The 125,217-nt window shown below is 42.4% G+C and overlaps 1 protein-coding gene across 1 annotated transcript; it reads right to left on the reverse strand.

Annotated features, from left to right (window-relative positions):
• Window positions 1–2,710: 2,710 nt before the first annotated feature.
• On the reverse strand, window positions 2,711–119,436 carry LOC121556378 (low-density lipoprotein receptor-related protein 1B; the record flags this gene model as incomplete). The annotated part of the gene is given in 94 exon segments (XM_045217360.1): window positions 2,711–3,426; window positions 5,767–5,862; window positions 6,115–6,265; window positions 6,613–6,703; window positions 7,625–7,701; window positions 10,524–10,628; window positions 10,721–10,895; window positions 11,249–11,410; window positions 13,394–13,558; window positions 14,548–14,673; window positions 15,445–15,618; window positions 17,072–17,188; window positions 17,441–17,547; window positions 17,739–17,962; window positions 26,909–27,150; window positions 27,422–27,541; window positions 27,942–28,079; window positions 28,961–29,098; window positions 29,590–29,835; window positions 31,772–31,904; window positions 32,885–32,994; window positions 34,652–34,894; window positions 35,322–35,438; window positions 39,673–39,792; window positions 42,827–42,946; window positions 43,164–43,280; window positions 43,526–43,619; window positions 44,313–44,461; window positions 44,650–44,838; window positions 47,192–47,391; window positions 47,866–48,047; window positions 49,949–50,077; window positions 50,299–50,384; window positions 51,707–51,890; window positions 52,981–53,168; window positions 54,742–54,882; window positions 55,179–55,301; window positions 56,930–57,058; window positions 57,546–57,590; window positions 57,593–57,614; window positions 57,617–57,666; window positions 59,055–59,180; window positions 59,374–59,523; window positions 59,856–59,969; window positions 60,257–60,376; window positions 60,642–60,770; window positions 61,017–61,142; window positions 62,001–62,051; window positions 62,054–62,192; window positions 62,396–62,600; window positions 63,209–63,398; window positions 70,184–70,355; window positions 70,357–70,454; window positions 70,683–70,787; window positions 71,428–71,528; window positions 71,530–71,553; window positions 71,969–72,129; window positions 74,341–74,467; window positions 77,812–77,941; window positions 81,041–81,175; window positions 81,348–81,479; window positions 81,726–81,851; window positions 84,428–84,568; window positions 86,570–86,719; window positions 86,936–87,030; window positions 87,229–87,328; window positions 87,331–87,386; window positions 88,512–88,525; window positions 90,272–90,498; window positions 90,906–91,037; window positions 92,586–92,830; window positions 93,039–93,203; window positions 93,278–93,482; window positions 93,757–93,954; window positions 94,751–94,996; window positions 95,754–95,954; window positions 98,886–99,071; window positions 99,389–99,553; window positions 100,026–100,106; window positions 101,842–101,958; window positions 102,994–103,119; window positions 103,490–103,642; window positions 103,911–104,033; window positions 108,271–108,460; window positions 108,650–108,869; window positions 110,316–110,496; window positions 111,316–111,552; window positions 112,136–112,279; window positions 112,753–112,939; window positions 114,764–114,986; window positions 116,548–116,710; window positions 116,838–117,098; window positions 118,894–119,022; window positions 119,317–119,436. Coding segments are annotated over 94 exon segments (13,511 nt in total), but the record flags the coding sequence as incomplete, so codon positions are not given.
• Between the last annotated feature and the right edge of the window lie 5,781 nt (window positions 119,437–125,217).

The following is a 125,217-nucleotide window of genomic DNA, read 5'->3' on the forward strand; positions in this document are numbered from 1 at the left end:
GTGTTCAAAGAAACGGACGTACCCTCCTCATTAGTTCACTTGTGAGGTCCGTTCTTGAGTGTTTGTTTAGACAGTTACCTTTCCTGTTACATCGCCTAAGTAGGGGAGACTGGGGAAGGAGTAACACTTTTGAGCTTTCTATGACTTGTTACTCTCTAATACTGTATCTTTCCTAACTGTAACCTATACAATATTTATAACCCTTGTCAATTTACGCTCCAATTAATATATTATAACAGGGAACTAAAACATTGTTACAAAGAACATGACGTACTGCGTCTGTATTTTATTCACCGTCTGAATAATCTCCCGTGGGCAGATTCTGCGCTGCTGACCAAATTACACAAGATTTTACTTCTGGGTTAAAAGAGGTTACCGTCTGCATACCAGCAGCCAATTAACACAGCAAGGGATGATGTTTCCATAATACACTGGAGCACATTCCTGGAGACGGTCTCCTGAAACAGGATCGGAGAGCAGAGTAGCATAGCCACCCCATATGATCTGAGGTGAATAGGAAGTTAGACTGAGGTGGATATTGGAGAGAAATCTGAGGGCTTTTTTGTGTGTTTCTTGCTATATTCAAAATAGGCTTTGAAAGACTGCAACTTTAATTTTAGCTGGCCAGGTTCTGAGTTCCCGAGAATATATTCCGGAGGAGGTACTGACTCTGTCTTTTTTCATCCACATTTGTGATTAAAATGGAGTTATAGACTGGGGAGACGTATTCCCAAAACCAGTATTATCACTTAACAGTAAATAGTGATTGTAGGCTTCCTGCTTGGCTGAGGAGAATAGCAGTAAGTATAAGGTGTTTTGTGGGAGGTTTAGAAAAGAGATACATTTAGTCTAAATATAGGGCCCATGACAAAACCCAGGTGTTTCTAGCCTTTTAATTCAAACGTTTGGGTCCATGTTTGTGTAATAATAGCTTATTCATTTCAGACTGACTAAAAGTAGGTAGGTAAGGTTTTTCATTAAAGAAATACTTTATAAGAAACCTTGAACTATAATTTACTATTTCATGGAAATAATTGTACTGTCTTCTAACAATACCCCCCTCTCTCTCTCTCTCTCTCTCTCTCTCTCCCCCTCACCCTTCTCTCTATCTCTCATCAGATGGCAAAATCAATGTGTCCTTCAATGTTGATATCTTTTGAAACCATACACTATTGTGGTCAAGCCCTAGTACTACCATGTTTCATCGCATTGTACAAATCCTTTTGTTGCACCTTAACATAGCTGCCTAAAGAAGGAGAAAAGGCTGTTAACAAGCCTAATTGGGGATAGACCCGGTCAATGAGAAGTCCTGTATCATCATACTTAACTTCCCTCTCCTCTGTGCCTTTGAAAACGTTGTTCCTCTCGACTGTGTTCCTTAAAGTAGTAGCCTACTCATGGTAGTTAAAGCTAACTTTACAGGGAAGAAGGCATTATCTAGAAGCCAATTGATGTCCTCTGCTCCCTGAGAATGACAAAGGAGCTCCCAGGGCTAACGTTAGACCTTGAACAATACCAGATGTCACGCATATTTTAACTGTGAGAAAACAAGGGACTGAAGAATGGTATGTCAATAACAGCATTTTGCAACATATTGGATGTCAATTGTGCATGTGTTGTTGTTTTGAGTGATTTACAAAGTGGCATGGGTGGATTGAGAGATTAATCCATGTTGATGGATTTCTTGTTAGTTAGAAAGGAAGGGACGAGCCCATCTATCTATGATTGAAAGGGTTCAAGTAGTGTTCACTCCCGTGAGAGTCACCAACCACTGAAAAGACAATTAAAAGACAGCATTCAAGAGTAGCATTCCACACAGCAATACAGGGTTCCCAGCAAATAAGTATAAAGTAAATATCACAACCCAAGCTACTTTCAATGTACATTATATAATAAGGTGTCTGCTAGCCATGAGTTTATCTCACCTTTTCAAATGGTAAATTCCTTGACAGATTTTCAAGACTGTTTCTGACACATTCTGGATACTCTGCGTGGACCTTGTTTAGAGAGGGTGGGAAAATCACAGGGAGGCTGACAACACAACCAACCCTCTGCAGTGTGTGCAGGCAGGTGTGCTTTCAGATAAAGAGAAGCTAGTGGAATTAAACTGTGCCTAGTAGAAGCCTTAGTGCAGAGGAGCTGTGAGACTCATTCCCCAAAGGAAAACACAACCAATGTGCATGTAGAGCCTGAAAGTCATTCTGATCGCAAGGATACAGTACATTGAATATAGTAGTGCCCAACACAATCTCATGAGTGCTCATATTGTTGAAGTAATTTCCTTTTCTCCTTTGCTTTTGAAGATATCTGGTCATGGAAACATATCCCAAAATGTGATCATGTACAACAGTTTCCTGGTTTTGGTGCTGTGGTTAAACTGAGAAAATTTTGAAATTTGCAAGAATGCAGTGAAGCAAAACAATTTAGGGGACATACAGTGCCCCCTACTGACCCAACAATTACCACCCCCAAAGACAATCAACAGGTAAAGGAACAGTCCTGGCACTGATGCTATTGTTCTAACGATTAACTTAGCCTTAAGAAGCTTTTGGGTAACCGGGCCCAGACATGTTCACTCAGTTGCAATATTTTTGAGTCTGAGCAAAATGTTCCTGTTTGCAATCACGTTGGGGAACTCTGATATAATACATTTTTATATAAAAAACAGCAACACAATATATAGATATAGATATATATATATGAGTCGTAGTGTATTTGAAAGGTCAAGAAACCCCCCATTTATTACATATCGATGTACTGTACAGTTTTGTATAAAAGTACTACACGTAATATCTTGTCAGAAAATACAAGCCAAACTGGACATATATAAATCATATATAAAATTATAAAACTTTTGTTACATATTTTATCGTCATTTGAGAAGGTAAATACTGTATACATGAACGTAGGCTGGGACACCATAGTACACTTTTTTTTTTTTCCTATCAGAAAAGATCTTTGCAACAACTCATCCTCCTTGCAACACATTGATTAGCGATTGATTAGCGATCAGTTGGTAACAGTTGCAAGCTCAAAGCATCAAAGCAGGGTCTACTTTAGTTGAAGGAAACCGTTGAAGGGAAGGTCATTTTTAGGTGCTGTTTATCGGTGCAATGCAAAAGATACACATCACAGTGTTGCCTTATGATGCCTCAGACATAACATGAAAACAACAGAAAGTTGTGCTGTGATATGGACATATAAAAAATCCTTCTTTTCATTTTGTACATTTATACAGCTCATATAAAATATACCAATAGCGTACAGTAAAAGCGGGCTAGGCTATGCAACTGTCTCTCGTATAGTTGCCTCCAGTTTCTTTGGGAGTAGCGCTCTTCTCTCTTCAATATTGATGACGGGCTTCCGACAGTTCTGTCCCTGATCAAGGTATAACTTGGCGTATACTGGGTTGGAGTAGTTTATGGCCTGGAAAAAAAGCACAATAACCAAAGGAGAGTATTACTTTTACACTAAACATGGCCAGGATGTGCTAATAACCATTTCATTGGCCTACATTATATAAAATTAGATTAGATTCATTAGTTATTAAAGTCTCTCGTATCTTTCAGACGCCCAGCCTATATGGGTATATACAACAATTAACAGTGTTAATATGATCAAGTATTTTGCAGCACGTCCAGAGCCTATTGTTGCTTAACAAGCAAGACAAGGACACTGTCACTGACATCCAACCAGGTGACTGTAGACAAGCTCTAGCCATGTGGAACACCAGCAGATGGTTTCTTTCAATTATAAACTGGGTGGTTTGAGCCCTGAATACTGATTGTATTTACAGCAGTGATATATCAGACCGTATACCACGGGTATGACAAAGCATACAGTGAGGGGAAAAAAGTATTTGATCCCCTGCTGATTTTTACGTTTGCCCACTGACAAAGACATGATCAGTCTATAATTTTATTGGTAGGTTTATTTGAACAGTGAGAGACAGAATAACAACAAAAAAATCCAGAAAAACGCATGTCAAAAATGTTATAAATTTATTTGCATTTTAATGAGGGAAATAAGTATTTGACCCCTCTGCAAAACATTACTTAGTGTACTGGGTGGCAAAACCCTTGTTGGCAATCACAGAGGTCAGACGTTTCTTGTAGTTGGCCACCAGGTTGGCACACATCTCAGGAGGGATTTTGTTCCACTCCTCTTTACAGATCTTCTCCAAGTCATTAAGGTTTCGAGGCTGACGTTTGGAAACTCGAACCTTCAGCTCCCTCCACAGATTTTCTATGGGATTAAGGTCTGGAGACTGGCTAGGCCACTCCAGGACCTTAATGTGCTTCTTCTTGAGCCACTCCTTTGTTGCCTTGGCCGTGTGTTTTGGGTCATTGTCATGCTGGAATACCCATCCACGACCCATTTCAATGCCCTGGCTGAGGGAAGGAGGTTCTCACCCAAGATTTGACGGTACATGGCCCCGTCCATCGTCCCTTTGATGCGGTGAAGTTGTCCTGTCCCCTTAGCAGAAAAACACCCCCAAAGCATAATGTTTCCACCTCCATGTTTGACGGTGGGGATGGTGTTCTTCGGGTCATAGGCAGCATTCCTCCTCCTCCAAACACGGCGGGTTTTGGTCTCATCTGACCACAACACTTTCACCCAGTTCTCCTCTGAATCATTCAGATGTTCATTGGCAAACTTCAGACGGCCCTGTATATGTTCTTTCTTGAGCAGGGGGACCTTGCGGGCGCTGCATGATTTCAGTCCTTCACGGCGTAGTGTGTTACCAATTGTTTTCTTGGTGACTATGGTCCCAGCTGCCTTGAGATCATTGACAAGATCCTCCCATGTAGTTCTGGGCTGATTCCTCACCGTTCTCATGATCATTGTAACTCCACGAGGTGAGATCTTGCATGGAGCCCCAGGCAGAGGGAGATTGACAGTTATTTTGTGTTTCTTCCATTTGCGAATAATCGCACCAACTGTTGTCACCTTCTCACGAAGCTGCTTGGCGATTGTCTTGTAGCCCATTCCAGCCTTGTGTAGGTCTACTATTATTTATTATTATTATTATTATTATTATTTTTATTATTATTATTACAATCTTGTCCCTGACATCCTTGGAGAGCTCTTTGGTCTTGGCCATGGTGGAGAGTTTGGAATCTGATTGATTGATTGCTTCTGTGGACAGGTGTCTTTTATATAGGTAACAAACTGAGATTAGGAGCACTCCCTTTAAGAGTGTGCTCCTAATCTTAGCTCGTTACCTGTATAAAAGACACCTGGGAGACAGAAATCTTTCTGATTGAGAGTGGGTCAAATACTTATTTCCCTCATTAAAATGCAAATCAATTTATAACATATTTGTCATGCGTTTTTCTGGATTTTGTTGTTATTATTCTGTCTCTCACTGTTCAAATAAACCTACCATTAAAATTATAGGCTGATCATTTCTTTGTCAGTGGGGAAACGTACAAAATCAGCAGGGGATCAAATACTTTTTTCCCTCACTGTATATTTTTACTGTTCTAATTACGTTGGTAACCAGTTTATAATAGCAATAAGGCACCTCGGGGGGCCATATACCACACCCCATCGGGCATTATTGCTTAATTATAACACATATTACACACATTCTCGAGGAAGCCTTTACCGTAGCTTTCATGAATACAACATGAGATCCTGCATTGTCTCATAAACCCCACAATGACCCCAATGGCCTTGGCTTTGTATCAATATACAGTAGCCTTTTATACAGCACTAGCATAATCTCTCCCAGAGAGGACAGTAAGTTCACAGGGAGTTTACCTGTCCAGGAAGGATCTCCTTGGGGAGATGATGAACTCCTTCAGGGTGAACTGACAGAGTGTGCAGGTGACTGGACCTCACACCAACACACCAACCCTACAACACCCAATGTCAACATAAACATCACACACCAACCCTACAACACATAATCATTACAGTTTTACCTTCCAGAATAGAATAGAATAGAGTAGATATTTCTATATTGGCAACGTACCAATATCCACACTGGCATACCACTGAATCAATGTATTGGGCATGCGTTCTAAGTAGTACGCTAGTGTGGGTATTGCGTAGCCCTTGTTAGTAACTCAGGGAAAAGGGAGGATACAGGAGTAAGTGTTTCCAAACCTTATGTGGGTCCAGGGTGAAGCTTGGCTGAAGGTGATTCCCAGCATCAGCGTGATTGTCGTGGTCTACCTCATACATGTTGTATGAGGGGTTACCGATCTCTACGTTTATCCCACCATTCGCCATGGGCTGCCGCTGGACTATTTTCCCCCTGTAGATCATAACATTGATGAGGTTAAAAGAGCATTACAAACCTTCATGATTGCTTCCTACGATTAGCATGACCATTAATCACACAACAGGGGCGGCAGGTAGCTTAGTGGTTAAGAGCGTTGTGCCAGTAACCAAAAGGTCGCTGGTTCTAATCCCCGAGCAGACTAGGTGAAAAATCTGTCGATGTGCCCTTGAGCAAGGCACTTAACCCTAATTGCTCCTGTATGTCGCTCTGGATAAGAGCATCTGCTAAATGACTAAAATGTAAATGTAAATGTAAAATGTATGTAATATGAAGTGACTGGGCATCTTTTGTAATCTGTCTACTTAGAAGTAAAGACATACCTTTGCTTCCTCTTACATATGAAAACCCCCAAGGCCATGGTAGTGATGAGAATCACCAGCAGAACCAGTGGGACAATGATGGCCATGCTTCCTGTAACACACAGATCAAACTATTAGAGTTAAACATGTTCAATACGTAACGTACTTCCCTCCTCTCTGTAGTGAAACAATACAATATGTTAACGTTCCAAAAAGCTTCAGGGGGTGGAAAAATGTATTTCTTCAAAGTTCTAACAAGGTTCTTCATATGGGGACTGAATTTATATGACTCTGCTAAAGTTAAAGTCAGTCTATGGGGGTAAAAGGCTCAGTCTGCACAGTTAGGCCCTGAGAGCAATACACAGTGAAATGTCAGACTACAATCTCTGGGAGGGTAGGGTGGTTCAAAGAGTCTGAAAAGGTCTCCAAAACCCAGACAATAGCACTTTTAGAACTGAAAATAGACCGTATTTTTCTTGTAGGATTGTGTGTCTATGTTTGTGTGTGTGTGTACAGATGTAGGATCTTAATTTGAGCCAGTTTGCTACAGCAGGAAAATTATCCTGCAGCAACAGGAAATGTGAATTAATATATGGATTATAATGAATGGAAATTTTTGTAGGGGTTGATACATTTTCCGTAAGGGCAAATCAAATCTGAATTTTCAAAGTGGACATTACAAATTTTAGAATCCTTTTAAAAACTCAAATACACTACAATTTTGCAAATTCTAAGCAACAAAATAGTGATCCAATTAAGATCTTACATATATCTATATGTTTGTTTGTGTTTGTGTGTGTATGTGTGTGTTTGGGAGAGAGAGAGAGAGAGAGAGAGAGAGAGAGAGAGAGAGAGAGAGAGAGAGAGAGAGAGAGAAAGAGAGAGAGAGCAAGCGAGAGAGAGAGAGAGAGCAAGCGAGAGAGAGAGAGAGAGCAAGCGAGAGAGAGAGAGCAAGAGAGAGAGAGAGAGAGAGAGAGAGAGAGAGCTAAAGAGAGAGAGAGTCTCTTTAACACTCTTTCTCCTAACTACTCACCCCCGCTGATGTTGCCAGACAGACTGTTCTTGGGGGCAGGTCTCTCACACTGTGTACCTGACCAATCAGCTGGACACCTAAAAAAAGTCACAATGAGTATGAATAGCTGTCTGCTGGCCAAACCAAGTCTCTTTAACAAGAAGGCTATAGCATACACACACACACCACAGGAGGTTGGTGGCACCTTAATTAGGGAGAACGGGCTCGTGGTAATGACTGGACCGGAATTGGTGGAATGGTATCAAATACATCAAACACATGGTTTCCAGGTGTTTGATGCCATTCCATTTGCGCCGTTCTGGCCATTATTATGAGCCGTTCTCCCCTCAGCCGTCTCCTGTGACACGCACATCTCCTCATTTGGTAAAGTCTCAGGGAACATGCATGCATAATTCATTCCCTCATCGAGTTAAAGAAAAGAAGCAGAATCTCACCTCAGAGTCTGCACCCCAAATGGCACCCTATTTCCTGTATTTTGCACTACTTTTGACCAGGGCCAATAGGGGCCCATAGGAATCTGGTCAAAAGTGGTGCACTATGTAGGGAATAGGGTGCCATATGGGACGCATCAAGGTTTGGATGTAATCCAGAGACAGTGATCCATTACTAGTTCTCTCTTCCCCCTCCCTCGCCCAGAGGATAGGAAAACATGCAATTACATTACATGTAATCTGACAAGGGTGACCTGATGAAATGATATTAGCTGATTTTAAATAGACTGTAAGCAGCATTTAATCAAAGTTTCATTAGAGGGACTGTGGCTCGCTGCAGGTACCACATGAATCATAGTCCTGAAGGGAATGACAGCTTGTAGCTGACCTATATAATCACACCATTTGTTGCTTAGGAATATGCTTGGCTGCAGAAAACGGTTCTCTAGCACTTACAGACTGGGTTATTATCCTGTTTTCACAAAATGTATTGAGAGGCTAGTGCAAAGAGAGAAACATAAGGTGTGTTTGTGCTGTGAATGAGGGGACGAGGAACATGTCAAATGTGTTGGTTCTATTGTACAATATGTTAGACAAACAGACAGACAGAGGTACTGGTGAGAGTCTGAGTGGGGGAGTGATGTGCAGAGTGGGATGCTGCTGGAAAGTGAGACAGTGAGGGCTGGTCTCGGAAATGGCAGGAGAGGAGGAGGGAAGGAGATGAGGAGAGGAGGAAGGGGGGAAGAGAGGAGGGGTAAAAGTCAGACCTACTTGCACTGGGGATTGTTTAAGGCAGTTAATGTGCAAATCCCTTTATTCTGACAGTAGTTATCACAGGGGTTGGCCCGCTGGTCACAGCGCTGGTTCAAGAACCCAGGCGTGCAGCTGCAGCAAAGAGGAATTATAGCCACATAAACGGATCATATATGGAGGAATACAGAGACAAAGTCTGCGTCTGAAATGGCACCCTATTCCCTATAAAGTGCACTACTTTTGACCAGGGCCCACATAAGGAATAGGGTGCCATTTTGGACGCACAGATCAAAGACGATAGTGCACAACACATTCTCACAGTCCACCAGCTCGGGCCATTGGATGACACGAAGTATGAAACCGAACAGATGAAGCTAGGCCCTATTCCATCCTAGTGTTTCCATAGGATGTGTGTGTGTTCAGGTGAGAAAGCAAAGCATTACGGCAAGCAATCCATCCAATGTCACGCCAAGTGGGAGCAAAATAAGTTTAACTGCTGGAATAGCCTACAGATTGTTGTTTGAGATCTATAGCATGACACATATAGCCCTCTAGGTATGTCTTTCTTCCCCACCAACAACCCAATACAACAAGCAATCGGATGACATAAAAATAAAAGCATTAAAAAAACATAAACACATTTTCCCACAAGGGAAACCGCTCATTCAAAGCTGTAGTATCTGAGGCAATGGTATCTAACAGTATCTATGCATACTCTTTAAAGCTAGAATCCTTAATTGAAACAATTACAAAGCACCCACCCCACCTCTGTTTTGGTAATAGGCTGAGGGATGGGCCTGGAGAAATGTAACCACTCTCAAATTGATAGACAGAGCTATGGATGCAAGGGCGGACCGTCCATGATATCACAATTATAGTTTAACAATGTTTTAAGGATATACAGTGTTTGTTGACATTTACATTGTTTACACACATTGGAGTAAAATAAGATTATATTTTGGGTTCTGATGGGGTATGACACTTGAATTAAGCTCATGAGGCATTTGTAAGTTATATTCTTCAAGAATCAATTGGTATATATAATTAATTTGGCTATAAAGACTGAAACACTTGTACAATACAGTATATGATTAATTCCAAAAGTCCAAATATTGATGATGCAACTAATGGTTCTAGCTTGGGGCTCCACAAAGGGAGGTACATAGAAGATCAACTTTGAAAAGCCTCTTGTGAGTGATGCAAGCCCATGAAACAAACACAACCAAAAGCCTCTGTATACTTTAATATGGTATATCATATAATCTGCAAGAGAAAATGGAAAACTGAAACCGTTTTATCTTGGAAAAACGTGGAAATAAGCCACCTCAGTGTGAAACCTCATTATTTTCTACTACGTTCCCATCTTAGTATCCTGGGTCTAATACAGTCTCTAGTACAGTCCCTGCTCTGTCTCTCACAGCAAAACCACAAAACCACTTTCAATACCACTAATTGTATCAGTGCTGTGTGAGATACAACTGAAAGCAGAATGAAGAGAAATACAATGGCTGCGTTTACACAGGCAGCCCAATTGTGATCTTCTGCCAATCAGATCAGATCTTTTGCCAATAATTCAGCTAAATATCAGAATTGGGCTGCCTGTGTAAACACAGTCAAAGAGATGTACAGTACTTTGATGAGAAAACTGATGATGACAACCTACTCAATTGAAAGCAATAGAATCAATAGAAATAATAACAATTGTGCTGACTCACTGGCAGAATGGCAGGCTGGTCTCAGGGTCCTGGTGACAGGTTCCTCCGTTGTAACAGTATCCATCACACAGCTGACAGGTGGCTGCCACTCTGCCGTTACTGCAGCTGTACAGAAATGAAGGGAATATGGCAATGACTTCATAAAGCATTTTAAGCATATTTATAATGCATTTATAACACCTTATGCATTTACTTACTTGCAGGACACGTTGTCTGTCTCCGGGTTGACAATACACGGTGCCCCTCGACACTGGAGACATCTGTCCACTTCACATTTCGCTCCCTCATATCTGGTTGAACACACACACTCCACGTGACCCTTGCTAGACAGGGTACAAGCCTTCGAATTGGTGCAGTAGTGATGGCAGATATCTGGAACCAAGATGGAGAAAAACAAGTTTATTTATTTCATGTGTTACATTCCACTGTATCAATCAGTGCAAAATCAATTTGTTCAGCCCTTGAAACTGAGCCGTTGCAAGCAAACAAGCATCTTTTGAAGTGATTTTCCTATCAAACTTCTTTTAAACCACCAGAGAGAGGGTGGAGGAGACTAACAAAATATTCCAACTGATCTTTATTGTTGAGGTAAATGTGGAAACCACAAACCCCTCTCTTCTCATTGCGGAGACTGAACACAACATGAAATATTGATCGATTGCTTGTCCTAAAACAGGCCAATCTTAGTGTGTGTGTGTGTGTGTGTGTGTGTGTGTCTGACTCACGGTAGAGACAACGCTCCCCAGTGTACTCGGCCATACAGCGACACACTGGCTGGTTCCCCCTGCTGACGTCACAGGTGCCCCCATTCAGACAGTAGTTATCGCATACCCTTCTCTCACAGACCGGCCCTGTGAACCCCACAGCACAACGACATGTAGGCCTCCCTGAGAGAGATCGAGAGAGAGAGAGGGAGGGAGAGATCGAGAGAGAGAGAGGGACAGAGAGAGAAGGGGGAGGAGGGAGGAGGGAGGAAGAGAGAGAGAGAGAGAGAAGGGGGAGGAGGGAGGAGGGAGGAAGAGAGAGAGAGAGAGAGAGAGAGAGAGAGAGAGAGAGAAGGGGGAGAAAAATGTAGTTTGATATATTTGACATTCTATTGAAATTGGCTCAAAATTGTGTAGCACAAATCAATATAATCACAAGCATTTCCACTGTCCAACAGTCATAATGGAAAAGCAAGCAAACACAAGGCAGATGTGATTTCTCTCACATTTCAGATATTCAAAACCAATTCCCATCCAAATAGACACAAACACACACACACACACACACACACACACACACACACACACACACACACACACACACACACACACACACACACACAAAGGTGATGCCCACAAAGAGACCTCCAAGGTCCAATGTTTTCTAAACAGCCATGTCTATTTGCACTGGAAGGATTTCAACTAGTTTCACACTGGTCCTATGACCGCTTGGAGAGCTTACATCTGAAATACAACATCTGCTGCCTGCTCCTGACTGGGATGAATAGAAACTAACTGTGTGTGTGTGTGCCTGCGCGCGTGTGTGTTTGTATGTGTGTGTGTGTGTGTCTGAAGTTATTTCTCCTGCTGTTCCATCCCATCTGTCAGCTAAGGGGTAAGGTGTTATTGATGTCGCCATGCCAACACTAACATTTAACTGTTATTTCACACATTAATATTTGACCACCCCATTTCCTCGCTTCAAACTCCTCCCAAATATTTCCTCGGAAGAGAAAGAAAAGAGAAAAGCTTGATCCATTTATTTATATCTCCACTCTCAATTATTTATTTTGAAGAGAAAAAATAAATCCCTTGCTATGCATTTACTGTAACGGAACAGGGAACTGGACTTTGGGGACTTTAATGTGTTTTAACAACTGTTAAAAAATGGATAGCAATGCCGCACATAAAGCGTGTCTTGCATATTCATGGTGGTACTGTAGACGTATTCGCTAATGCAATACCAAAGTGGGGCCATACTGTCACGCCCTGGCCTTGAGAGGCCGGTTGTCTTTAGTTGGTTTGGTCAGGGCGTGAGTATCTATGTTAGAATTTCTATGTTTAGGTTCTAGTTTTCCTATTTCTATGTCTGGCCGGATATAATTCCCAATCAGAGGCAGCTGTCGCTCATTGTCTCTGATTGGGGATCATACTTAGGTAGCCCATTGCCTACTGTGTATTGTGGGATCTTGTTCCTGTTAGGCTGGTGTGTGTATAGCCCTTTGGACTTCACGTTACCTTGTTTTGTTGAGTGTTTACTTAGTTAAACATGTACGCTTTTCACGCTGCACCTTGGTCCGACCCGTCTCTCAACGTTCGTGACACATACACACTGTATTTTCAGATGCATCTATAGCTTATATCTCTCAAGGGTAGTCAAACTAAGGGATTTTCACTGCACTTTCCTATGGCTCCCTGACAATCAATGACTACATAGAGCAGGAGTGTCAAACTCATTCCATGGAGGGCCGAGTGTCTGCTGGTTTGAGTTATTTCCTTTACATTAGTGTCCAATTAAGATCTATACAACCAGGTGTGGGGAGTTCCTAACTAATCAGTGACCTTAATTGATCCATCTAGTACAAGGGAGGAGTGAAAACCCGCAGACACTCTGCCCTCCATGGAATAAGTTGGACACGCGACGTAGAGCGATAGTTATTTAGAAGCAGATTATCAATCATGAAGCCAGAAGTTGTCACAGCAGAACTGGCATCTGTGGGCAAGATCTCATTGGTTGACAGGACAGGGGCCTTGGTCCCAACCAGGTCCCAAACCTAATTTCCCATAGTCATGGATGGATGAGCGCCCTCTCCTGTCCTGGAGGTCCCAGAGGAAGAGCAGGGAGCACACACACACACACACACACACGTAGCAGAAGGGGCTTACCTATGGAAGAGCCTGAGCATGTGCCCCCGTTCTGACAGTAGTCTTTACAGTGGTTGACTTCACAGCGCTCCCCGGAGAAATTTGGCCAGCAGTAACATCGCAGCTCCCCCTTCTCGTTGGTGATGCATCGTCCTCCATTGTCGCAGGCGGGGCGACACAGCTCTCCTGAAAGCAAATAATGTAGGCCCACGTGTTAAGAGTAAAACCATGGCAACCTTGACCTGCTCCCATTAATATCTAACGAGGGGATTAACCCAACTTTCTAAAAGGCTGGAACTCAAATGGGCTGTCCTGACTATTCTATGCACGACTGCTTGCACCGTACCTTCACTTTCACTCCAATTTACTCAGCATATGAAAGATCCAGTCTCAGTTGGATGTGGATCAAATGAAAGCATTGCAGGTTGACAGGCAGATCAGGCCTACTGTACTGAGATGTTAGTGTCCCTGCAGCCTACTGTACTGAGATGTCAGTGTCCCTGCAGCCTACTGTACTGGGATGTCAGTGTCCCTGCAGCCTACTGTACTGAGATGTCAGTGTCCCTGCAGCCTACTGTACTGGGATGTCAGTGTCCCTGCAGCCTACTGTACTGAGATGTCAGTGTCCCTGCAGCCTACTGTACTGAGATGTCAGTGTCCCTGCAGCCTACTGTACTGAGATGTTAGTGTCCCTGCAGCCTACTGTACTGAGATGTCAGTGTCCCTGCAGCCTACTGTACTGAGATGTCAGTGTCCCTGCAGCCTACTGTACTGAGATGTCAGTGTCCCTGCAGCCTACTGTACTGAGATGTCAGTGTCCCTGCAGCCTACTGTACTGAGATGTCAGTGTCCCTGCAGTCTACTGTACTGAGATGTCAGTGTCCCTGCAGCCTACTGTACTGAGATGTCAGTGTCCCTGCAGCCTACTGTACTGAGATGTCAGTGTCCCTGCAGCCTACTGTACTGAGATGTCAGTGTCCCTGCAGTCTACTGTACTGAGATGTCAGTGTCCCTGCAGCCTACTGTACTGAGATGTCAGTGTCCCCTGCAGCCTACTGTACTGAGATGTCAGTGTCCCTGCAGTCTACTGTACTGAGATGTCAGTGTCCCTGCTCATTGAATAGCTGGTTGACAGTTAGGCCTACTGTACCCAACACATTGGTGTCCTACTGTACCTGATGTGTTGGTGTCCCTGCAGGTCCTGTTTATTAGCGTGGTCCCCTCAGGACAGAAACAGCTGGCTCCGGCAGGGTTGAGCAGACACAGGAAGTCACAGCCCATCCTCAGGCACGGATTGGACACTGACACAACCAATGGGACAAAGGTTAGAAAGCAGGGTCTGTGAGTTTGTAGAGTGTAGTACGTAGAAGACTGTGCACTGTAGCACTGTTGTTGAGTGGACCTGGTTGGTTGCAGTTCGTGTATTCTGTGCATTTGACATTATGTAACACAGACAAAATAATGAATATCAAGATGACACACTAAGAGAAAATCATGTTCTGTCATAATGAAAGGCTCAAACTTTTCAAAGACCTTAAGTATTGTATAGTAGAAGAGCAATCAAACATAACATGAGACACTATTATTTTGTGTACAGCAGCATTAAATCAAACATGAGATCCTTTTTATTGTGTTTAACTGAGAGAGAATAACAGTGTGAACCTCTGGGCTGGAGCTAGGGCTAATGATGCATCAGGGAGGGCTTCAACTGGCCCTTAAAAGTGGCATATAGAGGCGTAAAGTTCCCACCAAACAGATGACCACATTGTCATTCAACTCTCACAGAACACCCACAGAACCAGACCGACAGTAAACAAACAACTGCCAGCAGTCATTGGAGAGAGGGAATAGGAGAGGAAAGGGAGAGGGAGCCAGAGAGAGAGAGAGAGAGAGAGAGAGAGAGAGAGAGAGAGAGCGAGAGAGAGAGAGAGAGACAGAGAGAGAGAGAGAGAGTGAGAGTGAGACAGACCGACAGACAGACAGACCGACAGAGTGAGAGGAGAGAAAGAGAGAGACGGAAAGAAAGAGAATGGGGAAAGAGAAAGTGATTGTTAAGGTGATTGTTAGCCTACCATCTTGCTGTTTGAAGCGATGGAGGACCAAGATAATGGAGGGTCTCTCTACTCCCAGATGGAGCCGTTCCATTGGCTGTTTTCCGTACTTATGGACCCGGAAGACATCATTCCTCATCCCGATCCCATAGATATAGTCCTCAAAGATATCAATCCTTACAGGCTGGGAAAGACCTTGGGAGAGAACAAGTGGTAACAACTGTAACACTAGACTAGTAAGGGAGAAAATGGGCCCCTCAATAATTAATCTGAATTCTAAATAATAGCAAATAATATTTTGCAACATTTTCTATTGCTCTACCCTCCACCCTTGAAGGGATGAGCCGAGCGCATTTGATAACAATGACAAAAAGTTGAGGGAATGGACAATTAAAGAAGATGCAACCTGCAACGTAACCCTTTACACTCGTACCTGTATACGGGTTGAAAATGGCAGATATGGACACTAAATAATCGCCTAAATTGGAACACAGTGGCTGTACAGTGACATGACATCAGAGCTCTGTATGGGTTTTGACTGACAACCGCTCTGAACTTGAGCACCGCATGCGACAGGAAGTTGCCCCCATCCCTCCTGCTAATTGGGCAACTTTAGCAAATTGTTGGCTGTCTGAGCGAGGGAAATGCTGTAAATTAAGATGACTCAATGTATTTTGAAAGACGGGATGTTGAGGATGATAAAAAATACTGCTTTGATGTCATACAAGCAAGCCAAACACCTGTGAGTCCAAATGCGCGCTTCACATTTCTCTATCATAAAACTCATTTAATATACAGTGTCAACGTTTATGATCACTATGTTTGATGTAGTTACAAGATGACATGGCGTTATACCCGTGTTGTCCTGAACAGAATGAGCCTATGTTTGTTGTATTGTGAAGCGAATTTGCCGCGGCACACGCATCTGAATGCACTCATGACTCCATTCTATGCGCACCAAAATTACGATCTGCTTCTCTGAATTGCCTTGTGAAAGCCTAACTATGTTGCCAATAGAACAAGCTTTCAACCAACCATGCCCACCTGACTCAGATTGCGATGTATTTATTGGATTGCGTAAACTACAACAGTAATTGTGTAAAGGCGGGCATGCAGGGCTGTGTTCCAAACAAAACAACTACAAGTGTGCTTGCTCTAATTCCTCAACGGCACAGCTAGCAGCGCAAAAAAAAAAGTACCTTATAGTTGAATACGTTATTTGACTTCATTGAAACTGTGCACACTTTGGAGAGGTGTGTGGCCACTTGGAGACACCAATTTTTGTCTTATGTTGCACCTACCCCAAACTTTACAATAATATTCTTATGTTACTGAACGTATTCAGAGTATTTTCAGATTTCCTTATCTACAAATGCGGCAAAAATGTCAAATGCACATCAAATCAACAGTGTAATGTTTGGATTCAGTCTTGTGTCAGGTAAACTGTTGTGTACTCACCTTTAGTCTAATCATTTTCCCATAATCTCCAAACTGTTCCCTTTTAATTGCTACCATGGTTATGCATATGCTTTCCATATTACTTCTGTAGGAAACATTTCAATTTTGCCCTATCCATATAGGCCAATTTCAATGAGTGTAAAGGGTTAAGGACATGCATGTCTTCTGTGTTAGTCTGTGCTTTGCTCACCATGTGTACTGCTCACCACCACCACAGAGTCCGATCCATCGAATCGAACGCTCCCAATCACAGACAACTCTGTATCAGCCCAGTACAAACGCTGGTTGAAATAATCAATGGCAAGTCCTGTGAAGATGTAAAATATATTATTCGCTCTATGTGTGCTGTTGTAAAGTGCAGCAAACTTTCCTTCTGACAGGTGCTGCATTCTATCAAAATGTATCACTCTACACTAAAATAAACCAGATATTGATTAGCCTAGATATGATATGATGCAGAAAATAAATATACAAGTACACAGCTCCATACTTCCTGCTTATGGGTGCTTACTGAAGGTATTGTTCTATGTCACATGACCAGAAGTTCCAGAACACCTACCACTGGGTCTCCTGAGGTTCTTCTCCAGTAAGATTCTCCTCATAGACCCATCCATGGCAGCCTCCTCGATGTGGGAGTGGTCTCCTACCACTGTCCAGTACATCATCCTATAGGAAGTACAGGAAGTAAGTAAAGGAAGTATAGGTCATTTTTACAGGTATAAAGGACAGAGCAGAGGACCAGGCATAATCTGTTGTGTATCTGTCCAAAGAGAAAATATAGTCTAAAATGTGTCAATGTGATATGTGGTTGTTTTATCTAGCAACTAAAATGTAATTAATGTAAGGATTAATCTTACCCTCGAGCTGGGTTAACAGTGATAGAGTAAGGCTCCCCAGCGATGTCTGTGATGAGAAGAGAGCAGTTTGGCCCTCCCAGCTGGCCCACGTTGATGGAATATCTGAGCCTCCTCCAGTGGGCGTTGTAGTAGCTAAACCAGTGCATCCTGGAGTGGTCTGTCCAGTAGATGTTGCCAGTCACCCAATCTGCAGATATATCCCTGGGCCTTCTGAAGTCAGGACACTGCAGAAGAAGAATGTGTTTACACATTTACTGACGTGACTTTCATACTGCTTACCTGGAAATTGACTTAAAAACCTAGAGCATGTAGACACACACATTCTCTCTCTCCCTTTCTCTCTCTCTCTCTCTCTCTGTCAAAATACACTACTAGACCAAAAGTATGTGGACACCTGCTCGTCAAACATCTCATTCCAAAATCATGGGCATTAATATGGAGTTGGTCCCCCCTTTGCTGCTATAACAGCCTCTTTCAGCCACAAGACCATTAGTGAGGTTGGGCACTGATGTTGGATAATTAGGCCTGGCTCGCAGTCAGCGTTCCAATTCATCCCAAAAGTGTTTGATGGGGTTGAGGTCAGGGCTCTGTGCAGGCCAGTTAAGTTCTTCCACACCGATCTCAACAAACCATTTATGTATGGACCTCGCTTTGTGCACGGGGGCATTGTCATGCTGAAACAGGAAAGGGCCTTCCCCATTCTGTTGTCACAAAGTTGGAAGCACAGAATCGTCTAGAATGTAATTGTATGCTGTAGCGTTACGATTTCCCTTCACTGGAACTAAGGGTCCTAGCCCAAACCATGAAAAACAGCCCCAGATCATTATTCCTCCTCCATCAAACTTTACAGTTGGCATGGTGCATTTGGGCAGGTAGCATTCTCCTGGCGTCTGCCAAACCCAGATTTGTCTGTCGGACTGCCAGATGGTGAAGCGTGATTCATCACTCCAGAGAATGCGTTTCCACTCCTCCAGAGTCCAAAGGCGGCGAGCTTTACACCACTCCAGCCGATGCTTGGTATTGCGCATGGTGATCTTAGGCTTGTGTGTGGCTGCTCGGCCATGGAAACCCATTCCATGAAGCTCCCAACAAACAGTTATTGTGCTGATGTTGCTTTCAGAGGCAGTTAGTGAGTGTTGCAACCGAGGACAGATTATTTTTTACGGGCTTCGCACTTCAGCACTCGGCGGTCCCGTTCTGTGAGCTCGTGTGGCCTACCACTTTGCGGCTGAGCAGTTGTTGCCCCTAGACGCTTCCACTTCACAATAACAGCACTTAAAGTTGACTGAGCAAGCTCTAGGAGGGCAGAAATTTGATGAACTGACTGGTTGGTGCCACGTTGAAAGTCACTGAGCTCTTCAGTAAGGCCATTCTACTGCCAATGCTTGTCTATGGAGCTTGCATGGCTGTCTGCTCGATTTGATACACCTGTCAGCAACTAGTGTGGCTGAAATAGCCGAATCCACTAATTTGAAGGGGTGTCCATATACTTTTGTCTATATAGTGTAATTTCAGTTCAAGTGACAAATCAGTGCCACAGTGCTCTTTGAAGTCACACAGTGTGGTCTTTGGGGGCTCCTGTGTTCTGTCCCCTTCCCTCCCTTTCCCAGGGCTCAAATCAAACCAATTAATGTCAGAGATATTGAGTGGCTGTTAGGTCCTGTTCTGTTCTATTCTGGTCTCATAGGGAGAGCAGTTAAATAGTTTAGAGATCCAGATGGAAACCAGTCACTGAGGAAATAGTCTCGCTTTGCTACACTCATGTCTGTCGTATGAGAGTATGGAACTTGGAATTACTACCATCAAAACTAATTTAATATTTTCAAGGTTGCATTTTCAGGAGAAATAACAAAGAACTTCAGATATTTTCCTTACTTTAGTGATTTCCAAAAGGTGTTAATATGCAGTGTTGGGGGTAATACATAATCCGATTACTTTTACGAGTAATGGAGTAAAGTAACGTGTTACTTTTTAAAATTGGGTAATATTATTAGTTACTTGTCAACCAACACGTGTGTTACTTTCAGAATCTGTTTGCATGATCCGATCTTGACTTGTTTCCTCATTTAGTTTTCGAGCGAGCGGAGAAAGGCTGTTTGGAGAAATGTCAGGACAGCTGCCTCCATAAAAATGTATAGAGGGCACACCTCTGATCTTTGCCATTGATCGCTTCTGTGATAGCAAAGCCCATAGAGGGCTTTACTGTCTAGTGGCAAGTGTGCCCTCTATACATCTCTATGGGTCCGTGTAGCCTATGTGCGGTCTATAAGAGAGAAAGATTTTGAATGAAAAGATAGGATATATATGGCTAATTAAGCAGCCCATATGATAGCGCAGCACAGGAAAGGTTTGCATGGCGTCCCCATATTGTGTCAGCATCCAAGGGACTGCCAACTCAGGTCTACTAGCCGTCGCTCTCTCGGGGGTAAACCCTTTTGTCCCCTGGCATACTGGCCTTTTCTATGAAGTTTTTTTTCTGTTGGTTATTTTAATTACGTTTTAAATACTATAGAATTTGTATGCATTCACAATTGTAGACTGCACGATCAATTTGGGGTTTGTCTGAACAGTATTTCTATCTCAACTCTGTGCGAAGTGTTTTCAAATCTCAGGGTTTTGGATATATTTACATCTCAAGCAAACTCATGGATAGTCTTAACCTCTTAACTTGTTTAGAGTGCTTACAATGTACAAATATAATTTCACCTTCCTACAGCAGAGCCATTTGAAAGCCACTGATATCAATAGATGTCAGAATACATTTGATAAGATAATAGCCTACTCTTGTGCCCCGAACAAAACCAAGGGTGCTATGACAGTAATTAAAAGGAATCTTAATATGAAGGTGGGGGTCTCTGGGGGAGACACTGATGGTCAGTATTGTTAAACCTCTGCACTACATTATCTTTGTCCTCCATTTATGTACCAAATGCTTTTCATAAATCCTTTTTTGAAGACCTGAAGCTTAAATTGTTAGACTTCCCAGACTCAGTGACCATCCTTGGGGGAGATTTTAACTTGACTCTAGATCCTACTATTAATACCACCAGTGCTAATATCTTGGCACTCCGGGCACCTTCAAATTATATTAAGACCTTTTTAGATGACTTGAGCATCGTGGATGCCTGGCGCCTAAGGAATTCTAGTACTAGAGATGATATCTTATTTTCTCCCCATCATCAGTCTTTCTCACAAATTGATTATGTTTTAACCTCCCTGTTTTTCTGAAATGTATATCCCATGCAAACATTTTACCTATGCTGTTATCTGACCATTCTCCCTTATTGATTTCTTTTGAGATTTCTCCAGGATTCACAGGTTTTAAGAGATGGCGTTTCATTGTTTTTCTTTTGCAGGATAGGGAATTCTTAAACTACATTTTGATTTCTTACAGGTTAATGCACAACCAGGGGTAGGCCAACATACATTATGGGAAGTAACAAAGTGTTGCATTATAGGAATATCAAATCAGAATAAAAAACACAACCATCAGATTTCTTAATTAGAGAGAGAAATAGCCCATCTAGAGTTGATGCAAAAGTCTAACTACACTGAAGATGGGCAGAGAGAACTCACCATTCTTAAAACTGAGAATAAGATGGTGACTAGTTCTAGGGCTGAATTTATTCATTTGAAAGCGAGACAGAATGACTATGAGAATGCGGATAGACCGAGTAGGCACTTGGCAATGAAACTAAAGCAAATTGAACATTTGTCAACTATTGATGTCATTAGGAACAATAACGCTGACCTTTGTAGCCTTCCCTCCCAAATTAATCATACTTTCACTACTTTGTATTCCAATCTGTTTACTTCTGAGCTCCCTAAAGACTATAGGAAGATGTTGTCCTTTAAAAATTTATTGGAACTTCCTTCCCTTTCTCTTAATCAAGTCAGTCTATTAGATGCTCCCATCTCCTTGGCAGAACTGAAGACTGCCTTTGATTCAATGTCAAAATCCAAGTCTCCAGGGTTGGATGGTATCCCTCCTGAATTATTGTTGGCTGTGTGGGATTTAGTCGGATCTGTATTACTAGACTCAATCAAACACTCGCTGGAGATTGGGACATTCCATAGGGACCACAAAAAAGCTATTATTTCCCTGCTATTGAAAGGTGTGGACCCACTTGAATGTTCAAGCTACAGGCCCTTATCAATTTTGAAATGTGATTTTAAACTCTTTGCGAAGGTCTTGTCAAAAAGACTACAGACTTGCATATCATCATTGGTTAATTCTGACCAATCAGGATTCATAAAGGGTTGGTTGGCTTCAGACGACATATACTGCCTATTCCATATTATAGACTCCACTGCCTCTCAACCACAGGCTTGCACTGTCCTCTCATTAGATGCAGAGAAGGTGGTTTGATCGTGTTGAATGGACTGTTTTTGAACTTGTATACTGAACAGTATACTGAACAAAAATACAAACGCAACATGTAAAGTGTTGGTCCCATGTTTCATGAGCTGAAATAAAAGATCCCAGAAATTTTCCAGATGCGGAAAAATGTTATTTCTCTCAAATTTTGTGCACAAATCTGTTTAGATCCCTGTTAGTGAGCATTTCTCCTTTGCCAAGATACTCCATTCACCTGACACGTGTGACATATCAAGAAGCTGATTAAAACAGCATGATCATTACACAGGTGCACCTTGTGCTGGGGACAATGAAAGGCCACTCTAAAATGTGCAGTTTTGTCACACAACACCACAGATGTCTCAAGTTTTGAGGGAGCGTGCAATTGGCATGCTGACTTCAGGAGTGTCCACCAGAGCTGTTGCCATATAATTGAATGTTAATTTCTCTACCATAAGCCGCATTTTACAGAATTTGGCGGGGGGGTTGCTGAGGAGTATTTCTGTCTGTAATAAAGCACTTTTGTGCGGAAAACTAATTCTGATTGGCTGGGTCTGGCTCCCCAGTGGGTAGGCCTGGCTCCCCAGTGGGTGGGCATATGCCCTCCCAGCCCCACCCATGGCTGCGCCCCTGCTCAGTCATGTGAAATCCATAGATTAGGGCCTAATGAGTTTATTTCACTTGATTAATTTCTTATATGAACTGTAACTCACTAAAATCGTTGAAATTGTTGCATGTTGCATTTATATTTTTGTTCAGTATAGTATGGTCCGCACCCTATATACAGTGGGGAGAACAAGTATTTGATACACTGCAGGTTTTCCTACTTACAAAGCATGTAGAGGTCTGTAATTTTTATCATAGGTAAACTTCAACTGTGAGAGACGGAATCTAAAACAAAAATCCAGAAAATCACATTGTATGATTTTTAAGTAATTAATTTGCATTTTATTGCATGACATAAGTATTTGATACATCAGAAAAGCAGAACTTAATATTTGGTACAGAAACCTGTGTTTGCAATTACAGAGATCATACGTTTCCTGTAGGTCTTGACCAGGTTTGCACACACTGCAGCAGGGATTTTGGCCCACTCCTCCATACAGACCTTCTCCAGAGCCTTCAGGTTTCGGGGCTGTCGCTGGGCAATACGGACTTTCAGCTCCCTCCAAAGATTTTCTATTGGGTTCAGGTCTGGAGACTGGCTAGGCCACTCCAGGACCTTGAGATGCTTCTTACGGAGCCACTCCTTAGTTGCCCTGGCTGTGTGTTTCGGGTCGTTGTCATGCTGGAAGACCCAGCCACGACCCATCTTCAATGCACTTACTGAGGGAAGGAGGTTGTTGGCCAAGATCTCATGATACATGGCCCCATCCATCCTCCCCTCAATACGGTGCAGTCGTCCTGTCCCCTTTGCAGAAAAGCATCCCCAAAGAATTATGTTTCCACCTCCATGCTTCACGGTTGGGATGGTGTTCTTGGGGTTGTACTCATCCTTCTTCTTCCTCCAAACACGGCAAGTGGAGTTTAGACCAAAAAGCTCTATTTTTGTCTCATCAGACCACATGACCTTCTCCCATTCCTCCTCTGGATCATCCAGATGGTCATTGGCAAACTTCAGACGGGCCTGGACATGCGCTGGCTTGAGCAGGGGGACCTTGCGTGCGCTGCAGGATTTTAATCCATGATGGCGTAGTGTGTTACTAATGGTTTTCTTTGAGACTGTGGTCCCAGCTCTCTTCAGGTCATTGACCAGGTCCTGCCGTGTAGTTCTGGGATGATCCCTCACCTTCCTCATGATCATTGATGCCCCACGAGGTGAGATCTTGCATGGAGCCCCAGACCGAGGGTGATTGACCATCATCTTGAACTTCCATTTTCTAATAATTGCGCCAACAGTTGTTGCCTTTTCACCAAGCTGCTTGCCTATTGTCCTGTAGCCCATCCCAGCCTTGTGCAGGTCTACAATTTTATCCCTGATGTCCTTACACAGCTCTCTGGTCTTGGCCATTGTGGAGAGGTTGGAGTCTGTTTGATTGAGTGTGTGGACAGATGTCTTTTATACAGGTAACGAGTTCAGACAGGTGCAGTTAATACAGGTAATGAGTGGAGAACAGGAGGGCTTCTTAAAGAAAAACTAACAGGTCTGTGAGAGCCGGAATTCTTACTGGTTGGTAGGTGATCAAATATTTATGTCATGCAATAAAATGGAAATGAATTACTAAGAAATCATACAATGTGATTTTCTGGATTTTTGTTTTAGATTCCGTCACTCACAATTGAAGTGTACCTATGATAAAAATTACAGACCTCTACATGCTTTGTAAGTAGGAAAACCTGCAAAATCGTCAGTGTATCAAATACTTGTTCTCCCCACTGTCCAGGCCCCACTGCCCATGTCCAGACTGGCCATTCCGCCGCCCCCGAGATTGTCCTACAAAGATCCACATGACAGGGTTGTCCTCTGAGTCCCGGCCTATTTGCACTTTAATTAGCACCGCTAGCCCATTATGCAAAACATTTACATTTCACCTATTAAGATCAAAGAAACAGTCCACCATATCTCTCTGTATGCTGATGACATCTTACTCTATTTGTCCGACGTCTCTAATTCTCTATCACACGTACTTGACCTCTAAAGAATTGGGCTCCTTCTCTGGCTATAAAATATCTTAATGCCTCTAAACGCCACAGCCAAACAAATCACATTACCCTCTTTACCTATCACTTTAGAAAATAAGAGATTATTTCGATCCAATTTGGAACTCATTGTTAATGAGAATTTCAGTGCAACATTGGAAAAAATAAAGTAGATGGTCTCCACTTCATGTTACTCTTTATGGGAGAGTTTCGGTTATTAAAATGAATGTACTCCCCCGTATTAATTTCCTGTTTTCAATGCTTCCTCTTCCTCCCCCAAGTTCACTCTTTAAGGACATAGATATACACTACATTACGAAAAGTATGTGGACACCTGCTCATTGAACATCTTATTCCAAAATCATGGGCATTAATATGGAATTGGTCCCCCCTTTGCTGCTATAACAGCCTCTGGGAAGGCTTTCCACTAGAACATTGCTGCGGGGACTTGCTTCCATTCAGCCAGAGGCATTTTGGAACTCGGTAGTGAGTGTTGCAACCGAGGACAGACGATTTTTACACGCTACGCGCTTCAGCTCTCGGCGGTCCCGTTCTGTGAGCTTGTGTGGCCTAACACTTTGCGGCTGAGCCATTGTTACTCCTAGATGTTTCCACTTCACAATAACAGCACTTACAGTTGACCGTGGCAGCTCTAGCAGGTCAGACATTTGACGAACTGACTTGTTGGAAAGGTGGCATCCTATGATGGTGCCACGTTGAAAGTCACTGAGCTCTTCAGTAAGGCTATTCTATTGCCAATGTTTGTGTATGGAGATTGCATTGCTGTGCGCTCGCTTTTATACACCTGTCAGCAATGGGTGCGGCTGAAATAGCCAAATCCACAAATCTCAAAGGGTGTCCACATACCTTTGTATATATAGTGTATCTATTTACATTTTACATTTTAGTCATTTAGCAGACGCTCTTATTCAGAGCGACTTACAGTTAGTGAGTGCATACATTTTCATACTGGCCCTCCGTGGGAAACGAACCCACAACCCTGGCGTTGCAAGCACCATGCTCTACCAACTGAGCGGATTGTTATGGCTGCAATAACAGCAGGCAAAAAAACTATTCTAAGGAATTGGTTTGAACTGGGTATTGCCCTTTGCAGATTTTGGTTGCTTATGTACTTGGACATTGCACAGCTGGAAAGATCCACTGCCAGACTGTGTGAGGCCAAGGCCGAAATTCTGGTCAATTGGTCACATGCTATCTCTCACTTGCAATAGCTAATTTAACAACAATGTTTGGTCTTGCGGATGGGAGATAGCATTGTCCTTCTCTGTCTTTTTAAACAATCTGTTTTCCTATGTGGCTCTGGGTTGGTAGCCTTTGAGAATAACATTTGAATAGACTCATTGAATTTGGAAATACTGAAACATATTTGTCTTTAATCTGTTTTGTTTTGTCCTTTTTCATTTGTATGTTTTTGTTTTGGGGTTTCTACATATTTTTTGTTTGTTTTCCCACTGTACATATTGGTATGTACATATTAGTATGTAATTGTCTAGGACATGCAAGAAAAACAAAGAAAAGTTAAGCAGGGCCATAGATGAAAGGAGAAATTAGTAGCCTATCTTTGGTAGAACGTAAACGGCTGGCCTTGCTCCCTCCGACTGTCAAACCAACTGCGAGATTTTGAGATTTTTTTCATGAAAGTAACACAAAGTACTATAACGAGTAATATAATGCATTACTTTCCACACAAAGTAATATTGTAATATATTACCTTTTCAAGTAACTAATCCCAACACTCATACTCTGTAACAGATTAATATGTTAATGCAACCCAAAAATGTTTAGAGAGGTGCTGATTGAGGGTAAACTGTATAAAAGATAAAGAAAGTCGCACACTAAATTATGCTCCCAACAATTTAATTGGTACAGCCAATTGTTGGGAGCACATTTAGAGCGTGATTTAACAGATAAAATACACAACATTCAGATACAGTAATAACATTGATTACATTAAGTAATAACCCTCCACCTCTAGCCCACTCAAAACCTTTACCTACTATGATTCCGCTATTTGAATTGTTGGGAGCATATTTAGAGTGTATACGGTCTAATATACCACGGCTTTCAGACAATCAGCATTCAGGGCTTGAACCACCCAGTTTATAATAAGTCATAACCCTCTACCTCTAGCCCACTCAAAACCTTTACTTACTATGATTCCGCTATTTGACTTAGTGAGACTTCTGTCCACGATGTCTTTGTAAAACATTCCACCAGGGTTAAACTGTGTGGCCCAGACAAACTTGTGTCGGTGAAAGAGAGCGTCCATCCCAATGATTTTAGTATTGTCCTCGATGCGAGCATGCAGTTTCTGTCCGTGGCTCTGCTTAAACGGATAGACAAAACTTCGGATTTCAGTGTCATTAGCAACGTAGAGCACTTGATCTTCTGGTCCTGCCCATTGAGTTCATTAAGATAGAAGAAAAAACACAAAGGAAATAGCATAAATATAAAGAGTGTACATTCCAGATTACAATAAGCATATTCAAAGTAGCTTCTACACAATTAGCATATATAATCAAAACAGATCGTAGCAATCAGAATAATTGTGATGCATAATTGATCAAGCATAATTAAGTATCATTTTGATGTGATGTGTGAATCTCAAATTGTCATTTGATTATGTACTGTATATGCAATCAAAATAGTAATGGTAAGCTCTTACCTTTGGTTATACATTCACCATCGATTTCTTTAAAGTTACGGTCACATGTGCACTTGAAGGATCCTTTAGTATTGGTGCAGTAGTGCGAGCACATGCCAAACTGAAGACATTCATTGATCTCTGAGAAATAGATAAAGAAAGCAGGTTATAATTCCCATAAAGCCATACATGATTAAAATAGGTTTCATCACAATTCTGTCTGTGCTCTGTCCTATGAGATAACCTCTTAGGAGTAGTACAAATTCTATCTTTGACAGTTCATATCTAAAACTAGCCCAACACATTTATCAAAAAGAAAGACAAGGCATAGTAGATACGCTACACATTGCCATTGTCCAGTTGTCAGGAGCTACCAGAGCTTTTCTGCAGTGATAAGGACAGACTTGACGCGATGGTGCATGTCCTGTAAAGTGTGGTCTTCTATTTGAATGGCAACTTAACATTTCAAACTCTTAGCAGCAAGTGAATGCAAAAGAAAACCCTGAGACAAAGAAAAGGTGACATCATCACTGTACTGTACCTTCACATTGCCTTGTTGTCTGGCTCCTCTGAAAGCCAGCCTTGCACTGACAGAGTGAATCTGTTCCTGTATTATTGCAGACGGCGTCATCTCCACATAGACCCACTCTCTCTCCACATACTCCTTCCTTGGAAACCACTGTATAAAACATGGACATCACAATAACACATCTTATATGGTGTAAGTCGGATGCTGTTTGTGCACTCTTAGAAAAAAGGGTTCCAAAAGGGTTCTTCGGCTGTCCCCATAGGAGAACCCTTATTGGTTCCAGGTAGAAACCTTTTTGGTTTCTACATGGAACCCAAAAGGGTTCTTCAAAGGGTTCTCCTATAGGGACAGCCGAATAACCTTTTCATACTTTTTTTTCTAAGAATGTGCATTGATTCATAAATTGAAAATGTAACATGGTGATTTGAATAATAAAGACCATCCATTAGCACAGTCAGTACACCACTTTTCTCTCTCATTCAGCTTTTGTAAATAGAGTACTTTACATGCTGGGAATAAACATGCCCTGAGTGCACAGATGTTGTTAAAGCTGACAGTTCCCAGAATCGGGGACTAGTATACATTATTTTATGTTTTATTTCAGTTCTGTTTTTATTTCAGCATGTTCCATCCAGGAGAGAGCATTAGATTATGTGGGACTTATCCTTCCTTCCTTCCTTCCTTATACAATATTTCTTGGGAGTACTGAGACGAACTGAATCTGAACTGAAATGTGCAGAGAAAGACAGAGAGACAGAGAGAGAGAGAGAGAGAGAGAGAGAGAGAGAGAGAGAGAGAGAGAGAGAGAGAGAGAGAGAGAGAGAGAGAGAGACAGATTGATAGATACAGAGATAGATACAGAGACAGAGACAGAGGGGGAGAGAGAGAGCGAGAGAGAACGAGAGCGAGACAGATAGAGAGATTGAGATCGATATCGAGGGAGGGATATTTTGAAAGAGAGAGATAGCGAGACAAAGATCCACATCGAAGAGAGAGAGCGAGAGCGAGAGACTTTAGAAGCCACCTACCACCTTTACATTCCTGTTCATCCGAGCCCCCGTCTCCACAGTCATCGAACAGGTCACACTGCAGCTCCTGCGGGATGCAGCGATGGTTACTGCAGGCGAACTCCGCCTTCCCACAGGGCCTAGGGATCCGCATCATGTCTTCTGATCCAGGTTACAGGACAAGCCAGGGGGATAAGGAGAATGTAACAGCCATGGGGCCAAAGATAGAACAGGCATGTTTATACACCATAGCTTGGCTACTGCTATCTCCAGCTTTCACTTTTTACACCAACAATGATGTGTATGTAGTGTATGTATGTGTGCACGCACACAATAGCTGTTAGCCAGCTATATAACTAGACGTAATGGTGCCTCTCGAGCAGTTCAAATGGTTGATTGGGGACCTCTTTGCTGAGGAATGGGATTGTTTCTCTTGAGTATGATTTGTAATGTTGTATATTTGTATGATGTTGTATTTGTAAATTGTGTATGTACAGGACTCCCTTGTAAAAGAGATGTTGCTCTCAATGGGATTCCCTAAAATAAAGGTGAAATAAAACATGTAGACAAAACAGAGGAGCTCTGTGATTCTGGGTTATTTGTGATCATCTGAATGATTGAGTTCAAAGGTTAACAGACATGATTGGACTCACCACAATCGTCTTCATCGGAGTTGTCCCCACAGTCGTCGACTCTGTTGCACACCTGCTCCGAGCGCAGACACACCCTGTCGTTCCTACAGCGGTAGGGTCTGCTCGGTGGACACGGTAGTTTAGCACACATGTCAGAGTCTTCATCAGAGTTATCTCCACAGTCATCCTCTCCATCACACACCCAGATGTAAAGCTTACACAGTGTGTTGGTACAGACAAACTCATCCGCACGGCAAGAGTGGGCTGCTGCAAGAGAAACAATAAAGTAGGAAACAAAATATGTTTTTTCACCAAAATTTGATCTTTCACCAAAATATGATTTTTCACAAAAAATACGATTTTTCACAATAAATAAGGTTTTTCACCCAAAATAAGTTTTTTGAGAAAAATACGATTTGTTACCAAAATATTATTTGTCACCTAAATATTATTTGTCACCTAAATATGTTTTTTCGCCAAAATAAGATTTTTCCCAGGTCGCCAGGAGAGTAATACTCAATAGGTCAGAGGTGGGACCAAGTCACTATTATCTGAGTCACAAGCAAGTCTCAAGTCTCAAGTCTCAAGGTCCAAGTCTCAAGTCTCAAGTCTCAAGTCTCAAGTAGAACTGGTCAAGTCAATAACACAAAAAATACAACGACTTGTTTAACTACAAATCTTTGTCTATTTATTGAGGCTTTCAGACAGCCCTTTTCATTATTTTGTCTACAACACATTTTGATTATATAACAATTAATTTTAACAACAAATTCCAAATGCAAAATGTATAAGTACATGATCAATTTCAAGCAATTTTGACATACCAAAAGACCAGTAGGCATATGCTAGTAATTGTTGCTTGATGCCCCATTGCTGGTGAGCTTGCAAAGTAAACAGTAAAATATTCTTGATCATCAAACAATATTTTGAGCTTCATATTTATCTATGGCAGTCCTCTCTCCCTACAATTTGACATTTGACCTGCACCCGATCCTATTGCTGTACAGCAAATCAGCAATCTGTTCAATAGCTCACCCAACCTGTGTTGATTGACCGTTTGCTGGTCCAATCAGTGGGCAGAGTGTGTGTTTCACTAGCCAATCTGTTGCACGTTTTCTTTGCAAGTGCGATGCTGCGGCTACTGTCTCTGGCTGCGTGGAAAGTAATCCACTGAGACTGTGCCTCAAAATGACTTACAAACCTGTCCAGATCACTTCAAGTCATCAGTCTCTAGTCAAAGTCGAGTCCCGAGTCTTGAGGCTCCAAGTCGAAGTCGAGTCTCAAGTCATGACATTTTTTATTAGAGTCAGACTCGAGTCCGAGTCATGTGAATCGAGTCCACACCTCTGCAATAGTTTGAGCTTGACTGCTTTTCTGAGAAGATGAGGGTACAGCTGTTTCTCTCTATATTGATTAATACTGCAACCCACTTTCCACTTGCCTCACCCATCCAGTGGTGTAAAGTACTTAAGTAAAAATTATTTAAAGTACTCCTTAAGTAGTTTTTTTGGGGTATCTGTACTTTACTTTACTATTTATATTTAGTAACTTTTACTTTACTGCATTCTTAAAGAAAATAATGTACTTTTTACTCCATACATTTTCCCTGACACCCAAAAGTACTCATTTAGAATGCTTAGCAGGACACGAAAATGGAAAACTCATGCACTTATCAAGACAACATCCCTGGTCATACCTACTGTCTCTGATCTGGCGGACTCACTAAACACAAATGCGTTGTTTGTAAATTATGTTGGAGTGTTGGAGTGTGCCCCTGGTTAGCCGTAAACACATTTTTAAAAAGCCGTCTGGTTTGCTTAAAATAAAGAATTTTAAATGATTTATATTTTTACTTTTGATACTTAAGTATATGTTAGCAATTATATTTAGTTTTGACACATAAGTATATTTAAAACCAAATACTTTTACTCAAGCAGTATTTTACTGGGTGACTTTCACTTGAGTCATTTCCTATTAAGGTATTTTTACTTTTACTCAAGCATGACAATTGGGTACTTTTTCCACCAGTGCACCCATCAACCTCTCCTCACCATTACAGAGAGCACTCTGACTGAAAGGAGATGGCAATGGACACACACTTTTAACATAACACTGACTGAGTGAATAATACATCACACATGCTGTAAAGAACATTGTGTGTGTGGTGTGTGTGTGTATGAACGAGTGTGTGTTCTAGGCTCACCCTGGACACAGTTATGCTCATCACTGTGATCCACACAGTCAGGCAGGGCATCACAGTGCCAGCGGCTGGGGATGCAGTGAGCTCTGTTCAGGCACAGGAACTCATCCTCCCTGCACTCCCTCACACAGTCTACCTGTCGGCACAACACACACACGCAAGTCTCATAAGGGCTGTCAGAAAAACAACAAACACCCCTGTCCGCCACCAAACCATTCCACTGCTAGGTCTCAATAAGGCGGAAGAAGAAGAAGAAGAAGAAGAAGAAGAAGAAGAAGAAGAAGAAGAAGAAGAAGAAGAAGAAGAAGAAGAAAAAAGAAAGAAAGTAAGAAAAAGAAGGTGTTGTCCATTTTCAGATCAAATGTCTTTTATTTTTTCAAAACATGAATGATGTGTTATAAACTGTGAGTTATAGGTTGAATTAAGCAACATGTCCCCTGACACTAAATACTTGGCCTTGGTGAAATTACTTTAATATATAATGCATGAGGCTAGGATGCACGTTGTTCTCTCCAGGGGGCTGTGGAGAAAGACCTTATTAAAAGAGAGGTAGGCTGCCACTGCTTGGAGGTGAACTACTGACTCTGAACTAAGAGCATGGTTTTAATTACACTTAGGTCCTACGGGATCCTGTTTGGAGGAAACAGGCAAACATGACCAAACTGCTTGTATTCAGGTATTTGAGAGATGAGGACGTTGATTGCCAAAAGCAGTCTTTACATTTACATTTTAGTCATTTAGCAGACGCTCTTATCCAGAGCGACTTACAGTTAGTGAGTGCATACATTTTCATACTGGCCCCCCGTGGGAAACGAACCCACAACCCTGGCATTGCAAGCGCCATGCTCTACCAACTGAGCTACAGGGGACTATTTTACACACCGATGAGTAGTGCTGGCAATCATACAACAACATTTCAGGGGGATTTTCCATGAAAATATGGGGCAGGTTAATAATGACACATGTTCCAATTTTCTGATGTCGATGACCTTATGAACAAATGTCATACATTAAAGGCAAACAGACATGAAAGGTATCCTGCATTATCGCATAGACGATGAGGCTCAGCGACTACAATCAGGGATGGCAATCAGGGCTTTATCAGAGAGCACTCACCTCATCAGAACCATCTGAGCAGTCTCTCTGGCCGTCACACCTCAGGGTGGCCGACACACAGCCTCCCCCGACACACTCATACTCACTCAGAGCACAGGACGGAAGGACCGCTGAAACAGAAAATATAGCACTTTTGTTCAAAATGACTTATAGTACAGTGAGTGCATACATTTGTTTTATGTGTAGTTATTGAACCCACAACCTTGATGTTGCTAGCTCCACGCTCTTACCAACTGAGCCACACAGGACCACTCTAGACAAAAGAAGCTGATGACAGAGACAATCCCCATTAAACCAGTGCTGAAAATACATCTCAACTGGTCAAGACACCACCTGCTATACAGTACAAGTGCAACACAAAGGCTGCAGATACAGAGACAGAGTTGCTTCAGAGAGCCCATCCTGAGTGCTATTCCTAGTGTGTTTTGGAGCACTTTGGTCCCATCAGAGAAATTCACTCTCACTCCCATCTGGACTCACTGGGAGAGAGAGGGAAAAGCTTTTTCATGCATGTCACGGTGTGGCCCTTCCAATTGGAGGAATTTACAGTGCAAGTGCAGCCACAGCTGTCCACAGGTACTCTCCATATAAATATATAAAGAAAGTACTCAGCTAAAATATTAAAAACAATTTATTACGAGAGAGAAAGAGAGCGAGAGAGCGAAAGAGGGAGAAAAAGAGAGAGAGAGGGTCCTCTATATTGTTATTGTTCAATGGTTATTTTGACCCTTGGTTATTGTTGTTACTGTTGTCCCGTTGACAATATTGATCATGATTATTTTAATTATGTTAATATTGTAAATATCCAAAGTAAGCTTTGGCAATATGTACATTGTTACGTCATGCCAATAAAGCAAATGTTCAATTCAATTGAGAGAGAGAGAGAGAGAGAGAGAGAGAGAGAGAGAGAGAGAGAGCAGAGACAGAGACAGAGAGAGAGACAGAGATATCTCGGTGAGAGAGACAGAGATATCTCGGTGAGAGAGACAGAGATATCTCGGTGAGAGAGACAGAGATATCTCGGTGAGAGAGACAGAGATATCTCGGTGAGAGAGACAGAGATATCTCGGTGAGAGAGACAGAGATATCTCGGTGAGAGAGACAGAGATATCTCGGTGAGAGAGACATACAGCTCATTTTAATTTCACACCTCTAGTTAGCAGACAGGAAAGAAGGCCAGCTTGCTGATATCGAACCATCTGCTCGAGATTTGAAGTGCCTTGAAGCTACTCTGGCCTTGCATTTATTTCTCCACAAGACTTAAAGTTTGGCATACATTCAATTCATACAATGAAGCACAAAGGGATTCCGAATCTTAGAATAAATGTGAATGTCAGGATATACTACAGTGGAGTAAAATCTGTAATTGCTGTCAACTGAGAATAGGTCCACGTGTGGGAATACGTCTGTTTGTTTCTGAAGGTATTAAAGGTTATTTTCTAGCTGTCAATGCAAGACAGTAGGCTATAAAAATGAACATACTGTATCTATGCTTACTGGTGACGTCATAAAAAGGCGACCGTTCCTGAACACAAACAAACACAAACAAACACACAGTCCCCCAATCACAAGGTGAGTGACCAACACAAGCATGCTTTCCAACGGAGGGCAGTATTAACATGGTTGTAGGCTTTGAGTAAGACAGTGAAAGCAAGTCCCACCTACAGCCGCAGCCAGAAACAGCTCTCCAGCAGATATCCAACAGCTATCCAACAGCTATACAGTAAGTAATCAGGTGTGTGTGTGTGTGTGTCTGTGTGCTCATACCAGGTCCTTGACAGTTCCTCTCGTCTTCCCCCATCTTACAGTCCTCCTGGCCGTCACAGAGCCACTTGTTGGAGATGCAGAGGTGATTGAGACACTGGAACTGGTCCGCAGGGCACGAGCGTGTCTCACAGCCTTTTTCATCAGAGTTATCAGCACAGTCACTGTCACCATCACAATGGAAACGAGCAGAGATGCACTCCCCGTTGGCACACACAAAGTCCCTGGAGGGGCAGGTGGCCGGCTCTGAGAGGTATAAGAGAATAAGGAATGACAGTGATTTTAGATGCATGACAGTGAGGCATGTTTCCCCAGGACATTCCTCATCATACCAAGCAGAAGTATTTGTTGGTAGTTATATTAGGTCGCTGTGTTTTGCGCAATCATGTCACATGACCTGGATTTTTTACCTTTAAAGCGTTTTCATTGAACGTTCCCCTTTTCTTTTTATGTCAGATGATCCGGCATCATACTCTTTCATTTTTGGTGTAATTGTCATTTCTGGAGAAGGCTTCAAATACAGGATAACATTTTGCTACGTCACATGATTGCGCAAAACACAGTGCTCTAGTTATAGTGTCAGGGAGTATGCAAGTTATATAGTATTATACAAAAGTTCATTCCAAGTTCATTCCTTCCAGTGTAAATAAGAGACAGAAGATGAGGGACTTACTGCAGTTCTGTTCATCTGAGTTGTCTCCACAGTCACTCTGTCCATCACACCTCCAGTGTTCTGGGACACAGTTGTTGTTCTGGCACCGGAACTCATGAGGACCGCATGTCTTCTCATCTAGGCACAGAAACAACAAGACAGTCCATAAAGACGTAAAACAAGCTAAGTGTCTGGAACGGTATCCATGTTGACGTTTTGCATATTGTCATGTTGCCAGGTGTGTGTGATCGTGATCGTCACTCCCTTTTCTCTATGGAAGATAACAAGACGATAAATAATCAAGAGTAAGACATTACTTTCCATACTGTATATAAACGCCAGCTACTGTCAAGATGAAAGACTAGAAGAACAGTAACTTTCCTGTCGTCTTTCTAAAATAACAACTTAGTAATCTTGTCTCTACATAGTGTCCCAACACTGTAAAATCAGCAATGTGAATTCCTCTCATCTCCCTGTTGGACTTTTAATCCTATCGGGAGAATAGATAAATACATAATGCATTATTAATTGACAATCAAACAGCACCATGTACGAGAGCTAATTCCCCAGACTTAGTATGACATTAACAGAATTCAAATTTGACCTGAGAACACTGCGGCAGTTGAGTACTAAATACATTCATCCCCATGCCTGAAAGATTTATATTCACATTCTAGAATTAAGAAAGAAAACTAATTTGCTGGGAATTCCAGAACTCTTATGTTGTTGCTTGTCGTCGATGAAGTTAAGTCAAAGCCAGTGGGTGTATACAATATGTTCTGTAAGTGTGCATGTCTCCTCTCATGCTTAATATCTGTCAGGCTGTCATTGGAAGAGAAGAAACCTTTAAATATGACCCACAGAGAAAATAAAAAAAATTGAGCACTTACTGAAAACCAGACTGAGAATGACTCAAATCATAGAGAGACCTTACTGTCATCCCTTCGATCCCCCTAAATGTCACCATTAAATGCACAGGCAGCAGTGGAAATGCCAAGGTCAAGCCCTAGCAGTCCATTTGATGAGAGGAAGAGCCAGTAGAAGGCCTTAACCTCCTCCAGCTAATCTCTGGAGCTGGCCATATTAACAAGTGCTTTATGAGCATATCAAACACTAGTCAGCATTAATGAGGTGGTCACCATTCAAAACTGTCAGTTGATGTCTGCATAACATTTTCATTTACATTTTCGTCATTTAGCAGACGCTCTTATCCAAAGCGACTTACAAATTGGTGCATTCACCTTATGATAGCCAGTGGGACAACCACTTTACAATAGTTATTATTATTATATATATATATTTTTTTGGGGGGGGGTGGGGTAAGGGGGGGTAGAAGGATTACTTTATCCTATCCCAGGTATTCCTAATGTTATCTATCACATTCAATTTAAGTCGACACATTTGCGTTTAGCTGCTCAAAGCTTGTATATACACTGTAGTACAATGAGACACAAAGTCGAGATACAAAGGTCCCTTTAGAGTAGGCCACTCCATTGAAAGCAAAACTGCTACAATAGACTAGACTAGACTACACTCTTAGAAAAAAAGTTGCTATCTAGAACCTAATAGGGTTCTTCGGCTGTCCCCATAGGAGAACCCTTTGAAGAAACACTTTTGGTTCCAGATAGAACCCTTTTGGGGATTCTACATGGAACCAAAAAGGGTTCTCCTATCGGGACAACCAAAGAACCCTTTTGGAACCCTTTTTTCTAAGAGCGTAGACCAGAATATAATATAACATACATTGCCTTCAGAAAGTATTCATACCCCTTGACTTATTCCACATTTTGTTGTGTTACATTTTGTTAGAGTCGCCTTTGGCAGTGATTACAGCTGTGAGTCTTTCTGGGTAAGTCTCTAAGAGCATTGCACACATGGATTGTACAATATTTGCACATAAAAAAAATCTTCAAGCTCTCTCAAGTTGGTTGTTGATCATTGCTAGACAGCCATTTTTTGATGTCTTGCCATACTTTTTCAAGCCATTGTAAGTCAAAACTGTAACTAGGCCACTAAGGAACATTCGATGTTGTCTTGGTAAGCAACTCCTGGGTATATTTGGCCTTGTGTTTTCGGTTATTGTCCTGCTGAAAGGTGAATTTGTCTCCCAGTGTCGACTGAACCAGGTTTTCCTCTAGGACTTTTCCTGTAAAATAAAATAAAATAAAATTTTATTGGTCACATACACGTGTTTAGCAGATGTTATTGCGGATGTAGCGAAATGCTTGTGTTTCTAGCTCCGACAGTGCAGTAATATCTAACAAGTAATATCTAACAATTTCACAACATATACCCAATACACATAAATCTAAGTAAAGCAATGGAATTAAGTGGCCAGTGATTTCTAATCTATGTATATTGGCAGCAGCCTCTAATGTGCTAGTGATGGCTATTTAACATTCTGATGGCCTTGAAATAGAAGCTGTTTTTCAGTCTCTCTGTCCCAGCTTTGATGCACCTGTACTGACCTCGCCTTCTGGATGATAGCGGGGTGAACAGGCAGTGGCTTGGGTGGTTGTTGTCCTTGACTATCTTTTTGGCCTTCCTGTGACATTGGGTGCTGTAGGTGTCCTGGAGGGCTGGTAGTTTGTCCCCGGTGATGCGTTGGGCAGACCGCACCACCCTCTGGAGAGCCCTGAGTTGCGGACGGTGCAGTTGCCGTACCAGGCGGTGATACAGCCCAACAGGATGCTCTCAATTGTGCATCTGTAAAGGTTTGTGAGGGTTTTAGGTGCCAAGCCAAATTTCTTCAGCCTCCTGAGGTTCTTCTTCACCACACTGTCTGTGTAGGTGGACCATTTCAGTATGTCAGTGATGTGTACGCCGAGGAACTTGAAGCTTTCCACCTTCTCCACTGCGGTCTCGTTGATGTGGATAGGGGGGTGTTCCCTCTGCTGTTTCCTGAGGTCCACGATCATCTCCTTTGTTTTGTTAACATTGAGTGAGAGGTTATTGTCCTGGCACCACACCCCAGAGCCCTCACCTCCTCCCTGTAGGCTGTCTCGTCATTGTTGGTAATCAAGCCTACTACTGTTGTGTCGTCTGCAAACTTGATGATTGAGTTGGAGGCGTGCTTGGCCACGCAGTCATGGGTGAACATGGAGCACAGGAGGGGGCTGAGCACGCACCCTTGTGGGGCCCCAGTGTTGAGGATCAGCGAAGTGGAGGTGTTGTTTCCTACCTTCACCACGTGGGGGTGGCTCGTCAGGAAGTCCAGGACCCAGTTGCACAGGGCGGGGTTCAGACCCAGGGCCTCGAGCTTATTGATGAGCTTGGAGGGTACTATGGTGTTGATGAGTTATAGTCAATGAACAGCATTCTTACATAGGTATTCCTCTTGTCTCTTAGCTCTATTCTGTTTATTTTTATCCTAACAAACTCTGTAGTCCTTGCAGATGAGCATATCCATAACATGATGCAGTCACCACCATGATTGAAAATATAAAGAGTGGTACTCAGTGATGTGTTGTGTTGGATTTGCCCCAAACATAATGCTTTGTATTCAGCACATAAAGTTATATTCTATTTTAAAGTTCTATTCTATTTTATGAGGTTTTACTAAACTGCCTTATTGCAAACAGCATGCATGTTTTGGAATATTTTCCGTCTTTTCACTCCGTCGTTTAGATTAATGTTGTTAATCCATCCTCAGTTTTCTCCTATCACAGCCATTAAACTCTGTAACTGTTTTAAAGTCACCACTGGCCTCACGGTGAAATCCCTGAGCCGTTTCCTTCCTCTCCGGCAACTGAGTTAGGAAGCATGCCTATATCTATGTAGTGACTGTGTGAATTGATACACCATCCAAAGTGTAATTAATAACTTCACCATGCTCAAAGGGATATTCAATGTCCGCTTTTTTAACATTTTGCCCATAGGTGCCCTTCTTTGCGAGGCATTGGAAAACCTCCCTGGTCTTTGTGGTTGAATCTGTGTTTGAAATTCACTACTCGACTGCGGAAGCTTACAGATAATTGTATGTGTGGGGTACAGAGATGAGGTAGTCATTCAAAAATAATGTTAAACACTTATTGCACACAGAGTCCATTGCAAGTTATTATGTGTTATGTTAAGCAAATCTTTACTCCTGAACTTATTTAGGCTTGCCATGACAAAGGGGTTGAATACTTATTGACTGAAGACATTTCAGCTTTCCATTTTTTATTAATTTATAAACATTTCAAAAAACATAATTCCACTTTGACATTATGGGGTATTGTGTGTAGGCCAGTGACACAAAATCTAAATGTAATCCATTTTAAATTCTGGCTATAATACAACAAAATCTGGAAAAAGTAAATGGGTGTGTGAATACTTTCTGAAGGCACTGTAGTACAATAGAATAGAATATAAATAGAATAGTAGAACTCACCACAGTTGGCCTCGTCCGATCCATCGGCACAGTCCGGGTCCTCGTCACACACCCACAGGGCTGAGATACAGTGCATGGAGGTCTTACACTGGAACTGGTTGGCAGCGCAGGTACTCTCAGCTGGGGATGGAGACCGATGGCACAGGATATAGAAAATAAAGAGTTTAACAGGTGTATGAAGGATAAAGACGAAAAGAGATGTCATCATGTGCTATAAAAAAATGACCAGTTAACCAGTCTAAATATAATTGGCAAAACTTGTAGGCTAATGCAACTGATGGTACCAAAATGATCAAAAATGACCAAAACAATAGCAATACACATTTATTGTAGTTACATCAAATTCACACAAATCATTTTCTATGTGGCCTACAAAACTAGGGTGTGGAGCAATAGAGAAAGTTAAATGAGGTGTAAATTAGATTCAGTACCCTGACATCCACAGCACAGCTTCCTCTTTCCCAGCAGGAGGGGGATGGAGGTGGTTAGAGCTCCAGCTGCATCTCTAAACCCTCAGCCCTCCCAGCATGATTAGCCCTGGTTAAACCTCCCTCTGTCTCAGAAAGGCATCCCCTCAGCCCTCAGAAGCAGGCTAAACCTCCTTCTGTCTGCCCTAATCTGCACCCTGGGTGAGACTCAGCTGCTGGAATCCCTTCTCTGTCTCTCTCTGTCGCTCACACGCGCGCACACGCAAACACACACAGGGCTCTAAACGCACGTTAGTTTACATAATTTCGTCATGTAAAAACTGGCGGTAACGCCAGGTTTGTCCGTTTACCTGTCTAAGGTCAGCTGGTTTGCGCTGAGGTGGGAGGGGTGGAAATATTTGAGGTGTGTCCTTAAGAACGTGCGCCAATATGCCAATTTCAGTGAGTGCAACTAGGGATATTTAAGACCGATCAAAAGCTGGTTTTAGCGGTAACGCAATTGGTTATGACATTGATTTTGCCAGCGGTGGGGCACACAGTAGCCTTAGTACATCAACAATTATTTATTAAAATATCATGAACACTCAACAGAAATTTACCACCAAGAAACACCTTTTTTATTTATCTTGGACATAATTTTTGTCCAGCTTCTGTGAAACGTTTCGACTCATTATGTGCCATGCCCATTGCATGAAAGGTGTCAATGACTATAGGAAGCCTGTTTAGGAACATCAAGTTATAAAACAAATCTTAATAATTGAACATCAAGTTATTCATTTTGTCAAAAAAATGCATCTTCCACTTTCCTCTGTTGGAACTGTCAAATCGCGGGAATTTCGATAGCTGTCCGTGGTGCTGAATCCGCTTTAAGGCTATATTTGCCTGTTTTGTTACCTTTCACTTGGCAAAGTCACTATGGACATTTCAATGGCGATGGTAGGCTATAGCTATATACAGTATACTTGGGAGCAGTAACGGTGAGAGGGCATTCCCCCTTTCTCTTTATATTGGATCTTTTTCCAGCTTCTGTGAAAAGTTTGGATGTGCATAAAACCCTCCATAGTCTACGTTGTCGCCTAATATTACAGTATATGCCCACGGGGAGCAATTGTGGTGCCTGTAATTGTATTTAGACATAGCCTATTTAAAACAAGTTGTTGTGTCGTTTTATGAGAATTTGATTAGAATTATTCACTCTCTTTTTAGGTCTTATCAATTAGTGAATTTAATATTGCTTATTGACAACGTTTGGCATGTCCATGGCTAATGCATTTTATAATAGGCCTATAGCAGTGCAAATGATATGTTAACAATATATTTCCATATTGAAGCCATGCAATTACTGTTCCTAAAACATGTTCAACATATTTATCAAATATGGGATAGGCCCACATTTTGTTATTTTGTTTCTGTAGGCTATTTAACACAATAGGCTATAATGGACTAACATTCGACTAGGAGTTGATGACAACGCAATAAACAAAATACCATAAATACACACTGAGAGCTTGGGACTATAAGGTTCTATCTACATTTTTGTCAAAGTTCTCTACCTATATAGTACTTTAAATATCCTAACTCCCTCCCTCCCCCACCCAGCTCCACCTTCCCCCAGCCTACCAGCATGGCTCAGCCCCCTGCTGGTGCAATTACCAGTGTCTTCCTCTCTGTTCCCACTCTGTTCCCAGTGCCCTCAAGGCAACACAGCTCTACCACTGTGCCAGGCTGGGGCTGGATGTGACTGCAGCCAGAGACAGGGGTGCAGGGAGGGGCAGGGAGGGAGATTAGACTGCTTATAGGGCTGGAGCTCTGAGACGAGTCGTTAACCCACCACTGTGATCTAATAAGGCGTTCATGGATGGTGTGTATGTGTGAGTGTCTTGAGACCCTGCTCCAGTGTGTCTTAGAGCTGTCACTTTGATTCATGATGACAACCAGACAGGTGTAATTACAAGTACTTACGAATACCCTCAGGCTCTCTCTCTCTGTCTCTCTCTCTGTCTCTCTCTCTGTCTCTCTCTCTGTCTCTCTCTCTGTCTCTCTCTCTGTCTCTCTCTCTGTCTCTCTCACACACATGAGGAATTGTCTCATAACCTTTACCTGGTGCTGTAGATTTCAGACAAGTGAAGAAAGCACCCATGAGTTCAGAACTTTAAAATGTCAAGACAGAGGGATAACAAGCAGGGGATGAAACTCCAATCAAACTCCACAGTGAAGTCAAACTAGGTCAACTAAAAGGAAACGCACATACTTTCCGTATTATAACAAGAACATCTGGCTTTTATTAATCATGGACCTTCCATGTGTCTACGAGCAGAATTAACCAGGTATGGCAGTATGAACATAGAAGGATGGGGACTTTCTATAATCCAAAGAGAATTGCTAACAGGGTGAATGACTGACCAAGACTTGAAGATCAGAGAGGAAGTCACAGAGTCTGTCTGTTCAGGGGGCTGAGTATCTCTCTACTGTTCCTTTCTTTTCCTTTTGTCATTCATCAAAGGGTTGTCTCCCGCTAAAGAAATGACCAGAGTGCCAACAACTAAAGCCTTTTCAATACTTTATTATCTAAGTCTTGCACAGGCTCATTTTTCATGGCCAAGTGAAAGTGAAATCCCCAGATAAAAAGTTCAGAGCTGTCAAACTTTCATCACATAGTTTTAGCCTGTTATTTAAGACCGCATCGATATAGAGATCCGTCTATCTACAGATTATTTGATTCTTACGGCAGTCTGTCTCGTCCTCTCCATCTCCACAGTCGTCCTGTCCGTTACAACGCAGGTTCAGTGGGATGCACTTCTGACGCTTCCTGCATTTGAACTGTCCAGATAGACAGATGTAGGATTCTGTAGATAGTATGAACAAAGGTGTTAGTCTTAGCCGAGGTAGTCTACAATGTAGTTTTTGATAGTTGTGGGAAACATTTGGGCGGATTCAGAATAGGATGGATATTGTCACATTTATTTCCTTTATTTAAGCAGGTAAGTAATGAGAATGCATTCTCTTTTACAATAATGACCAGAAATGTGAAGAAATGTGTATAATAGGACAAAAGGTCTTTACCACAGTTGGCTTCATCAGAGTTGTCCCCACAATCGTTCTCCCCATCACAGATAAACGGAGGCAGAGCACAGAGACCAGTCCCACACTGGAACCTCCCTGGCTGGCATTTAAACTCAGCTGTGAGGAAAGAACAGAAACACAAACATACACACACATTCCACTGACTTTGTAGACACACGCTTAATGGACACGACCAGGGAGAAGGGTTGTAACATTTTCTGTACTGTACTGTGCAGTTAGTGTCCTGCTCCACTAGGGGGCTGTGAATTGTTTGTGTAATTGTGAATTGGTGTGTACAGAACATTTTACAACCCCTACTTGGACCTTGTCAAGTGTGTGTGTGTGTGTTAATGGTGACTCACGGCAGTCTGGAGGCTCGTCCGACCCGTCCCCACAGTCATCCACTGTGTCACACTTCCACCAGAAGGGGATGCACTCGTCTGTCCCACAGCGAAACTATAGGACACAACAACAGCAGAAAGCTTCAGATATCATTATCATCATCATCAACATCGTCGTCGTCATCATCATCATCATCATCGTCGTCATTGTCATCATCATCATCATCATTCAGAAAGATTTTGGGACACCAAAGTACCTTCATTGAAACTACAAATACTAAAACCAGAGCCCCTGTTTGTCCCTGCCCATCTTCTGTAAACATATGAAAACATACCTCTTCAAAATGTATCTTGAATTATCCCACAGCACCCCCCTACTCCCCCTCCAACTAGCACGGACTTAGCTGGTAGCTGCATTATTGGGTGGCAGGTACAGTAGCATTCAAGGTTAGAGCGTTGGGCCAGTAACCGAAAGGTCACTGATTTGAATTCCGAAGCCGACAAGGTTAAAAAAATGCCGCTGTACCCTTGAGCAAGGCACTTAACCCAATTGATCCAGGGGCGCTGGACAATGGTGACCCTGGTCGTGACCCCACTCCCTATGGGTGTCTCGGTTGGAGTTGGGATATGCAAGAAAGACATTTCCATTACACACTTGTACAAGTGTATAACAGGTCAAATATAAGCACTCCCCTAATTATTACTGAGGAAAGATTCACTAACTGTAAGTCGCTCTGGATAACAACGTCTGCTAAATGACTAAAATGTAAAATCTTTCTGTAAGCAGTAGGAGAAAAGGGCCACTGACCTGGCTGGCTGTGCAGTTGGACAGGCAAGTCTTGTTGTCTGCAGCCAGGTAGAAGTGGGTGGGGCAGGCACACCTGTAACCTCCCCCGGGGGAGAGCAGACACAGGTGGCTGCAGCCTCCGTTGGTCACCTGACACTGGTGTTTGGGCACTGCGGTGGAGAGAGGGAGAGGGAGGCTAAAACCAACATCCACAGCTAGAGCCCTTTCCCCTCCACTCTGCTGTCAGCATCATTAGTCTGAGGGCACGTTTGCTCATTACAAAAAAGAAATATCTCTCTCTCTCGAAGGCATGCAGACACACACACACACACACACACACTGAGTCATAGATAATTACCGTCGGGCTGGCGGAGAGGGTGGTACACCTTGATGTTGTGGATGGCTCTCCAGTATCTGAGCAGCTCTGCTCCCTGAGCCCCGGAGGTCTTGTGGGCCCGGTTCAGAGACTTGGACTTCTCATCCGTCCAATAGATGACATCCTCAAACAGAGACAGCCCCGTCACCTCCCGGATGCCTTGACTAGGCACTGGAATGGAATACACACTGATTAATCAGAGTCTGGAATACGGCCAGATCTCACACACGTGCACGCGTGAACGCACACACACATACACACACACAGCTCGTCCTGAGTAATTGCTGTGACAAGCTGCCAGGCTCTGTGATGTTTTATTGCTGGTAAAGAGGAGTAAAGACGTGACTAAATGGACTGTCCGTCCGTCCGTCTGTCAGCATGGCTTAGTAGAGCAGGGAGAAGACTATAGTAAGTATTGCAGCTAATCACAAACTAGCTGTTGAAGATGAAAAACTGAAATGAAATGAAATGAACAATAAAAATATGTTGAGAATGTTTAATGCTTGAACATAATGGTTTGTTTGTGAACCAAATAGCACTGGGTGAAAATTGTGTTAGAACAAATTAATAACTAAGTGTATGGAACACGCATAATAATGACTTGGCTCTATGGAGTTGAATCAATCATGGACAAACATTTTCACAGTAATGTCAAGGCTTTTATCTAAAGTCTGAAAAAGTACATGAAGCAATCAATGACAAACTGACCTTGAATCTGCACAAATGAATATTTACAAAGCCAATTGAGCCACCACATTTTGAGAGGTGAGAGAGATAGATAGATACAGTTGAAGTCGGAAGTTTACATACACCTTAGCCAAATACATTTAAATTCGGGTTTCACAATTCCTGACATTTAATCCTAGTAGAAATGCCCTGTCTTAGGTCAGTTAGGATCACCACTTTATTTTAAGATTGTGAAATGTCAGAATAATAGAGTAAAGATAATTATTTATTTCAGCTTTTATTTCTTTCATCACATTCCCAGTGGGTCAGAAGTTTACATACACTCAATTAGTATTTGGTAGCATTGCCTTTAAATTGTTTAACTTGGGTCAAACTTTTCGGGTAGCCTTCCCAAGCTTCCCATAATAAGTTGGGTGAATTTTGGCCCATTCCTCCTGACAGAGCTTGTGTAACTGAGTCAGGTTTGTAGGCCTCCTTGCTCGCACACGCTTTTTCAGTTCTGCCCACACATTTTCTATAGGATAGAAGTCAGGGCTTTGTGATGGCCACTCCAATACTTTAAGTCATACCACAGATTCTCAATTGGATTGAGGTCTGGGCTTTGACTAGGCCATTCCAAGACATTTAAATGTTTCCCCTTAAACCACTCGGGTGTTGCTTTAGCAGTATAATTAGGGTCATTGTCCTGCTGGAAGGTGAACCTCCGTCCCAGTCTCAAATCTCTGGAAGTCTGAAACAGGTTTCCCTCAAGAATTTCCCTGTATTTAGTGCCATCCATCATTCTTTCATTTCTGACCAGTTTCCCAGTCCCTGCTGATGAAAAACATGGTGTTCTTGGGGTGATGAGAGGTGTTGGGTTTGCGCCAGACATAGCGTTTTCCTTGATGGCCAAAAAGCTCAATTTTAGTCTCATCTGACCAGAGTACCTTCTTCCATATGTTTGGGGAGTCTCCCACATGCCTTTTGGCGAACACCAAACGTGTGTATACTAATACTTATACTTTCTGGCCACTCTTCCGTAAAGCCCAGCTCTGTGGAGTGTACGGCTTAAAGTGGTCCTATGGACAGATACTCCAATCCCTGCTGTGGAGCTTTGCAGCTCCTTCAGGGTTATCTTTGGTCTCTTTGTTGCCTCTCTGATTAATGCCCTCCTTGCCTGGTCCGTGAGTTTTGGTGGGCGGCTCGCTCTTGGCAGGTTTGTTGTGGTGCCATATTCTTTCCATTTTTTAATAATGGATTTAATGGTGCTCCGTGGGATGTTCAAAGTTTCTGATATTTTTTTATAACCCAACCGTGATCTGTACTTCTCCACAACTTTGTCCCTGACCTGTTTGGAGAGCTCCTTGGTCTTCATGGTGCCGGTTACTTGGTGGTGCCCCTTGCTTAGTGGTGTTGCAGACTCTGGGGGCTTTCAGAACAGGTGTATATTTACTGAGATCATGTGACACTTAGATTGCACACAGGTGGAATTTATTTAACTAATTATGTGACTTCTGAAGGTAATTGGTTGCACCAGATCTTATTTAGGGGCTTCATAGCAAAGGGGGTGAATACATATGCACGCACCACTTTTCCGTTATTAATTTTATTGAAACAAGGTATTTTTTTCATTCCACTTTTTTTCATTCAATCCAAATAAAAATCCATTTAAATTACAGGTTGTAATGCAACAAAGTAGCAAAAACGCCAAGGGGGATGAATACTTTTGCAAGGCACGATAGATAAGATAAGATAGATAAGATAGATAGATAGATAGATAGAGCAAGAGAGCGAGAGAGCGAGAGAGCAAGAGAGAGAGACTAAGACCAAGGGCAATAGTCAATTCACTGTCACTTACCTTTGTGTCTTTTTGAACCGTCCATGTTTGAGAAGAGAATATGATGTGAGTCAGCCCAGTACAGTCTTTTTGCTGTGTAGTCGATGGTGAGAGCTGCAGGGCTGAAAATGTCTGTATCGCTGATCACCGTCCGGCTGCTGCCGTCCAAACCTATCCTCCCAATATGGGGATACTCTCCACTGTCGATCCAGAACACATAACTACAGAGGAATTAAACAGTTTTCAGCTAGATACCGTAGGCTACACTTACCCTCAAATGGGCTATGTGAATTGTGGTTGTCTCATTTAGCTCTCTTTAGGTTCATGGACTAACTGTAAGTCGCTCTGGACAAGAGTGTCTGCTAAATGACAAAAATCATGTAAATGTTCCTGTGTTTACTTCCCGTTATGGAGTAGCTTACATGAGATATCAAATTCAACATCAAAATGAGTATTAGACTTGAGAGCCTGAGCAGAAAGTTGGCTGCCTCAGAAACAAAACAGTATAGTTAGTTACACAGTAATATACTGATTAGCTGGTATTTATTTTGACAGTCTGTTGTACTGTGACTGGTCTCTCTCAACAGACATAGCTAACACTCATTCTGGATTAATTCTCTCCAGATTATACTGTGACAGATTTAGCACGTAGCATTATGTAGAGCGAGATGGAGAAGATGTAGAGTTGTACATGCCCAGTGTCTGCCTCCAGAGCCAGGTCAGTAGGGTTGTCCAGACCAGTGCTGACCAATACCACAGGATAGAGGCCGTTAGCCTTGGACACCTCCAGACTCTTCTTCCCTATGTCACACCAGTACAGGTTCTTTCCTATCCAGTCCACGGCTAGAGCACTGGGGGTAGACGTCCTGTGGATTACCTGTGGGTTAGAGGAGAGGAAACAGGTAGGACCTTTTCATCTCAATATCAAATCATTTCTGGGTAACAATTAAGTACCTTACTGTGATTGTTTTCAATTAAATTTGTCAAAAAGAAACAAAAATAGCTTCTTAGCAAAGAGCAATTTCTCAAGCAAGAATTTTGCTAGGACTGTTTGGGAGTGGTCTGAGTTGGGAGGGGAAAACTGAAAATGAGCTTTTATTGGCAGAGTCTGGAAATCTCAGGCTGAAATTTCAGGCAGTCTTTTTAAACAGCTCTTACACTAAAAATACAATATTATAATTGTCACAGTATTATTCCAACCTCATAGTGTGGAAGTACATATAAAAACACAGGAAAGGCATGTTTTTGCCTGCACTGGGCCTTTAAAGCAACCTAAGATGATTCAGAAAATCCCTGTAACCTGTTTTGTGGAGCCCTCATAATCTACTCCAGACAGTTGGGTTCAGTTACCCCAGGGTTAACAATTGATTGTGTGAATGGCGGGTGAGCTAGCCCTGGGGTATTGTTAACCACAAATTAAGAAGATACCATGTGAAAAGCCCTTACGATTCATAACAGCCTTTTATGGGTCTGCACTGCAACAGTTCTAACATCACCTTCATTAGAGTGATTACATTGGTCTAATACTACAGAAATGGTCTCTGCTCTGAAGAGTTTTGGCAGCAGTGAGCTAAAATTCAAATCAAAACGGGAGTGATCCTGGGTACAATAAAGCTATAATGAATCATTATCCCTGTATTAATGATAACGAGCCACGGGGAGCGCCCTCAGGTACTCAGGTTCTGTTGGCACTCTAACTTCACCCAGACTCTGACCCTGGCCTTTGGAAAGCTAAATGGGGAGCCATGACAGGAGACCAGCCATGTTCAAGGAAACACATACAAGCACACTGATACTGTATCATTGACATTGAGATACTGAGTCAGATCTTCCTCTGTGTGCCAATGTAATTGATTTAGGAGTGCAAAATTGCCCCCCCAAAAAGAAAGCACATTGAGTACTGTACTGTATCTATGGTGCATAGCATGATCATACCAGGATCCAGTAACACTTTATTTGAACTGTACGTCATAACAGCGTGATGATATTGTCATGAATATGACAAAAAACTAAAATGTCATAAAATACAGCTGAACCTAAACCAACAACCATTGTTCTGTGCCGAACACCATAAACTAATACTCAAGTAAGCCATAAACTACATAATGCTGTGAATTATAAACAGGGGGTTTAGGTCCAAAACAATTAAGTATTTCCGAGGTATAATGAAAACAAAGATTTACGAAGAAGCTGTCTAAGGAATTATCCACACATTCACATTCTATATTGTACATTTTATGACATAATGGAATGCATTAAAATCTCATTATGCATTAGGCGCTACATGACCATAATCCCTCATATAGAATAAATGCCATTGTTTTATGTGCCTCGGCTCAACCTTCAGCCAGGGAACACTGTCCCCTTTAGTCACATTTAAACCGCTACAAAGTCAGGATGTTTAATTATAGATTTATAAAGCACCTATAAACCTTCTCAACCTCTCATCTCTGGCAGTATAATCTTTCCTGGTGGGGGAGAAGAGAGAGAGAGAGGGGGCCTATACATTAACCAATAGAACACTATCTCACCACACACCTTCCTCAGGCTAATGTATAACACGTTTGGGGTAAATTTGAATTGAAGACACTCAATTCAGGAAGTGATTAGAATAAATTACAAATGCAACAACTTTTGAAATAAATAGCTTCTCCTCTTCCGTTTTTTGAGAAGTCATTGAAAATGGATGCCCTTTTTTCAATTATTGAATTGGAATTTCTGTTTACTTCCTGAATTGACTAACTAAACACTGCTGTATAAGCTGCTACTCCACTGTACCTTCAGGTCGCTCCCATTCAGTCGCATTCTGTTTATCCTCCGTTGGGTTAGGGCAGGAGAGATCGAGTCAATCCAATAAATCAACTCCTTCCTATAGTCAAAGTCCACTGCTATAATGTTACTGAGGCCCTGTGGGACACAATCATCAGGTACATGTTGTATTGTTATTACAAAAAAATACCTCATAACATATTGAGCAATTGCTTTGCATTATTGGTTGGGGAGATACACAGGCCATATAAGGATATACTCAAATGTACTCAAGTGAGAGGATCAATAAAATGATTCTGTGCATAAGAAACCTTCTCCATGCTTAAATATTGAGCTGGTTCAAAAAAGGTGCGTCTTACCTGTTTTAGAGGAATATAATTGGATCCATCAGTGCTTATTTTCCTGATGTCATGATGGTCGGCTAGAATCAGGAAGGGCTCTTCAGCTGAAGAAAATACAAGAAAAAAAATACAGCAATTATAATACACGATGACTACAATGACTAATAATATAGTCAGAAAATATAGTCTGAAAGTGATGGTCCTAAAGAGTCACATATGATTATTCACAAGTCATTACATTCAATGCATCGTCTCATTATCCTACTGCTGTCAGGTACAGTAACGTTACAGTCAGAGTCTCTGGAGGTGTCAGTCTTATACAAACACTGATTTCCTCCCTAGCTCCAAGCCCTAGTATATATCACTGTCACAGGCTGTTACTTGACTGGGCTCACTATAGGTACATTCCCATAGAGATAGAACACGTAGTTTTACTTTATACATATTCTAGTGTTCTCTTTTAACCAATCAGGATCCTCGTTCTGACGGCAAGGTAATTCTCCTGTGATTTACGGAAGCCTGATTTAAAAAATCAAGCGGAAGGTGGGTGACAGAGGAGCAGACACACGGGCAGATGGGTAAGAAGGAAGAGAGAGAAGATGGAGAGAAGGAAAGGGTGAAAGAAGATAAGATGGAAGTGGAGGTGGAGAGAGGGGTACCTCAAGCAGCAGAGGCACAGATACAAGGACAGATGGGTAGGGAGAGAGAGAGAGAGAGAGAGAGAGAGAGAGAGAGAGAGAGAGAGAGAGAGAGAGAGAGCAAGCGAGAGAGAGAGAGAGAGAGAGAGAGAGAGCAAGCGAGAGAGAGCAGAGAGAGAGAGAGAGAGAGAGAGAGAGAGAGAGAGAGAGAGAGAGAGAGAGAGAGAGAGAGAGCAAGCGAGAGAGAGAGAGGCAAGCGAGAGAGAGAGAGAGCAGAGAGAGAGAGAGAGAGAGAGAGCAAGCGAGAGAGAGAGAGAGGCAAGCGAGAGAGAGAGAGAGAGAGAGAGAGAGAAGCGAGAGAGAGAGCAAGCGAGAGAGAGAGCAAGCGAGAGAGAGAGAGAGAGAGCAAGCGAGAGAGAGAGAGAGAGCAAGCGGAGAGAGAGAGAGAGCAAGCGAGAGAGAGAGAGAGAGAGAGAGAGAGAGAGCAAGCGAGAGAGAGAGCAAGCGAGAGAGAGAGAGCGAGCAAGCGAGCGAGAGAGAGAGTGCAAGCGAGCGAGAGAGAGCAAGCGAGAGAGAGAGAGAGCAAGCGAGAGAGAGAGAGAGAGCAAGCGAGAGAGAGAGAGAGAGCAAGCGAGAGAGAGAGAGAGAGCAAGCGAGAGAGAGAGAGCAAGCGAGAGAGAGAGAGCAAGTGAGAGAGAAGAGAGAGAGAGAGAGAGAGAGAGAGAGAGAGAAGAGCAAGAATAAGAACAGAAGATAGAATGATGATGGAGGTAGAGAAAGAGGTGTACCTGAGAGAGACTTGCAGCTATGTGAGTTCTTAGCTGGCGCCTCGTAACCGTCTGCACACAGACACTTGTAAGATCCGTATGTGTTGACGCAGAGCTGGCTACAGGGGAAGTCGGATGAACATTCGTCAATGTCAACACACGTTTGGCCATCGTTCTTCAAGCGAAATCCCGGCCAACACTTGCACTGGATCGGACGTGAGGGAGAAATTGAGAGCAATTATTTTTCTGACCCTAAGACAGAATCCATGTGTGGGCACTGAGGCACTGAATCAATCAATAGAAAAGTCTTGGGGTACTGTCGCCATTGGGTTGGAGTGACTATGGACTATACAGGGATACTATAACACATGGATACTCTGACACAAAGGGATTTTATTGGTTCTGAGCGCAAAATCCATGTTTTGTTTTGTTGGCAACCCACTCTTTGATGATTGAACATCTTACAGCAGGGTTCTTCAATTCCGGTCCTGGAGGGCCGAAACACTTCTGTTTTTTATTTCTACCTGGTAGTTAATTGCACTCACCAGGTGTCCCAGGTCTGAATTAGCCCCTGATTAGAAGGAGAGGATGAAAAACAGAGGTGTTTCAACCCTCCAGGACCGGAATTGAAGAACCCTGTCTTACAGTATGGATTTAAATACATTTTTCTCTGACAACCTATGGCTTAAAGCAACCAAGCAGATCCCAACATACATCCTATACTGTATGTACCGGGGTCATGGTTATTAAGTATGAATAGTACAAACAAACACATATTGTAAGTCAGGAGCAAAATGTTCTGGAAAACAGAACCTTTTCCATTCTGAGAAATATCAAGTCCACATAGTATGTTGATTTAGGTTCTGTTTGTTTTATTGTTACACATGATAATATATGGAATGTAATAACCCTGGTGCTATTACACAGAAATCCTATCATTACAGAGAAATGTGCCAAACATCAATAAAACCGTTTTCGCTAAGTCTTAGTTTTATGTTGTAAGAGCTTAGTGGCTTACCATACTTAGGGCTATACCGTGTGTGTGTGTACGTGTGTGTGTTTCTGACAAATAACCTTGTACAGTTCATGACTTGTGATTCTGTATCTGTATGTATGTATGTATGTATGTATGTATGTATGTATGTGTGTGTGTGTGTGTGTGTGTGTGTGTGTGTGTGTGTGTGTGTGTGTGTGTGTGTGTGTGTGTGTGTGTGTGTGTGTGTGTGTGTGTGTGTGTGTGTGTGTGTGTGTGTGTGTGTATAATTCTGAGAAAGCGAGCAGGGGTACCTTCCTACCTTGTACCCTACAAGCTGGTCTTCACAGTCCTGTGTGCATCCACTGACTCGGCGGTTCAGACACTCGTTGACGTGACAGTTCCTCTCGTCTGACGCGTCACCACAGTCATCCCTCCTGTTACACAGGCTGGCCAGCGAGACACAGCGGCCGTTGACACACATGAAGAAAGAGCCGTTGCACAAGCTTTCTACAGAACAAAGTGGTAAGCGTTAGATTCAAACTTTCTGTGAAAGCCAGGAATGCAAGACTCCTGGATTCCCGGAACCAGATTAAGCCTAGTCCTGGATAAAAAATATCTAGTTTTTTGTTGTTGCTGTCCAGTACTAGGCTTATTCTGGGTCTGGGGAACTGGCCAACATAATTAAACAGTCAAATAAACATATTTCTATCAACCAGGAACGTGTACACATAGGGGTCTACCTGTACCAGAACACCTGCCCCTTTGCCCTCCCACTCGCCAGCTGCCCTTTTGGGTGGTGGTATTTGTATATTTTTTTTGTACACCGTTTTTGACATTGTTGTTCTGAACCCACTGCCCGAAAGTTGTCGTGACGTCGTCAAGTTCGCCACCCCCACCCCGTCAGTTGGTTGGTTGCGCCTGCCCTGTTGGTCTGCACTGTACGGAGTTCGCACCCGGTATCCAAACATGTATGGCATTTCGTGATATCCAATTGGTAGTTACAGTCTTGTCCCATCGCAGCAACTCGCTACAGCAGCTGCAGTATAACATTGGATTAACATGGCTGCATCTACGACCCTTCGACCCAACTCCATCCCTTCTTCAGTCGGGAGTTGCACATGTGTGTCATGGCAGCAGCAACACAGGTAGTCTAGATGTTCATCCATGTTTCTCAAATGTCAAATTTCGAAGTTGTTCCAAACGTCAAATTTCTAAGTTGTTCTAAACGTAAAATTTCGAAGTTGTTCCAAATGTCAAATTTCGAAGTTGTTCCAAACGTCAAATTTCGAAGTGTTTGATTACTTCTCTGTATCGTTCCAAGGTTAAGTTTAGGCATCAACTCCGAATTCTTAAGGTTAGGCATTAATTCCGAATGGTTAAGGTAAGTGTTAAGGTTTAGGATAGGCTTAAAACAAAAATATCAAAAACAACCTTCATTGGATTTGAACATGCAACCTTTGGGCTCTTTGGAATCAGAGGCGGATGCTAACGCCCATCTGCCATCCACATCCACAACGCCTACTTCAAGGTAACAGCGCTCACTGTTGCCCCTAGTGGCCAGTTTCCACGGCATCTCCCGACGTCCTCAGACATGGATGGACGTTGAATACTGACTTGAATCACGGTGACCTGCCTGAGCTAACCACCATATACTAAAAATATCCACACAAGCTACTAGCCAGCCAGCCCATATATCATGAGTCAGAAGATTATGAATATTATATTATAAAAGAGCATTGAAGATAAATCACAATCAGTAAACCGGGTGCCGGTGGGTTCATTTTGAGCACCTGCCCCCTGAAAGGTCTGAGCATGGCCCTGTTATCAACTCAATTTGTATCAGCCCTGTTCACAGCAGGCGTATGAGCATCACATGTTTATAATAGGCTAAAACCAGCTGGGACATGGTGAGACTGGGGGGGGTCTGTCCCTGTTCTGTTCTCTCGCTCTCTCACACACACACACACACACACACACACACACACACACACACACACACACACACACACACACACACACACACACACACACACACACACACACACACACACACACACACAGTATCAGATGAAAGGCTTGCCTGCAGCGGAACACTTGGGGTTGTGTGGCAGCTCGTCTGATTGGTCGAGACAGTCGGGATGGCCGTCACACTCCCACTGGACTCTGGGTAAACAGCGGCCATCTGTGCAGTGGAACTCCCCCAGACTGCAGGAACCATACTCTGTAGGACACAGGAGGCAAGAGGCGGGATGTCCAGTCAGAACACAACAATACGGGCAGGAATAGAGAAAGTGAGATTGGATATCAAGCAGTGCTGACTACTATGCAAATATAATACCAGGCAGTATAGCAGAGCATTTAATACCACTTTATTGCAAGCCTTAATGTTATGAGAACACTAGCTAACTGTGAAAAATACAACCATATTAAATATTCCATAAGAGTAACTCCCTAGACAAACTTTACTAAAGCACCATCTGAGAGAGAGCGAGAGAGAGAGGGGGGGGGGGTTCTTACCACACTCCAGAGTCTCATCGGAGCCGTCTCCACAGTCATCATCATGGTCACAGGCGAACCGCTGTGGGATGCAGACCTGATTACGACACTGGAACATGCCCTCCATGCACGTGTTGTTGGGGGCTGTGTTAGGAAATATGTGGAGGGCCAATTTGTTAAATACCTGAGATTTTCTAATTTCTCTCTCAAAAAGGATCTGAACTTCTATAGGAATGTGGACATTATTAACAAGGTATACTATATATACAAAAGTATGTGGACACCCCTTCAAATAATGGATTCATCTATTTCAGCCACAGCCGTTGCTGACAGGTCTATACAACAGAGCACACAGCCATGCAATCTCCATAGACAAACATTGGCAGTAGAATGGCCTTCCAGAATAGCTCAGTGATTCTCAACGTGGCACCGTCATAGGATGCCACTTTTCCAACAAGCCTGTTCGTCAAATTTCTGCCCTCCTAGAGCTGCCCCGGTCAACTGTAAGTGCTGTCATTGTGAAGTGGAAACGTCTAAGAGCAACAACGGCTCAGCCACAAAGTGGTAGACCACACAAGCTCACAGAACGGGACCACCAAGTGCTAAAGCTCATAGCGCGTAAAAATCGTCTGTCCTCAGTTGCAACAGTCACTACCGAGTTCCAAACTGCCTCTGGAAGCATCGTCAGCACAATAACTGTTCGTCGGGAGCTTCATGAAATGGGTTTCCATGGCCGAACAGCCGCACACAAGCCTAATCACTATGCGCAATGCCAAGCGTCGGCTGGAGTGGTGTAAAGCTCGCTGCCATTGGACTCTGGAGCAGTGGAAGCGCGTTCTCTGGAGCGATGAATCATGCTTCACCATCTGGCAGTCTGACGGACGAATCTGGGTTTGGCGGATACCAGGAGAACGATTTGGGGAAGGCATGACAATGCCCCCATGCACAAAGCGAGGTCCATTCTGAAATGGTTTGTCGAGATCGGTGTGGAAGAACTTGACTGGCCTGCACAGAGCCCTGACCTAAACCCCATCGAATACCTTTGGCATGAATTGGAACGCCGATTGCGAGCCAGGCCTAATCGCCCAACATCAGTGCCCGACCTCACTAATGCTCGTGGCTGAACAGAAGCAAGTCCCCGGAGCAATGTTCCAACATCTAGTGGAGACCCTTCCCAGAAGTGTGGAGGCTGTTATAGCAGCAAAGGGGGGACAAACTCCATATTAATGCCCATAATTTTGGAATGAGATGTTCGACGAGCAGGTGTCCACATACTTTTGGCCATGTAGTGTATGTGCATCAAGGTGAAATGTGTTTTTACAGTACTGTAGAAGATGGAAGGGCGATTTTACTTTTTTTAAAAATTATAACAGAAATATATTGAGTAATTTCTGCTTTACAATAGGGATTCTGAATAAACAATGACAGAAATGTAATGAGACATTTTTTCTTTACAAATGGGACTAAATTATGTCTGTGTGCTTTCGGTTCGGAGGCCTTCAGAGGACAATACACTATGACAAACATGTATTGAGACATTAGTGCTTTACAAAAGGGATTCTGAGTGACTAAACTCTGTCTGTGTGCTTTCGGGTCGGAGGCCTTCAGAGGACAATACACTATGACAAACATGTATCGAGACATTTGAACTTTAGAAAAAGGGGCTCGGAATACACTGTCAGACACATATTGAGACATATGTGCTTTAGAAAAGGGAGTGACTACACTATGACTGTGACTTTTGTTGGAGAACTTCAGAACAATAATATTACCACAGCCAGCAGCAGAGAGCTCATCACTCCCATCTGGACAGTCCCTCTCCCCATCACAAAGCCAGTGTTTGGGGACGCAGGCGTACGACTCTGGGCAACTAAACAACCCTGGGCCACAGGTAGCCGTACCTGGATATGTACAATAGGAGTCGTGGTCAAAATATGATTTTACTGAACTGAAGAATCTTTAGACTGAGTGCCAGTCTGTTTCAGCTCTCTTGCCAACTCCATAAGGAATTGTCATGCCAAACATGTTTGGTATAACAATGAGTGACAAGGACATGGCAAGAGAGCTGAAACAGACTGGCACTCAGACTACAGAATCTGCACAATTACAGTACTAGAAATATAGATATTCACAAGACTTTCTGAAGAGTCTGTGCAAATATTACTGAAAAACATCAAATCCATATCTCTGTTTGTAGCACATTGCTCATCCATATATATCCACCAATGATGTATCTCATAAAATTTCAAATATATGAAATTCATCTTAATCTTTATTAATCTTTCCCTGTCACTTTGATGTTGATTTATGGCTGTTCTCTACATTCTCTCTGAGAATAAACACATTTGAGTCAACATAATGTAAATAAATTCAGGTGTGTTTTTATACCACAGATCTCTGCGCTCTCGTCCAGTCCATCCCCACAGTCGTCTCTCCGTCACAAAGCCACTGCTTGGCTGGGTGCACTTGTTCTTAGAGCAGGCAAATTGGTTCCACAGGCAGGACAAGTCTAGACAGAATGAAATATAACATATTATATGGTATTTCATTGGGACAGGAAGCATGTAAACATCTTCACAATTAACCATGTAGAGAGCAGTGATAAATTAATGATTTAGTACGGCAGTGTAGGTGCGCAAATCCAATGGCCCCAGGTTATAGAGTAATGTGAAATTGTACCCCAGTCACATACTTTTCTGTGCAAGAAAGAAGGTAGGCCATTGTACAGAAAAGGTGAAGAAAATAATATTACATATTGAGGTGAAGGTAAACAATTTTGAAGCGAATCTCTATTCTAATGCAGGTGGAACATTGTATCACTATATCAATGTCATCTGTGAAATTAGATACACCAACATTGCAAAACCATTCCCTCAGTCGTAAGCACTTTCAAGGTAATGCTTGTCTTACATTCTAACCATGTACAAAGGAGTGAAGGAGTGCCAAGTGAGGTAAAAATAATTCAGCCTCAGCAAGCAGAGAGAGAGAGAGAGAGAGAGAGAGAGAGAGAGAGAGAGAGAGAGAGAGAGAGAGAGAGAGAGAGATGAGAGAGGGAGATAGATAATAATTGTCTGTTTGTTTATTTGTTTCCATTCCACATAAATTGTATAATGACACTGTGGAGCTGCTTCCTTTGCTCCTTGGGCAGCCAGAGAGCAACCATTAACAATGACTGTGTGGCTGTATGGACAAGGTCAGTGTGAACTAGCCACACAAACAGCAGGCACCAACAACACTGTGTGTGTATCCAACCGCTACTGGCTGGGACTCATTCAAATACACAGACGATGAGCATTGCTGCCCAGAGGGACTTAAAAAATCACAAGAACAAAAAAATCCACAACAAATAGAAATAGGATATTTGTTATTGCTATTCTGTTTGGGTTACAACAACATAGTCCACTGCTCTGCGCTGAAGAACCAATAGCAGGAGTGAAACATCTCCTTCCGTCATTATTCCTCAGTAGGGTCTTTGAGCAGGGATTGTGGGAGATTTCCACATAGGGGTCAAATCAGGGATGGAAGCATTTGGCTCAGCAGGAGACACCCCTTCACTGCTTCCTTTAATGACCCACACGAACGAACCACCAACACTGGGTTATCTTCTCATCTGGCCGTATTGACCGAATGTATTGACCAGACACAACAGGGGATACTGGACAAAAGGGGAAATCGTACAATCTAGAAATTCTCCATTATATTTGGCCACCTTGAGCTATGTCAACATTTCATGCAGGATGTACCCTACAACATAATGATCCAACCATTCCTAATTGGAATAATTTAGACTCTCTCTCTCTCTCATCAGTATCAGTGGATACAAATCAGTGCAATATGCTGCTGAAATAAATGTAATGTAAATAAATATTATAGAAATAAATATGTCTGATATCATACCACACTGGAATTCATCTGCTCCATCTTCACAGTCTTTCACTCCGTCACACAGCCAGACAGTGTGGATGCAGTTTCCACTGGGGCAAGCAAAATGGCCTTCCTCACATCTCTTTCTGAGGGAAGGAGCTGGGGAGAAACCAGAAGCCAAGATACAGTCAGAACATAAACTATGAGGCCGACTATTTTCAAATGACTATTTCAAATGTAATCTTAAAATGCATTCCACTAGGCCTGGTGTCTGTCTGGTACACGACCACTTCAACAGTAGACGACAGAACTAGCGTCACAGAACAGAAAAAAAGGAAGGAAAAAAACATACTCCGGCAGTTGGTTTCATCTGCATAATCCCCACAGTCGTTGGCTCCATCACATATCCAGGAGGGGTGGACACAGAGGGAGGTAGAGTTGCAGCTGACGAACACTGTCTCCTTCACCCCCAGCTTGTAGTAATCCAAGCAGCCTGTGTTGCCTAGAGGAAGTGGGCATTCGACCGGCATATCCAAAGGCTAAGGTTAGGGATTGATATTCCTGGCTATACATTGTCTTATCTATAATAGTGTAGTGTCCTGACATTAATAACAATGAAAAATAACTTCAAATTCCGAGGTGCGGACTTTCCTTCTTTTTTTATTATCTAACATTAATAACACACGATCAGGCTAGCCTACAGACCAGCTACGTGGAAAAGCTATGTTGGCAACGTTGTAGCACCTTAGAAAGATACAGTGTAGCGCCTTAACAAAGATAGTGTGTTGCCTTAAAAAAGACACGGTATGGCGCTTTAACAAAGGCTTATCTTACTGCAGTTCTTCTCATCTGAGGCGTCGGGACAGTCGATGATCTGATTGCAGCGGGCCGAGGCCGGAATACAAACCCTGTTTAGACAACGCCAGTCTGAGGGAGAGCATGTGGAATCTGAAGAGAAAATACAGGTCAGAAAAGAAAAAGATTAAGAAAGGAGGGGTAGAAATATGTTGGTATTTGAAATCCATCTCTTTGGTTCATCGTCAGGTGGATTAGAAAGAGATAATAGAAAGACTAGATAGTATTATCCTTGCTTGGAGAAATGTTCCTATAAGAAATCTAATAGGAAAGACAGTAGTTCACCCTAAAGCTATTTTTTTTGTTTATACAGTAATAATGTAGTACAGATTATGTTGTCTGTCGGACTGGGCATGTAAATTCAGATTCTTATTACTCACTGTTACAATAAACCTCGTCGGAATTATCTCCACAGTCGTTGACTCCGTCACAAACCCGCCTATTGGCCACACAGCGCTGGTTATAGCAGCTCTTGAAGCCCCGTCTACAGTTTCTGTTATCTGTAAGAGAGGAAGAGGAGAAAAGAGGGAGAGGAAGAAAAACGAAAGCGATAAAAAGACACTTTAGGGAGAGATTCGACCAAAGAAATTACATGACAGACACTTTAATACTGTTCCTCTTCTCCTTCATGGGTTTCAGGAAGTGAGCGAGTCTGAACACATTCTATTGGACAAGAGCCCCGGGGGGCTTGGTAGGGAGCTGGTAGTAATTTTCATCTGAGCACTGGTGAACTAGTACAGTAACACATATTGGGTGCTTACTTACCACAGTACTGCATTTTCTCATCAGACTTGTCTTTGCAGTGAGCTATTCCGTCGCATGTCAGCTGATAGTCGATACACTCCCCGTTCCCACACTCAAACTCAGTGTGGATGTTGCAGGAGGAGTTCTCAGCTGCAAAAATAAGAGAAAATCAATATTTTCTGATTGATTCTTTGTCCAAACAGAAGGGTCTGTTTTCTGCTATATCCCTCCCAGCCCCTCACATTGCTTAATCTGACAGTAGCACTGTCAGATGACTATTTTCAGATGACTATTGTCAGATGCCTATTGTCTACTAGCAATACTTTTACATGGTCCTTCGAGCCGGATGGTGTTTACCAATGAATTAGAGGGGAAAAGACAAAGTGCTAGACTTACATACACATCTGTTATCTTCCAGTAGTAGTCTCTCTCCTCTGCAGCTACAGTTGACCGTGCCGTGAGGGGTCAGAAGACAAAGGTCATGACATCCACCGTTCAGCACAGTGCAAAGGGACAGTTCACCTGGAAAAACAGAGCATTATGGGTACTGTAGTACATCATGTTACAGAAAACACACATCAACCTCCAAATAAACAGGAAAGTGTATTGATAAAAAAAAAATCAAATCCAAAAGCCATGCTTTACTTCCTTCTTGCAGTGCCTCCCATAAAGAGTTTCAGCTTCCAAATATTTGAAATCAAGCACTGAAAACTTTTCAAGGGCAGTGCTGTGGTAGAAAGGTAGACGGTCTCCGTTGGGGACCCTCTTTGAACTGTGTTTGGCTCGGACAGCGGTATGGAGAGGTAAGCTATAACCCATGCCATCATGCTGCCCCCTTAATACCCACACGTCTGCTCATTACAGTTACTCCAGGAGAGAGAGAGAGAGAGAGAGAGAGAGAGAGAGAGAGAGAGAGAGAGAGAGAGAGGAGAGAGAGAGAGAGAGAGAGAGAGAGAGAGAGAGAGAGAGAGAGGATTTCTCTGCTCGAATGGTATAGATTCAGCTGACTGCACTATGCCAAGCTTTGGTTCTGTTGAAGCACAGGCCAGGCAAAATGGGGTAGCCTGTGGCACTGGAGGTTGGGGTTTTTGAGGTTATTTCTTCAATAACAGATTTACATTGAGTGGTAATTAATCGGGGAGGGTAAATGGGGCTATAGTAAGTCTTGTATAATGTTCATGCCAAATGGTCAAACTCAGCTACACTGGGTTGTAACCAAAGGCAAACCATCACAGGCTGCAGTTACATTTTATCACATACAATTACAAAATAGTCTACTCTCAAAATACCACATTTTGTGTGTATATTTTAGACAATGTATAGAAGACTCTGTGCCAACAAGTGAGTTTTGCTTTGATGTACTGTATAGAATTCACTTACAATTGTTGGTATTGTTAGAAACTGCAACAATTCCCATTGGCTGGTGGGGATGTCGGCTCTGAGGACCTTCATGTCGCCACCTGTGTACTTATTGGAGCGTACCACCGCCCTCCGTACCCAATCAGACCAGAACAGGAAGTTCCCATAGATAGCCAGGCCAAAGAAGGTTCCTGGACCTGACTTCACAATCACCTACAGAATGAACGGAAGAAGACAATGGGATTCTACAAGCAACCATGAAGGGTTCTTCAAAGGGTTTTCCTATTGGGACAGCCGAAGAACCCTTTAAGGTTCTAGATAGCACCTTTTTTTCTAAGAGTGTACAAGATATGACTTAATCATTCTATTGAGAATAACATACAGTATATATAATATTTTTATTTTTTTCTCCTTACAAATCTGTGTGAGCCATCATATTCACATCGTTCAATCTTTCCCAGACTGCCATCGGAGAAGAAGAGTTTCTCGGCGGTATGGTCGATGGTGAGTCCATTAGGTGTGAGGATGTCTGTGGTGACAATACTCTGGATATTGTTTCCTGACAGGGTGGACCTCATAATGCTGGGGTGCTGTTCATTCCAGTTAGTCCAGAACATCAGGCTGCATCAGCAGTGAAAACAAAAACTATATTGAGACTTTCACAGAAGCAAACGGATGGGATGCACCTTCATTCAATATACTGCATTGTAAACATCCATCAACCATCAACGTCTACACTGAATGATGTATTTCCATTCAAAAGAAACATGTTTCCAGGAAAAAGCGGATACACTTTTTTCTATCTCTATTTTCTAAAGATATGAACACGTTTCTATCCTCACATTCTAAAGCAAAATGATTTAGTCACATTTTTAAGACAGCCTCGTGTTCTTGTGAATGAAAGTAGAGGATAGAAGGGAGGCAAAGAAAACATAAAAGACATTAGGATCAGTAAGGAATGACGATAGAACACTTCTGACATTCCCCCAGAGCAGTTACAAACCTCATTCCCCTGATTGCAGAAGTTTTCAACAGATTTACTAACTTAGTACATAACACAACCCAGTATGAAAAATGTATGCACTCACTAACTGTAAGTCGCTCTGGATAAGAGCGTCTGCTAAATGACAAAACATTAAAAAATTTAAAAATATACCCAAGTGAACATCTACTGTAGGCCATTAAGGGCCTCTATAAGACATTAGGAGCAGTGAAGGTTTAACACCTACTTCTGACACTCCTCCAGAGCCAGGTTATGTGGGTGGTCGTCCTCTGCCAGTGTGACCACAGCCTCTCTGGTGATGGCCCCGGGGAGGCTCTGGTCCAGGCTGTGCCTGCTGATGGTGGCTGTGGTCGAGCTGGTCCAGTAAAGCGAGTCCCAGGCTCCATGGTACGCTAGGCCCTCCACTGACCCCACATCTACACATGAACAATAACACTGGAATAATTAAGCAATAACGCACGAGGGGGTGTGGTATATGCCAATATACCATGGCTAAGGGCTATTCTTATGCACGATGCAACGCGGAGTGAGCCATGGTTAGACGTGGTATATTGGCTATATACCACAAACCCCCGAGGTGCCTTATTGCTATTATAAATTGGTTACCAATGTAATTTAAACAGTACAAATTAATTTTTTGTCATACCCCTGGTATACTGTCTGATATATCACAGCTTTCACCCAATCAGCATTCAGGGCTCAAACCACCCAGTTTATAACACTGAATATAACATTGACAAACACTGAATAACACTAATCTGACTTTCGGTAGAGTAAGAAGAGCTCAACAAACACACATGATACTAAGCGGATTTGTCTTTGCTTTCAAGGTAAAGTAAGAAAAATATATATACAGTACAAGTCAAACGTTTGGACACACCTACTCATTCAAGGGTTTTTCTTTATTTTTTACTATTTTCTACATTGTAGAATAATAGTGAAGACCTCAAAACTATGAAATAACACATATGGAATCATGTAGTAACCAAAAAAGTGATAAACAAATCAAAATATATTTTAGATTTTTCAAAGTAGCCACCCTTTGCCTTCATGACAGCTTTGCACACTCTTGGCATTCTCTCATCCAGCTTCATGAAGGAGTTCCCACATATGCTGAGCACTTGTTGGCTGCTTCTCCTTCACTCCGCGGTCCAACTCATCCCAAACCATCTCAATAGGGTTGAGGTTGGGTTATTGTGGAGGCCAGGTCATCTGATGCAGCACACCATCACTCTCCTTCTTGGTCAAATAGCCCTTACACTCTCTGTGAATACTTTGATTTTAAACTGGTTGGGTCTGAATGTGGATAACCTTCATCGGGATACACCTGGATATCCCTGTGAATATATCCCATTATTTCACATTTTGCCGTACCGACCAGTAGAGTTTCTTCCTAAAAGATCAATCAATGCCAAACTCATTTGAACGGAACCTAACAAGCCTAGGCAGGTGGAAAGATGTCCCACTGTGCTAAGAGATGAGCAATAGAAGACTGCGGTGCCATGTCACAGCTGCTCACTGTTTTACATTCAGACAGGACAATAGCACAAACTAGGACATACAAATCAACATTCGCTACCAGTAAAAAAAGTAATACAAATAATTGAGAATACAGCCAGTATACAAACAGGCAACACCACTAAGAAATCTTTCAACAAACAACTGAAAAATAAAATCATATTCTCTTCATCTGCCCAAATGTATTCAGAATAGATTCTGCAACTAGCGTAATATCACACACTTGTTTGAACATAGGCCTATATGGATGACAAAATATTATTTTAGGAGATACTTAATTATCATATTCGTTAATCATTATTTTGTATGGGAATAGTGTTGGTGCTTTCTCCATGAGCTAGCCTCCTATAAGCACACCCATTATTCCCTTCCCTGTCCAACATCCAACCTCCTGAGTTATTTAGATGGATCTTCCTTCCACGTTTCTGGTCAGTCAGATGTATTTGAGCCAAGTCAGCATGGAGCCTAGCCTAGTATACAGAAGCTCCAGGGGCTATGGGGTGATGGGGATGTGCTGTCTATGTGCATTAGGGAACTTTACTGCAACACCTCCAAGGCCTCTGTGTGTGTGTGTGTGTGTGTTCAGCTGATTCCTCCTAAAACACTGTATCATATGGACATACAGTAGAAATGTCATATTCATCTATTAGCATTGATATTCACTATATATCTATATAGGAAGAGAGTAAAGGCGTCCTTATGCTTCCCATCCAAAACAGTTGGGAACAGTTTGTGCATGCTGTATATTATGATGACATTTAGCGACTTGTTGTTCGTTTTGGTCTTCGGCTGTTCGTGCACACATTTTTTCTAGTCGAAGTCGGTAGCCGAAGTCTACGCCCCTTTGTCGGTGATTGGTCAACAGTACGGATTCTTCAAAGTGTTTGTTGTCATTCAATGAGAGACGACTCGTTCTCATGCACATTTTTTCATTGAGAAATACTGCACCAAACAACATGTAAAATTGTGCAACTAAGATCTGCTCTGGAAAAACGTCAAAATGAATGACAGATTCGGAGTTATCTTAGATTCATTCTGACTACAGCGTCTCAATATGGACAAACATTACTATTGCTGTTTTTTTCTCGTTTTTCAAACGAATGTCTTTCCAACGTTCGGTTCGCATATAGGCTCCAGCGTCATATAGTTATATAGTCATATACAGTGGGGGGAAAAAGTATTTAGTCAGCCACCAATTGTGCAAGTTCTCCCACTTAAAAAGATGAGAGAGGCCTGTAATTTTCATCATAGGTACACGTCAACTATGACAGACAAATTGAGAGAAAAAAAATCCTGAGAATCACATTGTAGGATTTTTAATGAATTTATTTGCAAATTATGGGGGAAAATAAGTATTTGGTCAACAACAAAAGTTTCTCAATACTTTGTTATATACCCTTTGTTGGCAATGACACAGGTCAAACGTTTTCTGTAAGTCTTCACAAGGTTTTCACACACTGTTGCTGGTATTTTGGCCCATTCCTTCATGCAGATCTCCTCTAGAGCAGTGATGTTTTGGGGCTGTCGCTGGGCAACACAGACTTTCAACTCCCCTCCAAAGATTTTCTATGGGGTTGGGATCTGGAGACTGGCTAGGCCACTCCAGGACCTTGAAATGCTTCTTACGAAGCCACTCCTTCGTTGCCCGGGCGGTGTGTTTGGGATCATTGTCATGCTGAAAGACCCAGCCACGTTTCATCTTCAATGCCCTTGCTGATGGAAGGAGGTTTTCACTCAAAATCTCACGATACATGGCCCCATTCATTCTTTCCTTTACACGGATCAGTCGTCCTGGTCCCTTTGCAGAAAAAACAGCCCCAAAGCATGATGTTTCCACCCCCCATGCTTCACAGTAGGTATGGTGTTCTTTGGATACAACTCAGCATTCTTTGTCCTCCAAACACGATGAGTTGAGTTTTTACCAAAAAGTTCTATTTTGGTTTCATCCGACCATATGACATTCTCCCAATCCTCTTCTGGATCATCCAAATGCACTCTAGCAAACTTCAGACGGGCCTGGACATGTACTGGCTTAAGCAGGGGGGACACGTCTGGCACTGCAGGATTTGAGTCCCTGGCGGCGTAGTGTGTTACTGATGGTAGGCTTTGTTACTTTGGTCCCAGCTCTCTGCAGGTCATTCACTAGATCCCCCATGTGGTTCTGGGATTTTTGCTCACCGTTCTTGTGATCATTTTGACCCCACGGGGTGAGATCTTGCGTGGAGCCCCAGATCAAGGGAGATTATCAGTGGTCTTGTATGTCTTCCATTTCCTAATAATTGCTCCCACAGTTGATTTCTTCAAACCAAGCTGCTTACCTATTGCAGATTCAGTCTTCCCCAGCCTGGTGCAGGTCTACAATTTTGTTTCTGGTGTCCTTTGACAGCTCTTTGGTCTTGGCCATAGTGGAGTTTGGAATGTGACTGTTTGAGGTTGTGGACAGGTGTCTTTTATACTGATAACAAGTTCAAACAGGTGCCATTAATACAGGTAACGAGTGGAGGACAGAGGAGCCTCTTAAGGAAGAAGTTACAGGTGTGTGAGAGCCAGAAATCTTGCTTGTTTGTAGGTGACCAAATACTTATTTTCCACCATAATTTGCAAATAAATTCATTAAAAATCCTACAATGTGATTTTCTGGATTTTTTTCTCTCAATTTGTCTGTCATAGTTGATGTGTACCTATGATGAAAATTACAGGCCTCTCTCATCTTTTTAAGTGGGAGAACTTGCACAATTGGTGGCTGACTAAATACTTTTTTCCCCCACTGTAGGCTCCGTCATACGATGCCACTTTCCAACAAGTCAGTTCGTCAAATTTCTGACCTGCTAGAGCTGCCCCGGTCAACTGTAAGTGCTGTTATTGTGAAGTGGAAAAGCCTTGGAGCAACAACGGCTCAGCTGTGAAGTGGAAGGCACACAAGCTCACAGAACGGGACCGCCAAGTGCTGAAGCGCGTAAAAATCGTCTGTCCTCGGTTGCTACACTCACTACTGAGTTACAAACTGCCCCTGGAAGCAACGTCAGCACAATAACTGTTCGTCGGGAGCTTCATGAAATGGGTCTCCATGGTCGAGCAGCTGCACACAAGCCTAAGATCACCATGTGCAATGCCAAGCATCGGCTGGAGTGCTGTAAAGCTCACCGCCACTGGAGCAGTGGAAACGCGTTCTCTGGAGTGATGAATCACGCTTCACCATCTGGCAGTCCGACGGACAAATCTGGTATGCCAGGAGAACGCTACCTGCCCGAATGCATAGTGCCAACTAAAGTTTGGTGGAGGAGGAATAATGGTCTGGGGCTGTTTTTCATAGTTCGGGCTAGGCCCCTTAGTTCCAGTGAAGGGAAATCTTAACGCTACAGCATACAATGACATTCTAGATGATTCTGTGCTTCCAACTTTGTGACAACAGAATGGGGCAGGCCCTTTCCTGTTTCAGCATGAAAATGTCCCCATGCACAAAGCAAGGTCCATACAGAAATGGTTTGTCGAGATCTGTGTGGAAGAACTTGACTGGCCTCCACAGAGCCCTGACCTCAACCCCATCGAACACCTTTGGGATGAATTGGAACGCTGACTGCAAGCCAGGCCTAATTGTCCAACATCAGTGCCCAACCTCACTAATGCTCTTGTGGCTGAATGGAAGCAAGTCCCCGCAGCAATTTTCCAACATCTAGTGCAAAGCCTTCCCAGAAGCGTGGAGGCTGTTATAGCGGCAAAGTGGGGACCAACTCCCATATTAATGCCCATGATTTTGGAATGAGATGTCCGACGAGCAGATGTCCACATACTTTTGGTCATGTAGTGTATTTAATCACAGTATTTATCTGTCTGGGCTCAAACATTTTATAGAATAATAAGACTGTTTTCCTGTTGTTCTAGGTGTCATGGTTGTCTATTAATATGCTATTTTCATCTATTTCTCATGTTTGTACATCTGAAAGAAACAGAAATGAAATACATATATTTTGTCTTCTTTGATGATTGTTGGAAGGAATTTGCATTAGAAGGTCGGAAAAAGCCAGAGGAAATGCCAGTAGTAGTCAACTGTCCCTGACAGTGTGAATAGATCAGGTAATATGTTATGGTGGAACTGATTGAACGTGTCTGTAGTGTTTGAATTTTCTGTGTAGTGATTTACAGTGGGGACAGAAGGTGTCATCACATCACTTCCGGTTTGCCATCCATCACCTATTACAGTTGGCTGCAAACGAAGATGGATCGAAATGCCAATACCAACTAACACGCCCACTCCTCACAGCACAAGCCTCAGGCCAACCCTTTTATACACCTACACCAAATTCTGGTACTCTCTAGCTCAGTTGGTAGAGCATGGCACTTGCAACACCAGGATAGTGGGTTCGCTTCCCAGGACCACCCATACATAAAATGTATGCACACATGACTAAGTCTTTGGATAAAAGTGTCTGCTAAATGGCATATACAATATTATTGTAACGACCCGGTATTGTGTTCTGTGTTCGTGGGTGTGTTATTGTTCTCATGGGTGCTAGAAGGGGTTAAATATACCAGGACAGATGGAAAGGTTGGGGGGGTATGATGGGTAATGCATAAATAGGGGTTACTGTCTCGTCTCCCCCTCTTCTGTTCGGGACCCTTAACTTTACATGTTATATTTGTGTACGTTCGGGATTTAGCGGCGTGGGCTGTGGCCTGAACAATAGCCCATTTTAGGAATAAACCTGTGTTCTGCCCTGTACACCTGGTGCCCGTCTTTCTTTTCCTTTATGACTCAGCTGGGTCATTACATTATTATATTAATACACCTAAAGCTTCTCTATATAGGATTCCTTTCATCATCTACAACTCCAGTAGAACTAGATAACATGTAATGTATCACTTCTAAAATCATTTCAACTGACATCTCATCGTGCTGTACAATGCAGTCTTTGATAATCAGCAACAAAATGAAAGCAATAGAAATGGCAAAAGATCTGAGTTTCTGTCAGACGTACAAAAGAGGCTTGAGTCGGTCTCTAAATGTTGACATCAGTGGTACATGAAAGGCAGTGAGATTATGTGGGATCCCTCTGGTTTCACGCTCCAAGTAACAGTTTGAGCTCTTGTCAATGGAAAGTTGAAGACCTTTTGAAATTGTGGGAAAGAAATGTTCACTACTTGAAACAGCAGCTTTACTTGCTCATCAGTCTTCTCCATCTTTCTAAAGGCAGGGAGGAAGCTAAGGTGCAGAAGTCAAATAATGAACGCATTCAATGTGAAAGGAGGTGAGAAAAGGGATGCACGTACATTCTACAGGGATTTCCACTTCTCCCGTTGATCTTTGCTACAGATGTAGGATCTTAATTTGATCACTCTTTTGTTGCTGAGAATTTTCCTGCACAGCAATATTTGAGGTTTAAAAAGGCTTTTAAATTTTGTCATTTACACTTTGAAATTTCAGACTTGATTTGCCCTAACGAAAAATGTATATTAACCCCTACAATAATGTCCATTAATTATAATCCACATTATTATTCACATTTCCTGTTGCTGCATGATTATTTTCCTGCTGTAGCAAATTGGCTCAAATTAAGATCCTACATCTGTAGATATGATAAACAAAATGTTTTCAGCTTTTCTAACTCAGAGCTGTTAGTAATCCATTTAGTAATGGATAAATGAGCAGACAAACAAATAACACACTTTATCAAAGTGAACTTACTCTCAACGATCACTCTCCGTCCAGTCCAGTCATCATTGACAACCTGTATATTCCCAAAGTGAACGTCACTATAGAAAATCCGGTTGGTGCCTCCAGAGTTCTGTTGTTGGTGATGAAAGGCCAGCGCTATCACATTCTTGAAGTAGGCAGGGTTCTCATAGGGCCTGATGGGGAGAGTTGAGGTCGCTGTCGTCTGATAGGTGGATGCTCCTCAGGACCGACCTCTCAGAGTAGAGAAGGTAGCCATCGTACTGGTGACAGTTGAGACCGTCCTAATCAAATGACAATGATTATCTAATTGAACCCTTGAAACTGTGATTAATTGAAATAATAAACATTTGATGTGAAAAAAAGTAAAAAATAAGATCAAACTTTAAAATGCATTTAAAATCGCTACACACTTAACAGTAAAACAATTATAAATGAAAGAATAAAAAGCAAACGAGGCAATAAAAGAGATGAATAAATGAACATAAACATACAAAAGATCACTGATTACCTTTAGCCAAGTAGCCGTGAGCACAGAAACACGTCCTCCTCCCACTGCCCTGGTGGAAACACAGCTGATGGCAGCCTCCGTTGTTCTGGCCACACGGGTTGGTTCCTGTAGGGAAGTCAACAGCAGGGTCAGAGGTCAACACAGGGGTCAAGTCAGGTTCTCCACAGTCTCATTGGCTATCAATCTGAAATGTATTGTTTTGACCATAAGGAATAAGATTCCATTATGAAGTTGCAATGATATTGCAGTATCAATGTTAGTCAATATTCAGATATTAGGTTTCAATACCTTCACATTAAAGGGGCAATAAGCAGTTGCTGCATCCATTTTTTGACATTATTTGTACCTATTGATTCTTGAAGAATATAACCTATAAATAAATACCTCATGAGCTTAGTTTAACTGTTGTACCCCAAAATATAAGCGTATTTTATTCCAATGTTTGTAAACAAAGTAAATGTAAACACACCATGGTTTAAACTATCATTTTGATATCATGGATGGTCAGTCCTTGCATCCATAGCTCTGTTTATGAATTTGAGAGTGATTAAATTTTTCTGTCCCCATCCTCAGCTTTTACTGAAACAGATGATGATGATGATGTGATGGGAAGAACGTTGTTATTGTTTCAACAGCTGATTGGCCCTTTAATCTCAGGTCGATTCTAGAACACTTAACAACAGGTACTGACAGCCTGGTAAGAACATGAAATAATAAGGATGTGATAAGAAGTTGAAACCTCAACCTTTCTCCCGTCCTCGGTTAAAGACTTTGACATCGTTCAGGTTGACCCCCAGGCCACTCCTCAGAGTCATGGCTCCCTCTGTTGCATAACTCTTGACGCCTGTGAATGGAGCCGTTGGCATGAGCCCTACGACGCACACATGCACACACACACACACAACAGGAAGAGGAGGGAGTTTGACACCAGGTAACAGGAAGTTTGACACGGGGATAATCAATGGCCCTCGACTAATTAAAACAGAAGAACTCATTAAAATACACTAGACAGAAGCTAAAATATGCTAGACAGCTGGTCTGACAGAAGGTGACGGGACCTAGCTACCCTTGTGGACGACATTGAGGTAGGTACGCACAATTTAAATAGAGAGAAGGTGTCTTTTCACATTTTTCTGCCCTTTTCTCTGTCAATTATTATAGTATTTAAAGTGACCTTGTGGTGAAGGTGGTTAATCCAACAAGGCTAGAGCAGCTGACGAAGGCTTCTATGGAGCCTGTTTGGCGAGACTGTTCTGTACTGTAACATTTATGGAATAATAAATTACCTGTCAGCCCAGTATATGTAAGCCCCATAGACGGCCATTGAAAACAGATCTGCTGCATTGCTGGCTGAAGATGAGAGTACTATCTCCCGGCCCTCTCCGCTCTCAAGGCTGATCCGCTCTATCTTGTCGGCGCGGGCATCGCACCAATATAATTTATTTTCCTAAAATACAATGTGGAGAAAATAAACTTGACGTATATCACGGTGGGGTATCCTTATAAAAAGATAACACAAAGCAGAGTGTAATGCCACTTCAGCCAGGAGGATCACAGGGAGGCTAAAGTACTGTGTGTGCACTCTGGGGGCCCAAAAAACACCTGGTCCTCCTGTTTGGCTCAGTGGGTAAGAGTGTGGAGCTAGCAACATCAACGTCATGGATTCGATTCCTGCTCGGGTCAGAACACTACAATGCCTGCACCCACTGATTGCCAATCACTTTGACACCTATCTTTTTAAGAAAAAAAAAGAAAAAACTTGTTCAACAAAATGTATTTCTCTGAGCATCTGTATTACTTTGAAATAATAATAAAAAATACTAACAATTGAGCATATAATAAAGCTCAGTATTTGTATTATTTATTTTAAACAGTCTTTTTTGCTTATCTTTATCAAGGATGCCAATAACTTTGGAGATGAACGTATATAAGTTGTTTTGGATAAAAGCATCTGCTAAATGGCATTAATTATTCTATTTTATTATCTGGGTGGTTCGAGCCCTGAATGCTGATTGGCTGACAGCCGTGGTATATCAGACCGCATACCATGGGTATGACAAAAATACTGTTTACTGTTCTAATTACGTTGGTAACCAGTTTATAATAGCAATAACGCACCTCAGGGAGTTTGTGGTATATGGCCAATTTACTGTACCACGATTAAGGGCTGTATCCAGGTACTCGCGTTGCGTCATGCTTAAGAACAGCCCCTTGACTTTTCCACATTTTGTTACGTTACAGCCTTAATCTAAAATGTATTAAATAAAAAACATTACTTAGCAATCTACACACAATTCCCCATAATGACAAAGTGAAAACAGGTTTTTAGAAATGTTATTAAAATAAAACAGAAATACCTTATTTACATAAATATTCAGACCCTTTGATATGAGACTCGAAATTGAGCTCAGGTGCATCCTGTTTCCATTGATTATCCTTGAGAGGTTTCTACAACTTGATTGGAGTCAACCTGTGGTAAATTCAATTGATTGGACATGATTTGGAAAGGCACACACCTGTCTATATAAGGTCCCACAGTTGACAGTGCATGTCAGAGCAAAATCCAAGCCATGAGGTCGAATGAATTGCCGTAGAGCTCCAGGATTGTGTCGAGGCACAGATCTGGGGAAGAGTACCAAAAAAGCATTGAAGGTCCCCAAATGCACAGTGGCCTCCATCATTCTTCTGAGCAGTCGGGGGAGAAGGGGCTTGGCCAGGGAGGTGACCAAGAACCCGATGGTCACTGACAGAGCTCTAGAGTTCCTCTGTGGAGATAGGAGAACCTTCCAGAAGGACAACCATCTCTGCAGCACTCCACCAATCAGGCCTTTATGGTAGAGAGGCCAGATGGAAGCCACTCCTCAGTAAAGGCACATGACAGCCCGCTTGGATTTTGCTAAAAGGCACCTAAATTCTCTCAGACCATGAGAAATAAGATTCTCTGGTCTAATGAAACCAATATTGAACTCTTTGGCCTGAATGCCAAGCGTCACGTCTGGAGAAAACCTGGCACCATCCCAACGGTGAAGCATGGTGATGGTAGCAACATGCTGTGGGGGATGTTTTTCAGCGGCAGGGACAGAGCAAAGTACAGAGAGATCCTTGATGAAAATCTGCTCCAGAGCGCTCAGGACCACAGACTGGGGGCGAAGGTTCACCTTCCAACAGGACAACGACCCTAACCACACAGCCAAGACAACACAGGAGTGGCTTCGGGACAAGTCTCTGAATGTCCTTGAGTGGCCCAGCCAGAGCCCAGACTTGAACCCGATCGAACATCTCTGGAGAGACCTGAAAATAGCTGTGCAGCAACGCTCCCCATCCAACCTGATCTAGCAGAGAAGAATGGGAGAAACTCCCGAAATATAGGTGTGCCAAGCTTGTAGCATCATACCCAAGAAGACTCGATGCTGTAAAGGGTCTGAATACATACATAAATGTATATTTCAGTTTTTTATAATAAATTAGCAAACAATTCTAAAAACCAGTTTTGCTTTGTCATTATGGGGTATTTGTGTAGATTGATGAGAAAACAACAACAATTTAATCAATTTTAGAATAAGGCTGTAATGTAACAAAATGTAGAAAAAGTCAAGGTGTCTGAATACGTTACAAAGGCACTGTACAACACCCCCTCCGGGCCTTATTGTAAATATACCTCATAGTCTATGGAGATCCCATTGGGCCATGCTATTCCAGAGTTGACAAGAATTACTTGGTCTGATCCGTCCAGCCGGGCCCGACCGATGCAGGGGCTTTGGCCCCATTCTGTCCAGAACAGAAACCTGGCCAAGAGGACAGCAGAAGGGTAAGAAGAGTTCACAGCCACCACCAAACAATGTTCATACTTTACAGTCACCTCATACATTAACAGGAAATGCTTTGGGTTGATCTAATGTGAATTGTTCATAATCGGTAGACCATTTTTTTTTGTCTAGTTGCGATAAAGATCTATTTTTCAAGAGAGAACTGGACCAAGTCAGCAGCATCAACACATCATTATTAGACACAGGCTCATGACGGAAATGACATCAATACAATAAGCAGCATGTCAGTAAGAAACATGTACACAGCACAAGCCAGAAAAACAGAGTGCAATACATCAAGCATCAGAGCTTGCAATAAATCACATGGCCATAACAGAATCAATGCATAAACTAAAGGTGGCTGCACTCAATGCTGGTATGGATGGACAGTGGAGTAGACATTTTCAACTCCCTTTCAGAATACTAATACTGAGGCGTGCAGCTGATCAATGTTCCGACGGTTATGACTTACTAACTGTGAACGCACCAATTATAAATTATAAAATATAACATGACAGTATGCCCTGGCTCCAATCTCCTCACACAAACTCTTATATCCATAGGGGGCCAGTTGTTGACATATTTCTATATTGGCTTTAATTTAAGCAATCAGAGTGATTGCCACATAAAGTTATCTCTCTCTACATGAGACCTCGGGGTAATGCATGCATACAATGCTATGAATAATAGGGGGTTAGAGAGAGACAACATTAATTAGCCCGGCACAGGTGAGGCACAAGCTGTGACAGTAGGACCCCACACACACACACACACACACACACACACACACACACACACACACACACACACACACACACACACACACACACACACACACACACACACACACACACACACACACACACACACACACACACACAGTGCCAGTAGACTCATCTCTATTCTCCTCAGCTGCTTATCCTGGTTCATTAGCATCTCTCATCAGGGGAGGAATCAATAGGAAAGTGCCCTGCAGTCTAAGCTGATGTGGGAAAATGGACCTGTCATTTATTTTCCTCTTATTAATGATCGAGAAGCTGAACACATGAGACAGTGCTATCAGTTATGAATGCAGAGAGTGGGGAAATACTGTATTTATACTTTATAGTGTGCTTTGGATGAAGGGTGGAGTGTTTAGATTTTATTGGCTGGTAATTGCTTGATGTCGTATGTACATTTTGTTGTGTTACAGCCTGAATTTAAAATGGATTAAATTGATATTTTGTGTCACTGATCTACACAACAATACACACATAATGTCAAAGTAGAATATATACACTACTGTTCAAAAGACTGGGGTCACTTAGAAATGTCCTTGTTTTTGAAAGAAAAGCAATTTCTTTGTCCATTAAAATAACATCAAATTGATCAGAAATACATTGTAGACATTGTTAATATTATAAATGGCTATTGTAGCTGGAAACGGCTTATTTTTAATGGAATATCTACATAGGCGTACAGAGGCCCATTATCAGCAACCATCAGTCCACGTTGTGTTTGCTAATCCAAGTTTATCATTTTAAAAAGGCTAATTGATCATTAGAAAACCCTTTTGCAATTATGTTAGCACAGCTGAAAACTGTTGTGCTGATTTAAAGAAGCAATAAAACTGGCCTTCTTGAGACGAGTTGAGTATCTGGAGCATTAGCAATTGTGGGTTCGATTACAGGCTCAAAATGGCCAGAAACAAATACATTTAGTCATTTGACGACCTTGAGCGAAACTTTCTTCTGAAACTCGTCAGTCTATTCTTGTTCTGAGAAATGAAGGCTATTCCATGCGAGAAATTGACAAGAAACTGAAGTTCTCAGTACAACGCTGTGTACTACTCCCTTCACAGAACAGCGTAAACTGGCTCTAACCAGAATAGAAAGAGGAGTGGGAGGCCCTGGTGCACAACTGAGCAAGAGGACAAATCCATTAGAGTGTCTAATTTGAGAAACAGATGCTCACAGGTCTCTACTGGCAGCTTCATTAAATAGTACCCCAAACACCAGTCTCAACGTCAACAGTGAAGAGGCGACCAGGATGCTGACTTTCTAGGCAGAGTTGCAAGGAAAAGCCATATATCAGACTGGCCAATAAAAAGAAAAAATTAAGATGGGCAGTCTGAGATATGGCTGTTTCTTTGCATAAGTATTCAGACCCTTTACTCAGTAGTTTGTTGAAGCACCTTTGGCAGCGATTACAGCCTCAAGTCTTCTTGGGTATCACGCTACAAGCTTGGCACACCTGTATTTGGGGAGTTTCTACCATTCTTCTCTGCAGATCCTCTCAAGCTCTGTCAGGTTGGATGGGGAGCGTCGCTGCACAGCTATTTTCAGGTCTCTCCAGAGATGTTCGATCAAGTCTATGTCCTGGCTCTGGCTGGGCCACTCAAGGACATTCAGAGACTTGTCCCGAAGCCACTCCTGCGTTGTCTTGGCTGTGTGCTTAGAGTCGTTGTCCTGTTGGAAGGTGAACCTTCGCCCCAGTCTGAGGTCCTGAGTGCTCTGGAGCAGATTTTCATCAAGGATCTCTCTGTACTTTGTTCTGTTCCTCTTTCCCTTGATCCTGACTAGTCTCCCAATCCCTGCCGCTGAAAAACATCCCCACAGCATGATGCTGCCACCACCATGCTTCACCGTAGGGATGGTGCCAGGTTTCCTCCAGACGTGACGCTTGGCATTCAGGCCAAAGAATTCAATCTTGGTTTCATCAGACCAGAGAATCTTGTTTCTCATGGTCTGAGAGTCCTTTAAGTGCCTTTTGGCAAACTCCAAGCGGGCTGTCATGTGCCTTTTACTTAGGACATTTCTAAAAACCTGTTTTCACTTTGTCATTATGGGGCATGGTGTGTCGATTGATGAGGAAAAACATATTTAATACATTTTAGAATAAGGCTGTAACGTACCAAAATGTGGAAAAAGTGAAGGGGTCTGAATACTTTCCGAATGCACTGAATATTAGTGTTTTATTATTCATGATTTGTATAAACGTTCACATTTTTATTTTCTTCCACTTTGACATTAGAGTATTTTGTGTAGATTGTTGACAAAAAAGTACAATTAAATCCATTTTAATCCCACTTTGTAACATAACAAAACGTGGAAAAAATCAAGGGGTGAGAATACTTTCCAAAGGCACTGTAATTATATAATTCTACTACATAATCTTCTAATGATCATCTTATGACGTTCATTATTACTGGCTATCAAAATCAATTAAAACATTGGTTATTTGGTGGTCATTTCTAGGGAATACATTATGCAGATAGGATGTGTTCATTACATACCAAGTGGGTGGACTTTAAAGTGTTGACTGAAATGAAAGACTGTACACACCCTTTCACCGGGTGCACAGCAATGGCTTTGGGCTGGTCAAGTCCTTCAGCTATCACCACGGCTCGGTACAAGCCACTGAGTCGAGCAACCTCTATGATGTTGAAGCCATGGTCCGTCCAATAGATATTACCTAGTGAACAACACAAACAAACATGACTTTGTACAGTGTTAAACCATTGCATTACAAGTCAGTCAATTCATTACATTTTATGTATGTCTTACTTGAGAAGTATGTCCAATATATTTTACTTGCAGTCAAATATATTGGCACCCTTTCACTTTACAATGGAGCGCAATGGAACAGAATGTTCTGTTTTCAATTTTTTTATGGTTGAACTGCTATTTTTACTCTGTAGCCACCTGAAACTTACCACAGGTAAGATGTTACACTGTAAACGAGAATCGCCTGCCTCCAACCAAATTAATTTGAATTCTGAATAATTTAGTCAAAGCTGGGGTTTTTTATACTTTGAAGTGAAAAATATTATTTTTATATTTTTTTCTTGGTCCTGTGCAGTTGTAAATCAAACAAATACCTGTGTGAAAAATGTTGTTTTAATTTCAAATTATTTCAGAAGAAATAGTGAATCTTGCAAGGGTGCCTTCGGAAAGTATTCAGACCCCTTGACTTTTTCCACATTTTGTTACGTTTCAGCCTTATTCTAAAATTGATTTTTTTTTTAATATCCTCAGCAATCTACACACAATACCCCATAATGACAAAGCGAAAGCAGGTTTAGAAATGTTTGCAAATGTATTACAAATAAACAACAAAAATACCTTATTTACATAAGTATTCAGACCCTTTGCTATGAGACTCAAAATTGAGCTCAGGTGCATCCTGCTTCCATTGATCATCCTTGAGATGTTTCTACAACTTGATTGGAGTCCACCTGTGGTAAATGCAATTGATTGGACATGATTTGGAAAGGCACACATCTGTCTATAGAAGGTCCCACAGTTGACAGTCCATGTCAGAGCAAAAACCAAGGAATTGTCCGTAGAGCTCCGAGACAGGATTGTGTCGAGGCACAGATCTGGGGAAGGGTACCAAAACATTTCTGCAGCATTGAAGGTCCCCAAGAACACAGTGGCCTCCATCACTCTTAAATGGAAGAAGTTTGGAAACACCAAGACTTAGAGCTGGCAGCCCGGCCAAACTGAGCAATCGGGGGAGAAGGGCCTTGGTCAGGGAGGTGATCAAGAACCCGATGGTCACTCTGACAGAGCTCTAGATGTCACACCCTGATCTGTTTCACCTGTCTTTGTGATTGTCTCCACCCCTCTCCAGGTGTCGGCCATTTTCCCCATTATCCCCAGTGTATTTATACCTGTGTTCTCTGTTTGTTGCCAGTTTGTTTTGTTTCGTCAAGCCTACCAGCGTTTTTCCCCTTGCATCCGGTCTTTTTTAAGTTTCTGTTTTCTAGTTTTCCCGGTTTTGACCATTCTGCCTGCCCTGACCCTGAGCCTGCCTGCCGTTCTGTAGCTTTCCCCCTTCTGATAACCAGGTGGCGAATCGCATCTCTGCATGTCTGGCAGACATATCAGTATGGATGACGGATCACCACCTCAAGCTGAACCCTGGCAAGACGGAGCTGCTCTTCCTCCCGGGAAGGACTGCCCGTTCCATGATCTCGCCATCACGGTTGACAACTCCGGTTGTGTCCTCCTCCCAGAGTGCGGAAGAGCCTTGGCGTGACCCTGGACAACACCCTGTCGTTCTCCGCTAACATCAAGGCGGTGACCCGATCCTGCAGGTTCATGCTCTACAACATTCGCGGAGAGTACGACCCTGCCTTTACACAGAAGCGGCACAGGTCCTAATCCAGGCACTTGTCATCTCCCGTCTGGATTACTGCAACTCACTGTTGGCTGGGCTCCCTGCCTGTGCCATTAAACCCTACAACTCATCCAGAATGCACGCAGCCCGTCCTGGTGTTCAACCTTCCCCAAGTTCTCTCACGTCACCCCGCTCCCTCCGCACACTCCACTGGCTTCGCAGTTGAAGCTCGATCTGTTACAAGAGACCATGGTGCTTGCCTATGGAGCTGTGAAGGGCCAACGCACCTCCGTACCTTCAGGCTCTGATCAGTCCCTACACCCGAGCGAGGGCATTGCGTTCATCCACCTCTGGCCTGCTGGCTCCCTTCTCTGCGTGGAAGCATAGTTCCGGCTCAGCCCAGTCAAAACTGTTCGCTGCTCTGGCACCCCAATGGTGGAACAAGCTCCTTCACGACGCCCAGGACAGCGGAGTCACTCACCACCTTCCGGAGACATTTGAAACCCCCACTCTTTAAGGAATACCTGGGATCTTCTACCCCCCCCCCTCACCCACCCCCCCAAAAAAACAAAAAAAAAAAAAAAAACATTGTAAAGTGGTTATCCCACTGGCTATAAGGTGAATGCACCAATTTGTAATTCGCTCTGGATAAGAGCGTCTGCTAAATGACGTAAATGTAAATGTAAATGTAGCTTGTCACACCACCCTGGATTATTGACCTCTGCCTGCCCTGACCCTGAGACTGCCTGCCGTTCTGGACCTTTTGGACTCTGACCTCTGCCTGCCCTCAACTTGTCGTTTTGCCTGCCCCCTGTTTTTGAAATAAAAGTTTATTACTTCGACACTGTCTGCATCTGGGTCTTCTCCTGAAACGTGATAGTACGAACTGGCCATGACTGACCCAGCAGACTCGGACTAGCTCCGCAACGCCATCTCCTCCTAAGGAGCCACCATTGGAAGACACGAGGAGTTGCTTTGTGGTCTCATGGAAGAGTTCCAGACCTTGGCCGAACGCCATGTCCGAGCATTTAACACATTGCTGGAGCAATTCCGCGGGTTGTCTCTTAGGCAGCCTACACAACGGTAACCTCCCAGCCCCTCAGCAACCCGGCTGTTAGCAGGTGTGCTAAGCTTGTAGCGTCATACCCAAGAAGACTCGAAGGCTGTAATCGCTGCCAAAGGTGCTTCAACAACTACTGAGTAAAGGGGTCTGCATACTTATGTAAAGGATCTGATTACTTATGTAACTGTTATATTTCAGTTTTTACATAAACAATGTTATACATTTTAGAATAAGGCTGTAACCTAACAAAATGTGGAAAAAGTCAAGGGGTCTGAATACTTCCCGAAGGCACTGAATTTGACTGCAACTGTACTTGTATGTCCTACTTGGCACTTGACATTGTATTGTCTTATGTAAAGGTTTACTTTGAGAGCTCGGCTACTTACCTGCAATCCAGTCCACTGCAATCCCCTCCACGCGGCTGATACCACTAGTGACAATGTCCTCTCTCCACGTCTGATCTCGCTTGGCTCTGGATATTCTGTTCAAGCCCATGTCTGTCCAATATAACGTATCATTTCCTATGAGGAACACCAATTAATTGAAAAAGGATTAATGTTCTCCCCCCTCATTTGTTTCTATAAACTATAATTAAAAATAACAATTAAAATATTGAAATGAGTGATTAATTTGCAATCCGAGGCAGGAAGAATAGTCCAAATAATCACAATAAAACAATGTCAATACACTCACCAGCATGGAAGTCAATCCCCACAGCCATCATAGAGCCGGTCACCGGCATCAAGGCTTCACTGTTATCACTGGGATCCAGGGATATCCCCCTGATGCCCTCATGAACCGAGTACATCAGGAAAGACCCTATGCCTTCAAGTTGAAACACAAAGCCAAACCAATCAACTGTATGGCATCTACTGTACATGTACAATTAAATTATAACCTTCACATCACATCAGGAAAGACCCTAGTCCTTCACACACAAAAAAGCAACACTCATAGACAACACCATATGTCAAGGCCAATATGGGACCTGCAGAGCATGTCAAATCAGATTCACATCATGGTTTAAATATATTGTGTTCCCTGTACTCCCATGAGAAGCCGGTACAGTACCTTCACATGACATGCGATCAGAGTGGAGGTTGTAGCCCACGGCACAGGAACAGCTCCGTGTGCTCTCTGATGTCGGGAAGCAGAGCTGAGAGCAGCCACCATTGTTGACCTGACAGAGATTCCTCCCTGCACAGCAGTGGGACATGGTTAGGTTACATTGTACGTTACGCTGTAAACAAACAGTGTACATTAGACATTACATTGTACATTTAACACGTGAGGCATGGTCATTGTATATGCTTGTGTATTCATTCAGGAAGCAACACAATAATGACACAGTAGAACAACATGTTTTAATATTTAACTGAGCATTATGGGGAAATAAGCAGAGTTAGACAGAGTACATCTGCATTGCATTACGGTCCGATTCTTTTCATGAGATTACAGTACTTCCAAGAAAGCATTAGCACTGCCATTGTGTGTGTGACAGAGAGAGAGAGAGAGAGAGAGAGAGGGGACGAGAGTGAGAGTGAGAGTAGGAGTGAGAGTGGGAGCGAGAGCGAAAGAGGAGAAGGGGAGAGAGAAGACTAATGAGACATGGCCATACTCCCATGTGGTCTGTGTCAAAAGATAAATGAAGTAGCTAATCGGTCAGAGGAAGTTTGAGGGAGGAAGTTTAAAGATTTACATTCAAGACACCTTCATTCCCATGTTTATTACTAACGGAGATCGAGAGCAATCCTTATATTGGACCTGTCAATAAAATGGATGATACTGCCAATGACTCACAAAACTGCTACAAGGAATCCTAGTGTTATTTCAATAAAGCTGTGCCTCAATGAAGAACCAATTTTTGGTCAGTTGGATTCAAAAATGACAATTTCTGCTGAAACATACATATACAGTTGGAGTCATTAAAACTTGTTTTTCAACCACTCCACACATTTCTTGTTAACAAACTATAGTATTGGCAAGTCGGTTAGGACATCTACTTTGTGCATGACACAAGTAATTTTTCCAACAATTGTTTGCGGACAGATTATTTCACTGTATCACAATTCCAGTGGGTCAGAAGTTTACACACACTAAGTTGACTGTGCCTTTAAACAGCTTGGGAAATTCCAGAAAATGATGTCATGGCTTTAGAAGCTTCTGATAGGCTAATTGACATAATTTGAGTCAATTGGAGGTGTACCTTTCGATGTATTTCAAGGCCTACCTTCAAACTCAGTGGCTCTTCGCTTGACATCATGGGAAAATCAAAAGAAATCAGCCAAGACCTCAGGAAAAATAATCGTAGACCCCCACAAGTCTGGTTCATCCTTGGGAATAATTTCCAAACGCCTGAAGGTACCATGTTCATCGGTACAAACAATAGTACGCAAGTATAAACACCATGGGACCACACAGCCGTCATACTGCTCAGGAAGGAGACGCGTTCTGACTCCTAGAGATGAACGTACTTTGGTGCAAAAAGTGCAAATCAATCCCAAAACAACAGCAAATGACTTTGTGAAGCTGCTGGAGGAAACAGGTACAAAATTATCTATATCCACAGTAAAACGAGTCCTATATCGACATAACCTGAAAGGCCGCTCAGCAAGGAAGAAGCCACCGCTCCAAAACCGCCATAAAAAAGCCAGACTACGGTTTGCAACTGCACATGGGGACAAAGATCGTACTTTTTGGAGAAATGTCCTCTGGTCTGATGAAACAAAAATAGAACTGTTTGGCCATAATGACCATCGTTATGTTTGGAGGAAAAAGGGGGATGCTTGCAAGCCGAAGAACACCATCCCAACCGTGAAGCACGGGGGTGGCAGCATCATGCTGTGGGAGTGCTTTGCTGCAGGAGGGACTGGTGCACTTCACAAAATAGATGGCATCATGAGGAAGGAAAATTATGTGGATATATTGAAGCAACATCTCAAGACATCAGTCAGGAAGTTAAAGCTTGGTCGCAAATGGGGTCTTCCAAATGGACAATGACCCCAAGCATACTTCCAATGTTGTGGCAAAATGGCTTAAGGACAAACAAAGTCAAGGTATTGAAGTGGCCATCACAAAGCCCTGACCTCAATCCTATAGAAAATGTGTGGGCAGAACTAAAAAAGTGTGTGCCTACAAACCTGACTCAGTTACACCAGCTCTGTCAGGAGGAATGGGCCAAAATTCACCCAATCTATTGTGGGAAGCTTGTGGAAGGCTACCCAAACGTTTGACCCAAGTTAAACAATTTAAAGGCAATGCTACCAAATAATAATTGAGTGTATGTAAACTTCTGACCCACTGGGAATGTGATGAAATAAATAAAAGCTGAAATAAATCATTCTCTCTGCTATTATTCTGACATTTCACATTCTTAAAATAAAGTGGTGATCCTAACTGACCTAAGACAGGGAATTTTTACTAGGATTAAATGTCAGGAATTGTGAAAACTGAGTTTAAATCTATTTGCCTAAGGTGTATGTAAACTTCCGAAACTGTATACCAATAATAAACAATGTTAGTGCATTTAGCAATTTTAAGCGACTTACAGTTGCAGCGCATACATTGTTTCATACTGGTCCCCCGTGGGAATCAAACTCACAACCCTTGCGTTGTAAGCGCCATGCTCTACCAACTGAGCTACACAGGACTGCACTCTCAATGGAGGATAAATACGTATTTATTTCTAGTCAAAAGGCTACAACAAAGCTTTAAAGGAGGTAGGACATCATCTGAGTAAAAGCATTGAGTAGCAGTCATACTCATTGCATTACCTGTCTGGCTGTCTTTGTCGTACATCTTCATATGAACAATCCCTGTGGTCTTGTTGCGTAAAACCACCATGTCCAGCCCACCTCTCTTACTGATGGTCCCCAACTGGGCCAAGTTGTCATCAGCCCACCACAACTTGGCACCTGAAGACAGAAAATCAATGATTGTTCATGACTATATTGACAAGTATATTGATAAATAATAGCTATTCAAACAGTCCATGAATACTGTACAGTAGCAATAGGGGTTCTGTGCTGTCTGTGAGTAACCCTTCAATAAAATCTAACAGCACATTTGTTCATAAATAGAAGGCTATACAGCATGTTCACAGAATACTATAAATATCACTGGACCCAAATAACCACGTTGAATGATTGCTTTCCTAGGAATTGTAACGTACAACTGTAACTGAACTGAATACATTCTAGGAATGGGATAATACTGTACTATCCATAAGGTATGTATAGCTCTCACTGTACAGTAGGCCCAGGGTGACTCCTGGGATTGTTGTAAAATAAGGTACAAGGAGGGAGCTTTGTAAAGGAGGACTTTCAGATGTCTTCCTCTGAGAATTGGGTGATATGAGACGGAGAGACATGATCTTAAGTTCATTCCCCTACCCATAAGTCTCAGGGGCACAGGTCCAGGGAGGAAACAGAGGAACTGGGCCATGTGACATTTTTTTCTTATAATATGAGCCCATGTACTGTACTTGCACCCTTGACCGAAAATGAAAAAAAATGTTTATGCAGTTCCAGCAAAACAGGCAACACTGAGATACAGTCAGCCCAGCACAACGGACATAGGAAAGCAGCCCAGCAGTCAGAAAACCTCTGAAGCAAGACCAATCCTGTGCCTGTAGGCTGTAGACAGGGAACTTAACTTTCTCTTCTTTTTTTAACCTGTCTGCAAGCTTGATGGGGAACAGTAAAGTGGGCTTAAGCCAGACCATTCTTGGCTTTTTGGCCTGCTGGACTAGAGCTATCAACAAAGAACAGAATCTCCTCGAACGATGGGAGGATTGGAGAGCATACAAAAAGACGCTGTGTTAAAACCACAGAGGAAAATATATATATTTCTATGGTTAAAACACCCATACGATTTACATAAACAGCAGTCCCTCTGCAGGTGAATTCCATCAGAATCAAACAGTAGTCCCCCACAGAATGACACCAGACCGATAGATAGATAGATGAGATAGTACTTTAATATCCCAGAGGCCTTTTCAATATCCCAAGCAGATAAGAGGTAATATAAACTAAGGAATCATAACAAAAACCAGAGCGAGAAGCCCATCAATTATCATGTATTCTCGTCTAGCTCCTGTAGGATTACTCATGGGGAATAACCACTATAAGGAGGTTAATGGAGATCTGATATTAAAAAAATTAATACAACCATCCAATCAATATGAAAAAGAATGATTCCACCATGATAATAGTATCATGATCAACTTTCTTGTAGAGCGTGGAGAGAAACTCCCCCTCAATGATCTGTACTATTAAAACAGTACAATCACCATTACAGCTACAAGTAAACCTGGAACAGACGGTCAGTGAGCAGGATGGATAGAAAGCCCAGGTTGCCCATCACACGTCAGAAAGCCTGGTTACTGTTTTCTGTTTCTGTAGCGTGAGGCAGCTTGATGCAAAGGTACATCTCCTGGACTGTCGCCCATCACTGTAGAGGCCAAACAAGTCCTACTGAAGTCAAAGAAACTTCCTAATGCATTCTGTCTGGATGAGGCATTTTATCAGATGGGATGCAATTTTAAACATGAATTTGAATAGTTTCAGAGACAGACATAAACAGAAATGGAAACGACAAATAATACAATGCAAGAAGGTTCATCACTGTCAAAATCCCTTTTACTCATGTACTCCAGATCAAAAACAACCCCAAATAAATGTACTAGTATTTAAAACAAGATACAATTTGGGCAGCAAATACTTTTATGAGCTGGAAGAGCACAGCATATTTATATTAGGCACTTTCTAAGACAATAAATATCCACAAAGAGTCTCAGGGTAGTAGTGCTCATCCATAGAATCATGCTCTAAAAGGCAAAACTGATCCTAGATCAGTACTCCTACTCTGAGACACTTTATGAACATGGGCCCATGCACTAAACTCTCGTCACTCACCCATAACAGCTAGAGCCGTGGCTTTGACCAGCTCTTTCTTCATGGTCTCCAGCACTTCCAGACCACTACCGTCAAGACTACACCTGTTGATGGTGGCATTGCCTGCACTGATCCAATACAGCTTATCTGATGTGTAGTCTATCGACAGCCCTAGAGGAGACATCATTGATTAGAGTCAATGATTTATATATTATGGGGTTGCTGTTCTACCGATCATCTCACTCAATATTGCAATGTTGTTTGTTACCAGATAGTACTAATGTTATCATGCAATATAAAATTGCAGAAGATAAATTGTACTGGCCACTAAATGTGGATGTTATTGTACTTAGAACAAATATTCAGAATTGTACATGTGACATTTACCAACAGGCTCTCTCTGGTTCTGGTGAATGATCTTGCTATTGCTTCCATCCATGTTGGCCATGTTTATTGCATTGCCATCTGTCCAATACATTTTCCTGGGAGGTAAAAACTCAATAAGAAAACAATATTTTCCATACAGAACACCAACACAAAAGTGAATCATTGATCATATCATGTAACTAGCATTAATTTGACTATATAACATCAGTTCCACTGGATATCTTGTTATACCTAATCAATATCAGATATTGAACTGTATAAAAGTATACACACAAATAAAATACAAATATTACCCTTTAGACGGATGTACAATGAGACACTTAGGCTTCTCAATCCCATGAACCACAGAAGTTTTCAGCGACCCGTCTAGCCTTGCCACGTTTATCTGTGTTCGTCCTTTTCTGAACTAATCCAATACAGGTTCCTGGAGAGCCAGTCCAGGGCCAGCCCTCTTCCATTAACAATACCTGCAAACAATCATATGCAGAAGACAACATCAATATGTTAAACTCTTTAATCAAATAATGTACTGAGTCTATCGCTTGAACAACCTGTGTGGAGGCATCTCTCTCTCCCTGGTAGCAGCATTAAGTACATTCAATTATGCTTCCACTCTGCTCACCTCCCTCTCTCTACTCAGCCTAACTAGCTCCACCTGCCCACTGCTCTGCTCTTGTTACCTGGCCAGCTGCACTGCATTTCCACACTCACCATCCTCACCTTGCCTCACTCTGTTCTAATTACTCTGCCAGCTGAACTGCATTTCCCCACTACCTCTCCCAGTATATCAAGCCCTGTTTTTTCAGCCAAGCCCTGTCAGATCGTCTTCAAACCCGGACCAGTAACCTGCCTGTCTGCGCTCTGACTCTGTTTCGCGTGCTACGATCCTTTCTTGACTGCCTCCTTGTTCTACTGCCCCGTCTATCCCAACTGCCTTCTGGACCTCGACTACTCTCCGATCTTCCAGCCCCTCGGTAACTGCGTTTCTGCCTTCTGTCTCTCCCACCACGATATTTGCTCCTGTCCCTGATCTGTACTTCTGCCTGCCATTCATATTGCTGTTGTGTGTGTGTGTTCCCCCAGGTCTCCGACCACCAGATGAGCGTGCCCAGGCGTTTCCACCACCCTCAGCCCGTCACCGCTCCATCACTGGGGAACACACACACCCTAATACCTGGACTGGACACCCCCGGACATGGCGGCCCCCGGGCACAGGTACCACAGGAGGACCCTGAAAGACCCCTGACACCCCCTGGGACTCCTCTTCCCACCGCCTGTAAGCATGAATAAAGAACTCTGAATTTGAACTTGCGCTCTTGGAGTCCTCTTCTGTTCGTGACAGAGCGATCCCGACCATCATGGACCCAGCGCGCTCCCGACCCACACGATGGAGGAAAGAGCCAAGAGGACTTTGCCCTACAGCGACTGGAGCAGCCTCTGGGGGCGGCTCAGCTCGGTTGGCTGGCGACATCGCTTCCCTTCTCCAGCTATTCAACCAGCAGCAACAACAGTTCCAACTGCAGCAGCAACAGCTAGCCCAAGCCCCTGCAACTACTCTCAAGCCCGGCTGCTTCACCTGACCCCCTGGTCCTTTGGTTCCTGTACCACCGATACTCCTTCATCCCTCACGCTGGAAGTCCCAGTGCTGCAGGCCCGGCAGTGCCTGCCCCAGATCCCCACGCTCTAAACCAAGGGTTGGGAACCGGGGCGTTTTGATGTAACCAGAAGCAAGTAAGACCATTCTTGAGCAGCTGCGAATCCGGTTTTGCACTACAGCCCCAGGACACTTTCTCAACAGAGAGGGGAGCCAAGGTGGGGTATGTCATCACGCATCTCACCGGTCGACTCGGTTGTGAGAGAGCGGAGAAGTCGACCGGCTAAAGCCCAGCCTGTGCCTCCTTCCGAACTGCCTTTGAGAGGAGATGTTGAGGTCTTTGACCTAGGCGCGCCAACAGCCGAAGCGTGCACAAGCTCTGCTCACCATCCGTCAGGGCAATCGGACAGTGGCAGACTTCTCCATTGACTTTTCGTACCCTGGCCAGTCAAAGCTCGTTTAACCCAGAGGCACTGGTGCAAGCCTTCCTCCATAGCCTGGCCCGGACTATATCAACGACTTGTTTCCCATGACCACGCCCTCAGCGCTTGATCCGCCATTGACCTTTTTACCGTTAGTGACCGCCGTGCCAGACCCGGAGGAGGGAAAAGGGCCGTCTCCAGTCAACCTGCCATCCGTGCTGAGTCGATACCGCTTCTGTCCAGCCCCTGCCTGTCAAGTACCATAGCCAACTCAATCAGCCTGAGCCACATGGAGACTAGGCGTGCCTCTCCTGACTCGAGGAGCGTCGGCGCCGTCTAAGCTCCAACCTTGCCTCTACTGCATGGTGGCCGAGAATCACCGTGTCGCTACTTGTTCGGCAAAAGCCGCAGCTCACCAGGTGTAGGGGAGATCGGGTGAGCTCAGCAAGCCTTCAGTCTCCCTCCATCCGAAAAGACCCTGCTTCATCTCCTTCAGCTTTCTGACAAGACTCATACATTGGCCGCCCTTGTGGATTCGGGCAGGCAAACATCATGGACCTGAGCTTGCACAGCAACTGAGGCGTGAACCATCATCAACTGGCCACAACCCATTCCTGCGAGCCCTGGATAGGCATCATCCCAGCACTGTCACTCATATCTCAGCCCCTGTGACAATCCTGCTGTCAGGAAACCACCAGGAATCCATCCAGTTTCACCTCCTACACTCACCTGGCCAACCACTCATTCTTGGATACCCGTGGCTCCGTCAGCACAACCCCATCGACTGGGAGACAGGAACAGTCCGTGAGTGGGGAAGGAGTTAATCACCAGACCTGTTTAAGAGGCCACCCTGCCCGTTCACCGGGAAGGATCTAGCGCTACCTTCGACATATCCAATGTTCCGGCCTGTTACCACAGCCTAGGGTGTTCAACAAATCCAAGGCGACATCTCTACCCCACAGACCCTATGACTGCGCGATTGATCTCCTGCCTGGCACAGCTACCTCCCAAGGGTCGTCTGTATTCACTGTCCCAGCCCCGGAAAGAAAGGCCATGGAGGACTACATTAATGACTCTCTTGCCTCGGGATATTAGACCAAATCGTGCTTCCCCCATGGGAAGCGGAGATTCTTCTTTGTCGGCAGAAACACTGACAAGTGCACTATTCAAATTAGAATGGGTACCTATCAAAGGACATCAAATGGATGCAAAACATTGTGACAGTCTCATAATACATTTATAAAAAAACGTTTCGTTTTATTACGTAAGTGTCAGAAAACCGATACATTTAAAAACAAAGAGGTGAACATCTTTCTCTACCTCGGATATGATTGTCTCTATTGCGGTTCCGTTGATGGAGGACCGTTTGATGGTTTGTGTTTTGGCGTCAGTCCAGTAGATTCGTTCCTCTGATGCATCGTAGTCCACTGACGTGACCTCATCTATATCTGGGACCGTCAGGGCCGTGATGAGGTTCAGGTAAGGGTTGTCAACGTCCACGCCACGGATCTCTGTTCGCCTCACATACAGCAGAAATCTCTTCAGTGCTGTTGAAGGACAAGAAAATTTACATTGACATTGCTTTGTATAGCCTGCTTTCAAAATTCAGAATCAAGCTGGTGTTATTGGTGGCCTTGCCATTCAACACTCAAACCACCTGAGAATGTCTCTTTCAGGGTTATGAGTTTGAAATCGCATGCTCTTTCAAAGTCATTGTAGTGTGAACATAATCACAGTCTGTGTCAGATAACTTTTTTCACCTTTTCTTCTCAAAACAACAGTAGAAACCTACTGTGTTTTGAAATGACTCACTTTTGAAGGACATGCACTATAGTGTATGAATGTGGAGGATTGTATGAATGAATGGCTGGATAGATGGAGCGATGGATGGACAGAGAGACTGATGTAAGGACGGACGGACTGACAAACGGATGAAGGGGTGAGGTTCACTCACTTAAGCAAGTAAAGTTGTCTGCAGATATCTTCATGAGGTGAGGGCAGGTACAGGACGCGGTGCGGTTGTAGTTGATAAGGCACAGATGGGAGCAGGGTCCACGACCGCCACTCGCCTCGCAGGGATTTGAGGCTATCGCCGAGAGAGGGAGAGAGGGGAAGTTGTTCAATAATCAACAACATGTGGTTTCAATAATCAACTAGTCTGGTTTATTTTAATACAAGATTCTGATATCCTCCTGGAAGGAAAAGTATTTGATTTGTGAAAGGCAGAGTCCTGTAAATGAACCCTACTGCCAAAAGTCCAGACAGAGAAAATGAAGCCAGATGAACCAATTCATGGGTTGCACGTTTCATCACAATACACGATTCATCCAATGGCACTGAGGAGTATAACACCTCAGTCACCGGCTTCATCAATAAGTGCATCGACGACGTCGTCCCCACAGTGACCGTACGTACATATCCCAACCAGAAGCCATGGATTACAGGTAACATCCGCACCGAGCTATAGGCTAGAGCTGGCGCTTTCAAGGAGCAGGACACTAATTCGGACGCTTATAAGAAAACCCGCTATGCCCTCAGACGAACCATCAAACACTGTTTATTTTCCATGCATAGTCACTTTACCCTACCTACATGTACGAAATACCCCCTGTATATAGCCTCATTATTCTTATTTTATTGTGTTACTTTTTTTTACTTTAGTTTATTTAGTAAATATTTTCTTAACTCTATTTTCTTAAAACTGCATTGTTGATTTTAATATTGTTTTGAACGTTCGTTTTGGACTGATGCCCGACTAAGCATTCTACTCAATGCATCGTCAGTGAGCGCTGATGAAGATTTCATCAAAAGTGCATTACAGTGGCTTGGAAATCCAATAACATTCAAAAGGTGACAAATAATTAGTCTGAAAAACTTTTGTTATCATTTTGATGTTGCCAGATTGACTTTAGATGCAGTATAACGTTAGCTAGCTAGCTAAGATTGAGGGGAGGACACCAGATTTTAGCTTGCTAACATTAGCATTGCTAGCTATTTTTGACTAACTTTGTTAGCTAATGACAACATTGCCATCTGTCTAAAGTAAATTTGACGACATGATAATGCTGGCAAAGTTGATTCCTACTAAATATTTGACTACTTTAGCAACGTCATCGTATTTCCAGGCACTATAGTGCAATTTAGACTCAACAGTAGTTAGCCTCCTTCCAGAATAACTGGGCTTATCACCACTTTAGGGCACCACTATGGTGCTACCGATAGAGGGTGGCTTGAGAACTTTCATAACAATGGCATGACGCGACCGAGTGATGGAGGTGCAACCGATGAATAGTGACAGTTGTTAAGATGTTTTCTTTCAGCATTAAGACAGACAAGATCATCTCTTTGACAAACTAGAGCAGATGTCTTAATAACTCTCAGAGAACTTTGGATATAGAAAGTGAAAAGTATTTTGTTAGACGCAACAGAAGTAACCAACATTTTTTACGAAACAGATGTTACCAAAATCTAAACGCCAATACAATAAATGATTAATTCTGATCTAACAAAACAAAACTCTTCAACCTTTCCAGGTGGACTGAGGGTTAAGACTGAGAAGGTTGTCTTTAATTCAAAACATCCAATCTCTTTTCAACCTTGTCATCTTAATGTTTGAGACATTGCGGTAGCCTACCTTGTGGTTGTCTGCTGGGGTGGTATATCTGAAGGTCAAATGGCTGGGCGCTGGTCTTCTGGATGACTGTCACATTGGCCCCTGTCCACTTGTTAGCCCTGGCCAGAGTGTTGGTCCTCCAGTCAGTCCAGTAGACACTACCCCCATAGAGACAGACAGCGAAGGGATGTGACAGGTACTCATGTCCCCTCAGAATCTCTATCATACCAGTCCCATCGTACAGAGCAGAGAATATGGCATCAGCCCTGTTGAGATGAAGATAGATGTTTAACCATTAGAATAATTTTTCACATGATTCCATCAGCAGGGTTGGGGTGAATTCCAACTCAATTCAACCAATTCAGGAAGTCAATTGGAATTCTCACAAAATTGGAATTTCAGTTGACTTCCTGAATCGAAATAGAATTGATGGGGAAATGACCCCATGCAGACAGGTACAGTCATGTAACCCACCTGGCGTCGGTCCACACGACCCTCTTCTCCATAAGGTCCAGAGTAAGACCATTAGGCCAGGCTCCTATCTCCATGTCTCTGAAGACAACATGGCGTCCTCCTCCGCTCATAGAAGCAGCCTCGATCCGAGGGAAGGAAGCATCCCAGTCTGTCCAGAAAATAATTCTAAACCACAAAATAATGTAATAAGAATATATCTCTCTCTCTCACTCTCTCTCTCTCATTATAAGATAACTAACCCCTGCTCAGGATCCAGAGCGATGGCTCGTGGATGCTCCATCCCTCCAGCGATCAGTGTGGTCCGGAGCTCCCCGTTTAGTTTGGCCACCTCTATCTGATCTAAATTGCTGTCAATCCAATACAGGTTCCCTGCTATCCAATCAACAGCCAGACCCTCTGGAGTAGCCAATCCATGTTGGACCACCACTTCAATCCCTGTCACACCTGTAAGGAACCAATGACAGTAAAGGACCAACACACTGACACATAAGAGGGCAAGAGGATGTGCTGAAACACAGGTAAAATAGGCTTTGGTTTGGGAAGTCTTCAAAAAAGGGTCACCTCTGGAGTCAAAGCACAGACTATTAGGCCAGTGGAGCTGAGAGGAGAACAAAATATAGCCGATACAACACTTTCCCCATGACCTCAATTAAACATCAACAACTCAGCTTATCCAAAAAGAAAAACACAGGTCCAACCAAATACTATGTGTTCCTACCAGCAGAGTCTAGCAGCTTCCCTCTGTATATCTTATCCTCTACCACATCGGTCCAGTAGAGTCGACTCTGATTGAAGTGGAAGTCTAAGGCGATGGTGTTCCTCAAACCAGGAACTAGAAGACTGTAGTCTCGTCTGTGGAGATCTATCCTCCTGATCTCATGGCGGATGGAGAAGATGAGGAAAGCCTCAAAGGGATCTGAGGAAGGAAACAATAAATAACTCAATAAAAACATTTTTGATAATAAAATATTGCATACTAATACAACAGATTCTCACACACATACACAAATAACTGTCATGTTTGTTTGCTCAGCAGCATTCCAACTCGTGTTAGTTTTGTTTGTGAATAAGATTATATTGAAATCAATACTTACGAAATCATCATTTTATTAACAAAGTTATCTTTCATTTTCATATCACATGATCTCGTTTAGCTCATCTTGTCATAAAATGAGTACAGAAACCTTTGGAGGATTCATCTCCAATTGAAAGTGTAACAATTTAAATTGAAAAAAAATAAGCTTATTCAATACAATTACCTGAGAAATTGATTAAGAGAAGAAACGGCCTATAAATCCACTGGCATATAAATGGCCAATATTCTAATGGATACTGTTTCCGAGGGTTTTTAAATGGAATGTCCCAAATAACTGCTTTAGAATTTGGAATAGAATGTACAATTAGGAATATAACCAATTGATCACATTGCTTCTTATCTGTTGGATTCAAGGCACTAGGGTAAAAGGTGGCTGTCCCATAGAATATAATAATAAATATGCCATTTTGCAGATGCTTTTTATCCAAAGTGACTTACAGTCATGCGTGCATACATTTTACGTATGGGTGCTCCCAGCAGGTCAAACCCATGACCCTTGGCGTTGCAAGCACCATGCTCTACTGACTGAGACACACAGGACCACAGAACCGGAATTCTCATTTCTATGGGCAGAAAGACTTATCAGCCATATCACACTGAGCTTAACACCAGCTACCTGTACTCTGGCAGCTGTCCCCATCTAGTTCCAGCCTCCAGCCTGGGTAGCAGGAACACTTGACGGTTGTTTTGTACTGCTCACACACTTGGCTGCACTTGAGGTGCCTGGAGCAGTAGTCCAGGGTTTGGCAGGTCTTGTTGTTTGGGCTAAGACTGAGCCCCGCCGGGCAGGAGCACGCCACGCCCCTCCCAGGAGCCACTGCACACTGGTGGCTACAGCCGCCATTACCCAAAATGCAGTCGTCTGAGATGGTGAGAGAAGAAGACGAAGAGAGCAGATTGATTCAGAGAGCACAGACAGATGGAAGAAAAGTCAGAGAGCAGTGTTGAATGGAGACCGATGTACTGTACGTCCTTGTTGGCTAGTGGCATAGAGGCTCAATACCCCACAAGAAAGTGAACACATATCTTTCCTGACATTTGTCTTCGCATCTTTTTTTCTATGGACAAAGTGTTGTGTGGTAATCCCTGGGCAAGTCATTCATGTGAACATAAGGCATTCATCTGGACTAACCCCATCAACATTGCCTAAGCCTGACCCCACTGCTATGATCATCTAGCCCATGTGGATCAAACAAAAGGCTTGTCTCTGTTTTAACCATAATCCCCTTCACTATTAATATGTCTCCCCTGTCTCTTCCCTGCTGTATTTGGAGTGTTTCCAGACAAAACTAAGGATCTTGGTCAGCAAGAGTTATATGATCTTCGGTCTTAACAGCTTGTTCTCCCCGATATTCTCCCTGAGTTCAGTGGGGAATAAGAGGACAGATGGACGATGCCAAAGTAAGCACTGCTGCTGATTTTCAACAGCTCAACACTGTCTGTCAACATACATTTGCTGGTCAGGCTAGCGGAGGGAGACAAAGGAAATATGTAATTAAGTGAAAAAAAATAGAACGATATTTAATAATTAATTGAAGTGGGGACCAAGAGAATTGACGCAAGTGAGAGAAATAGGACCAAGAAAATTGGTTAGAAGTGATTTGAACAAAAGGTCATACCACAGAAGTGTCCCTCATCAGAGTGGTCAGAGCAGTCGTATCTCCCATTGCAGATGCTCTCAGGCGGCAGGCAGACAGAGGTGTCGTTGGCACAGGGGTATCTGGGGGGCTTACAGGGGGACATCTCACAGCCTTCCTCATCGGACAGATCCTCACAGTCCTGGTCCCCGTCACACACCCAGCTCTTACTGATGCACTGGCCTGTGTGGGGAGAAAACGGAGAGCGATGAGGTGATGAGGCAAGGGACAAAATGGCAAAATTCAAATAATTTTGGCCTTATAAGAGATATTGTGAATGATTACAAAACCCACAGTTCAACTGTAAATACAGAAATAAGAATTGATTGTCAATTTTCTTGGAGAGAACGGAAATGCTCAGAGAAAAACAGAGAAAATGGTCATAGTGATACCTAAGCCTAAACTGTCAATACAATCAAATTAAGCAATTCTGCTGATTCTAGGTAGTTGGTCAAATGTTTCTATCAAAAGTGACTGGAAATAGAAGATTTTAGAAACAATTGCAGGAAACAGGAAGCAATTATTGGAAGCAGCGAGGTAAAAAGCACAGTCTCAGAGGAATCCTGAAAAGCTGAGGAATAAAAGCACTATAGGCATCAGAAGAAAGTAGTGTATGGTGCTAGCAAAGAGGCAGCCCACCTCAGCTTTAATCTGTGTTATTGATGAGTAAACCCTGGAATAGATCCTGTTTATTTGGTTTGCAATAAGGCTTCATGAAAGGCTATGCCTGTGTCCCAAATTGCACCCTATTCCCTATACAGTGCACTACTTTTGACCATGACCCATAGGGCGCTGGTCAAAAGTAGTGCAGTATATAGGGAATAGGGTGCCATTTAGGACGCCTCCTATATATTTTCAAAGGATATAGTTTGTCAGCCTCAGCGTAAGGCAGTCAGCTTAGTCTGGACAGACACAGTGAATACAGATCAGAGCTGAGTCTGCCAATTATTTCAATTCAAACAACAGTGTGTTGATCTATTGTTGGAGGTATATTATTTCTGTTCGCTTTTATTTTGGAGTGTTTTGGAGTGTTTTACAAAATACTGAGAATCCAAGCAGGCATCCTAATGAAGCTGTTTCAGAATCCACGCTGACAGACCTATTTTAACAAACCTAACGCAATGGTCAATCTTAGCGCTGGCGGTAATAATCCGTTATAGCCAAGTTCGTTAAATAGCCTGCTCCGTATTTGCTAAATATGTTGAACATTTTTGCAGTCCACATTGTTCTATTTGCATTGCTTCAATATGGAAATACATTGTTAAACATTTTCTATAGCATTCGCACTGATATAGGGGCTAGCTAGCCCTACTGTAAATTGCAGTCTGGACATGCCAAACGTAGTCAATAAGCATGATTTAATTCACTAGGCTATTGATAAATCCTGAAAAGAAAGTGTATAATTCTTATCAAATTCTAATAAAAATGTAACAAGAACTTGTTTTAAATAGGCTATGCCTAAATACAATTACAGGCCAATAACTGCTCCCAGTGGGCATATAATTCAGACAAGGCAATTTAGACGGTTTTACGCACGTCCAAACCTTTCACAGGAGCTGGATAAAGATCCAATATAAAGAGAAAGGGGGACTGTCCACTCACTGTTATACTGCTCGCAAATGTAATGTTTTATAATGTCATGGGACCATCTTAGAGATCATATTTGCACTTCTCCAGAAATAGCAGACGAAATTGCATTGCATTCAGTCATGTACATTCTCACCATAAACCCATGGACAGTGAATCTTTCTAATAAGTATTGTTTTTAATCAAATTAAACGATCTGTTTTTAAACCAATATTTCTAAATAGGATGGGGTCAGATGCATTATATTATAAATCACTTCTCTCGTTCCATGGCACTGTGTGCACACTTAGGCCTAAAAGTCTTTCAGCATAACATTCGCACGTCTATACAAAATACTAGGCTCTTGTCAATTGTATCGTTGCTTATCTGCGAAGAAGATTCTCAACAAAAATCTAGACCATTTAAACCCACTTTATTCATAGGCTACTTGGCTAATGGCCATGCTAAAAAAGACGCACCTATGCGATGCTGCTAAACCAGCCTTGAGTAGTGGGAGGGTAGGTTATGCTTGGTTTTTAATCAAATTAAACAAAAAATGGGGAGAAACTAATAGATTCTAAATACGAGATTCACCACCACAAAAGGCACATCTCTCTTCTATTGGCACTGTGCGTCATGGCTGGATGCTTCCGCTCTCAAAAGCCATGCCATTTTCAACTGCGTTACCGTTAAGCTTTTTGTGGATCTTAAAACTCCTTATGACATTTTATAAAATGTTGCATGGTAAGTGAATGATGTGTATTAAGCCTTTTAAAACCATGAGATCAGTGAACTAAGCAAGAGGCTTTTCTCATGTGAATTCTCCACTTTAAGACCAATTATATACAATGCAGTGCACTGTGCAGATGATTCCTATCAACTCCACTGAACTATTGCCCCAATTATATGATCTTATATATACACACCTCATTCAACTTACTTTGGGAAATCTGAAACTCCTAGGCCGATTTGATTTACCACAACCATGTGGAACTGTTTTAGGAGTCACATAAAGTACCCCAAGTGTTCCCATTTTACTGTCATGCCTACAGCATAAAGTGTAGGAGAAGTCTACAAGATGCACTGCAGGTATCATGAAGGACATGAAAGGCGCTCTGGATTTTTCTCACGATTGTGTGTGAATGTTAACCCCACAAGGACACAAATTAAGACCATTTGAGGGTAATAACCAGAGATAAATCAAATAAATGTATGTCTATGGTAATAACTCTGAGAGGTCGACATTAAAAACATGGCCGCTCTGGTTCATTTTGGGGACATAGAGTACAGTGCTGTATGCAGAGTACACGTAAAGGAGTTTAGCATGACACAAAACATCTGGAGATGTAGCTGCAGTACCTGAGATTTTACAGGTGAGCTTGGTGTGTGGGTCACAGAAGCTACAGTCCAGATGAAATCTTGATGAAGGCAGCATAGCTGTCTACAGTTAAACATGGGTCTTTAATGATACAGTATGCACTGCATTAGAGCCACAGATTGTGAAGCTTTCTTTTTCTAAATGTTTTCACAGTAGCTTCAGTACTGTACCTGAGGTTTGACAGGTGAACTTTGCGTGTGGGTCGCACATTCTGCTGGTGCCTTCACAGTCTGCCTCGTCACTCCCGTCCTCGCAGTCCTTGTCCCCGTCACACCTCCAGCGCTCGGGGATACAGGTGCCACCGTCGTCACGGCAATGGAACTCATCTCCGCTGCAGTCATCAGCTGATACAGAGGCTATAGGAGAGACAGAGGTCACAGAGATAAACATACATTTACAAATTTAGAGTTCAGGTAGGGCTCAGCACTTCAGCAAATAAAGTAATTTTTTCTTGGGTAAGGAATATTTTTTACAAAGACAGATATTGTATATCTCAAACCCATATTCCTAAACGCATCCCCTGAAGTGTGATGAATAGCATCCCCATTTCAAAGACTATATTGGGCATATTCCCCGACTCCATTATTCCTTCACAGATCTAAGACTTGAATCCAAAGGGGGCATGTCCCGTAAGGCAGATAGAAGAGTGAGAAGTTAGTGTGTTCTTCCTCACCTGTCCCAGAGCAGGTGGTGTTCTCATCACTGTTGTCCCCACAGTCATCGTCCCCGTCACAGGCCCAGTGGTCAGGGATACACTTCCCACTGGTACACTGGAACTGGGCACTGGAACAGGCATGGACACAACCCACCTCATCACTACCATCCCCACAGTCATCATCTGGGGGAGGTGGAAAAGGGAAAAGGACAGAAGAGAGGGAAAGGATGGAAGAGAGGGGGAAAGGATGGAAGAGAGGGGGAAAGGATGGAAGAGAGAGGGAAAGGATGGAAGAGAGAGGGAAAGGATGGAAGAGATAGGGAAAGGATGGAAGAGAGAGGGAAAGGATGGAAGAGAGGGGGAAAGGATGAAAGAGAGGGGGAAAGGATGGAAGAGAGAGGGAAAGGATGGAAGAGAGGGGGAACGGACATAAGAGAGATTAAGAAACAGTGCTTCTTGAGAGTGCAGTTCCATCCCATAGCATTTTCCCAGTAGGGAAAACTGGTTGAAATGATGTTGTTGTAACCAGATTACAACCAATTCTAGTTGTACACTGGTTGTTGTAATGATGCCATTTTAAATCAGGCAGTTTTTTCCACTGGGGATAGAAAATTTAACTGTAAAAAGAGAGTGTTCACAGAAAAAGAACACTTACCAGAGTCACAGTGCCATTTCACACTAATGCACCTTCCATTGGAACAGCTGAGCTGTGTGAGGGGCTCACATGTGGGGAAATCTGTCAAGAAAGAAAGAAGAAAAAAAACTGTGTTATTGTTGTAATACAAGAGTTTTGGACTTTTCTAACAAAGCACTTTTGATGACAGGAATTGATCAATTATGACTGTCCAGAATCACATAGGCCAATAATGTACAGACTGAATGCCCTGAAAACCTCTGAAACAGTGTGAAACAATCTGTTATTATTATTACACATTAGATGCAGGAGACATTGGCACAGTTGTGTGTGTTGGCGTTGCCTTTGAATTTTTAAGCTACAAAAATGAGAGTGAGCAAAGTGTTTTTCAGCGCAGGCTTGAATTAGATTTAAGGAAGCCAAGCAGAAACTGTAATTACTGTGAACACTGTCTGTCTCTGTTTGTACTTGTGAAGTGAAGCAGTTTATAAGTAGCACCAGAGGTAACAGAAAAGTTAAATTCACAGCTATATTTTCTAACAGAAGGTTCAAATTGTTCTTACTGATTGTTTTGCAGACTGTGTTCTACTGCCTGTCTTTCATCTAAAACAAGTGTAGAAGGTGAGATCAGATACTGACTTTACTTTGCTTTAAAAACTCTGTGGTGATGGTGATATACAGTACTGTTAGATGTATCCTCGCCAGAAGAGGGTGTATTTACACTGTGGGATACTTGACCTGGGGAAAGGTCATTTGGGGTTCATGCGCATGTGTCGTGGCTGTCTTTGAACCTGTTTGAACTTGCATTTGTGTCTTCACTGACATTTCCAACCTCTCCCTGACCCAGTCTGCAAAACCTACATGTGTCAAGCAGACCACCATAGCCCCTGTGCCCAAGAACGCCATGGTAACCTTCCTAAATGACTACCACCCCGTAGCACTCACATCTGTAGCCATGAAATGCTTTGAAAGGCTGGTCATGGTTCACATCAACACCATCCTCCCAGAGAAAAATGTGCAGTTATACAGCTAATTTCCTGCACTTCTACACATTTTGCCATAGGATGGAGAGAAATGTTTTCAGTTTTTAATATGATATCTGAGTGAGAGTGACTAACAAAACCAATGGGGGCCCTCCGGTCGGTAATTTGACCATGATTACTACAACTTACCAATATCAAAAATGTTAGCTGAGACGGCTTGATCCAGTTACCAATTCCTTATATACATCTTTGAAAACCCATGCATGCTATTGTTTAAGAGAAGGAAGACAAAATTATCCCTCATGACAGGGAGAGTCCCAGCTATTTCACATTTTAAATATTAAAAGCCTTTGTCTGAGCTGTCTGCTCCAGAGTATGTCAGAGCATGCCCGGAGGTTAGCCTACATGCTAAATTGAATTAACATGATGGGTAGGTAAGACAGAAAAAGATCTGAGAAAAAAGACAATCCTTACACTGGAATGATATAATGCAAAGACAGAAAAAGTTTCAAAAACATTGCGAAGGATTTCTGAAATGTTAGGCTAATGTTGATTTCAATTTAAGTCAACCTATCTAAGTGGAAGGAACCAAAGGAGGAAACAAATTGATTTGTCATAGCTGGAGTGTTAAGAAAAAGCTGGGCTATGCTCCAACGCCCATGCTAACATATCACTAAGAATGCCTTGCCCAATGGATTGTTTCATTCTAAGTAGTATGCCAGTATGAATATCTTTATTTTACCAGGTAGGTTGACTGAGAACACATGCTCATTTACAGCAACGACCTGGGGAATAGTTACAGGGGAGAGGAGGAGGGATGAATAAGCCAATTGGAAACTTGTCCAGAAGCTCACCACAAGAGGCGGTCTCATCAGAGCGGTCCCCACAGTCGTCATCCCTGTCACAGCGCCAGGACTCTGGGATGCATCTCCCGTTGTCACAGGAAAACTGGTCAGCTTGGCATGACCCCGCTGAAAACATCAATAGTAATAGTCAGCATTTTATGACATTATTTTATTACACTGAAGTTCCCTCTATAAAAGTTACGTTTTTCTAATCTATTATGCAACATTTACATTGTGTTTTTCATTAGCAGTATGATCTCAATAAAGTACTTTACACAAGTGCATTGACTAGGCCTAGGCTATTTCAGTGAGTGAATCCACACCATAATAGTATGGGAAGCTTTCAAGTAATGTCTGATATTTTACATTTACTGTTCATGTTCTTTGTTTTGTAACAGCAGACCATGTGTGTTGGATGTATTTTCTTTAGTGCTAAAGGGTTCTCACAGGAAAACTGGTCAGCTTGGCATGACCCCGCTGAAAACATCAATTGTAATAATATTCAGCATATTATTACATTATTTTAGTGCTAAAGGGTGATCGCATCTGGATTTGGTTTCTCCGTGACTGGTCGTCCTAGAGAATTGGCTCGCTATCTATTTACAGTAATCTACTTCTCCACAGAGAACAAAAAGTGAACGTGAAAACGTGAAACAAGGATATCGTTCATATAAATCGCCATTTTCTTATGGAATCATCCTATGCATGTTCAGGATCGGCATTGTGTAAACATCTGGCAACTGAAAATACTTTTTAAGGATGCAGTGAAACCAAACTTTTCTCATCTACATCCCCTAACAAAACCCCCATGTCCCCCAGAGGGTCAAGTCTTCTGGATGGAGAAGATGATGAATTATCCCAGTATATAGATACATTAATGATGTGCAGTAGCACAGAAACCATTGGGAATCTATGACATACGCGTCCCCCACCAACACAGGAAATCATGCAGAAATGCAAGTCTTGTAAGAGTTCTCTTCTCCTCTCTTCGCTCTGAGTATTCTCCAATGGCCTCTGCTCTGACAGAACCTCTCCCAAATGAGTATCTTGTTGGAGAAACTTGGAGATCATCCAAGTTTGTTCTACAACATGGAATCTGTCGGCCGCATCCTGGTCCATATGAGCTAGAAGGGCCTATTAGTAGAGCAGACAGTAGCATACCAGAGCAGGTGAAGTTGGACTCGTCCTCGTTGTTCCCACAGTCATTGGTCCCGTCACAGAGCCACCTCTTGGGGATGCAGCGGTTGTTCAGACACTTGAACTGATCCGCTGGGCAACTACGATTATCTGTAATGATGGGCAAAATTGCTTTGATATTTAGTCTTTGACGTGAACTGTCATCAAATCAAATTATATTGATCACATACACATATTTAGCAGATGTTATTGCGGGTGTAGTGAAATGCTTGAGTTCCAACAGTGCAGTACTATCTAACAATATAATGCATTCATATTAACGTATTCATCGTAGATACTGGATAGATAGCTAGAAAGTATGACAGAAAAAGTCAGCCTAGCAACTTCATTCTTGCATAGATGATGTGTGTTGTTAATGTCAACTTAATTCATAAATAAATCTGTCTCTGGGACATGTCCTATTCTTCATAACTGCAAAATGATACAGTATATGTTTTCTAACATGCAGAATAAGACCTACAGCAGATGTACGGTTCCTCATCACTTCCGTCCAAACAGTCATGGTCCCCATCACATTTCCAGGAGGCCTGGATACAACGCTGGTTCCTACACTGGAACTCTTCATTCCTACATCTCTGTGGCTCCCCATGGTCCCCTGAATCTCCCAATGTGGCTGCAAGCACACACACATACACACAAGTCCACTTGCTGGCTCACCTTCATACTCTGCAGAACATATTCCTCAAAAGAGCCACAACTGAGGAAACGTTTATTTAATGTTATATGCTGGCATTGAAAATCAATACCAGCATATTGAGTTCGACATGACCATATCTTATCTGCAGTCATTATTACTATTGATTGCCTTGGTTATTGATGTGGAGTGCCAGGCTGAACAGGCCTTTTATGTTTAAGATAAGAGTGTATTTGACATTACTTACAGGAGCAGGTGAGGTTATTCTTGTCCAGGTACTGGTTGTCAGCGCAGGCACACACTCTGCCATCAGGAATGGCCAGACACAGGCTACCGCAGCCACCATTGTTAACCCGACATGCATTGTCACCTAAAGATCAATTAGATAAACCAAAGTAGGCTAAATCAGATAATTCTTGGCAGCTGCAGCCTTTATAATGCAACATATTAGGAACATAACTGTAATGCTAGCAGATACACTGCATTCGGAAAGTATTCAGACCCCTTGACTTTTTCCACATTTTGTTACGTTACAGCCTTATTCTAAAATGGATTAAATAAAAACAATTCCTCATCAAGCTACACACAATATCCCATAATGACAAAGCAAAAACAGGTTTTTAGAAATGTTTGCAAATTTATAAAAAAATTAACAGAAGAAATACCTTATTTACATACAGTGGGGAAAAAAAAGTATTTAGTCAGCCACCAATTGTGCAAGTTCTCCCACTTAAAAGATGAGAGAGGCCTGTCATTTTCATCCTTGAGTACACACGTCAACCTATGACAGACAAATTGAGAGAAAAAAAAATTCCAGAAAGAAATTACATTGTAGGATTTTTATGAATTTATTTGCAAATTATGTGGATGGAAAATAAGTATTTGGTCACCTACAAACAAAGCAAGATTTCCTGGCTCTCTCACAGAATTGTAACTTCTTCTTTAGAGACTCCCTCTATCCCTCACTCGTTGCCTGTATTAATGGCACCTGTTTGAACTTGTTATCAGTATAAAAGACACCTGTCACAACCTCAAGCAGTCACACTCCAAACTCCACTATGGCCAAGACCAAAAAGCTGTCAAAGGGACCACGGCTCAGTGTAGACCTGCCAGGCTGGGAAGATTGAATCTGCAATAGGTAAGCGGCTTGGTTTGAAGAAATCAACTGTGGGAGCAATTATTGGGAAATGGAAGACATACAAGAATACTATTAATCTCCCTCAATCTGGGGGCGCCACACCAAGATCTCACCCTGTGGTCAAAATGATCACAAGAGCGGTGAGCAAAAATCCCAGAACCACACGGGGGGACCTAGTGAATGACCTGCAGAGAGCTGGGACCAAAGTAGCAAAGCCTACCATCAGTAACACACTACGCGGTGCACCAGAGCGTGTCCCCCTGCCTTAAGCCAGTACATGTCCAGGCCCGTCTGAAGTTTGCTAGAGTGCATTGGATGATCAGAAGAAGATTGGGAGAATGTCATATGGTCAGATGAAACAAATATAACTTTTGGTAAAAACTCAGCTAAATCGTGTTTGGAGGACAAAGAATGCTGAGTTGCATCCAAAGAACACCATACCTACTGTGAAGCATGGGGGTGGAGGAAACATCATGCTTTTGGGCTGGTTTTCTGCATAGGGACCAGGGCGACTGATCCGTGTAGGAAAGAATGAATGGGGCCATGTATGGTGAGATTTTGAGTGAAAACCTCCTTCCATCCTTGAGGCATTGAACATGAAACGTGGCTGGGTCTTTCAGCATGACAATGATACCAAACACAACGCCCGGGCAACGAAGGTGGCTTCGTAGGCATTTCAGTCCTGGAGTGGCTGCCAGTCTCAGATCTCAACCCCCTGGAGCAATCTTTGGAAAGAGTTGAAAATCCGTGTTGCCCAGCGACAGCCCCAAAACATCACTGCTCTAGAGATCTGCATGGAGAATGGGCCAAAATACCAGCAGCAGTGTGTGAAAACGTGAAGACTTACAGAAAACGTTTGACCTGTGTCATTGCCAACAAAGGGTATATAACAAAGTATTGAGAAACTTTTGTTTTTGACCAAATACTTATTTTCCACACCTACCATTTCAAATATTCATTAAAATACTACAATGTGATTTTCTGGTTTTATTTTTCTCATTTTGTCTGTCATAGTTGGCGTGTACCTATGATGAAGTACAGGCCTCTCTCATCTTTTTTAGTGGAGGCACAATTGGTGGCTGACTAAATACTTTTTCCCCATGAAGTATTTAGACCCTTTGCTATGAGACTCGAAATTGAGCTCAGGTGCATCCTGTTTCCATTGATCATCCTTGAGATGTTTCTACAACTTGATTGGAGTCCACCTGTGGTATTTTCAATTGATTGGACATGATTTGGAAAGGCACACACCTGTCTATATATGATCCCACAGTTGACAGTGCATGTCAGAGCAAAAACCAAGCCATGAGGTTGAAGGAATTGTCCGTAGAGCTCCGAGACAGGATTGTGTCGAGGCACAGATCTGGGGAAGGGTACCAAAACATTTCTGCAGCATTGAAGGTCCCCAATAACACAGTGGCCTCCATCATTATTAAATGGAAGAAGTTTGGAACCACCAAGACTCTTCTTAGAGCTGGCTGCCCGGCCAAACTGAGCAATCGGGAGAAGGGTCTTGGTCATGGAGGTGACCAAGAAACCGATGGTCACTCTGACAGAGCTCCAGAGTTCATCTGTGGAGATGGGAGAACGTTCTGCAGCACTCAACCAATCAGGCCTTTATGGAAGAGTGGCCAGATGGAAGCCACTCCTCAGTAAAAGGCACATGACAGCCCACTTGGAGTTTGCCAAAAGACACCTAAAGACTCTCAGACCATGAGAAACAAAATTCTCTGGTCTGATGAAACCAAGTTTGAACTCTTTGGCCTGAATGCCAAATGTCACGTCTGGAGGACACCTGGCACCATCCCTACGGTGAAGCATGGTGGTGACAGCATCATGCTGTGGGGATGTTTTTCAGCGGCAGGGACTGGGAGACTAGTCAGGATTGAGGGAAAGATGGAAAGAGCAAAGTACAGAGAGATCCTTGATGAAAACCTGCTCAGGACCTCAGACTGGGGCAAAGGTTCACCTTTCAACAGGACAACGACCCTCAGTACACAGCTAAGACAATGCTGGAGTGGCTTTGGGACAAGTCTCTGAATGTCGTTGAGTGGCCCAGCCAGAGCCCGGACTTGAACCCGATCGAACATCTCTGGAGAGACCTGACAGAGCTTGAGAGGATCTGCAGAGAAGAATGGGAGAAACTCCCCAAATACAGATGTGACAAGCTTGTAAGCGCATACCCAAGAAGATTTGAGGCTGTAATCGCTGCCAAAGGTGCTTCAACAATGTACTGAGTAAAGGGTCTGAATACTTATGTAAATGTGATATTTCCGTTTTTGGTTTTTAATACATTTGCAAAAGTTACTACAAACCTGTTTTTGCTTTGTCATTATAGGGTATTGTGTATAGATTGATGAGGGAAAAAAATACAATTTAATCAATTTTAGAATAAGGCTGTAACGTAACAAAATGTGGAAAAAGTCAAAGGGTTTGAATACTTTCCGAATGCACTGTATATGATTCTAGTTACAATGACGCTATTATACCAAATACTTTATTCAAAACTTTCATAAAACGGCTTTATGTCTGTATTCCTATTCGCATGCCAGTCAGAGAGACTGTTTACATGACTCAGCCAAAGGCAGAATCATCCAAACCCCGCTGCTATTAAAAGTCTGAGCGACAACATCAACAGATGAAAACGGAACACTGTGTCTGACGGATCGTTTGGCGTCCTCCTTGAAGTAGATGAAACTTTATTTGGAGTGGAGGGATACGAAGAGCGGTAAAAAGGAGGGATGAAGTCTGAGGTGAAATAAGGCATATGAAGAAGTTGTGAAGGCTGAGGTAAGTGGCACCCAGCTGAGTTCAGCGTTCCTTTTGGGGTATTGAGAGACAGGACAGACAGGTGCTTCCCTGTGCCAACCAATGACTGTTATCATGACAACCCCAGTGCAGCTGAGTCTGAAAGCATGGCCTGGGGTAACTATAAGTAGCTGTTAAAGGATTAGAGTCGGTGTACATTTGAGGACATCCTCAGCTTAAAATTCTCATTGAGTCAATCATTTCTTTGTTTATGACTCGTCCTCCATGGCTATGAGGTTTGGCTGTTAGAGAAGGGTTGCACCAGACAGACTAAAATATGCCTGACCCCCTACTGTAAGGAGCCTGAGTGCCAGAGTTGTGGCATATAAAATATGCTAAAAGGGAAAAATCTAAAGAGAATCTTATGACTTATTAACTGTCATGCATTTCAAACCCCCTGGCTGGAGCAAAGCCCAAGTTTAGCACTTCAGCCATTTTCAGTGTTGTAATTTCATCGAAGGTCCCCTCAGTTCACCATCTCATCAGGTTTGATGAAAAAAACTGGTTTCACAGGGTTGAGAGACACAGGGATCCTGTACTGTACATAATGATTATTATATATCCACTAGTCTCTGATATATTTATATTCCAAAAAGTGAGCCAGTCTTGTATTTAAATAGTTTTGGTGCATGACAATGATATAGTGTGATCGTGTATTTACCTTGCTGCCTTTGAGCATCGTACACAGATAGCCCAAAAAGAGGGGGTTTCTCACTTCTCATTAGAGCAACCTGCCCTGACTGCAAGTCCAGTTGGAAAATAGAGGCGTTCATGTAATCGGTCCAGAAAACGGAATTCTGGTGCAGGGAAATTCCAAAGGGATGGTTTAATTCTTTGCCGTTATACACCACCTTTGGATAAAAGAAACAAAGAACATGTTAGACAATAATTCACAGTTAAAAGCAACTTTTTTGATGGAGTCATGTATTTGCAACCATACAAATATTGAAAATAAATGTACATATTCAAATGTAACTAAACATATTTGTTGATGGTATAGTCTTAATCAGTAGAAAAGAACACTCACCTCATTTACTAACCGTTCTGTGGGTGCCATCGAGGGAGATTTTCTCTATGTGGTCATAATAAGCATCGCACCAGTACATGTTACTGGCGCCATGGTCTAGAGTGAGTCCGTTAGGCCACAGTATGTCTGAAGTGACAAAGTCCTGCCGGTGGGATCCATCCATCCAGGCTTTCTCTATCCTGCCAACACTATCGTTCACCTCATCCTCCTCCCAGTCTGTCCAGTACATCCAGCTGAAAACCAGAAAAAATGAATTATCAATACGATGGTTTAGCTAGAGAGGTAGATCATTTAGCCCAAATATACAGAGTTCAAAGGACATTATGAACACCTGCTCTTTCCATGACATAGGCATGTCCTCCCGAGTGGCGAGTGGTCTAAGGCACTGCATCACGGTGCTAGCTGTGCCACTAGAGATCCTGGTTCGAATCCAGGCTCTTAGCCGGGCCGCGAGGAGACCCGTGGGGGCGGGTAATTAGCCCAGCGTTGTCTAGGAGGAGGACCACATGGGAAGGGATGTAGCTAGTTGGTAGAGGCATCGTTTGCACAGGGTTGTGGGTTTGATTCCAGTATGATAAATATAAAAAATTATAAAATAATGTATGCTCACTAACTGTAGTCGCTCTGGATAGAGAGCGTCTGCTAAATGACGTAGATGTAATAGGCTGAACCAGGTGAAAGCTATGATCCCTTATTGATGTCACTTGTTAAATCCACTTCAAATCAGTGTAGATGAAGGGCAGGAGACAAGTTAAAGAAGGATTTCTAAGCCTTGAGACATGGATTGTATATGTCTGCCATTCAGAGGGTGAATGTGCCTTTGAACGCGGTATGTTAGTAGGTGCCAGGCGCACCGGTTTGTGTCAAGAACTGCACCGCTGCTGGGTTTTTCACGCTCAACAGTTTCCCATGTGTATCAAGAATCATCCACCACCCAAAGGACATCCAGCCAATTTGACACAACTGTGGGAAGCATTGGAGTCAACATGGACCAGCATCCCTGTGGAACGCTTTCTACACCTTGTAGAGTCCATGCCCAGACGAATTGAGGCTGTTCTGAGGGCAAAAAGGTAGGTGGGGGGGGTGTAACTCAAACCTGTTTGGTATTGTATACTGTATATATTTTAAGACATGATACCAAATGTGTGAAAATAAATCAAATCAAATCACTCTAAAGTTCACGAAAAGCAGCAGACACTCTAGGCTGCTCTGACACTGTTAAGCCTGTTATACCAGAGAGCAACACACTACTTACATTTTTTGCCAGAGCAGCAATTCACAGCATTTCAGTCTCCATCTCACCTCTAAGCTCATTCTTATAATTAACTAACCGAAAAGTGTCCAACCTCAGCTCCTTTCCTCAGATGGAGATGTAGGCCGCGATTCAATCCAATCGCGCTTTGTCGGCTATGCACATTTTAAAGGCAATGTTTCAGCATTTGTGGAGACCGCATTCAGGTAAACACTGCATATGTCGTCTCAAGTGAAAATTACCTTTAAATGTCAAGTGTGCTAAAATGTGGATCTACCACTGATAGGATAGAATCCCGGCCAGAGTCAATTTACTCAAAACAGTACCAAAATTGGGTCCTAACATCTTATGTCCAAACCAATATCTACTGAAACGTCACTACATGAGGAGGCCTTATCAGGGTGTGAACTGTAAAATACATTTTCACCTGTGCAGAGGGTCCACCACGATCACTCTGGGGTGAGACATATCTCCCTCTAACAGAGTTCTCCTGGTTTGTGCAGCTTTCTCCAATCTGGCAACGCTGATTGTTTTCCTGTAGCCGTCATTTGTCCAGTACAAGTTGTTCCCTATCCAGTCCACTGAGATCCCCTCTACGTTATCAAGGTCTAGGTCAGGATGAGAGGGGGAAAAAAAGAGGCAGAATTAAATGCATACAGTACCCTGCTGTTATCCTCTACTTGATTATCCCTGCAGGAGCGTAATCTATCACTGTCTCCAGATCGTCGTTAACGGAATCGAAACCCCAAAGCATTGTTCTAGAATCTACTGTAGCAGATATATTAATCATACACAACACAACAGCCATGCAAAATAATGCTGCTTACACAGAACGCTTTTTGGGTATTAGAGATTGACCTAATTCGGGACACAACTTTAAGACCTTTCAAAGTATGAATAACCTATGATTCATTTGTGTACAGAGGTGTACAGGTACATGCTAGGTATGTAAAGAAGACGTAGGACTCCTATCCTCACATAATCTCAGAACTAATATCTTGCGTAACTGCGTCAGATGTTCGATTATGTTCTGGGGGGAGATGTATGAGTAAATATACTAACAAGACTAGCGAAGTTTCCACCCCTCTAAATGGAAACTCTCAACCAAAGCATGGGCCAAATGTCCCTACCCTTCCGAAATTTGAAAGATCGCGAACACCTGTGAAATTGTGATTTGTCCAAAATATCTGCGCACGGAACAGAGTTCCTCGTTAGTCGTCGCATCTCACAGTCTGTTGACGGATGCTATGATACAATCCTATGTTACCTGCGTCTGTCCACATTAGTTTAATCCTCACATAACTTGGTTGGCATGATTCTCAATTCATTAACTTAAAGGTGCTATTTTTTGTCAACATCTGGAATATCTCATCTAAAGGTTACTTGAAGTTTTTACCTAACAACCAGAACCATCTGACTGCACTGACCATCTTTGAGGATCGTTTTTCGATTGGTCCCATCCAGTCTTTGTCGGCCAATCAGAAAGCTGGTTGTGTCGGCAAAGTATATGTGGCTGGTCTCTGCATGGAAGCCGATCGCCCGTGGGTTTACAAGATTGTCAATCTGTACCATGTGCTCAGCCTCCGACTTGCTATTCAGGTCCAGGCCTCGGATGACACCAGGTCTCCCTCGTCCGTAGAACAGGAATACCTCATTCACAGGCTCTGCAGAGGGAGGTTATAATGCATTATGAAGAGGGTGCTCATAGGAAGTGTTATGAAGATGACATAAATAAACCATCAACTACTAATCTTCTTTACCCTGAACACTGCCAGTGTGTAATTAAATTGACATGATTAGCTTTTCTTCCATCCAACACAGGAAATTAAACCATTTGACAAAAACGTATCCTATCTAAGGCGAGGAGAATAAGCTAATTCCAATTACCTAAATTAAAGCAAGAATTAGTTATGCTGATTAGACCTTGTCAAATCAATCAATCAATCCCATTCTCCAAAACGAGTCTGTGCCAAAGCAATGCTTGAGACAAAGTTAACGGGAAGCATTGAAGCTAACCAAAACAAGACGAATTTGGCTTTTTACAAGTCATTAGTAACATGCAGAGAATGAGATGTTGTTTGGGTTGACTAGATGTGATGTTCAGTAGACCTGACAGAGGAACGCACTAGAACAAAGTTGCAGGCATTTGGTTTGTGGGGCGCTGTCACTAATTTTAGAAGTTACTTTGCCCCTGACTGACACTATGACTGTCAAGACATGACATAATATGTCCTAATATGAACTTACTCTTGCAGGATTTGCTGTCACTTCTCAGTACAAAGCCTGTTCGACAGCGACAGGATCTGGATTTGTAACTTCCACTGAGCAGACACATGTGCGAGCATCCTCCTTTTCTTCCAGACGGATCGGGATCACACGCATGAGTCCTGACTGCAGAGAGAGATAGGACATGAGGGTGGATACCACACACGACACACACACACACGCACACACACATACGCACAAACACAGTCTTGCGCATCTAACCTTGTGGGGACATACAATTCAGTCCCATCCAAAATCCTATTTTCCCTAACCCGTACCTTTACCCTAACCTTAACCCAAAAACCTAACCTTAACCCTAACCCTATCTCCTAACCCTAACCCTAATTCTAACCCTAACACTAACCTTAATCCTAAACCCCCTAGAAATAGCATTTTACCTTGTGGGGACCAACAAAATGTCCCCAGTTGGTCAAATTTTTCTTGGTTTACTATTCTTGTGGGGGAATTCTGGTCCCCACAAGTATAGTTAAACATGTCCACACACACACACACACACACACACACACACACACACACACACACACACACACACACAGCTATCTTCTAAACATGCAAGAAACACTATATTTGCTTTTTACCTGTTGGTTGGGTGAGTTTTTGGTAAACACGTATTCCCACAGAATTCTCAACCGTGGTTACAATTTGAACATCTGTGACGTTAAATCGATTTATCTGTAAAATGTCCGCTTTTGTTCCTTTAGAGGGCTCGGTGCGAGTTGCAAACAAATAATCTTCAAAGAGTGATAATCCGTGGAGGTGCTCCAACTGGAAGACAAAGAGAGCAGTAGTGACAAGAGGAAGGAGGAGCACAGTTCTATAGAGCAACGATAGGCTATTTTTATGTTTCATTCATCTCATCTTAATCCCCAGGTAAACACATTTGCCCCCCAGCTAGCACATAACGTTTCTTAGTGCTTGGTGAGAGGGTGGTTGTCCTATGGTTAATTTACATACAATATTCCAACCACAGGAGGTTGGTGGCACCTTAATTGGGGAAGACGGGCTCGTGGTAATGGCTAGAGCAGAATGAGTGGAATGGTATCAAATACTGTTCCATGTGTTTGATGCTATTCCATTTACTCCATTCCAGCCATTATTATGAGCCGTCCTCCCCTCAGCAGCCTCCACTGATTCCAACAACATTCTTGAAATGGTGCAGGATACCCAGCTAGCACATAACGTTCTGAGAACCATATGTTTCTTAGGTGGGAATTTCTGTACATCAGCATACATTTCCTCATAGTTCTATTTAAAGTAATGTTCTCAAATTGTTCAGAGAATGTGAACAAACAATGTTTTTCTGTGGGAATTTCAATACTTCAGCATAACGTTTTCTACAGGTTTCCTCATGGTTCTATTTAAAGTAATGTTCTCAGAACATTAAGAAAACTTTCCATAAAAACCACAAGAAAACATTAGTAACGTTCAAAGAACGTTCTGAGAATGTTATTTAACATATACATTCCGTTCTCAGCGTCAACAAAACTCTCTATCCTCTATCTTGTTAAGTGTGTTCAGGTGTGTAATTGGCCACACCTGATCTTAATGAGTGCTTGTTTCCTTTGAAATGAGGTCTGTTTGAATAGACTAAAATGAACAGCTTCGTATGAGTTAAAAAAACATGGCATGCTAGCTCCATCCTGCTCGCACAGTGGAATAATTCCATGGATAGAGAACAGAATATCATAGGTTTGAATGTCACTGATGCCGTGCCACAATAAAAAAATAAATGTTTTTGTATGATTAATGCCTAAGCAAATACATTTCCATGTGTCCTATCTGTGCTTGGAGTTCAAAACAGTTAACCCAAACTAAGCTAGCAGTGTTATTAAAAGTATTTTTGAAACATGTTCTCAGAACGTTATTTAATAACCTTCAAATAACCTATAATTTACGTTCTCAAAACGTTAATAAAACCTCCCAGGAAAACTTTTTAGGGAACCATAGTAAAATGTTCTCAGAACCTTTCTGCAACCTAAAAATTTACGTTCCCAGAAGAGGCAACATTTTCACTTATGGCTTCGTTCCCAGAACCAATTGGAAACCAAAAATGTCTGTTCCCACAACTTCCAAGGAACCAAATGTGCTAGCTGGGCCTGCTCTTCCGCTCCATTCTAATCCACTGGAAAATGCTGTGGCTAGGGGATACAGCAGCAGTATCAGGGAATGTACAGTACCATTGGATGCGTCTTTCTCAACCCTATTCCCTCTGTAGTGCACCCCTTTTGACCAGAATAGGATGCCATTTGGGATGTAACCATTGTCTCTACGTAAGCGTTCTAGCACACACAGCTAGATGGCTTCTTCACTTCAAACCCCTGGCAGGTATCCAGGGTCAGCACTACATAGTGAACAATCCCAAGAGGGAGGGTGAGAGAAAGTCCACACTCAGCAGAGTATCCACTCCACTCCTTAACAAAAGCGTAGTTCATTTGGACTATCTTATTGAACCCTCACAAAGTACCACTAAAGTGAGACCAACTGGCATGCCCTTTGATAAAATAGTATATGGTTTCTCTGAAACAAAGAATTATTGAACATTGGAAATGGGAAGATCATAGGAGAACAACTGTCACACGCTGTACTTACAGAGCTTTCATGGATAACAGTGTGCCGGTTGCTCCCATTGTAATCCACCACATCGATATAGTCCAGGCCAGCATCTGCCCAGTAGACCAGCTTTCTAACCAGGTCTAGAGTAACAGCTGTGGGCTTCTCTATTCTGTTCTCCACTATCCTGGTTCTGTTGGTGCCGTCCATATTGCACTGTTCCAACTTGGCCGTACCCCCCAAATCCGTAAAGAACATTTTCCTGAAAAGCAAGTTGAATCCCAGTGTATAAAACAGTTTTTACAGAATCAAACCACAATTGAGAATCAATGTACAGTAGGCCTACATTTTTGACTACAGATGGAAATTAGCTTTGTTGCTAGCTCCGATACTTTAACATTGTTGAACCTGAAACATTGAGTAATGTGCACTGTCCCACCACCATACAAAAAAAAAAAATATAAACAGTGGGAAAAGGTGTTGTGGAGAAATCAACTGTGGAATCACAATAGAAACGGTCCCTCCTTGTGATTCTTATTTCACACGCCAGTCACCTACAGAATTTGTCACATGCAATGTTGTGCTGCAAATTAGTAGTTTTCGTTCAACCATATTTGAAAGCTCATTCGAACAGTTAAGTAGTGTTTTGTAATTAAAGAAATCAATACCACCAATCAGAAAGCTATTCTAGATGCAGTCAACCAAATGCACCATGCCAATGACTTATTTCAGCATCAAGGCTCTTTTCAACATTGAGCTTCAGAACAGAAGAATGTCTGCATGCAGAGTTTACCTTCACCCTTCACTTGTTTTTGATAAGATCCAGTATGATTAATCTATTAAAAATGTATCAACCCTAAAATTACTAATTTGAAACATTTGATTGGTCTATGCAAAACAAATGTATCAGATCAAATCAGACTGAGACAATACCTCTATTCGCTTTTCATTAATTTCTACAATCCAACTCCATTTTAGCACAGCACTATAACACTTAACTACTGTAAGTGAAACCCATTTAAAATACATTAAATCCTTAGATAGTACTCGTCTAAATTCCCTTTGTCAGATGTCATCTGACAGATATCATGGGAGTAGAAGGGAGTCATTTTCTCCCGAAGGAGAACTAATGTCTTGCAGATGATATCGCATCAATAATTCAACACATTGCTCCTGGAATATTACCCATCTCACTTTGATGTTGTGAAAGCAGCTTTGTTGCGTGTGAGTGCAGTGAGTGGCTCAGGAGGATAACACATTCTCCTAACAGCAACTGACTGCTAAGGTGTAGGAGCCACTTAAATCCAAGTCAGGAATATCACGGGTTTGGAAGTCTACGCCTTAAAATAGACTGTCTCAAACAGCATCATATTCCCTATAAAGTGCACAATTTTTTACTAAGGCCCATAGGGCTCTAGTCAAAAGTAGTGCACTATATACTGTAGAGAATAGAGTGCCAGTTGGGATGCACACAAAGTGTCTTTATCAGCTGGAGGTGGCACTCAGTTTTGACAACTGGTACAGCGCTGCATCACATACGAATACAGGTCTGCTAAAATTGAGTTGTCAAATGTTGTGAGCAGAGTCAGTTTGATTTAAAGTAAAAAATAAAAAATAAAGACATTCTGTAGAATATGAAAGTAAATATAGTGGTGTCTGTTGCTGCTTTTAGAAAATGAAAATATATCATATGGTTCCACTACAATGACCTTAAATCAAACAAAAAGAGTGTTGGTACCAGTACAGCAGCTGATGGCAAGCTGAGGCATATTTAAAGACTGGAAAACCTTGCACAAAAGACATTTCTCAATTTCTCAACTTACCCCATCAATGAATCCAGAGCAATTCCGCCAGGGTTTTGAAGATCGAGATCGACTATTGTGACACATGTGTCGTCTTGTTCATTGCAGACATATATTCTTTCACTTCCTCTATCCACAAAGTAAATGTTTCTTGTGAGCCAGTCTATGGCAAAATGTTCCACATCTACAACCAAAATAAAAAAAAGCACATAATAACAAAGACATTGTGACAAGAGCAAACATTTTTGTTGGGGCAGCAACATCCAGACCCTTATGAGAAATATTTCTACATAATTTAGAATGAAACTTACTCTCTAGATTCTCTCCTATCCTTACTCTTCGCATCTGTGAAAACTCTTTTAACTTTGTCATGGTGGCACACCAAAGCTGACCGTTGGAGTTTGTAGAGGAGATCCAACATAATGATTCCTCCTTGTAATAGAAATCCAATGTGTGAATCGTCTGATTAGTATCCAATGGCTTTAGGTTGGGTAGAGAAGACCCATTGAGGTGTGTCACTGTGATATGTTCTGTACTTGCAATCAGCAACACAGGTGGTCTGTCCCCAGGATCTGAGAAAGAGAGAGACTGAAATTAGTAACAATACATAAATTATTAAAGGATACTTATAATAAGTACTTGCTTGCTGCTAATGACCCATCAGGTAAAAATTTATTTGTTTCCAAAAATCTCTGATTAATTCTCTATAACAAGTTGTTATAGACAAGCTTCTACAGATGTCTATGTAGCTTCAGCCATTACTGTGCAAGCGGCATGTTAAAATGCTAGCATTCCACTATTCAGCTAGTTTGGGACGTTGAATTTACTGCTGCTTTCACAATTACTGCTAATGTCCAGTCACTGTTTAGGTTCCATTGTTTATGGACTATTTCAAAAGGGAAAGACAACTACTGTAAATCTCTTACTAAGGGATAGCCCACTACTGTAGATCCAGCAGGTCTTTTTTTCTCAACACTTTTTTGTTGTTGTTTTATTCTTACTTTTTGTTTAAAATAAATGCACTGTTGGTTAGGGGCTGTAAGTAAGCATTTCACTGTAATGTCTGCACCTGTTGTATTCGGCGCATGTGACCAATAAAATTTGATTTGATTTGATTTGATTTGATTTGAAAGCAAACAAAGGATTGTCACCGGGTGTTTTACAACTGTTATTGACCTGGGGAGACATACAGTATGGGAAATGTAAGGAGGTGTGTGTGTGTGTGTGTGTGTGTGTGTGTGTGTGTGTGTGTGTGTGTGTGTGTGTGTGTGGGTTGTGTGTGTGTGAGTGAGTGTGCATGCACTGGACTTCTATTCACCCATGAAGAGTGTGATTTACCACTCTAAGGAAAGTTTAGCTCCACGGTACTTGAGTAATGGAAGTAATGCAAGTCATAAATCAGGGTTCCCTCTCTTGTTAAATCCTTTCCTTCAAAGATTATGTCTTAAAGGGATGCTTTAGGATTTTGTCAATGAAGCCCTTTATCTTCTTCCCCAGAGTCAGATTAACTCGTGGATACCATTTTTATGTCTCTGTGTGCAGTTTGAAGTAAGTTACTAACTAATGTTAACACAATTGCAAACTAGTGTTAGCGCAATGACTGGAAGTCTATTGTAACTGCTAGCATGCTATCAGATGCCACAGACGTCCATACGTTCATACTGAATTCTTGAGACATAAAAATGGTATCCATGAGTTCATCTGACTCTGGGGAAGTAGATCACGGTTTCATTGTCAAAATCCTGAAGTATCCCTTTAACAACCTCTTGTATTTTCTGCAACAATTGTAAAGTTACCTGGTTGAATCATCACATTATGTTGGCCCTAAAGGGCAAAGTACCACAGAACAGCAAAGACATGTAGACATTAAATAGCTCAGGCCATGTTACAGGTCGGCTATACTTAAAACTTAAATTCATATTCATATATAGTTCCCGCTCAGCCCAGTCAAAACTGTTCGCTGCTCTGGCACCCCAATGGTGGAACAAGCTCCCTCACGACGCCAGGACAGCGGAGTCACTCACCACCTTCCGGAGACATTTGAAACCCCACCTCTTTAAGGAATACCTGGGATAGGATAAAGTAATCCTTCTACCCCCTTACCCCCCCCCCCAAAAAAATAAAATAAATAAAATCAAAAATAAAAACATTGTAAAGTGGTTATCCCACTGGCTATAAGGTGAATGCACCTATTTGTAAGTCGCTCTGGATAAGATCGTCTGCTAAATGACGTAAATGTAAAATGTAATATTGATTAGATGGAAACCCTTCATAGATGGAAACCCTTGGTACAACACATTCTAGAGATGAAATCTCTGCATCAAAGACATGCTGCATATTAAAGCCATGATACATCATTTATCTTACCGGTCTTGGCTTTGCAGGACCTTCTGTTGGGTTGTAGGATGTATCCATCTGTGCAGCTACATCTATATGATCCATAAGTGTTCATACAGGTCTGGCTACATGTATCATATACTGTGCAGTCGTCGTGATCTACAGTGAGGGGTGCAAGAAGTTGTTCCAAACTAAGTGCAGTTCAAACATGACCTAAATACATAAACCTAGTTTAATGTGGCCCCAAAAAACACCTTAAAAAGTGCCACCTTCACACATACAGTGTACAATATATGTGCGTCCATGTAGCAGCTATTCCAGAATGATCCAAATATTACTTACTGTGTTGTCGAACTTAATAGAGCTACCATTCTTTTTTGTCATCAGTTTGTCAATATCTGCCACCCTTCCCTTTGATTTAGATGAATACCCTTGTTGGCTGTCAGTCCTTACCTCTGCAGGCTCGACCATCCTGCTCCACCTCGAAGCCGTCTGCACAGAAGCAGAACGTCACGTTTCTCATAATGACGCAGCCATACTGACAAAACAACTCTTGGCACTTTGGCTGGAGTTCTGGAAGGTAAAGTAAAAAACCCATGAACGTACATTACATGTTGTAAAAAAAGATACCCTTTTTGTGGTGAATAGGTGGTTGACATTGCCACAGAAATGGTAATAACAGGTGTTATGTCATGTTAATGGGAGCATACATCACTAATGTCTCCTTTTCTTTCTTACTGCAGAAGCGGAAGAGGTGTGAAAGATTTGAACGCCAAATGAGGTCATAGAACACCATTTTAAATAAATTACTCCCATCTCTTTGTTAGCTGTTTGTCATTTGGTGTGCATGATTTACTTCACAGCGATTTCAGAAAGTTAATTGCTGTTTAAAAGCTGCTTATGTTGATACATTTCTCCGAATTAGACGCCAACTCAAGGTTGCTGTCAACAGGAGAAGCAGTTAAGTAGAAATGTAAGGTCCATTGTATGAAATTCATCACTACCTCCAACAGCAATAACTGCTCATAATCACATGCATCAGTCAGAGAGCTGTCCAAGGCTGCGTCTCGAAAGGCACCCTATACCCAATTCCCTATATACTGGTTGACTACTTTTGACCAGAGCCCTGGTCAAAAGTAGTACACTATATAGGGAATAGGGTGTCATTTGGGACACACAAAGGCTTTCTGCTGTTCTGTCAGCGTCTCTCTACACCTACCTTGTATTTATTGATTCACAAATTGGATTAAGAATTTCAGTGATTTATATGTGATTTTATGCTTGCACAACATGCGCAACACTGCCACAAATTGCAATGACTTCCAATACCCAAAATATAATTCAAAAGTGTTTATTTCCTTATAAACGTGTCAGTGGGTAACCTTGGGAGTGTGAAGCAGAGTTCTATCTATTTATGTAGAGCAGGCTAGAACAGCTAGAGCCAACACACACAGCATTTATAAATCAATTACAGTCAGTGAACTTCACTTTAAGTTACATGCATTCACTTTGATACAAGTCTAGCTTTTAAACACACTCCTTTCTGTACTGAAAAACTTCCAGCCAGCTCCATCCCATCTCCCACTGATTACAAACAGCCTCATCATTCTCCCATAATGCCTCACCAGGACACCACCACTAGGAGTCGACCAGAACTCATAACAACTTTTCCTTATGCGAAAAGTAATATGGCTGTTCTGGTGGTGTTTGAGTAATATGCCTGTCCCCCAATTCCCATTGTCTGTACTCCCCACAGAGATGGTGATGGTCCCCCACATGGGTGGACATGGATGTGGCTCAGGGCTCCACTGCTGTGAGGAATTGTAGGGCTTGTGGAGACTGGGGGAGCTTTTGCTCAGAGTGTTGTTGTAAAGGTACAGTAGATCATAGTGACCCCCTCCTGGTGGTGAGATGGATCACCTCAGCGGGCCAGTGTCCCAGACCTCAGCCCCACAGCAGCCCCATCAACCCCAGGCAGACCCGACAGCTCTATATCTTGTTTACTGATTCCCATAGCAAACACCTGTGTCTGGTCCTGTGTCTGGTCTCTGGTTAGTGGGGCACGACGGTGGTGGAATCACCTTGAGGATTCACTGTGTGAGTTATGTGGCTGTAAATTTACCACAGCGCCATGGCAGCGGAGCGCAGGGGAGGCTCACATACTGTCAGGTGTCTTGTTTAATGGCCTGTTTTACAGCCAAACTACATTATCAGGAATCAGAGAGGCAAAAATAATGCCTAGTGTTACTTGGCTTTTTAACTATATTTTCACTTAAGCTTAATTTCTCAACTTCTTCCAGAACATAATCTGTAAATCTAAACTTGTCCAGATTTTTTGTATATGTTGGTTAGAGCGCCAACACACCCAACTATCATTCCCAGTGCATTGTAATTGTAACCGGTGTGAAATGGCTAGCTAGTTAGCGAGTGCGTGCTAGTAATAATAATAATAAGCCCATTTAGCAGCGGTTTTAACCAAAGCGACTTACAGTCATGTGTGCAGATAAATTTTCTACGTATTGGTGATCCCGGGGATCGAACCCACTACCCTGGCATTACAAGTGCCATGCTCTACCAATTGAGCTACAGAGGACCACAATCGGTGATTTCACTCGTTCCGAGACCTGGAAGTAGTTGTTTCCCTTGCTCTGCAAGGGCTCTGCGGCTATTGTGGAGCGTTGGGTAACGATGCGTTGAGGGTGACTGTTTTCGTGTGTGCAGAGTGGGATCCCTGGTTCAAGCCCGGGTAGGGGCGAGTGAGGGACGAAGCATAACACTGTTATAAGTGTCTCATGTTTCCTTGGAAAAGTGCATTGCATCTCTTCCACTTTGCTCTCTCATTGAGAGTGCATGGCTGTACCTCTTGAATAAACCCTCTTAACTCACTCACTGATCTCTTATGATTAGTTGCTAATGTCCCATCTAAGCTATTGTTATCCTCAGACCATAAATAAGCTACTCATGCCAACAGAAACGACCCAAGATGAGGAGCTGAGTGGAGCTAATGCACTTTTGTATCCAATCACAGATAAATCACAGTGTTTGTACAGTATGCTTCTCTTTAGAGACTACGTAGGCCCATAGACTTAAGGAGCAACTTAAACACAATGCATCTCCATCCCTTTACAGAAGTCACAATTAGGCCTATTGGACCATTATTCACATCATAGCAGATAATTGGTCAATCTGGATGTATTCGCTATAATGTCTTCTGCTCTAACGATACAGCATAAAGCATCTTGTCATCTTTCTTCTATTTGTCATGCATTAACAAGATAGATGTAGTTATTTTCCTTCGTCTCACTTCTCTACACGACAGGATCCATTAAGTGCGTCTGTCTCGTAGCCTCACTGACTCTTTAAAATTGGTAGTTTATTCTGTCTTTTTATAAAATGGCAGTTTATTCTCGTCTTTTGTACATTCCTATTCTTAACTCCTATTCTGTGAATGCAGTATTTATTCAACTGCTTTGTATTCATCAGGGGAGAAACCGGGTGAGAAAACATGGGAAAAGTGAGCAGAGCAGGGAATACCGTAGTTGATTATTTCCACTGGGAGACCGAAAGAGTTCATAGCGAGGCTTTTATATAAATCCCTTTTCTGCAACACCTGCAATATTCTTTTGTTGTGTTTTAAGTGTTTCACAGAACAAGTAAAACATAGTGGCAGCATTCCAAGGTTGGGTTGTCAAACGTTGTATACTTTGTAGGCTTTGTACAATAGCCATAACTGTTTATGAAACATTTATCATAGTTTCCTGCAATTATTGCATCATTTCTGCTTAACAAAGTCAGTGTGAGATCTCGCTAAAGACATTTCCTTGAAAGAAGTAGACCTAGTCCTAGCTAAAAAAATAGTCCTCAGTATCATGAATATGGTAATGTGATTGCAGAGTTATAGCACATGATGAATCATTCAAACGATCAAAGACGCCTTCGTTCAGGTTTGAAGAACAGTCTTTTACACTAAGGTTGATTGAGGACTCTTTAGCCTTGTTCAAATCAGTTTTGTTTTTCAAATCAGTTTTGGAATACTGACTGTGCAAACAGCAAGTTACCAGTGACCAAATCGGATTTGTGTGTGTTCAGACAGCAAACAACTGCTGACTTGACCCTTATGCTAGTTGTCATAGTTACTAGGTGTGTGCACAGTGGTGTAGGCTGATTGGACAGAGCTTGATGCTTCCTAACTCAGAAGTTATGTAGCGCTAAGGTGACAACAATGACTGCCATGGATCAAAGGTTACTCTAAATGTTCAACATCATAGTGTAAGAAAATGACTTTTAAAGCCTGAAAGGATAAAATGATCCAACAAAGTCCTTTTTGGTTAGCCACAGCAGTCAACCAGCTAGGCTAGGTAGCTGTTAGCTTTCTAGCAAGATCACAAATAGTGTTAGTAACCACAAATGCTAGTTAGCTACCACATGTTCTTGTCAAACTGTCAAACAAGAGTAGCTAGAAGCAACAAGATATGCCAAATAACAGTCTAAAAACCACTTGGAGGGCAAATAAATCAGATTTGACCATTCAGACAACAAGTCGATGGCTAGGAATCAGATTTGCCTTGAAATATCCAATTCCCAGCAAGTGGACTGTTCAGAGTGCAGGGAAAAGAACAGATTTCAATTGATGCAAAAAAATTGGTTTTGAATCACTTAAACTGACAGCATGAACAAGGCTTTATTGAATGACGGAATTCAATTCGATGCGAAATGTTTCTGAAATAAATAGAAATAAACAGACAGATAAATGTTGACATTGATTCATAATGGAGACTTATTGTGAACATACATGAACTAGCGTAAAAATAAAGAATCAAGAAATGATGTGGCAGAAAATAAAAGTTGTTCTTTGTCCCTCTTTGGAGCCACCGTAGCAAAAAGAATACACCAGAAACACTTCTCAAAATTGGGAGTCCCATAGGCGCGGACAATTGGCCCAGTGTCGTGCCAGAGCCTTGTGGGTAGTCATCAAATACTTCTCTTCTTAACTGACTTGCCTCAAAATAAATTAAATAAAAACATCTAAAATAAACACAGAATTAATCTAAAATACACACTGTATTCAGACCCTTGACTTTTCCACATTTTGTTAAGTTAGCCTTATTCTAAAATGGATTTTTAAAAAATCCCCCTCATCAATCTAGCCACACAATACACACAATGACAAAGCAAAAACAGGTTTTTCGATTTTTTGCTAACTTAAATATCAAGATTTACATAAAGAATTCAGACCCTATTCAGTGTGACTTTGTTGAAGCCCGTTGGTAGCGATTATAGCATCGAGTCTTCTTTTGTAGACGCTTTCAAGCTTGGCACACCTGTATTTGGGAGTTTCTCCCATTCATCTCGGCAGATGCTCTTGGCTCTGTCAGGTTGGAGGGGAGCGTCGCTGCACAGCTATTTTCAGGTCTCCAGAGGATATTAGATCGGGTTCAAGTCCGGGCTTTGGCTGGGCACTAAGGATTTATTCAGAAACTTGTCCCGAAGCCACCCCTGCGTTGTCTTGGCTGTGTGCTTAGTGGTAAGCGCCAACTAATTTTAGGAAGGCTAGCATGATTTGTTACAAAAGTTGCGAAATGACATATTAGATGTCGTTGCACATTGACGTTCATTACGTATTAAACGTAAAGTCGTCATAGAGAATACACAATAAATGCGATTACTCAAAATTGACTGGCATCATCTCGGCGAAAAATAAAAGATTTGACGTTTGTTAGTTTTGATTTGTTTGTTTATTTTCACATATTTTTATTTGTAAAAAGTAATATACACACAAAAACTTTTAGCATATGATCGAATATATATATTTTTTAAACACAACACATTGAATTATTGAACAATTACACATTAGACATTGTGGAACAATTACATGGTTATTTTATTTTCTTATTAACTAGTAAACCTACACATTCTGAACAATTATAGTTTTAAGCAGTGTATTGGTAGTTGTTAACATGCTACCTAACTGATCAACAATTATAGGTACAAGCTAATAACAAAGGTATATATGCTATCTTATTGAACTAAGCAACATAACTCAAATCATGATATGTGCTCTAGGCATATCTCTCCAACTCTCCATGTTGTTGTGCTGCTTGGCTGGCCTGCTGCTGCCAGGCAAGTATGTGACAGAGAAAATAGGTTTTGTGTCATTTAGAAGGAGAATGTGTGCATTTTTAGCGTTTGAGTCACTTTTCAAAAGTTTACTAAAAGTTCCAAATACATTTGTTAAAGTATCTACATTTGTTGCTAGGTGCTGTTTGAAAAAAAAGTTGCCAGGGTAGTCTGAAAAAGTTACTAGAAATCTAGCAACAAAATTGCTAAGTTGGCATCACTGGTGCTTAGGGTAGT

Source organism: Coregonus clupeaformis, unplaced genomic scaffold, assembly GCF_020615455.1.
Source record: "Coregonus clupeaformis isolate EN_2021a unplaced genomic scaffold, ASM2061545v1 scaf1027, whole genome shotgun sequence".
NCBI classification, from domain to species: Eukaryota; Metazoa; Chordata; class Actinopteri; order Salmoniformes; family Salmonidae; genus Coregonus; species Coregonus clupeaformis.